Below are 142327 nucleotides of genomic sequence, written 5' to 3'. Positions count from 1 at the left end.
AGACCTCTCCTGTTGCTCTTTCTGGCTCTGTTACCTCATCCAATCAGCTGGGAAAGTATTTGTGCTTGTAGCGCAGCAGAGATGCAGCCAGGAGTTAAATTGAGTTACCTGTTTAGAGACGGTTTCATTTTCTGAGGGTGGCCCCGGAGATCCTTGATGGAACTGCTTAACTTCGCTTCTGATGTCCCCCAGTGTCACAGAGAGACAGAGAGACAGAGACACTGCACAACCGATAGAGAGGCTCACTGAACAGCACAAGTGGCAGAGCTGGCTGGGGGGGGGGGTCTACCGGCCCAGTTCTGTGACAGACTGCTATAATGGAACTAAGCATCATAAACTCTGTCTGTCTCTCTAAAACTCTGCTGGAAAACCCACACAGATGCAGGAACCATCCTCAAACACTCTGGTATAAACACACCCCATCATATCTCCCCATCATATCTCCCTCCCATGTCTCTCTCAGCATATACTGTTGATGACAATGATAATTAATTTCATGACCTTGATATGATATCATGGTTGGCCCAATCGAAATGCGTGTTATGACATTTCTCAGATACAGCGATCTCCCATAATGATAGAGATGATGTACAGGATATATACAGTAGTCAGCTCATGGCCTGCCCGTCTTTATTAATAACCACCAGACAGGAGATGAAAGAGGAGGATGAGAGGAAAGAAAAGTAGAGGAGAGTTGTTACATGTCATTTCAGATAGCCATGACACCCACCATATGAAATTCTTCTCAAATGGTTTCTGTAGTTAGAAACAGGTAGGATTGCCCAACATCCGATTTGGACCAAATGTCTTCCTACCAAGGAATCTTTTTTTTAAATCAAAAGTCACCCATGGACCCCCCCCCCCCCCCCCCCAATCCCACCAACAACCAGTATAAGTTCTATGTTTGACAAGTAGTATGAAGCTGCAGCTTGGAGTATTGCCATCTCCATACTATGTCATGTATTCCCTGTGAATCTGGGGATGGTTTTTTTCTTCCCTTTTCAGAGAAATGATTAATTGAAGTCGCTTGCATTATTTACCATAAAGTGGTATGAAAGTAGCATGTTTTAACCACTAGATGTGGCTGTTCCCGCTATACAGCACACATCCATTTTGCTGTTCTCTTGTGCTTATTAAATAGATCACAACATTTCCTTTGCAACTTTGGGTAGAAAACCAATAGACTTGGCTCATGATGAAAATAAATTGTGTGGTCATACTCACATTTCAAGACAGTCCTCCATGAAAGCAATTCAGTTTGTCCTTGTTTTGGGCTTAATGTGTGTCCAGAAAACAGCCCCTCTGTCTCTGGTTTATTCCCTTCAAAAAAGGGATTAGTTGCTGTTAGACAATTCCTGATGAACAAGCAAACCATTAGGCTACAGCAGTTCTAATGGTTTCAATGTTATGGGATTAATCCCAATACATATAACTGCTTTTATTAGGGTTGTCTTGTCACGCCATTTTAGTCCCTAGCCCATTTATCCATCCACGTCTTCATATGATAATTACATCATAGGGATAGCCCTCTCAGAGCGGCCACTTGTTGGACTATCTAAGGAGAGTTGGATTGAAGCATCACTTGTTGGACTATCTAAGGAGAGTTGGATTGAAGCATTAGGTTGCCAAGAAGGACAAACTGAATTGCTTTCATGGAGGACTGGCTTTAATTGTGAGGATGATTATTTTCATCAAGAGAAAAATTGGTTTTCTACCTAAAATTGCAAGGAAAATGTTGTGATCTATTTAATAAACGCAAGAGACCAGCAAAATGGACAAAACTGTGTGGTGGCACAGCAGGAACAGCAGCATCTAGTGTTAAAAAAAACAGGTATGTTCACACTACTTTATGGTAAATAATGCAAGTGACTTAAATTACTAATTTCTCTGATCAGGGGAGAATAAACTAGATGCACAGGGAATACATTACATAGTATGGAGAAGAAATACTCCAAGCAGCAGCTCCATACTACTTGTCAAACATAGTGAACTGATACTGTGTACTGGTTGTTGGATTGGCATGGGGTGTGAGTAGTCCATGGGTGGCATTGGACCATTTTGGGGGATTCGTCATGTCTTACTCATTGGTAGGAATAAGTTTGGTCCAAAACGGATGTTAAGTACTATCTTTTTAGAATATTATCTGAATCCTATAAATAAATTAAAAAGGGCCAATTTGGGTCCAATCAATTACCTTAATTTCCCAGAGATCAAATTTTATTTCAACAAAATAATGTTTCAGGAATGTTAATCATATGTTAGTAAGTACAGAAACGATTTCAGAACAATCTGAGATGGTGGGTGTCAAAATCCTCTTTCTTGTGCTTTGAGGTGGAACGACCCAAGAGAGGAGAGGAGGGAGCACCCCGCTCACCATCATGTCATGTAATTTACTCTGTTCTGCCCCATAATGTTTTATAGCACAATCACTGATAGCAGAGTAGTCAGTGATCTCATTTCACAACTCATATCCCTCCGTAATGGAACACACAGACAAGTGCAGTTATTACCAAAGTCCAGCCACAACGCATAATAATTTATCATGAGAAGAGGGGAAAGCAGCAAGCTGTTGTAGTAATCCCTTTGAGTTCTAATTGAAATCCTTTAGTAATCATTACGGACAGTGAGGGGCTACGTAACATGGAAGCATTAAAAACAACAAGTGGCCTATAGCTTTTGTTCTGCACACAATTAAATGTTTATTGGCTTGCAATCACAGACCCAGACCTACATTAGCAGGAGAAATATAGAACAGGAAACATGTGCTTGACAGGGAAGATGTGCTGGGCAGTAACTGATCCCAAAGAGACTCATCTCTTTTCTACAATATTTCAAAAGGAATTAGATTTGCACTATTTTGTATGCTTTATTGTGCTTCGTATTCCCACATGTTTCATCCACTCATTGTAGCAATGTATCTAATAGTATTTTCTTCTGAGAGAAATGGACATTCATTGTATTATTGACTAGATGTTTTGATCTTTCTTTATTCTCCAGCCACTAGATGGCAGGCTTGAACCTCTTCATCCAAGCATTTCCCTGAACTATGACTGCCAGGTGGGGTAACTTGAGTGCAAAGTCTCATATGCAACTTCTTTCTCTATGTAACCTATAAAATCGGATTGCTATCGCTGACATTTTCAAATAGGAGAGTACATGTTTCTTTACATTATTCAAGGGGTGCATGGATCTGGGTAACAACAACTTACCTTCCCATCACAATGAAACAGTATTGTTGAACATACTAGAAAACTTGTCCCCGCTGTATGAAAAATAGACTGCAAAATGACAAAATAAATAGACACTAAACTCCATGTTGTTATTCATCCTCACCGCTGACTCATTCATATTTGAGAATTTGGCAGTGGGCCAGGCTAACAGAAAGCCGCTCAAACGGAGGGTAATTAAGTGGGTACATATTCACAGGTTAATAATTGGCAGGGAAAGAACAGGAGGCTATACACATACACACACACACACACACACACACACACACACACACATGTTAGGATTGACAAACTCAACATGTGTTTACAGAGTTGATCACTGGATTCAGCTGGATCAATACAATAGTCAAAACAGACAGATGGACCTACTGTAGCCTCCCTCTTTCTCTGTCACAGTTTGCCCATGCATTAGAATTACAGCTACTTGCATCCATAGAGATGCATGCTGGTGACCTCCAAGAATACAATAGAAAATAGAACAGAGAGACCCATGGTTCAAACCACAAGACAGCAGCTCAGCCACTCTTCTATTGGCAGGACAACTGCAGAGGTGATCAGACATTTGCAGCTGTTCATCTGGCTAAAACTAAGAACGACTTCTGCTTTCCCAGAATGAGCCAATTTTTTCAATCTGTGCATCCACAGAGATAGTAGCTTACAGTGGACGTGAAGGGCACGATAAGAGCAGACATTTCCCTGTGCAGCACGCTGTAACTGTCCCTGTGCAGGCAGCAGATGGTGTGCAGCAAATCACTTACTGCTGGGAGCAGGAAGCATCGGGTCAGGGTTGATGCTTTGAGGTCCACTCTGAACCTGGCTGATTTGATAGCACTAGTTTGCATATATGCTCAGTCTAATCAAATGTATGCAGGGGAGGAGGTAGGATTTGCAAAGCAGGTAGATAGACAGGACTCCCAGTCAATCATCCAGTGTAGAGGAGAAGGCTCCTAATACCATGGACATGGTTGTAGAGGTTATTACAGTGCAGTATGTTCTGTAACTAGAGCGTTATGGGCTTATACACTTCTTACCCTGCGGTTACACAGGCAGCCCAATTCTGATATTTTTTTCACTAACTGGACTTTGGACCAATCAGATCAGTTATGAAAAATATCTGATGTGAAAAGAGCTGATGTGATTGGTCAAAAGACCAATCAGTGGAAAAAGCATCAGAATTGTTTTTCTTTGGAGTGCGTGATCAAGCAACAAATTCAAGAACAGACACACAGAACCCATTATGTAGGCCAATAGGGTTATATGTATTGTAATAGGTCACTGGAGCTGAATGGGGTTACCCATCACTTAATATTCTCTAAAATCAGGAATAGATTTTCCCTTTTAATGATAACTACATTTTTTAAAATATAAAATGCAATATACAGTATATCACAAGAACCTGAAATGTCCAATGCATGGACAGAGGCCACGGGCTACAATAACATTACACCCAGCGGGGCATGATCATGACCCCTCTGTTATAGCTGTCAAAATATCCAACACAACTGTCATACACTGAGAGATTCATTCGACCTGACTGAGAAGCACGTCTACACACAGCAGACGGCACTTGAAAGAACCAGTTCTCAAGCATCCCCTCATCCAGGGGATGAACACATTAGCACACTATGATGTATGGGATCAAGGCCCCTATCTATATGGTGGGAGCAGCTCATTTATTATAAAACTGTCAATATACTTTGTCTTAAACAGCTCTCTATACAGCCATTCTATTACATTAACTACTTCACTATTTGGATAAGATTGGACAAATCACATTCAAAATAACACCTTCAAGGTCTTTTGGAATACTTTCAAGCACATTTAATATATGCAAGTATCGCATGTGTGATGTGCGGGTGGGTGTGTGTGTATCTCTGCCAAGCTGACTGACAACAACAGCCTTGGGGCAAGATTGTGTGTAATTCTCCCATCTATCCATGGCAGTGATATGCCCACGGCATAAACATGGAGTATAATAAAAGTATCTTTAACCCACTATTGTTGAAATCAAAACACCTACACAAACGGTTGTCCTGGAGCAACACAAATATCAAAAACGGAGAACATTTCACAAAAAAAACGAACAAAAAAATGTGATTACTCAAACAAATCTCAGGAATTGTAAAATCGGATTCCTTACGTACTACAGCTACGTGTGGAGCGAATCCCCATCCTCACCTGCTCCCTTTTGTTCACCTTCTGTCAGTAAGCCTGATCCAGATGCATCATTACACCCGTGGCTGGCTCAGGTTGGCACTCTGTGGTTGTATGAGTGAGTGGGAGTCAGGATGGGCCCACTGGCGATGAGATATAGTGTGGAGGTGGTATCTGGGAGGTAAACCTAATGCACTGTGACAGAAATCAGAGCTGTCAGGACCACTGTGACCAAGAGGCATAGACTGTATCTATCCAGCCAAATCCACAGAGAGGAGAGGGGAAGTGGATGGAAGGGAAGAAAACAGAGTGAGAAAGAGGCGAGAGAGAGCCAAACTCACAGAGAGACAGAAAGGGGAGAGAGAGGAAGGGATCAAAGACTTCCACAGAGGATGGGACAGAGGGGGAGAGAGAGGAGAGAAACCCACACAGTGCACAGGAGAGGTGGGTGGAGAGGAATAGACATCTTCCTGCCACACAGAGAGAAAAGGATGTGGAGAGAGAAGCATTAATGACTGCAAACCTAGAGAGAAGGAGAGAAAAAAATGTGTTGAGAGAGAGATATCGGGGGTTTACATACATGTAGTGTATATCTCTCTATTAATCCTCTGGGATTCATCAATTATAACAGTTATCAAGTAGAACACTGTCAACAAGGCAATGATCACTGTATTCAATATTTAATGTTAAACCACCAATCACCCATTGTCTGTTAATGGCAGAAAGAGAGTCACAGGAGTTAGGTTAAAAGAGAGAAGAGGACAGAGGGAGAGAGAGACAGACAGTGAGCACAGTCTGGCCATAGAGACCGGTGATCACAGGCAAACCAGGCTGCCCAGAGAGGACAGGCTCCCTGGGGAGAGGTAGAGACAGAGCTGCATTTCCTATGACACGGTAACAAATACTCAGACCTAAGAATCTTTTTCACATAATTAATTAGAAAGAATTTGAAACTATATATATATAAAAAATGTATTGGGTGAAAAAAACAAAATGTGCAGTTTTGGCAGCCAAATATATGACCTCTTCCCACAACCTGAGGGACGACCAGTGAAAAGTACAATGCAACAGTAGCATTTGCCATTTTGTTTTGTTTTGGCTTTCATGGCATGTGACTCTTTAACCATGTTAAAACTAGCCTCCTATTACTTTAATTCATTATTCTCGTTGCTGTAGTTGCTTTTAAAATGTTAAAACTCATTATCACTACTACTATTACTGTTACCTTATTACTGTTAGTCCCACCATTGTTGTTATATGTATACTTTGACAATGCAAGTGATTTAACTCGCCATGTCAATAAAGTCGATTGAATTTAGTTGAGAGAAAACATAGCAGTAGTGACTAAGGAGGAAAAGCATCATTATTTAAAGATGACAGTGAGGGAGACAGGGCTGTGCTCTAAATGACATACAGCAGGAGGAGGGGATTGTAGGAGATTAAGTGAGCGGTGTTTGTAACATCGCAAAGCACTGCAGGATTTTTTTTAGAAAGCACCGCTCACATTTGGTGGACAGATAAAGCCCTCAGAGCAACTTTACCAGTGGACAGAGACTGAGTGAGTGATAGAAGAGGAGAGAGTAGTGACATCTTTGCTCAGGATTCTGGCTGGGGAAAGGGATCATAAGCTCTCACTTCGGACTGAACAGTTGGATACCTGTGGCTCGCTTAACTACTTTTGGGAAAAGGACAAGTCCTGAAGTTAGAGTGAACAGTTGGATACGCGTGTGAAGGATTGCTTAGAATTAAATAGTACTTTGGGGAAAGAGACAAAACAATCAGGATTCCGTGCTGTTTGAGCAGTTAGTTTTAGCAGGTCTTGGAGGTGTGGTAGAGCGAATATCTGAATAACTTCATGTTTTTTTTGTCTTATTCCATGACACTTATTAAATCAGTGGCAGCGATGCGGTTTTAATTGCTTTTTGGTGAGGACGATAACAAACCTTTGAGTCAGTTGTACAGAGAGGGAAAGTACTCTTCAGGTAAAAGGTATTTTCTTTATTAACCCCTGGTTCTTCCACTCCTGTACTACTACTTTTGAATACAGTCAGAACATTCTGGAAAAACATGCATCAGGATATCTCAAAGAGTTGTTACTGCTGTGACTGTCTTTCTAAACAAAATGTTCAGTTACACTTTACAATAAGATATGAGATAAGTCATGTGATAAGATAATCTTTATTTCTTTAAAAAATTCTGTATCCCGTGATACATTTTGTTTGTGCATCCATGATAAAACTGACCTATAGATTAAAGGATTTTTATGGTTTATACTCTATTCCATTCTCAGCCTTGTAAAAGTATTCTGACCATTGTAATTGTCAATGACTATCTCTTTCCACTGCATTCATTCAACCAGGGAGGGTCATTTACATAACAAATCTCTTTCCTCCCCAGGAGACCGAGCCAGAGCAGAATGACCTCCCTCTTCTCTCCAGACACTGTAGTGCTGCTGTGCCTCCTCCTCCACTCCACAGAGGGGACCTGCCCCTCCATCTGTCTCTGCACCTCAGACACACTGAGCTGTGGTTCCCAGGGCCTCACCAGACTGCCCCTCCTCCTGCCCCCCACCACCGTCACCCTGGACCTCAGCTACAACCGGCTGGGCTGGCTGGGCCCCGGCAGCTTCTCCAGCCTGCCCAAACTGGACACCCTCCGCCTGGCAAACAATCAGCTCACGACACTGGGCCATGGGGTCTTCCAGAACACCTCCAGTCTCCGTCACCTGGACCTGTCCTCCAACAGGCTGCGGGTGCTGGAGCAGCACTTTCTGCAGGGTCTGTGGAGGCTGGAGGAGCTGCTGCTCTACAACAACCGTATCACCCGCGTGGAGGGTGGGACGCTGAGCGGTCTGAGCAGCCTCAGGAAGGCTTACTTCAGCCTCAACCAAGTGACAGAATTCCCCTTCTTTTCCATACAGGACCACAGTCATCCGTTTCTCACTATGCTGGACCTGTCCTCCAACCGTATGACCACGCTACCCTGGGAGGATGTGAAGGCACTGCCGGGGTCAGTGCAGAAGGGGCTGTACCTCCATAACAACTCTCTGGTGTGTGAGTGTTCCATGTACAGTGTGTTCTGGCACTGGGAGCAGAGGGGCTTCGACTCAGTCAGGGACTTCACAGATGAGCACACCTGCCTGATCTACGGCGAGCCGCGCGCCTCGGTCAGATTCCTCCGACACTCCCTCTACTTCCAAAACTGCACGGTGGGGAAGGTGGTCTCTTTGCCCATGGCTGTTCTCCTTTCCAACCTCATGGTGAATGAGGGGGAGAGGGTCCGTCTGGACTGCCAAACCTCCCTCCGAGGTAAAGAGCTGTCATACACATGGGTCTCGCCAAATCAGGAGTACCTGACCCAGACGAGCTTCAACGACACCCTCATCAACGTGTTCCCTAACGGGACCTTGGAGATCCCAGCAGCCAAGGTGAACGACTCGGGAGTCTATGTGTGTACAGCCCTGGACCACAAACACATGCTGAATGCAACCAGGGAGGTGAATGTCACCGTGATCCGCCCCATGCCTGACACCTTCAACACGGGCTACACCACCTTGCTGGGCTGCGTGGTCACCCTGGTAGTCATCCTAATGTACCTCTACCTAACGCCCTGCCGCTGTGGGTGCTGTAAGCAGCCCCTGCCCCCGGCCATCCCAATCCCAGCCTACGACCCAAACACCCTGGCCTCCATCTTCTCCCCCACACTGAGCCACAGGGACCCAACCAAGGCCAACATCAACAAGCGGGTGGTGTTCATGGAGCCTCTGATGGAGGAGCATAACGGGGATCTGAGGGCCACCCTGGCCAGGGAGCAACCAACGCTGCAGTGGGAGTGGGGCGCCAGCGGACTCTCCTAGTTAACCTATCAGAGCCTGTCACTGACAAATAGCACTTTAAGAATTGAGCCCATGACTTACAATAGACATGTATCAGGTGGTCTAAATGGAGCACAAAAATGACATCCTCGTTCCTCTTTCTCTGCTGGAAGGCTTCATCTAACCGGACTATCCTCAAATGATCACTGAGCCCTGGAGAGAGTGTGAAAGAGATACAGACCTGTGAGGGTCTAAGGGCTCTAACTAATGTTCCTCCTCTTTCCTCTCCTCTTTGTCTCATTGAAGACCAGGTTTTGAGTTTGGCAAGACTGTATATTTCTGCCCATGCTATTGTGGAAGGTTAGAGCAAAGTTAATTGAACGGCACGAACTCCGCCACTGGAGAGACTTATCTTCTCTCCTTAAAATCATGAACTCCAAAAGCATTGGTCCTCCCTTCTCCCTGAAGTGTAAAAATATTGCACTGGCATAGGCATGGGAAGATTGTACACAGATTTCCTATTATATTTAACATGAGCTAATTCCTTTTAAATCCATAAATGGATGTGAGTGCATGAGGTGACACATTCAGGTGAAAGGGCTGGGACAGAATTGGGGAACACTGAAGAAGTCCTATTGGGACATTTTGGACTTGGCTGACATCCACAAAAGCTGTTAGAATAATAGAGTTTTTGGAATTGTAGTATTTTTTTCCTTCATGGGATTAAAGTTAAGCGTGAGTATATTAGGTCACCGGCATACCACATGCCCCCGCAAATATACACTACTGTTCAAAAGTTTGGGGCCACTTAGAAATGTCCTTGTTTTTGAAAGGAAAGCACGTTTTTTTTGTCCATTAAAATAACATCAAATTGATCAGAAATACAGTGTAGACAATGTTAATGTTGTAAATGACTACTGTATCTGGAAACGGCAGATTTTTTTTAATGGAATATCTACATAGGCGTACAGAGGCCCATTATCAGCAACCATCACTCCTGTGTTCCAATGGCACGTTGTGTTAGCTAATCCAAGTTCATCATTTTAAAAGGCTAATTGATCATTAGAAAACCCTTTTGCAATTATGTTAGCACAGCTGAAAACTGTAGTGCTAATTAAAATAGCAATACAACTGGCCTTCTTTAGACTAGTTGAATATCTGGAGCATCAGCATTTGATTACAGGCTCAAAAAGTTCTCTGGAAAATGTAGTTGATTTAATCTGATTGTCATAAGGTTCCATGACTTTGTCCACACAGGGCATCTGAACACACAAATACATTGATGATTTTCATCAAAATTTGGGCTGTTAAATTTTACTTTTGTACACCTGTGGTGTTCCCGGTCAAAAATGACCAGTCATTAGAAATGAATGGTTGAGACTACAATTAGTGTATAAAATTGAGTTCAGGCACATAACCATTCATCAGATGGACACACTTCCTCTCCCAGACCCACACATGCATGCATGTTTGAGCCCACACACAAACACACCTCACTCCCCTTCTTGGCTTCCATGGCAACCCCCACAGGAACCTTTCCCCAATAGAATCTCCCCCCCACAGGAGCCACGCCTTTTGGCATTTTCACAAACAATCGCAACATTGTTTCAATGCTATATAGAACTTTTCTCACAGCTCTGGTATATAAAAGCTTTTTTGAGGCCTTGCTTACAATTCATTATGTGGCAGCACAATGACCAAACGATATACTGTATGTGAGGCTCTTGATCATATCTTTGATCATGACACTGGTGAGGAGGAGAGAGGCCAGGAAACTGACAGTGAAGATGCATTAGAGGAGGAAGTGTCAGAAGTTGAAAACAACACAGAATATGATCCAGACCAAGAGACAACCGATGTGGAACAATCCAGTGATGAGGAAGAGGGCCCTGCTGAGGTTGTTGTTACATTCCGGTCAAAGAATGGGAATTTGTCCTGGTCTTCATCCCCACCTGAGAGGAGAGGTCAGCTGTCAGCTGAAAATGTTATCAGGATGACCTCAGGGCCAACAACATACGTCATATCCCGGGTTGATGACAAAATACTGCTACTATTTAAAACATTTGAAATGGTTTCAAAACAAATGTCCTTGTTAAACTTTGACACAAAGTAGTCTGTGATAAATAGCACAATACGTTTCATCTGAGTATTTGTTATAGTCAAAATAATCCAAACATTATGCTTTTTCTACTCAAAAACGAGTAGTATGAGCTCAGGTCAATGAGGCCTACAGGCCATAAATAGCAAAAAGAAGTTCAAAACTTGTAATGTTCACAAGAACTTAAGTTGATAAAAATATCTAACACAACATTAGGTAATTATACATATATCATTTTGGACCAGGAACACAGAATTAATTAACATGAAACGAACACAATAGGAGGGTTAAAAAGATTCAGCAAGAATATGAAGACAATTTTTGCTGTAGGAAAATAGGCTACCCGCACTTTGAAAGATTGGACTTCTAAAACAGGAATTATCATGCGTTCACATTTTAATTCGTAACCTCTACTGGATCGGTTTTTCCCCCCCGCGGGACAGTTGAGCTAACGTCGGCTAATGTGATTTGCATGAGGTTGTATTTAACAAAAAAATAAAAAATCCCAGGACATAGACATGAGCAGAAAGCTTCAAATCTTGTTAATCTAACTGCACTGTCCAATTTACAGTAGTTATTACAGTGAAAGAATACCATGCCATTGTTTGAGGAGAGTGCACAATGACAACATTAAAAATGTATTAATAAACCAATTAGGCACATTTGGGCAGTCTTGATACAACATTTTGAACATATATGCAATGGTTCATTGGATCGGTGTAAAACTTTGCACATATACTGCTGCCATCTAGTGGCAAACATCTAAATTGCGGCTGGGCTGGAATAATACATTATGGCCTTTCTCTTGCTTTTCGAAGATAATACATAAATCATTTTTTTGTACCATCTTTTACCAGATCTAATGCGTTATATTCTCCTACATTAATTTCACATTTCCACTAACTTCAAAGTGTTTATTTTCAAATGGTTTCAAGAATATGCATATCCTTGCTTCAGGTCCTGAGCTACAGGCAGTTAGAGTTGGGTATGTCATTTTAGGCAAAAATTTTTAAAAAAGGGTTGGATCCTATCTTACATTTAGCTATTTGATTTTGTATCCTAGTACCCCTTTACAGTGACTTTGGAAAGTATTCATACCACTGAAATGTTTCCACATTATGTTACAGCCTTATTCTACAATGTATTAAATAACATCCTCAGCAATCTACACAGAATACCCCATAATGACAAAGCGAAAACCGGTTTAGTAATTTTTGCAATTGTATTTTAAAATTTAAAAAAACAAATACCTTATGTAAATAAGTATTCAGACCTCTTGCTACGAGACTTGAAATTGAGCTCAGGTGCATCCTATTTACATTGATCATCCATGAGATGTTTGTACAACTTGATTGGAGTCCACTTGTGGTAAATGCAGTTGATTGGACATGATTTGGAAGGAACACACCTGTCTATATAAGGTTTCACAGTTGACAGTGCATGTCAGGCAAAAACCAAGCAATGAGGTTGAAGGAATTGTCCGTAGAGTGCCGAGACAGGATTGTGTCTAGAAACAGATCTGGGGAAGGATACCAAAACATTTCTGCAGCATTGAAGGTCCAAGAACACAGTGGCCTTCATCATTCTTAGATGGAAGAAGTTTGGAACCACCAAGAGCTGGCCGCCCGGCCAAACTGAGCAATCAGGGGAGAAGGGCCTTGGTCAGGAAGGTGACCAAGAACCCGATGGTCACTCTGACAGAGCTCCAGAGTTCATCTGTGGAGATGGGAGAACCTTCCAGAAGGACAACCATCTCTGCAGCACTCCACCAATCAGGCCTTTATGGTAGAGTGGCCAGACGGAAGCCACTCCTGAGTAAAAGGCATGACAGCCCACTTGGAGTTTGCCAAAAGGCATCTAAAGACTCTGACCATGAGAAGCAAGATTCTCTGGTCTGATGAAACCAAGATTGAACTCTTTGGTCTGAATGCCAAGTGTCACATTTACATTTACGTCATTTAGCAGACGCTCTTATCCAGAGTGACTTACAAATTGGTGCATTCACCTTATGATATCCAGTGGAACAACCACTTTACAATAGTACATCTATATCCTTTTTGTTGGGGGGGGGGGGGGGTTGGATGGATTACTATATCCTATCCCAGGTATTCCTTAAAGAGGTGGGGTTTCAGGTGTCTACAGAAGGTGGTGATTGACTCCGCTGTCCTGGCGTCGTGAGGGAGCTTGTTCCACCATTGGGGTGCCAGAGCAGCAAACAGTTTTGACTGGGCTGAGCGGGAACTGTGCTTCCGCAGAGGTAGGGGGGCCAGCAGGCCAGAGGTGGATGAACGCAGTGCCCTTGTTTGGGTGTAGGGCCTGATCAGAGCCTGAAGGTACGGAGGTGCCGTTCCCCTCACAGCTCCGTAGGCAAGCACCATGGTCTTGTAGCAGATGCGAGCTTCAACTGGAAGCCAGTGGAGTGTGCGGAGGAGCGGGGTGACGTGAGAGAACTTAGGAAGGTTGAACACCAGACGGGCTGCGCCGTTCTGGATGAGTTGTAGGGGTTTAATGGCACAGGCAGGGAGCCCCGCCAACAGGGAGTTGCAGTAATCCAGACGGGAGATGACAAGTGCCTGGATTAGGACCTGCGCCGCTTCCTGTGTAAGGCAGGGTCGTACTCTGCGAATGTTGTATAGCATGAACCTACAGGATCGGGTCACCGCCTTGATGTTAGCGGAGAACGACAGGGTGTTATCCAGGGTCACGCCGAGGCTCTTAGCACTCTGGGAGGAGGACACAATGGAGTTGTCCACCGTGATGGCGAGATCATGGAAAGGGCAGTCCTTCCCCGGGAGGAAGAGCAGCTCCGTCTTGCCGAGGTTCAGCTTGAGGTGGTGATCCGTCATCCACACTGATATGTCTGCCAGACATGCAGAGATGCGATTCGCCACCTGGTTATCAGAAGGGGGAAAGGAGAAGATTAATTGTGTGTCATCTGCATAGCAATGATAGGAGAGACCATGTGAGGATATGACAGAGCCAAGTGACTTGGTGTATAGCGAGAATAGGAGAGGGCCTAGAACTGAGCCCTGGGGGACACCAGTGGTGAGAGCACTTGGTGCGGAGACGGATTCTCGCCACGCCACCTGGTAGGAGCGACCTGTCAGGTATGATGCAATCCAAGAGTGAGCCGCGCCGGAGATACCCAACTCGGAGAGGGTGGAGAGGAGGATCTGATGGTTCACAGTATCAAAGGCAGCAGATAGGTCTAGAAGGATGAGAGCAGAGGAGAGAGAGTTAGCTTTAGCAGTGCGGAGAGCCTCCGTGACACAGAGAAGAGCAGTCTCAGTTGAATGACCAGCCTTGAAACCTGACTGATTTGGATCGAGAAGGTCATTCTGAGAGAGATAGCAGGAGAGCTGGCCAAGGACGACACGTTCAAGAGTTTGGGAGAGAAAAGAAAGAAGGGATACTGGTCTGTAGTTGTTGACATCGGAGGGATCGAGTGTAGGTTTTTTGAGAAGGGGTGCAACTCTCGCTCTCTTGAAGACAGAAGGGACGTAGCCAGCGGTCAAGGATGAGTTGATGAGCGAGGTGAGGTAAGGGAGAAGGTCTCCGGAAATGGTCTGGAGAAGAGAGGAGGGGATAGGGTCAAGCGGGCAGGTTGTTGGGTGGCCGGCCGTCACAAGACGCAAGATTTCATCTGGAGAGAGAGGGGAGAAAGAGGTCAAAGCATAGGGTAGGGAAATGTGAGCAGGACCAGCGGTGTCGTTTGACTTAACAAACGAGGATCGGATGTCGTCGACCTTCTTTTCAAAATGGTTGATGAAGTCATCCGCAGAGAGGGAGGAGGGGGGAGGAGGATTCAGGAGGGAGGAGAATGTGGCAAAGAGCTTCCTAGGGTTAGAGGCAGATGCTTGGAAGTTAGAGTGGTAGAAAGTGGCTTTAGCAGCAGAAACAGAGGAGGAAAATGTAGAGAGGAGGGAGTGAAAAGATGCCAGGTCCGCAGGGAGGCTAGTTTTCCTCCATTTCCGCTCGGCTGCCCGGAGCCCTGTCACGTCTGGAGGAAACCGGGTACCATCCCTATGGTGAAGCATAGTGGTGGCAGCATCATGCTGTGGGGATGTTTTTCAGTGGCAGAGACTGGGAGACTAGTCAGGATCGAGGCAAAGCTGAATTGAGCAAAGTACAGAAAGATCCTTAATGAAAAACTGCTCCAGAATGCTCAAGACCTCATACTAGGGTGAAGGTTCATCTTCCAACAGGACAACCACCCTAAGCACACAGCCAAGACAACACAGGAGTGGCTTCGGGACAAGTCTCTGAATGCCCTTGAGTGGCCCAGCCAGCGCCCGAACACAATCAAACATCTCTGGAGAGACTTGAAAATAGCTGTGCATCAACGCTCCCCATCCAACCTGACAGACCTTGAGAGGATCTGCAGAGAAAACTGGGAGAAACTCCCTAAATACAGATGTGCCAAGCTTGTAGCGGCATACCCAAAAAGACTGGATGCTGTAATCGCTGCCAAAGGTGCTTCAACAAAGTACTGAGTAAAGGGTCTGAATACTTATGTAAATGTAATATTTCAGTTTTTCTTTTTATATATAAATTAGCAAAAGTCTCAACCTGTTTTTGCTTTGTCATTATGGGGGGGTGCAGATTGAGGAAAACATTTCTTTTAGAATAAGGCTGTAAGGTAACACAATGTGGAAAATGTCAAGGGGTCTAAATACTTTCTGAAGGCACTGTAGGTATAAAACATACAGTACCAGTCAAAAGTTTGGACACACCTACTCACTCAAGGGTTTCTTTATGTTTACTATTTTCTACATTGTAGAATAATAGTGAAGACATCAAAACTATGAAATAACACACATATGGAATCATGTAGTAACCAAAAAAGAAGAAAAAAAATTGTTAAACAAATGAAAACATTTTATAATTTTAGATTCTTCAAAGTATCCACCCTCTGCTTAACACTCTTGGCATTCTCTCAACCAGCTTTATGAGGAATGCTTTTCTAACAGTCTTGAAGCATTCCCACAAATGCTGAGCACTTGTTAGCTGCTTTTCCTCATCTCTGTGGCCCTACTCCTCCCAAACCATCTCAATTGGGTTGAGGTTAGGTGATTGTGTAGGCCAGATCATCTGATGCAGCACTCCATCACTCTCCTTCTTGGTTAAACAGCCCTTACACAGCCTGGAGGTGTGTTTTGGGTCATTGTCCTGTTGAAAAAAATATATAAATGATAGTATTCCCACTAAGCACAAACCAGATGGGATGGTGTATTGCTGCAGAATTCTGTGGTAGCCATGCTGGTTAAGTGTGCCTTGAGTTCTAAATAAAATCACTGACAGTGTCACCAGCAAAGCACCACCATACCAAAGGACAGACTTCCACCAATCTAATGTCCATTGCTCTTATTTGTTGACCCAAGCAAAGTCTCTTCTAAATTGGTGTTTCTTTTGCAGCAATTCAATCATGTAGGCCTGAGTCACACAGTCTCCTCTGAACAGTTGATGTTGAGATGTGTCTCTTACTTGAACTCTGAAGAATTTACTTGGGCTGCAATTTGTGAGGCTGTTAACTGATGAACGTATCCTCTGCAGCAGAGGTAACTCTGGGTCTTCCAGAGAGCCACTTTCATCATAGCGCTTTATGGTTTTTGCGATTGCACTAGTTCTTGAAATGTTCCACATTGACGGACCTTCATGTCTTAAAGTAATGATGGACTGTTGTTTCTCTTTGCTTATTTGAGCTGTTCTTGCCATAATATGGACTTGGTCATTTACCTAATAGGGCCATCTTCTGTATACCACCCCTACCTTGTCACAACACAACTGATTGGCTGAAATGCATTAAGGAAAGAAATTCCACAAATTAACTTAACAAGGAACACCTGTTAATTAAAATGCATTCCAGGTGACTACCTCATGATGCTGGGTGAAGGAATGCCAAGAGTGTGCAACGTTGTCATCAAGGCAAAGGGTGGCTACTTTGAAGAATCTCAAATATATTTTGATTTGTTTAACATTTTTTTGGTTAATACATGATTCCATATGTGGTGTTTCATAGTTCAGATGTCTTCACTATTATTCTACCATGCAAAAACATTTTTTTAAATAAAACCCCTTGACTGAGTAGTTGTGTCAACTTTTGACTGGTATTGTATATTAAAAACATTTGATAAAAATGATTTAATTTGGCCTTTATTACTATAGCCTAGAGAAAAGCATTAAATAACAGATTCATGAATAGCAAAAAAAATGAAATAAAGCAAAACAAGGTTGACATTAGTTTGTAGCACAAACAGTTCCGTTGCTACAGACAGAAGTTGTCTCATCGATGGTACCAACTTCAGACAAGTCCCCTGACACTTGTGGGGGTCGTAGAGAACCATCGTGTTCGTGAGTCGTCCCTTTCCATAGAGTGGTCATAATAGTTTCTAGGTCAAACCGTTTGGACACTACAGACATCCCAAAAATGTCTCATGGTCTGACAAAACAACTCTAGCTTTGCCACCTTTCACCGCAGATGCGGAAGTGCAACGTTGGCGGATGTGGTGGATTAAGACGCATCCAATGCAAAAAAAATAAATTTAAAAAAATCTGTTGCTTAAACTGACAGATTTTGACGGTGCATCAATCGACTCTAGTGGGTTTTAATCCAATAATCCTGAATTTGTGATTCAATGAATGTAAACTAGGACACTGTAGAAACAATCTAGTGCCTGAGCACAAGCCTTCCCTGAAACCACAATCTACTTGTGACAGGAGTCTACCTGGTAGTAACATTAGCATTTCACAGAACCCAAAATGTAACCGATGTTGAAACTCCTAATACCACACATCTATCAACTTGTTGCACTGCAATCTAGCCCCAACAATAAGGACTTATGTCTATAATGGTTGTTTATCTGGCATGTGGCAGAACGGAAACCTCAACAGGCGTCAACAAGCCCAAAAAACACATCACCAACTGGAATAGCCCACAAAGGCGGCATCTCTTTGATCCATCAGCACTGAACACTTGCAACATTGGTACTAATGCCACACAAATGGGAGCTGCAATGATAAACGCTACGATGGCGTGCTGCCACTTTCTCCAAGCAAATCTGAGGCAAAATGTGCTGGTTTCTTTTTGCTTTGTTCTGTTTTAATCTAGCATGCTTCAAATGACAGGCTTACATGCTGCAGTATCAGAAATGGATCAAACTAAAAACAGAGGTGGACACACACATATCAGACATGCATGTAGAGCTGCAATAGGATAATTCAGCACAGCAAAAGCCGCTGCCTGTGAGAACATTAGGTCAATGGCAAAGACATCAGATATGACAGATGGGTGCATAGAGATTGTCATCATCTGGCCAGACACAAGGAGTGATTTCAAGGAAAACATACATCTCTTCGTCTAAGCCACCACATTGAAGTCCTCTAACTAACCAATGTTTTCAGATGTTGTTTAATCTGGATGCAAACTTTAGGAAGGTGCTGAGGATAGGATTGAGATTGCATAGGATTAGATGTAATCCTTTCTATAATGTCAAGGAGATGTCACCAGTAGCCATAAATTGCAATCTGACATACTGCATCTCAAAGGAAAGCCGGTCAGATAAGTCTTTGATTAATGTTAAATCTTTAATTAAATTATCATTGTGCAGTCTGAATCTGAGGGTGACGATCAGTCTTATCAAAATCAAGTCACTGCTAATTATAATCATCTTTAATCACCATAATCTTCTTCTTGAACCCCATCATCACAATAAATGCTTAATACGGAAATAGAGAGCACCTGATTTCATGGCATCATGCAGACACGCCCACTTAGAATGAATGCAAAGCATCAGTCATCACCCCTCCAATCTCATGTCTAAACTACAGGAGGCTGCGTTTAGACAGGCACCCCAATTTTGATCTTTTTTTCACTAATTGGTCTTTTGACCAATCGGATCAGCTCTGAAAATGTGAAAAGATCTGATATTAGTCAAAAGACCAATTAGTGGAAAAAAGATCAGAATTGGGCTGCCTGTGTGAACGCAGCCAGAGTGTGTTGGTCAATACACGATGTCAGCACCTTTTCAAAGATGGCCCTGGACTGGGGACCAGCCGCACTGGTGACACACATACAGTACAAGTCAAAAGTTTGGACACACCTACTCATTGAAGTTTTTTACTATTTTGGACATTGTAGAATAATAGTGAAGATGTTAAAACTATGAAATAACACATATGGAATCACGTAGTAACCAAAGTGTCAAACAAATCTAAATATATTTTATATTTGAGATTCTTCAAAATAGCCACCCTTTGCCTTGGTGACAGCTTTGCACACTCTTGGCATTCTCTCAACCTGCGTCATGAGGTAGTCAGCTAGAATGCAATTAAATTAAAATCAAAGTTTATTGATCATCTACACATAGCAGATGTTAATGCGTGTGTAGTGAAATACTTGTGCTTCTAGTTCCGACAGTGCAGTAATATCTAACAAATACACAACAACTACCTTATACACACAAATGTAAATGGATGAATAACAATATGTACATATAAATATATGGATGAGCGATGGCCGTGCGGCATAGGCAAGACGCAATAGATGGTATAGAATACAGTGTATACTGTGCATATGAGATGAGTAATGTAGGATATGTAGACATTATTAAAGTGGCGTTATTTAAAGTGACTAGTGATACCTTTATTTTTTTACATTTACATTTTAGTCATTTAGCAGACGCTCTTATCCAGAGTGACTTACATTAGTGAATGCATACATTTCATTTTTTCATTTCATGCATTTTTTAAAAATGTATTTATTAAATCCATTAATTAAAGTGGCCAGAGATGTGAGTCTGTATGTTGGCAGCAGCCACTCTATGTTAGTGATGGCTGTCTAATAGTCTGATGGCCTTGAGATAGAAGCTGTTTTTCAGTCTCTCGGTCCCAGCTTTGATGCACCTGTACTGAGCTCGCCTTCTGGATGATAGCGGGGTGAACAGGCAGTGGCTCGGGTGGTTGTTGTCCTTGATGATCTTTTTGGCCTTACTGTGACATCGGGTGCTGTAGGTGTCCTGGAGGGCAGGTAGTTTGCCCCCGGTGATGCGTTGTGCAGACCGCACTACCCTCTGGAGAGCCTTGCGGTTGTGGGCGGAGCAGTTGCCGTACCAGGCGGTGATACAGCCCGACAGGATTCTCTCGATTGTGCATCTGTAAAAGTGTGAGTGTTTTAGGTGATAAGCTGTTGCGCCTTCTTCACCATGCTGTCCATGTGGGTGGACAATTTCAGTTTGTCTGTGATGTGGGGGGGGGGGGTTATTTTCCTAACACCACACTCAGAGGACCCTCACCTCCTCCCTGTAGATCATCTCGTCGTTGTTGGTAATCAAGCCTACCACTGTAGTGTCGTCTGCAAACTTGATTGAGTTGGAGGCATGCATGGCCACGCAGTCATGGGTGAACAGGGAGTACAGGAGAGGGCTGAGAACGCACACTGGTGGGCCCCAGTGTAGAGGATCAGCGAGGTGGAGATGTTGTTTCCTACCTTCACCACCTGGGGGCGGCCCATCAGAATGTCCAGGACCCAGTTACACAGGGCGGGGTCCTGGACCCAGGGTCTCGAACTTCATGATGAGCTTGGAGGGTACTATGGTGTTAAATGCTGAGCTATAGTCAATGAACAGCATTTTTACATACAGTTGAAGTCGGAAGTTTACATACACTTATGTTGGAGTCATTAAAACTCATTTTTCAACCACTCAACAAATGTCTTGTTAACAAACAACAGATTTGGCAGTCGGTTAGGACATCTATTATTATCATCATCATCATCTATTATTTCACTTACAATTTCACTGTATCACAATTCCAGTGGGTCAGAAGTTTACATACACTAAGTTGACTCTGCCTTTAAACAGCTTGGACATTCCAAAAAATGATGTCATCGCTTTAGAAGCTTCTGATAGGCTAATTGACATCCTTTGAGTCAATTGGAGGTGTACCTGTGGATTTATTTCAAGGCCTACCTTCAAACTCAGTGCCTCTTTGCTTGAAATCATGGGAAAATCAAAAGAAATCAGCCAAGACCTCAGAAAAAAATTGTAGACCTCCACAAGTCTGGTTCATCCTTGGGAGCAATTTCCAAACGCCTGAAGGTACCACGTTTATCTGTACAAACAATAGTACGCAAGTATAAATACCATGGGACCACGCAGCCGTCATACCGCTCAGGAAGGAGATGCGTTCTGTCTCCTAGAGATGAATGTGTGAAAATTGCAAACCAATCCTAGATGAACAGCAAAGGACCTTGTGAAGATGCTGGGAGAAAACATGTACAAAAGTATCTATATCCACAGTAAAACGAGTCCTATATCGACATAACCTGAAAGGCCACTCAGCAAGGAAGAAGTCACTGCTCCAAAACCGCCATAAAAAAAGCCAGACTACGGTTTGCAACTGCACATGGGGACAAAGATCGTACTTTTTGGAGAAATGTCCTCTGGTCTGAGGAAACAAAAATAGAACTGTTTGGCCATAATGACCATCGTTATGTTTTGAGGAAAAATGTGGAGGCTTGCAAGCCTAAAAACACTATCCCAACTGTGAAGCACGGGGGTGGTAGCATCATGTTGTGTGGGTGCATTGCTGCAGGAGGGACTGCTGCAGTTCACAAAATAGATGGCATCATGAGGGAGGGAAATTATGTGGATATATTGAAGCAACATCTCAAGACATCAGTCAGGAAGTTAAAGCTAGGTCGCAAATGGGTCTTCCAAATGGACAATGACCCCAAGCATACTTCCAAAGTTGTGGCAAAATGGCTTAAGGACAACAACGTCAAGGTATTGGAGAGGCCATCACAAAGCCCTGACCTCAATTCTGTAGAACATTTGTGGGCAGAACTGAAAAAGCGTGTGTGAGCAAGGAGGCCTACAAACCTGACTCAGTTACACCAGCTCTGTCAGGAGGACAAAATTCCCCCAACTTATTGTGGGAAGCGTGTGGAAGGCTACCTGAAATGTTTGACCCAAGTTAAACAATTTAAAGGCAATGCTACCAAATACTAATTGAGTGTATGTAAACTTCTGACCCACTGGGAATGTGATGAAAGAAATAAAAGCTGAAATTAATCACTCTCCTATTATTCTGACATTTCACATTCTTAAAATAAAGTGGTGATCCCAATTGACCTAAGACAGGGAATTGTTACTAGGATTAAATGTCAGGAATTGTGAAAAACTGAGTTTAAATGTATTTGGCTTAGGTGTATGTAAACTTCCGACTTCAACTGTAGGTAAGAGGTCAGTGTGCAGTGTGGTGGCGATTGCATCATCTGTGGACCTATTGGGGCGGTAAGCAAATTGGAGTGGGTCTAGGGTCAGGTAGGGTGGAGGTAATATGATCCTTGACTAGTCTCTCAAAGCACTTCATGATGACTGAAGTGAGTGCTATGGGGCAATAGTCATTTAGTTCAGTTACCTTAGCTCTCTTGGGGACAGGAACAATGGTGGTCATCTTGTAGCATGTGGGCATAGCAGACTGAGATAGGGATTGATTGAATATGTCCGTAAACACACCAGCCAGCTGGTCTGCGCATGCTCTGAGGAAGTGGCTAGGGATGCCGTCTGGGCCAGCAGCCTTGCGAGGGTTAACATGTTTAAATGTTTTACTCACGTTGGCCATGGAGAAGGAGAGCCCACAGGCTTTGGTAGCGGGCCGTATCAGTGGCACTTTATTGTCCTCAAAGCGAGCAAAGAAGTTGTTTAATTTGTCTGGGAGCAAGACGTCGATGTCTGCGACGGGGCTGGTTTTCTTTTTGTAATCCATGATTGACTGTAGACTCTGCCACATGATTCTCATGTTTGAGCCGTTGAATTGCAACTCTACTTTTCAGAGTTACCTCTGCTGCAAAGTTCATTAGAGTTAACTGTAACTCAGATTGCAGCCCAAATAAATGCTTCAGAGTTCAAGTAACAGACATCAACATCAACTGTTCAGAGGAGACTGAAAAATCATGCCTTCATGGTTGAATTGCTGCAAAGAAACCACTACTAAAAAGGACACCAATTAAAAGATACTTGCTTGGGCCAAGAAACACAAACAATTGACATTAGACCAGTGGAAATATGTCCATTGGTCTGATGAGTCCAAAAAGATTTGGTTCCAACCGCCATGTCTTTGTGAGATGCAGAGTGGGTGAACGGAAGATCTCCGCATGTGTGGTTCCCATCGTGAAGCATGTAGGAGGTGGTGTGAAGTGGGGGAGCTTTGCTGGTGACTGTCTGTGATTTATTTAGAGTTCCAGCATGGCTACCACAGCATTCTGCAGCGATCTGGTTTGCGCTTAGTGGGACTATCATTTGTTTTTCAACAGGACAATGACCTAAAACACACCTCCAGCTTATGTAAGGGCTATTTGACCAAGAAGGAGAGTGATGGAGTGCTGCATCAGATGACCTGGCCTCCACAATCACCCAACCTCAACCCAATTGAGATGGTTTCGGATGAGTTGGACCACAGAGTGAAGGAAAAGCAGCCAACAAGTGCTCAACATGTGGGAACTCATTCAAGACTGTTAGAAAAGCATTCCAGGTGAAGCTGGTTGAGAGAATGCCAAGCGTGTGCAAAGCAGTCATCAAGGCAAAGGGTGGCTACTTTGAAGAATCTCAAATATATTTTCATTTGTTTAACCACATGATTCCATAGTTTTGATGTCTTCACTATTATTCTACAATGTAGAAAACAGTAAAAAGAAAGAAAAACCCTTGAATTAGTAGGTGTGTCCAAACTTTAGACTGGTACTGTATGTACATACAGGTCATTCTCCCTGTAAGCATTACCTAATCTCCCTGTCACTCCTCTAACCCACTAGAGATAACGCTGTGTTTAGTCTCTGTTATTCATGACCAGTTTTGTCAGGGAGGACAGGGCTATTGCATGAGAGCTGACATGAGCTAGGGTCAGGTTTACGGAGATTACCACAGGGATAGATACAGGGTGATTTGTCAATTGTTCCTTCGCTAAATCCCGCTAATCTTATTTTTTTCCCCCGGTCCATTTAAAGGAAAGACACAGCTGGGTTGAGAGTCCTGTTGTTCTGCTGTTTGAGAGTGGCAGTTAAAGCATCAGCATGGCTGCAATGTGAACGAGTACATGCGGGGTGTTGAGTGGTGGTTTTATGATTAATCATGGGAAGACATCACCGAGTGGATCTAACATGCATCTTTGTATATTACTGCTCTCTGGAAAACATGAAACTACTTCAGTGTATTCAAGTCGCCTGTCTCCTACAGGCACAAATAGCATACCCTCAAGACATGATATTGATATGCCTCTAACTTCATAATTCACAATTAATTCATAATCATGGTAGCATCCACATTAATGTAGAAGTGTTTCGAAACAATATTCTTATTTATAATTAAAGGGGACTCCAAAATGACAATATTTCCGGCCTATTTGTTTTGCAGGGATTTGAATTGGATCCAAAATGACTCAAAATGATTCAAATAAGGAATCCAATTACAGTGGATGTGGAGGGTTAATTCTGAACAGCAAAATTGAAATTACAGTCAGTACTGAGTGAAGAGTTATCCCCTCTCAGTCTCATGAGTCTATTACTGAACTGTCAAAACAGCCATCAGGCTAGAGAGGGACGGAGGCATGCAGCTGCAGAAGACTATCACATCCCAGACAGACATGACACCCACAGGCAGAGTGATGACAGGATGTCACGTAAACACAGCCCTAATGTCAACTCTAACCACACCCTAACTCTCAATCCACATTAACTTCTGTTTGATAGCAGTCAGTGATTGAAAAGCAAGAAGAGTCATGCTCCATGTCAGGCATGTTGATGCTTGTATTCTCATCTCTGCATCTGAAGTGAAGATTTTCTGAAAGTTTTGTCTCAGAGATTGTGCCTCATAACATATGAAGCAAAACAATATTACATTTCTCTCTGGGAAACAGTAAAGAAGCTGGGCCAAGACTTCTAGATGAGTCATATGGAGGAAACAACGTCAAAGTGAAATTATGCTGATTTATGGTGCAGGAAGGCCCACATCAGTATGTATTGTGCAAACGGAACAAACATAGTCTGGTCTATAGAGCGCGGAGGAAACATTGCTGCAATCTTAGTGTTACCTTAGTGGGCATAATGTGTTCCAACCTCATTTGTCAGACATCCTGGGGCAGCCATTGATAAATTCCTTTCAAGTAAGCTTAAAGACAGATGTGTTAACTCCTGGGGTTACTATCAAAGCTTTAGCTCATTGGGATAAGCCCCAAAAAACCTGACTAGACGTTCATTACTTCGCTCTCTAGTCGGAACGATGCTATGACAGAATGTGGATACCGCAGAGACGACGTGAGATATGGCTCGAAAAACGTACTTCAATCCTGTGATGGGAGATGGCGCTGTACCCCTAATTATCCCATAATGAGATAAATGATAAAAATCTTCTTGATTTAAATACTTTTATTAAACTGCCATTTTCGTCAGCATGCTAGACTAGCTAATGCTAAAACAACCCATTGCGTTCCATGAAAATGCGACTCCTAGGGTTGGAGCGAGTGTTGTCGAATTCAATGGGTTGCTTTAGCATTAGCTCACCTAGCATTAGCTCACCTAGCATTAGCTCACCCTCTCCGATTCTTACCCTTTACTATACAGCGGATGATACCAATCTGACCTGAGAAGCATGGACATCATCCTACTCTCGCAAAAATACCTGATGATCCACTGTGATCTTACTCCTGAACTGATGTAAACCAAAAGTCCACATGATCAAATAAATCATGTTATATCACCTTGTACCAATTCATCTGAATAGAGACCCACAGTGGAGATGTCATAATATACATAAAACCTAGCGGCCAAACAGGGAAATGGCTCTAATCGTTTTTCCACCATTAATTTTAGAAACACTTAAAATAAGGGCTTTGTTTCGTGGTGGCTTGCCCTGGTGTGACATTTTAATAGCCATGTAAATCTCTCCCGGAAAAGGTTACTTTTATCAATACATTCAGCTCCATTTACTCTCAGATACAAAGAAATGCTAATTAGCATAAAAATAGACATCATGCAAGACTACAAATCCCTTCAAGCTCCTGCACATCATCTCTAGCTGGCAACTTTGCTAACAGGTATTGTATCAATTTTAAACTTGCACTAGACAGTTCACAGAATTGTCCATTTAAAGAAATGTAGCCATTTTCTTAGGTCATTAATCCAGAGATTATTTCCTTTGCCTCGATTCGGCAGTCTCGTCCAGATCATCATGGCATTTGTACTTCTTTATGATAGCCACATTAGCAGCTAATTAACATTTTAATTTTGGGGGGTAAATACAGGCGAATATATTGATAAGTCACCTTGTCTATAGGGACTTACACGGTTATCAAAACGTCATGCCAGGTTAAGCCTACACAAAACACAGCCATTATTTTAAGTGCCTCTAAAAACTCCTATGGGAAAAATGAATGGTGGAAAACAATTGGACTAATTCCCCTTTTTGACAGCTAGGTTTTATGGGTATTATGACTCATACTGTGGTACTCTATAGCAAGAAACAGGTTATTCAATATAAACTTGGGCTGTGTTTACACATGCAGCCCAATTCTGATCTTTTGCCAATAATTTGTCTTTTGACAGATCAGATCCGATTCTTTGCCAATAATTGGGCAAAAGATCAGAATTAGTCTGCCTGTGTAAACGCAGCCTTGGATGCTGTAGGTTATCAACACCTTACCTGGCTGAAAATCAGCACCCTGCAGATGTGAGTGTCGGCATGTCAGAGCTCCATATCATCCATATTTGTGACCAAATAATGTACAAAAAGTCAAATGCAAAAGGCATACACAAACAAACGCTGAGAGGCTACATGAATCTACAATCCAGAGGAGGCTGGTTGGAGGTGCTATAGGACTGTGCCCGCCCTCCTACAGCTCCTCCCACCAGCCTCCTCTGCAATCACCTGCAGTCACTAATTACTTGCATCTGAGAGCAATCACTTTATCAGGCCTCACTGCTGCCACCTAGGGATGGGGTATGGTAGTGGAACATGGACTTTATAATTGGGACCTAAATATACATATTCCAACACAATAAACCCCCAAAAAATCATATCACATTGTACCATTTAATCTGAATGGCAAGAGACAGGTAACTGAATAGCAACTTTAATGTATGAAAATCTTACCTGGCAGAAAATCAGTGTCCTCTGCAGATGTTGGTGTCAGAGCTCCATATGATCCATATTTGTGACCAAATAATGTATAAAAAGTCAAATGCAAAAGGCATATGCCTTGGAGGTGGTATAGGAGGACTGGTTGAGAGTCCCATAGGGCGGTGCACAATTTGTCCTATGGGTTTGGCTGGCGTAGGCTGTCATTGTAAATAAGAATTTGTTCTTAACTGATTTGCCTAGTTAAATTAAGGTACAATTTTAAAAAAGGTGTGTGTTGGTTGGTATGACACAGCTACATTTTATCCAATAGGAGTGCCCTCTGGTGGTGATTCCACACAGCTTATCCAATGTGTGCCCTCTGGTGGTGAAACCCACAGCTACATATTATCCAATAGAAGGAGTGCCCTCAGGTGGTGAAACCCTCTGATATGGTGAGGAAAATGAAGACACATCAATTATTTATAGGCTATTTCACTTTCTCCAAGACAACCCTTAGTCCTGACCTTAGCTATGTTGTATGCAGCCTTTTGGGTCAAGCCAGGCATTAACACAACTGACACAATGTCAAGGTCTTGATGAATCAACTGATAGTCCTGAACTGGAGCAAAAATCCAGGCTTTATTTGATCCTCTCCTAAAACACTATGGCTGCACTTAGACAGGCAGCCCAATTCTGATCTTTTTTGCACTAATAGGCCTTTTGACCAATCACATCAGCTCTTAAAACGATCTGTGATTGGTCAACTTGTGTAAAAAAATATCAGAATTTGTCATTTCTTCTGTACCAAAGTCCCATTTATTGTGATGGAATAGTAGCCTGTGTTTACACAGGCAACTCCAATTCTGTTCTTTCAATTAATGGTATTTTGACCAATCAGATTACTCAAAAAATGCAGCCCTACCGTCATACTTCTGAACCTTGTGGTTGCTAGACTCATTAAACCAACGACAGATGTCAGTTACAGATTCATGGAAGTTCTTAGCGCTCCATACCAAAATGTTAGTACACATTTTTTTCTACAACAATCCATCCCATTACAGAGTTAAGAAGCTTGACACATCCATGATGGACAGATGAGGCTTAGCCTAATAGGCTGTCAGGACTATTCATTCATCATTAAACTGAGGGATAGACCTGAAGGGGGTATAGTAGAAGTATTAAAAGAGAGCCCAATAACAGTTGGTGACAGCTGTGGAGCATGCTTTTTGATTGCTACTCATCCTAATCATGCTAAAAGTCATAAAAGGAACATATGATTTGAAACATGTTTATTTTAATAGATCTTTTTGGGGGAACAACCAAGGATGTAAAAAAGAAAACCAACAGCGAAAGTGGTGCCTTTCACTGATCTTTTTTCTTTCTTTAAAAAAATAGTCTGCCTTTTTCCCCTTGTTCACAAACCGGAAAAAAAAACAAAGAATAAAAAATAAAACAAAACCGAGACACTTGGAAGGCCATTACATTTCTTGACAATTATAAATATAGTGGTCGGAACAGGGGTTTGAAACAGCTTACATGTAAAGAGCGTACGGTTACGACAGTATCGACACTCGGCACTGCCTGTATCAAGTTTATTTGTAAAAAAAACAGGATCCTTCTGACCATTATCAATTCAAAGTGTTTATGAAGTCTATATGTACATTCAGACAGCTCTACCAGTCTCTGAGTGTGGCATGTCCATTCTCCCCTCTGTAATCATGATTGTCTGTTCAGGGGGAGTAGTTGTGTGAGTATGTGTAATCTGAGTAGTAATCTTGTCCCCCTCCCCTCCCCTTCGGGTAACCCCAGGAGGGTCCGCAGGGTCCACCTCCATCCGGCCGTTCGGGTCCCATTCCCGGCCTGGGCCAGGGGCCTCTCTGTGGGGCCCCTCTCCCTCTGTACCCCCCTAACGACCCGGGACCCATACCCCCTCGTCCCATGCCGCCGCGTCCCATACCCATCTGTCCAGGCATGGCACCTAAACAGCCGTAGCCACCACCGCTGAGTGGCCGGACATTGGCCTCTCCACCTCGACTGCCTCCAGTCCCTCCATGGATGGGCAGCATGGGCCTAGCTATTGAGCCCCCCCTGGTGGCCACAGAGGGAACAGCCATACCCGCTCCAAGGCTTTCTACACTGTTCCCTGGAGTCCTGCCCCCCTGACTTCCAGGAGTACTGCCACCAGGAGTGCCTGTCCTCTCCCTCTCCCCACCTTGGGTGAGGCCGCTATGGGAGACAGAGCCAGGCCTGGCCCCTCCCTGGCTGTTAGGGGTTCCTCCTCCTAACCCCCATGGGCACTCCCCGGGCCCACTGAGTCTCCTGTCCCCCTGCTGGGTGGGGGTCCCGTTAGCGCTGGAGCTGACCACTGCCGGGTAGCCAAGCTGGACCATGTCGCTCTGAGTGTAGTCCAGGCCTAAGGAGGCTGTGGTGGCAACAGTAGGGTCAGAGTATGTTAGTGCAGTGGAGAGAGAAGAGGAAGAGGCCACTATGGCTGTGCTGGGCAGAGTACTAGTGCTGCTGACTGTGGAGATAGATGCTCCAACACCAACCCCAGCCGCTCCACTAACAGAGCCAGGCAGGCTAAACGACTGGGACAGAGTACCACCCATCTTGAGATGTGGAGGAGGCGGGGGAGGCTGGGGGATGTCCGGTAGGGTGAGGGGAGCCTGGCTGGTCAGAGTGGACCCTGGGGCTGTAGTAGGTACTGCGGCTGGGTTTCTGTAGTCCTGTTCTTGGGTGGTGCTGCAGGGCGAGGCGGGGTAGGCTGGGGAGGCTGTGTAGCCGGAGGAGCCAGAGTAGGACACCCACTGGGTAGACGGACACAGGAAGCTCTGGTGGGGGTTGACAGAAAACCCTCCTGGCGAAGTGCTGCCTATGTCCGCCCTACCAATCTGGTTGGAGGCTTTGAACTGGGAGATGGCAGATTTGAGAGCAGCGAAGTTGGACAGGTTGGGGGTTCTGCTGGAGTAGGAGAGGGAGGAGGGGGTGTGTCGGCCAGGGGTGTTGAGCTGGTCGGGGAGAGGGGGGCGGAACTCGTCTGACTCTGGTAAGGGGGGCTGCTGGGTTGAGTCCCCCATACCCCCTGCTGCTACCCCCTCCTGGGATTGGGCAGGATGCTCTACGATCACCTGGTTGTGGCTGTCATCATCAGAGTCCAGCGACATATCCTCCTCTTCTATACACTCATCATGCACTACTGAGAGAGGAAGAGACGAGGAGGAAAGGAAGAGGCGAGCAAGCGAGGGAGTAGAGGGGAAGCGAGGAAGAGGAGAGGGAGAAGGAGACAAGAGGAGAGGAGGGGAGTAGATAAAGAAGGGACAGGGGAAAAGATTGATGTATTCAAAACTGACAATTTGACCATAACATTTACATTTTAGTCATTTAGCAGACGCTCTTATCCAGAGCGACTTACATTTCATTTCATGCATTTTTTTGTTGTTGTACTGGCCCTCCGTGGGAATCGAACCCACAACCCTGGCGTTGCACACACCATGCTGGTGTTGCAAACACCATGCTCTACCAACTGAGCCACAGGGAAGACGTAAAACATTTGGACCTCACATCAAGGAAAGAGATCCAATTGATAGTACTTGAACAGGGCCAAAGAGCAATGTAATTGTGAAGTTGTTGTTGACATCACCCACCAGTGGAGGGCGGTGTGGGCAGCTGTTTCTGATCTCTGGAGCCAATCAGGCTGTGGAAACTGGTCATGATGTCATCAATGCTGGCGATCACTATGCCGTTCCTGGAGTACTGCATGAACATCTCAAAGCGCCTCTCTGGAGGGACAAACAAGACAGGGCTGTTCAGTTAATACACATACTGGCACATAATGTACCACCGAGGGTTAGGAGACGATGTGTCACGATAATGATGCTGTGGTACCTGTGAGGAAGATAAAGTGGCGGTGCTGGGTGTGGTTAGCCTGGAGCTTGACCAGGCAGTCCAGATCAGGGGCCTGACGTGATTGGGCGTCACACTCGTGGTAAGGCAAGAACTCCACCAGGTGCTTTTTCTGATAGGCTGTCAGCAGGTTGAGGAGAGCCACGGCATCACTGTTCAACCTATAAGAGGAGGTGGGGCTGTCTGTTACTAAAAGTATGAATATGTAAGACAAAAAGCACACAAAAAAGTTTTGGATGAAAGCATGATAATATGATTATAATGTGTGTTTTGTTTTTCAGCCTTGACACCACACTCCAAAAAGAAAGTTCTGCAGGCTCTAGTTTTGTCTAATCTTGATTATTGTCCAGTCGTGTGGTCCAGTGCTGCAAGGAAAGACCTAGTTAAGCTGCAGCTGGCCCACACTTATCCCACCAGGGGTGTTTTCACAGTCCCCAAATCCGGAACAAATTCAAGAAAGCGTACAGTATTATATAGAGCCCTTATTGCTTGGAACTTCCTTCCATCTCATATTGCTCAAATAAACAGCAAACCTGGTTTCAAAAAATAGATAAAGCAACATCTCACAGCACAACGCCTCTCCCCTATTTGACCTAGATAGTTTGTGTGCACTGATATGTAGGCTACGTGTGCCTTTAAAAAAATATATGTAGTTCTGTCCTTGAGCTGTTCTTGTCTAATGATGTTCTGTATTACGTCATTCTGTATTATGTTTCATGTAGACTCCAGGAAGAGTAGCTTCTGCAACAGCTGATGGAGAGCCTAATAAAATACCAAACATAAAACAGTCACTACTACTACTTTGGACTTCCCAGAGACGTTTCTAATTGGTTGACTTGGTAGTCCAATAGGATGGAGGTAGTTACTGAATGGATTGCGAGAGGTCAATGTCTCAGGTCATGCTGAATGGTAGTAGTAGAGATAGTTACTGACCTGCCCAGCTCTTTGAGTTTCTTCTGGGACTTATTGTGGATCTTCCACTGCCAGGGGTTCTCTGGAGAGCTCTGCTCCTCTAGGAACCGCAGGAACGCCTGCAACCGGTCTGCACAGGGAACACAATAACACAACACCAGTCTGTACAGGGAACACAACACACACTGATCCCATCAAATCAATGACCAGTCATGAGTTCAGTCTTTTCCCTATCCATCTGTAGTCAATATATAACCACTTCCCTAACCAGAATGTAATGACACAGCTACATGGTACATAAAACAATGATTGAATTGTAAGGGGAAAAAAACAACTGGCCAAATACTGTTTTCAATTAGAATATAGATGCATCTCATTAACAAACACAATCCCCAGTCACTGTGGAATTTATCCAACTGTATAGAAGGAAAGGGTGACCGAAAAAAACTGCATACTCCCACACATCACAATGACTGTTGATGACTGCTTCAGCAGACTCACCGTGTGTTATGAAGTCTGGGTTGAGGACAAACTCGTCAGACACTATGAATCCTCCAGAGACAAAGAGCTCGTTGTAGGTGTGGTTCTTCACATCGTCCAGACTGTCAACTCCTGCAAAGCTCACCGTGGACAGCTTCTTCAATGACACCAGAGCTGGGATCTGACAGGGGAACATGGTTCAGAATCAACCTTTAAATAAGACACAGAGCATTAAATTCATCCTTAACATCGAAATTAACATTTGTATGAGACAGAGGTGATGACTGTCTAGACTAGTTGCCATGAGGATCATGTCATCCAGCTCTGTCTATATATTCAATTAAAATGACACTTTACACTATATATACACACAAAAGTAGGTGGACACCCCTTCAAATATGTTGAATTGGCTATTTCAGCCACACACGTTGCTGACAGGTGTATAAAACTGAGCACACAGCCATGCCATCTCCATAGACGAGCTTTGGCAGTAGAATAGCCTTACTGAAGAGCTCAACGTGGTACCGTCATAGGATGCCACCTTTCCAACAAGTCAGTTGATCAAATTTCTGCCCTGCTAGAGCTGCCCCGGTCAACTGTAAGTGATGTTATTGTGAAGTGGAAACGTTTCGGAGCAACAACGGCTCACCCACGAATTGGTAGGCCACAGAAGCTCACAGAACGGGACCGCCAACTGCTGAAGCGCGTAAAAAAAACCTGTCCTCGGTTGCAACACTCACCACCAAGTTCCAAACTGCCTCTGGATGCAATGTCAGAACAATACCTGTTCATTGGGAGCTTCATGAAATGGGTTTTCATGGACGAGCAGCCGCACACAAGCCTAAGATCACCAAGCTCAATGTCAAGCGTCGGCTGGAGTGGTGTAAAGCTCGCCGTCATTGGACTCTGGAGCAGTAGAAACGCGTTCTCTGGAGTGACGAATCACACTTCACCATCTGGCAGTCCGACGGGCTAATCGGAGAATGCTACGTGCCCGAATGCATAGTGCCAACTGTAAAGTTTGGTAGAGGAGGAATAATGGTCTGGGGCTGTTTTTCATGGTTCGGGCTAGGCCGCTTAGTTCCAGTGAAGGGAAATCTTAAAGCTACAGTATACAATGACATTCTAGACGATTCTGTTTCCAACTTTGTGAAGGCCCTTTCCTGTTTCAGCATGACAATACCCCCATGCACAAAGCGAGGTCCATATTGAAATGGTTTGCCGAGATCGATGTGGAAGAACTTGACTAGCCTGCACAGAGCCCTGACCTCAACCCCATCGAACACCTTTGGGATGAATTGGAATGGTGAATGCGAGCCAGGCCTAATCGCCCAACGTCAGTGCCCGAACTCACTAATGCTCGTGGCTGAATGGAAGCAAGTCCCCGCATTAAATGTTCTAACATCTAGTTGAAAGCTTTCCCAGAAGAGTGGAGGCTGTTATAGCAGCAAAGGGGGGACAAACTACATATTAATGCCCATGATTTTGGGACAAGATGTTTGATGAGCAGCTGTCCACATACTTTCGGTCATGTAGTGTATCTGTGCACCATCCAGGTTTTTGGTGGATTTAAAAATCAACAGGTCCAATTAGAATTCCACTATTTCCCGGGGGCTGAGGAGAATTCTCCCTGTGCAGACAACATTCTGTCTGGTGCCGTGGCGATATTGACTCATCCTAGCAGCCAGCCAGAATGGTAATGTTACCTTGTTGACGTGGGCTGAGATGTCCTCGTTCTGAATGACGATGAGCAACTTATCCAGACTGCTGTTATTCTCCAGGAACATCTGGGGGTTACACTCTGTGTTGCCCAGGCTCAGCAAGTACTCCTGTCACAGGGATGAGACAGAAAGAGGGAGTTTAAAAACAGGAGCAGAAGTCAGCAACACACCACAAAACCAAATTAACAAGGAGCAGACAGATGAGGAAGAGAGAATAGTGGTGCAATATTATCTCAGTAGTGTACTACAATTTATTATGGCAGAGAATGCAGACAGCCATAAAGTGTTCTTGTTGCAGTAAAAAAAGTGTGAAGTGTGACTCTCCTCGTCCTCCAGAGGACAATGTCAGTTTGACATGTTTTCAGATCAACAACACGAGGGAACACTGATTGTCCCGTCACAGTGCAGATAATTACAGCTGATAATGCAGTGCCTGTGTCAGAGAAAGCTTGGATAGAGGTATTGGTGAAGTGTTAACGCAATCAGTAAGAATGAGTCTCTTCTTACGTGGGGCAAACATTGACATGAGTATTGATCATAACTGATGCCTATAGTACCTTGATCTCCACACAGATGTCACTCTCCTCCTCCTCTCCAGAGTGGATGTAGAACCTGACCGTGTTCCTCTGCACGTCCTTGAAGATCTCCACCAGGCTGCTGAACACCTCAGGCTTCAGCTGGCCCATCAGTAGTCCAGCGGCTGACGCCGGAGTCAGGGGAGAGGGGGCTGTGATGGCATCTTGTTTAGGCCGTTTTGGGGTGGAGTCTGAGGAGTCCATTGAGGTCTGGGAGGGAGAGTAGACCCCTCTCTTTGAAGCAGATGGTTCTGACTTCCTCTCTGTGGAGGGCTTCTGTGCTGCAGAGGGGTTCTTGTGTGTCTGTTTGAACGGGACCGGTTTGGGCCGGTTCTGGGAAGAAGAGGAGCTCTTAGCCTGAGGGGGCTGTGCTTTGGTTTTGGGGACAGGCTTGGCGGTGGGGGACGTGATGAGGACAGGGGCAGGAGAGTGGACGAGGGCAGGCGGGGGTGGAAGGTGATGCATGGAAGGAAGGGGAGGGATGGAGGAGAGGGAATGGGGCGGGGGAGGGAAAGAGGAAATAGGATGGGTAGTGCCGGAGGGAGCATGGAGGGTAGAACGAGCCCCCAGGTGTTTTAGCGGAGTCTGTGTGGCGAGGTTTGGGCACTAGTCGGCCCATTCTCTCACACAGGGTGTTGACGTGGCCCTGAACAGGGACAGACACAACATAGGGAGCCACAAAGTCTGAGAATGAGCTGTTGGGCTGCCAGGTGTGGCGTGGGGACAGCTGTGGGGGCAGCTGGGAGTTGTAGTAGATCTTCTGGTTGTCCATGAGGCCCTGGATGGAGTTGGAGAGGCAGTGGAGCTCCTGGCTTACGATAGTGTCCAGAGTGCTGGACGGCCTGGCTACCCTCTCCAGGGAAACACCCCTGGCTGGCTTCTCCACATTGCTTTCCCCCTCTAGGGAGGTGTACCTGGTTCCCCCTTCCAGAAAAGCTCCCCTCAAAGCCATCTCCCTCTCCAAGGAAGCCCCCTTGGCTCCCCTCTCTATTGAGGCTTCCTTTGTTACCCTCTCCACAGAGGCACCTCTCAGACCTCTCTCACCCCCCTCCAGACCTCCCCTCTGCTCAAAGTTGCCGTCGTTCTGAGATTCAAAGAAGGGGATAGGTTTGTCTGTGTGAGAGGCCAGTTCCCAGGTGAGTGATGGGTTGTCAGAGGTGTGTGGCTGTTGTCCTGGAGAGTCAGGGCTAAAGGGGCTGGTCAGACTGCACACAGTCTGCTCCTAAACACACAACAATATGGTCAGTCACATCACAAACACCAGTCCATACTTCATTTTTTTCTCCCACACACGCATCTCACCTCAAAGAAGTCCTGTCGGGCCTGCTCCACTCGCCCTTCAATCGGAGCTCCAGTCAGGGGGTTCTCCGTGGTGGCCGAGCCCGTGGAGGGCTCCACGTGGTCAGGTAGGTCGGCGGGGGCCGCGGCAGCGCCTTGAACCATGGCCTTGTTGAGGGTGGAGAGCAGGATCTTGAGCAGGCGCTGTGTCTCGTTGGCTGAGGAGGCCTGGGAAGTGTTTCCCCTGTCCCTCAGGTCAGTGTCATAGATCCCCATGCTCTCCATTACTGCTGCCAGGTTGTAGTTCTCTACCTCCTCCCCCTGGGCTACTGGGAGGACAGAGACAGTGGGGCTAAGAGGGATGTAGCCTTGCTTACCATGCTTATAAGGTAGGCTTTTACAAAACACACACCGTAAGGATATGATTTATGAAAAAGGCCTAGTTTTAAAATGGCAATATTCTCTTTGGTTGGCATTAACTTGCTCAGTCCATACTACTCCCTACCAAACTGTCTCCCTCCCACTTGCTCTTTCCCTTATTCTTCCAGTCTTTCCCACACAGACTCACGCCTCTCCCACACAGAAATCAGTCTCACCTCTACTGGGCTCTCCATTGCTGAAGTGGGCTCCTCGTAGGTATTTAGACATGGCCCCTGATTCGTCCTCTTCTAGTTTCCTTTTCAGGCCGTGGGGGCCCTCCCAGGCCCCCTCGTCACCCCCATCGGCCCTCTCCTTCCCTCCTGGCTCTTTCACCAGGGCCTTATGCAGCTGGATCAGCTTCAGCAACTCTTTCATCTTGTCCTTATCGTACTCACTCTGGGCCAACCTGGACCTCTGGGGCGGGGCCCCTGTCCCTGCTGCGGCCCCGTTAGAATGGGTCTGGGACGGCCCCCCTCTTCTCCTGCTGCTCTCTGGTCTCTCTAGAGGTTGCCTCTCCACCCTCTCTGGTCTGTCTGACCCTCCTGACCCCCCCCAGTCTGACACAGGGCTGTAGTCCGGGACAGTTGGAGCTGGGGCAGGCGGGGGCTGGTTGATCCTGTCCATCATGTCCCTGGCCTTGACAATGGGAAGGACGTAGGCCGAGGAGAGGCCGTGGAGGTAGGAACGCAGCAGGCCCTCCATGTTGGATTTGGGGCGGGGCGCGGGGTGCACGTTGCCTCTCTCGTCCAGGTTCTGTTGGTACTCTGGGAGGAGGAAGGCCCGGCCGCTGTCCCTCCTGGTCAGGTAGTCTAGGGCCTGGCGCTCCACCACGGTGCTGAGGTGCTTGTTATCGGGGGTGGAGCGCATTTTGAGCAAGGCGTAGTGCAGGGCTGGAATGAAGGGGTCCATGGAGGCCAGGAGGGGGGGCAGGGGCTCAGCTGACAGGGGCTCCTGCTCTGACAGTCTGGGCGCTGGGGGAGGCAGACATAAGTATACATACTTCTCATAAAGGATGTTCCTGACATTCAATATGTAACTGTGGTTTGAGGAAGGACATTTTAGAATACTTACTGAACTTGGCGACTCCCCTGGACTCCTGAAAGACAAATAGTGCCTGCAGGCTCTTCTCAACCCTCCCCCGACGTTCTAGAATACACAAAACAACTCCTCAGTATTAACCCACACGAACAACATGTCAGATCAATGGAAAGAGTCAGAGAGACCTGAGATAAGGAGAGACGGAGGACGTACCGTTGGGATTGAACATCTGAGTAGATGACAAGAGGAAGAGAAAGCCTTTATCAACTAAAGGCTTCACCAGCACCTACACAGGAGGAGGAGACGTTAACATTCAATACATCTAAACAAACACTTTTCATACAGTGCAGCTGTGCAACAACAGAAATTCACACTTAAAACAGGGACAATTCATTTCATATGTGGCATGGGCATTAGCTCTACCTTTAAACAAATATGGAAACCAAATGACAACCAGTCTTCAAGACATGCCCATTTCTAGGGAACTCACCAGTTAGCTGACCTACATATCAAACAATATGGGGGACCAAAGTAATGACAACCCATGTGAAAGCCTGGGTGTGTAATATAATGATCCACGATACATCTCCTCCCTACCCCGTCTAGTGTTGCGGTGTAATCATTAAACACTATTCATTAAAACATCCTGCAGAGGGACTGTCAGGGAGTGACTCACCATCCGCTCTCTCTCCAGTTTATGTATGAGTCCTGAGAGAGTGCTGCTGGTCGCTTTACCCTTCCCATCCACCACCTCAAACAGGCTGCAGTAGATCCCACACTTCAGCACTGAAACACACAGCTCGGTCAGAACAAGTTCCACTCCAAAGTTGAAAAAACAACCACACAGTGATTCCGGGTGAAAGGTCCTACATTGTTGTTAGAGTAAGTCAGTCCCTCCAAGATTTAGCAATCGCAATATTATGCGAGGGCTTGCAAATCTGACCAATCACCGCATAAAACTCAAATCGTGGCAACATTACCGCATATAACTGTCCATTCACCTCACTAGAAAAAGAGGGTTCGCAATTTTAAGCAATCACTGTACCTTTAGCACATAAAATGGCTCAAACAAAGAACAGGTCAACAAGCTTTTTTCCTCAGCAGCGCATGTGACAAATTGGACAAAATTATTGCAAATTGCCATTCAAGATGTCAGAATGGACTCAGTAAAAGCAAGCATCACACAAACACTGCGAAATCTTGGAGGGACTGTTAAGTGTTGTCATGTTATTCTATAGCATCTATGGACAGTTGTCTTGGTCAGAGTATAGATTAACCAGACTAGAACTAAGGCTGGAGAGGAGGAGAATAGAGGATTAGAAGGAGAGGAGAGGATTAGAAGGAGAGGAGTACAGGAGAGGAGAGGATTAGAAGGAGAGGAGAATAGAGGAGAGGATTAGAAGGAGAGGATTAGAAGGAGAGGAGAATAGAGGAGAGGATTAGAAGGAGAGGAGAATAGAGGAGAGGATTAGAAGGAGAGGAGAATAGAGGAGAGGATTAGAAGGAGAGGAGAATAGAGGAGAGGATTAGAAGGAGAGGAGAATAGAGGAGAGGATTAGAAGGAGAGGAGAATAGAGGAGAGGATTAGAAGGAGAGGAGAATAGAGGAGAGGATTAGAAGGAGAGGAGAATAGAGGAGAGGATTAGAAGGAGAGGAGAATAAAGGAGAGGATTAGAAGGAGAGGAGAATAGAGGAAGAGAGCAGAAGTAGAGGAGAATAGAGGAAGAGAGCAGAAGTAGAGGAGAATAGAGGAGGAGAGCAGAAGTAGAGTAGAATAGAGGAGAGTAGAGGAAGAGAGCAGAAGTAGAGTAGAATAGAGGAGAGCAGAAGTAGAGTAGAATAGAGGAGGAGAGCAGAAGTAGAGTAGAATAGAGGAGGAGAACAGAAGTAGAGTAGAATAGAGGAAGAGAGCAGAAGTAGAGTAGAATAGAGGAGGAGAGCAGAAGTAGAATAGAGGAGGAGAGCAGGAGTAGAATAGAGGAGGAGAGCAGGAGTAGAATAGAGGAGGAGAGCAGAAGTAGAGTAGAGGAGTAGAGCGGTTCGGACCTTCTCGGGTTCTGCTGTAGGTGTCCCAGGAGAACAGAACAGAGGGGATCTTCCTCTTCACCTGGTCCAGCTGCATCCCCATACTCATCTCCAACTTCTCCGTTCTGCAGAGGGCACACACACACGTCAATCAACTTATTACAGTACTCATAACATGCTTATTAACTATGAATTACTGCTGATATCCATGTTTTAGGTATGGACAACAAATACGTGTTTTAGGTAGGTTTTAATTCCTTGGCGTACATATCCCTGACAAACTGAAATGGTCCACCCACACAGACACTGTGGTGAAGGCGGCGCAACAGCGCCTCTTCAACCTCAGGAGGCTGAAGAAATTTGTCTTGGCACCTAAAACTTTTACAGATGCACAATGTAGAGCATCCTGTCGGGTTGTATCACCGCCTGGTATGGCAACTGCACCGCCCGCAACTGCAGGGCTCTCCAGAGGGTGGTGCGGTCTGCCCAACGCATCACCGGGGACAAACTACCTGCCCTCCAGGACACCTACACCACCCGATGTCACAGGAACGCCAAAAAGATCATCAAGGACAACAACCACCCAAGCCACAGCCTGCTCACCCCACTATCATCCAGAAGACCAGGTCAGTACAGGTGCATCAAACTGGGACCAAGACTGAAAAACAGTTTCTATCACAAGGCCATCAAACTGTTAAATAGCCATCACTAGGCGGCTTCCACCCTGTTACGTAACCCTGCACCTTAGAGGCTGCTGCCCTATATACATAGACTTGGAATCACTGGCCACTTTAATAATGGATACATATTTTTGCTTTACTCATCTCGTATGTATATACTGTATTCTATTCTACTCTATTTTAGTCTATGCCACTCCGACATGGCTCATCCTAATATTTATATATTACTTAATTCCATTATTTTACTTTTAGGTTTGTGTGTATTGTTAGATATTACTACACTGTTGGAGCTAGAAACACAAGCACTTCGCTACATCCGCAATAACATATGTGACCAATAAAATTTGATTTGATAACAAATACATGCATTTTAGGTATAGACAATAAAGAGGTACTCACAGTTTGAACGGGAGGAAGTGGCGTGTAGAGGAGCGTAGAGACACCTGGCACAACTCCTGTCCCTTGTTCACCAGCGGCCCACTCCACACAGTGTAGCTACTCCTCCCTGACAGGCAAATCAATCGTTATTTAAAGTGCATTCAAAACACTTCACAATTGCAATAGGAACAATGGCCCCAGTCAACAGTCACAGGTCAAAAAAGGGCACAATATGCCAAACTTCCAAGGTAGCTATCAAACTACATTCTACAAATACTTTTGCCTTTATTTTTAATACAAATGTCCTTACAAATAGACTAAAGCAGAGCGATAAGGTGAAGAAGCAGAAACAGGAGTGTACCTTTGCTTCCTCCTTCACAGACGGTGCTGTTGAACCTGTGTGCAGCCATAGGTGCAGCAGCAGACTCCTTGCCTTTGTACTGGAAAGACACCACGGCGTAGGGACACACATGCCTGGGCCGCGGCTTGATCTCATCAAAAGCAAACTCATAGAAGTACTGCTGCGTGAGTTCAAAGGCTCTGTAGGACAGCAACGAGGTGACCCGCGTGGCGTTCTTGGAGATGTGACAGTCAAATTTGGGTGTGGGGTCCAGGACACTCTTAGGCATGTTCTCAAAGATGTTCTTCAGCCGGCCCTGAAGGGACAAACACACTCACTTGGTCAAAGATTATAGAAACTGGTGTTGCACTCAACGATGGTAATTCTAGGCTGTTGAAAAGTAAGCAACTACATTCTAGGTGTTCGTAATATATATATATAGTTTAAGTTGGGTCCATAATGAGTGTGATAGATGCATTTACCCTCATGACTTTAAATATGACGATGTCTCCACAAGTGCCTGCTTCAAATGGGTTCATTTGAAGCAAATCAGAGAATTTGGACAAATAAACACCTGAAATGACAAAACAAAAAGGCAAGGCAAGTCAAGAACAAACTATGGAGGCAAAAACCATGCATAGACAACTTTAACTTTTGACTAACAAAAATCGAAATAGCTATGTGTGGGTTTATAGTTTATGACTGAAGTTTGAGGGATTGTGATAAACATTTCCACCATACTCAGCTGTTGCTAGGCCATGTATTAGGTATCTTCTTATGTAATGGTATCTGGTAGACATTCTAAGCTGTCTGGCAGTGGATAAAGCTACTCTTACAGTAATGAGGCATACAGATTATCCTCTATTACAGAGAGTCAATTAAACCTTAACGTTCAAAAGCAGATCCATTTCTAACAGGGTTGTCACAATACCAGTAACGCGAAACTCAGAGGTATCATGGAAAGGAAACAAAACATTCAGTGGACTACAATTCCTGAGGAAAACAGTCCTAATGTTGGAAAGAAAAACAGCCGCATGTTGACTTCCAGAATAACGTTTAGCACACAATATGTTACATACAGAATGTTTTTAAAGGACCAACGAGTTTAGTCTGCTTTGTGTTTTCCTTTTTGCCATGGAAAAATAAGGTATGGTGACAACCCCATGTCTAACTGACATACCCCCAACATCTAGAACAGTTAGACAAGTGCATTACAGAGAAAAGCCTTCCTTCTGGACATTTGCAAACTCTCCCTAAAAACAATATCATACATGACATTCAACTACACACACACACACACACACAACTCACCCATAGCAGGATTTCCTAGTGTAGTGATCCTGGAGTGTCCCACAGACAGACCCTTCTCACATATCCATGGGAGCTGGTAAAAGAACATCACATCATCATACCAACAAAAAATTAAATACAACTGTGCTTTTCAAATGACAACCAGGAGCCCAGCAGCCAAACTCAAATTGTAGGCCGAATGCATAATCCAATTGTAAAGATCCAACATTAGATCAAGAGTACTAGATCACGGCGCTATACCACACCCCCTGGTGAAGCAGGCAGGCCCTTAGGCTCACCTTGGACTTGTCTGGGAACAGGAAGCAGTAGGACTCCACCAGCTCTGGGTCTGTACGGCCCTCCTGCTTCAGCTCCCTCCTCTTCTCAATGAACTGGCACACACACAAACAGGAGAAAATATGGCATCATGAGAAACAATGCAAGCACAACAATATAAAGGGGGGGTCAATTTCAGTGAGGTATGAAGTGTGTATTTGTTGTTGGTCGTGAAAAACTATCAACTAGTGTTTTGTGCCAGTCTGGGGAGAATATCAGCAGTGGGTATGCGTTTTATTTTCTTTTAACATTAGGAAGTGAAGATTTGATTTAAGTGATAGCAAATGGGAATTCTTATAACAGACCTCTGGGCCATGCTGTTGACAACAGCCTGAGGCGGACTGATCAGCTGATGGCCTGTCTTATTGTTTATTTTATTTATTTGTTGTGGCCCACTGGGCTTCTGTATAGTTTGGTGTACCATGTGGTTGGTTTGTGTTAAATATGATGGGGGGGGGAGTCTCAAAAAAAAAAAAAAAAATTAAAGTTGGGGGTATGATAATGTGGTTGAGCTTGGTGATGCTACCTCTTTCTCTAGCAGCTCATTGTGAATGAGCCTGGCCTTGCAGTAGGAGAATGTCCCTCTGGACGATGCATCCAGGTAGAAGGAGGAGAGGATCTTCACAAGGCCCTCAAATTCCCGGGAGTCAGGGGCCAGAAACTGGTACAGGCCTACCGAGGAGCAGGGATGACAAACAGAGAATTAGTATCATTCAGGGATGTGATTGGCACAAATTGGACTGCGTTCACACAGGCAGCCCAATTCCCCACTCACTAATTGGTCTTTTGACCAGTCAGATCAGCTCTAAAAAAATATCTGATGTGAAAAGATCTGGTATGACTGGTCAAAAGAACAATTAGAGGACAAATTCTCAGAATTGTGTGCCTGTGTAAACACAGCCATAGAACAGGGACTGGATTACATTGTTTATTTGTATGCACTGTTCATTTAAAAACTCAATAGGCTACATGATGGGTATCTGATCAGTTTATTTCAAGATAAAAGGGGCAAAGTTCTCTGTACACTTTGTGCTAAATAATGATGATGCAATATGTCCAACCAAGTCTCATCCACCAGTCTATTTTCCAAATGCAGTGACATCACACTAAGGAACATCGAAAAAAAAAAAAATTAAATAAAATAGCACATGCATTCTGAAAATGTGTAGGCATACTATTTAGTCAGAATGCATGACACATATCCGTCAAGCCAAAGGCCAGAACCTAGAGACAATATTATCAAACTAAACTTGATGTAGCTATGCCCATGATAGCAACTTGTATGATGGATTGTATTTTGCATGCAGGCTGTGCATCATAATTCGGCATCTCCCCAATTATGAAAACAAAACACACCAACCTGTGAATATAGTGGGCACCATTGGTATAGAATGGATGCGCTTTCTGATGACAATCCAAGCAAATCTTATGTAAGAGCCAAGACCAGCACAGCAAATATTCTAAAGAATGAACTAGCCTAGCTAATACTAAAACAGCTCTTGGCAGCTTCTCCCAGTCTGGCTATTCCTGGATGACTGACCAATGGTCTCACTGTATAGCTAGTTACATGTATTCTACCCCCAAATACTCCAACTGGGGTCTGGACTTGTCTACTATAATCTGTATCAAATCAATGAAGATTTGGGATGATGACTATCTCTGGAGCTTCATGGAAGGGCCATGGTAACCAGTCTAGGCCTAGATCCTAGAAGATGGGTGTGGTGTGTACAACCCAAGGGACTTTACTACTATGTTCATTTTCCACAAGCTTTCAAAATCGTCAGCTGAATACCATCATCAAAACTAATTTCACTCTCCACAATCCTCCATGTAGACCCAAGTAATATGGAGGCTTGATGGGCAGCATCTCTTCATGTGCTTCTTCTCTTCTCGCGCCTGAGCCAAAACTTACCTGCAATGCTGACCGAGATGAGTACGGGAACCGATTTTACCTTTACCAAGGCAATAGTTTATTTGTACGCAATAAACTAACGTTAACTATCCTCTGAAGATGGATCACATTAATCCATGTCAATAGCTAATCTAAATTCTGACGGTAGGGAACGCGGGTTTGCAACATGCAGCACTTGAATTATGAAACACAGGGCAGCCTCTGTTGGAAATAGCTAGCTAGTACTAGAGAAAGGGCACAACCTTTCCGTTCCTTGATCTTCCTCGGGATCTGAAAATTTCTCCTTGGCAACTCTTCAGCCTGTCTCTGGCCGGGTAAAGGTGAATTATCGGAGCTTCTCGCGGCCGTCTGCCCGCTCCTCCGCCGCTCAGAGGCTTCTTGTTCGGGCATTACACCGTCTTCACATCCAGTCTGATCGCCATTTTGGTTGGATGTGGCCGAGATGGCGGCTGACAACGAATTTGTCTTGCTATCGCAGCTCTCCAAGTCGAGCTCACCGGTCTTCAGACACTCTATGTCAGTTTTTCTCTCCACTTCAGGGTTCAGGGCCATTTTTCGGGCACCGTTAGCGTCTTTCGCGGGCAATGTAGTTGGTTACTGCGCCACTTAACTGACACACTCTACTCCTCACCCTGCCTCCGCCATTGTGAATATGACGTATGCCTTCTTCTCCACCACAGCAAAGCGCTGGCGTCAATCTGTTTACATTCAAGCAAAGCCGCGCCTCCTACAGGCCCTTGAGTCGAATAACTTCCTTTGAGACCGTTATTATTCCTCAGTGTTTGAGACAGCAGCTGGCTGAACTGGTATCTGTCTGTCTACCTCGGGGGGGTTTTCCACTAAGGCCTGGCCTACTACAGAAATCTTGACAAAAGAAAATGTCAAATTAAACCGTTTCTGTCTTTAAAGTTATGATTTTATACCGTCTGTGACACATGATAACTTATTGACATAAAAAGGCATTTGTTTGAATCAGAGTAATATCCATAAATAGTATAGGCCCAATAACACCATGACCTATCCACTTTCAGTCTGACATTTGATATACAGACTGGTGGTATGACTGGGAAATGCTTATTGCGTTTTGGCTGGCCTATTTAATTGAGACCATGCATCCAGAATGACATCTGACAAATGAAAGTCTGCTATTAGAAAAAAATCTTATTTCCTCAGATTTGTATGCCTTCTCCAATGATGGCATATGATGTGTGCACAACAGGTGACATGGATTTCAATGTTAGTAGATGAAAATAGAATAATGTTTCTGAAACAATTTCTAAGACTTCTGTTCAAATGTTTAATGACAAAATACAATTATTATAGATCACAGATAAAAATAGGACATTACAGATAATCCCTAAATGTGTAATTCCTTACAAATTCAATAATTATACAAAAATATCATTTTAACCTAACAAGCTTATCCCAGTTGGTTCAGTGACCCACAATGCTCAACCTAGGAGCAACACACATTGTGCTGCCTATAACATAAAATGCATTCAGAGTAGGAAAAAAGGGAGAGAATATTGCTTGTTTGTTGATCCTCGAGTAGGAACTAAAGAGACACACACTTACAAAAGTAAACAAGGTCCAGACAAACTGATAAGGAACTGGAACTTTCTTAGAGAGTGCCATTATGTTATGATCAATCAGGGCTGCCCCTGCTGTAGATGTCGTACTCTTTGTATCGGAGGTAGTCCTTAAGCCTGGTGGGGAGAGGCATGAAGCTGATGAAGGCTGGGGATCGCAGACGCAGACGGCTCAGGCAGTCCCGGATACGCAGCCGACACAGGTGCTTCAGGCTGCGCACATTCTCTGAGGGGGCATTAGGGTCATGCTTTATTTACCTAGAATTTACTTAGATATTTGGTCAAATGGTAGTTACATAATAATTATTGTGAAAAGGAATCTGTGCAGTGCAGTTCCATTATAGTACCTTGGATATGGCATATCTCAGGCCACTGTTTCTGTGTCTTCAGGCATTCCTTGAGTTTGACACAGAGGGAGACGTGGTCTGTATAGTCTAGCATGATGCGCACTACCTGTGCCGAGATGTGTTTCAGCCACTTGACTGTTATCACCTCACAGAACTACAGACAGACAGAAAAAAAGGAGACAGAGAGAGAGTTTGTAATAACCACATTTACAATGACCACATAATGTTTGTTTTCCTTCTTAGCACTAGTTGTCTAACCACCATGTCTTTGGTGACCGAGGTCGTCCAGGGTGCGTAGTCATGGGAACTGTCTCCATAGGGACAGTCAAAGCAGCGCTGTACGTCGTATCCATGGTTGAGAAGCATCCTCAGCATGACCTCATCTTTCAGCGCATACTGCAGTGCTGATGGGAAGTGTGTTGTGTTGACACGAGAATAGTAGCTGGCGTTAGCACCATACCTGATTGATTGACAAGACCAACAAAATCCATTAGGCCTACATTAACAGTACACAGTAATCAAAAATACATACTACAGGCTAATTCCTCTCACTCACATAACATATTTTACTGTAAAGTATACTGCTCAAAAAAATAAAGGGAACACTTAAACAACACATCCTAGATCTGAATGAAAGAAATAATCTTATTAAATACTTTTTTCTTTACATAGTTGAATGTGCTGACAACAAAATCACACAAAAAGAATCAATGGAAATCCAATTTATCAACCCATGGAGGTCTGGATTTGGAGTCACACTCCAAATTAAAGTGGAAAACCACACTCAGGCTGATCCAACTTTGATGTAATGTCCTTAAAACAAGTCAAAATGAGGCTCAGTAGTGTGTGTGGCCTCCACGTGCCTGTATGACCTCCCTACAACGCCTGGGCATGCTCCTGATGAGGTGGCGGATGGTCTCCTGAAGGATCTCCTCCCAGACCTGGACTAAAGCATCCGCCAACTCCTGGACAGTCTGTGGTGCAACGTGGCGTTGGTGGATGGAGCGAGACATGATGTCCCAGATGTGGTCAATTGGATTCAGGTCTGGGGAAGGGCGGGCCAGTCCATAGCATCAATGCCTTCCTCTTGCAGGAACTGCTGACACACTCCAGCCACATGAGGTCTAGCATTGTCTTCCATTAGGAGGAACCCAGGGCCAACCGCACCAGCATATGGTCTCACAAGGGGTCTGAGGATCTCATCTCGGTACCTAATGGCAGTCAGGCTACCTCTGGCGAGCACATGGAGGGCTGTGCGGCACCCCCAAAGAAATGCCACCCCACACCATGACTGACCTACCGCCAAACCGGTCATGCTGGAGGATGTTGCAGGCAGCAAAACGTTCTCCACGGCGTCTCCAGACTCTGTCACGTGCTCAGTGTGAACCTGCTTTCATCTGTGAAGAGCACAGGGCGCCAGTGGCGAATTTGCCAATCTTGGTGTTCTCTGGCAAATGCCAAACGTCCTGCATGGTGTTGGGCTGTAAGTACAACCCCCACCTGTGGACGTCGGGCCCTCATACCACCCTCATGGAGTCTGTTTCTGACCGTTTGAGCAGACACATGCACATTTGTGGCCTGCTGGAGGTCATTTTGCAGGGCTTTGGCAGTGCTTCTCCTGCTCCTCCTTGCACAAAGGCGGAGGTAGCGGTCCTGCTGCTGGGTTGTTGCCCTCCTATGGCCTCCTCCACGTCTCCTGATGTACTGGCCTGTCTCCTGGTAGCGCCTCCATGCTCTGGACACTACGCTGACAGACACAGCAAACCTTCTTGCCACAGCTCGCATTGATGTGCCATCCTGGATGAGCTGCACTAACCTGAGCCACTTGTGTGGGTTGTAGACTCCGTCTCATGCTACCACTAGAGTGAAAGCACCGCCAGCATTCAAAAGTGACCAAAACATCAGCCAGGAAGCATAGGAACTGAGAAGTGGTCTGTGGTCCCCACCTGCAGAACCACTCCTTTATTGGGGGTGTCTTGCTAATTGCCTATAATTTCCACCTGTTGTCTATTCCATTTGCACAACAGCATGTGAAATTTATTGTCAATCAGTGTTGCTTCCTAAGTGGACAGTTTGATTTCACAGAAGTGTGATTGACTTGGAGTTACATTGTGTTGTTTAAGTGTTCCCTTTATTTTTTTGAGCAGTGTATATTGAGATTTTGAAATGCACTTTATTTTCTAAAGTTTGATTTGACTTGAGTTTGATTCCTACCTCAGCAGAGTGTTTATAAGCTCATAGTTGCCCAGCCGCAGAGCCACCTGTAGACAGTTGATAGGGTCCTGGTTGACCATGGCCTCAGCCTCCAGCAGCAGACGGGTGGACTGGACATCGTTGTTCGATACAGCAAAGTAAAGAGACGACCTGCGTTCGTCATCGTATTTATTGCGCACGCGTGGGTGCAGCATGAAGTTGGGGTCGTAGCCTGCATTGAGAAGGACCTCCAGGCACTGGGTGTGTCCCCCAGCAGCAGCAGAGTGGAGGGGACTCATACCACTCTTCTTCACTGCCTCCATCTTTGTTGCTGAGATCAACCGTTCCAACACCCTGAGGAGAGAGAGGAGAAGACCTTTCAAAATCTGTACCTCCTAACAGCAGAAAAATAAATAAATATAAAAGGGGTATATAAAGTAAAGATCTTTCTCCACTCACAAAAGATGCCCGTGGTATGCAGCACGGTGGATGGGTAGGTGCCCACTGTGGTTGGGCATGTCGGGGTCTGCGCCATAGTCCAGCAGCAGAGTGATGATGTCAGGATTACCTGATGTAACCGCCTCAAACAGCACAGAGCCCTCTGTCTGAGACTGCACGCTGGCTCCTGACAGAGTGACAGAGAGCGAGAGAAAAGTATATAGAGAGAGGAGAGACAGAAAGTGAATCACTCCATATGGTCCAAACACACACACACACAGACACACACACCTTGCTGTAGCAGGACCTCCACTACGTTAAGGTGCCCTGTCTCTGCAGCCAGTGCCAGTGGGGTCAGCTTGTCAACATCCCTTGCGTTTGGGTCGGCCCCGGACTGCAGTAGCAGGTTAACAAAATTGTCCAGACCCAGGAGGGATGCCTCATGGAGGGCAGTCCGCTCCAGATCTCCTGTTTGGTCCACCTTGGCATTGCAGCGAAGCAGGAGCGAGGCACAATCATATTGGTCATTTACTATAGCTGTAGGAAATAGGTGACAGAGCAGGAAGAATAGCAGAAGGTTAAAGTTGTGCTCCATAAACAAAAATCTAAATCTACAAAAATCTAAGATATATTTTGAATACCTGCCACGAGTGGAGATTCCTCGTCATCGTTCTGGAGGTCTGGACAGCATCCGTTCTGAAGCAGGAACGTAGCGTTTTCCCTCAGGCCACACACTACAGCCAGGAAGAGAGGTGTCTCTCCTTTCAGAGTCCGGCACTGCTCTGCACCCTGGGGGGAAGCTGGACACATGGACCTGTATATTACTACCTAGATTTGACCAGGAAAGTCCCTTGAGATATGTCTCTAAACCAGTACCTGAGAAGATGATCTCCAGTATACTTTTCTTCTCCTGCACTGCGGCCTCATGTAACGGGATCCATCCTCTGTCGTCTACTCTGGACATGGCTCCTGGTTGCTCAGCTAGCCTTATTAGGGCCTCCTCATTACCTAACAGAACAGGAAGACAGGTACGGGGTAAATCTCAATAGTCTGACATGGCTACCTCTCCTGTCCTTTTCATTCGGTTGAACTGATGTGTGAGAACTGGACAGGTGAAAGACATTTTCACTTTCTGAAATGAGATGAGGCAAGTAAAGGAATTATATTTAGACTATTGAGATGCAGCCGAAGACCAGAACTGTTATTCATCGCTGGGCCCTCCAGTATCCTGCACTGGAACAGCGCCAAAGTCAATAGACTAGCTGTAACCTCTATGGCAGTGCTGTCATATCCCTCCATCTTATTCCACCTCTGACTCAACTCCACACACACCATACAGGGGCCAGACAATCTATGAGACCGGAAAAGAGATGATCGCACATAGCAGAAGTCATTAAGGAGTTAAGATAAGGAAAAAGCCATGCTCACCTTCCTTTATCACTGTAAAGATCTCATCAGGATGACCTTCAGGGCCTGCAGGATCACTGGGTGAAATATATGTATAAACACGGAATCACTTGGATATTCCACAGCTAACCCATGTGGTATACATTTTGCCATTTGAGAGCTCTTACTTAGGGAGTGAGCCTTTGTGCTTGTTGTATTTCAGAAGGCTCTGTTCAATCATGTACTGTGTGACCTCGTCCTCTTCTGGTTGGTCAAAAACATATCCTGCCTCTGTCTCTGAGTTCATCTGTCACTCCAGGAAGGGTCAACTCACCAGGAAACTACTAACTTGAGCTGGGGAGACATTATGTTAAGAACCTTCATTCTCATTCTCTGTTCAACTACTGTTATTTTAAATGGGCAACATATTAACTACCAGGGCAGGGACCATACACATGACCAGCCAGCAGCCTCAAATACCAACGGGACCTCGGCAGACATTTCATAGACAACAGTACAACTGGAGAGCATTGCAGCCATGTTGCACACTGTAATTTCTGTGAGTTTGTGCTGACTATCATTTCACATACATAGAAAACAAGATAATACATTGATACATTACAGTATATTTACATGCTTAATGGTTGTGTTCTGCTTGAAATAGCTGGCCCAGTTCTCTGCAATGGCATAACTTTGATAATGACAGTATAGTATAATAAAGGCTAAACAAGGCATGGGTTGGTGCATTATATGTGTGGCTGTAGTGTTGGGTATTGAACATTGAAAACTACATCAGCCTTTATAGGGAATTGTGGATAAAACCTTCAGGATTAAAAAAGCTATTATTCAACAGTTATCAAGCCACTTACTGTAAGTTGAGCATGCAATGGCCACTCCAAGTTCAACAATTACATGGCACCATATCACACCATTTCAGATGAACAATGGCATTCAGGCACCACACCATTCCATCCTTAAACCTCCCAGAGGATTATGTATTTTGTTTTCTGTTTACCTTCAGTCAACAGGCTGTTTCTCCGATGGCCTCACAATCTTCAGTGGGTCAATCACACTAAGCTTCCAAAGCATGTCTATGTATATCTCCCCAGCTATTTATGTCTGATCACGGGACCTTCCCACCCTGCACCTGGCTCTGACCCATTGAGCACACTGCAGCTCAACTGATTGACACAAACACACGCATGCCCACACACACGCACCTCCCAGTGGCCATAGGCAGGTATCACATACTGTAGGTCTGCTATGGTCCTAATCAGGTGTTGTGTGTATGTATTCCCACTCTACAGACCTAAACAAAACCAACAGCCACACAAGTTACATCAAATAATTTTTTATATGGTTAAAGTGAATAGAGAATCCACCAGGGAGCGAAGTCTCGGCGTAATGACATAAAGTTAAATAGCGTGTCCTTCCCTACTCCTCAGTGTCCTCAGTCATCCAGCTGGCAGAGCATGGCCACGCCTCTCTTGATCCAGTGCTGAGGGCGCTTGCTGGTGGGCAGCATCATGGTGATGACAAAGTTGGTAGAGTGGCCTGTGGTGGACAGGGTGCCCTTCCTCTCGCTGGTCTTATACAGCGGACACACATACAGGGTCTGGGGAAGATCACTGCCTTTCTTCTCCGCTGGAGAGAGAGAGAGAGAGAGAGAGAGAGAGAGAGAGAATATAACAGAGGGAAGTCAGAGAGAGAGAGAGAGAATAACAGAGGGGAGTCAGAGAGGAAGAGAAGTGCATAGAGAATGAGAGACAAACTTACTTGGTTTGATCCAGATGATGGGGACTGTATCAAAAAGAACCTTGGGATGCTGCTCAGCCAGGACTCCACTGTGAGTGGGAGAGATCAGTTTCAGTTCACTGCACTCTCTGGTATCATTTAAAGAATAGCCTTGTTTGAGAGAGTCTTCTACCTATTCTTGTCCCAGCGAGCGCCGTCCAGAAACAGACCGTGGATGTAGACCCCGTCCTCAGGAGAGGAGTTGGAGGTGTCGATGGGAAGAACCTGTTACCAATGAGAGGGAAGGAAAAGACTAATCAAAACAGACAAACAAGAGGAAGAGGGGCATTTTTAAGTAATAACTTGTTTACAACAATGCCTCCAAAAAACAAAGTCTCTTCTAATTCAGCTGTTTGCGTGACCTGGAAGTGGAAGCAGAGCAGGTCGATGGGGATGGAGTATTTCCTGGCGTAGTTCTGCATGGCCCCAGTCAGGAAGGCCTGGGTGAAGAAGAACCCAGACAGCCAGAAGACATGGGGCTTGTTGCTCTCATACCAGTCCTGCAGGGGGGCAAAGAGAACACATTAGTAAACAAAACCAAAGTATTTCCTCTTCATGAGAAAACGGAATACATGTCGATGATGGATTTAAAAACAATACTGAGGCTAATGGACTGACCTGCAGGAACTTGAGCTTGGCAAGGAAGTCTGTGATGTAGCTGCCCAGGGGTTTGAGGCTGGGGTAGGAGCGTTTAGCCCACTTCTCTGGCAGCTTGCCCACCATCAGGCTGCCTGACAGGGCCTCCAGCTCAGCATCCATCACCACCAGGCCCTTGATGGCCTTCAGCAGGTTCTGCAGGCTCACACGGATCGTAACTGCCAACCTGGAAGACAAGACAGTGATATGATCCTATTGTGGGTTTTGGTCATTTACATTAAGATCTACATCGGAATTGATTTGTTTTTCTGAGGTGTGTTTTTTGGGGTGTGTGATGAGATGACATACGTGTTGTAGCGCTCCATCTCCTGCACCAGTACAGTGTTCATGCTCTCTTCATACAGAACAGGGTACTTCAACAGAGCAGCCTCGATGTCAAAGTTAGCTGGAAGCTACAAGAAACAGGCAACAAGTGACCTAACTGACAACCTGCTCTGATTCTCAGTACCTTAGCACACATGCACTCACTCATGCACACACCCATACATATACAGTATATTCATGCTACACATACACACACATCACAACTGCTGCTACAACACTCTTGTTATACTGCTCTGTTTATACACTGCCCCCTCCCCTTCACCAATACACGTGGAAATATTGGGCTATAAATTGTGCATTCCTGTATTATACTTTTGCTAAAATGTTTATTCTATTCTACTGAGTCATTTACTTTATGTTTGTATTCTTTTATTTTATTATTTCTTATTGTTGTTGCATTGTCTAGAAGGAACCTGCAAATAAGCATTTCGTTGGACGATGTATACCATGCATATCCCGTTCATACAACTAATAAAACTTGAAACAAACTTAAAATCTTTGATTCGGATGACAAATATATCGGGGGGAAAAGGCAGTACATTTCAGCAGTACAAGGACTGGTTTGGCTTTACCTTGGTGAGGATGTCATTGGCTATGTCGAAGAGGGTGTTGTCTCCCCCGGAGCTGGCTCCTCCTTTGGCCCCTCCTCCCTGGGTGAGGAGCAGGGAGTCAAACAGCTGCTTGGTCTGCTGCAGGTCCTTGGAGATGTCCACGTTCTCATGCATCCCAAACACTTCCGGGTGCTGGAGGAACGGAAGGTTCTGAAGACATCAACACAAGATGGAAAACATGATGGAATGCATGAATGTGAGCCATGCGGCGTCCTGCAAGGTTCCATTCTGGGTCCAATTCTCTTCACTTTGAACATGGTAATGTTATCAGACAGAATGGTATTGATTCTGATAGCTATACTGGCAACACACAGCTGTACACCTGATGAATTAATGTCTCATTCCTTCCCTGTCTAACTCCTGCTCACCCGTATGAACTCGATGTAGTCCTCGTAGTTGGACTTTGGCGGGGCATAATACTTTCCGCTGGGGGAGAAGGTGTAGCGGGGGTTCTCGATGATGTCCTTGTTGTAGAAGTCAGCCAGGATGGTCATCAGGAGCCTCCTGTCCCAATCGTCAGTCACACGGCCCCCATAGTTACACTCCCCTGTCAGATAGGTGATGGCCTCCATCGGCACCTGATCGTACTCCCGAACAAACAGCTGGAGGAGGAGGAACACAAACAACAGGGTGAGAGAGGGGAACCACACAATCTGCAATCACATATATTTATATTCAACAACCACATTAAGACCACAGTCTTTTAAAAATGACAATCTCTCTCAAATACTCCAGTCCTGAGTTGATGTGTATTACTACCTGTAGTTGTCTGATACTGATGCGTAGATCAGACTCATTGAACCCATAGGGGATGTTCCAGCCCAGAGGACCAAACTTCTTCCTCTCCTGTACCAGAGCGTGGAAGAAGCAAACGCTATACAGCAGCTTCTCCCACACCTAGAAACAACCAGAGGAACAATCAGCGCAGCGTTTGTGTGTGTGTAATAAAATAAATAATAATAATAATAATATTTGTTATGTATAGGTGGCCCCGGGAATCAAAAACACTATCCTGGCATTACTCTACCAACTGAGCTACAGAGGACTATGTGTGTGAACCATGTCACCACTCACCAGTTCTTTGTCCGTGCAGGCGTTGAAGAAGTCCTGGTCTGAGATGGGGTCTGACAGGTAGGACTGCAGCAGGTTGAGCCTGAGACCTGTGGGCGGCTCGTTGGTCATCTTCACCCCATTCTGCAGGATGGTCACTGGGAACTGACACAGGGAAGAGGGTTATGAATCCACATCATGGATGCCGGTCATCCTATTGTATACTGGTTGACCAGGCTGGATGCAGTTTTGTACCCTACCTTGGGCGAGGGGTAGCTGGTGAGCCACAGTCGGAAGTCTGGGTGGCAGGTCTCTGGGCTAAAGTCCTCACAGATCTTCTCCAGGGTGGACATCCAGGAGACGGCCAAGTGGCAGTTCTGCAGGCACACCCAGGTGCCCTCTTTCATGGCCGAGCGGATCATCTTGGCAGCGATGGGGCCCTGGCCCTGGCCCAGGGAGATGGACTGGAACTTGGTGCCGCCCATGTTCTTGTCGTTGGCAAACTTCAGCAAGCCTGGAAGAGAGGGGCGGGGCGGAGCCATTTTCCGTATCAAACAAAAGCAGTAGCAGGTTTTAGGTCTGTGTATGAGATCAGTCGGGTACTACTTACTGGCCATGGGGTCAGCTCCAGGAGATAGCACAAACACCAGAGGGATGGTGGAGTTGGAGTCTGTGTAGCTCTTACTCAGGTCAAAGGGAGGCGGCTCCACAAACTTCTTCCCAAGTTTGTCAGTCACATAGTTTGTGATGGCCGGCACAATCTGGAAACATAAGGAGTAGCATACAACAGTAAGCATACATGCAAACATATGATATGTCCGCACACACACACCTATATCTACATTCAGCATCCTCTGTATTGATTTTCGAGTGTCCTCTTTGCATTGACTTTAGGTGGATAGCAAAAGTAAATAGGGATTGGCTTATTTCTCTCTCTAACCTTGTCTGGCCTGAGACAGCGGTAAATGATCATCTTCTGCAGGTCATTGAGGCAGTCACACCAGGGCTTAGGCAGATTGGTGTTATAGGGCTCTTTGCTATCATAGATGACCAAGAACTTATCTGGGATCTTGATGAAGCTCTCCCTATGAGAATCACAGAGAAGGGCCACATATTCCATATTTGAGTATTAGCAGAAACAAAATACTGAATAAATCTCTAATCCCCCAAAACAAAAAGAGGCAAGCTCAGCAGTTTGTCTATGTCATACTTGAGTCCCTGGAGGTTGGGCAGGTGGCTGGCCCGGCAGATCTCGTCCCAGCTTTTGTCCTGCAGCCAGTGGGGGTCTGGGTTGGGGACGTTGTTCTGCAGACCCACCCCTCCAGTCAGCAGGAACATAAAGTCACCATATTCTATTTCCTTCTTCGCTCTGAGAAACCCCCCTCCGAAAAACAGACACTTGTCAGACACAAACAATCACGTTTATCCCACCTTATCTTAAATAGCATGTTTAAAGACAATTTTATTTGAACAAATATATGACTTCACTCATTTCACAAAAATCCATCTTAAATGTTTGACCTAGTACTGATCCTCAGTGTGTGGTATGGACTTACAGGAGGAGGTTGGAGCAGAGGAGGAATGAGAAGAGCAGTTTGTCCTTCTCAAACAGGGAGCGACACACGTTACAGTACAGGTTGAAGGTGAAGTGGTCGATGAGGTACCTCAGCCTTTTCTCCAGGATCTTGGACTTGTTACTGAAACACAGATGCCATGTGTTACCTCGGACACAAAGGAGCTTCGTTCTAACTGTACATCATATTCATTAACCAGTGACTCATGAGGTCTAAACCCTTGTTATCTGTGTAGGAGCATGTTTCTCACCTGTCCTGTATGGAGTTGATGTAGAGGTTGACGAACCAGCTGAGGGAGTACTGGTACATGGGGTCTATGTTGGCCAGGTCAGCGATGCTGAAGAACAGGATGGAGGAGTGCTTGGCGATGGCTCTGTAGCCCTCCCTAGACTCTGCTATCTTGACCTCTGTCTTCTCAGCAATCTGTGGGTTGGGAGATGGGGTAGAAGTTAGACCATCTCATTCTAATTGGCTTTCAACACATTTTGACTGAGTTCTTCGAGTGTGGTCCAGACCTGCTGTTTCTTGGAGATCTCGTTGGACATGATCTTGGCTGAGTCGAGGACCTGGATGGCGCTCTCATCCTCCAGGATGTTCCCCTCGGATGACAGTGTCTCCAGGATCTTGTCCTCGATCTCCTTCAGGACCTTCTTATTGGATGCAGACTGCAGAATCAGGGCGTTCCGCTCCTCCTCCAACTCCGGCCTGCAGAGAGAGACATGATGAGGTCAGGGGTTAGTCGTTTAGATTTATATCTTCATCATATACAGTCACAGTACGATTGGTCATAAACAGATCAATGCTTTTTGTGCAGTCTGTGCTGTATCTGGTAGACAGGTTAAGAGTTTATGTTATAACTTCATTACTGGAAAATGATCCACTATAAATAACAATAGATCTGCACAGCATAGCGAGTAGTGTAGTGTGTGTTGCTACACACACCTCTCCTTGGCGACCACAATGCCCAGCAGCTGGTCCTCAAGGCCCTCAGGGGTGATCATGAAGTTGAGCAGAGACACCTTGGTGGCCAGCTCCGGAAGGTAGTGGGGGTTCCGCAGCTTAGTTGTAATGTAGAACCGGAAGTCACATGAGTATTCGATTACACTCTCCCCCAGCCGGATACAGTCCATGCCCCCTGGATGACACAAACAAATAGTCTGTGATCAAATGACACCAGTATGTGATGATAAATCTTTGCACATGATATGATGTTCATCAGAGCGTGCCGTCCTGTTCGGTACCTTGTTTAAAGGTCTGTTTGAGCAGCAGGGGCTCCAGCGACGGGTCCAGCTCCTCCCCTACGTTCTCCAGCAGCAGAGGGGTCCCGAACTGGATGCAGTTCTCCAGGGTTCTCATGTAGTCTCCGTCCGTCAGCTTGATCACGCTCAGGTTGTTGTCCTTCTCAGAGTTCTTCACCCACTTGTTGGCCTGGCCCTGGGGGTCGATCATCAGGGGCCACCGGCGGGAGTTGCTGACGATGACCCCGTTGTCTATGGAGAAGCTGTCAGTGGGCAGGCCTGAGATGTTCCACGCCCGGATCTTTATGGGGTCTCCCAGGGTCTTACTCAGGGAGAAATCATCTGATGACGGAATGTTCTTAGACTGGAGGGTAGGAATAAATAACGAGATTAAGATTGGTGACAATAAATTGGTGTTGAGCTGAGGTGCTGCTGTATGTGCCTGTACCTTGCAGAGCTTGGTCCATATCTTGGCACAGTTCTGTCTGAAGGCAGCAGTGAAGGCTCCAAGGTAGGCGATGACGCCAGCTGAGATGAGCACGTCACCGGTCAGGTTATCATAGGTGTTCTGAAGGTCATCTGCTGCTTTGGACCACCTGTAGAGGGAAAGCACACACAGTACCTCAGGACGAAGCAAAGACCTCAGGTACTAATGGCCTACACAAACCATTTGAAACAATCAATTTATTTAATAATCTCCATCATCCAGAGCACCTGGTCTTCTCTCCTCCTAGGCCTCCGATGAGTTTCTCGGCTCTCTCCAGTTTTCGGGCACACAGGTCCACCTGGAACTCCAGCTGGGCCTTCTCCTCAGTCTTCTCCTCAAAGGTCTTCTGCAGCAGGGCCAGACGGTCCTCCACCTCCTTCAGCTCAGCTCTCTTCTGGTTCAGCAGGGACATGGTGGTGGCCAGAGACAGCTGAGCCTCGGCCAGGCCGGCCTTCTTAGGGGCCACTACCTTGGCCACTCTGTCGTAGATCTCCATGGCAGTGACCCACTTGCACAGGCCCTCGGCGGCAGAGGAGGCCTTGGCCACTTTGGTGGGATCAAAGTCAGGATTAGTCATGTACTCACTGCGGATCTTTTGCATCACAGGGACCTAGCCGGGAAAAGAGAAGAGAGTCAATTAAAACGTATATAGATTTATATTGATACTTCAGTTTAAATGCAATTCAACACATTTGTTTTTTCACCGGGACTCACAGGGATGTTGTCCTTGTCGTACTCTTTCAGGTCTCGTAGGAAATTCATGTCTCCAAGGAGCTTTTTGCTCGGACCCCAGTAGTCAAGAATCTATTCAAATGGTAAGAAAACATAATTAAACATATAAGCAAACACATTTTATTTAATAAATGAAAAAAGAGGTAGAGCAGTTCCTGACCTTCTGTCCAGTCCCAGCAGGATCAACAATTTTATCAGGTTTCAGCTCTTTCATCACACACACAGCCGCCATCACCAGCTTTACCCCCGACGGAGGGCTCTTCATCGACTTCACGATGGTCACGTCAGAGGGCTGAGAGGGAAGAGAGATCAGACAAGATCATACTTTGTCTGTTTGCTTTGTGTAAGTCTCCTTTCAATCCCCTTTCGTAAGACTGTGCAGGGCAGGCTGATCTCTGCTTGATCAGAATCCCAAGAGTGTTGGACCAGTAACTGAAAGGTCAATGGTTCGAATCCTGAGCAGGCAAGGTGGAAAAATCTGCCGTTCTGCCCTTGAGCATGGCACTTAACCCCCAACAACAACTGCTCCCCGGACGTCATCGACGCTGATGTCGATTAAGACAAGCCCCCCCCCCCGCACTTCTCTGATTCAGAGGGTTGGGTTAAATGCAGCAGACACATTTCGGTTGAATGCAATCAGTTGTGCAACTGACAAGGTATCCCCCTTTCCCTTCCCTACCTTCAGGGTGTCCAGGGCTGAGAGGGCCATCTCCAGGGCAGGTATGGCCTCTGCCAGGTCGCTCTCACACTCGTTCTTCAGGGCCTGGGCCTCATTGGCCTTCAGAGTGGCAGCCTCCTCGTCCACACGCACCACCTTACTCTTGGCCTCCACCTGCACTGACTCTACCTCTAACACCTTCATCATCTTGGTGTTGTCTATCTTGGCCTGCTCCAGTTTAGGCTGCAAGTCCACCAGCTCCTTCTTCATCTCACTCACCTACACAACAGATATGAGGGACAGAGCTAAGGCTGAGCACAGTGTAATACAAAGGGGTGAATGCAGACACATCAAAGGTTCAAGAACACTTGTTTCAAGTTGCCTTAGGTCTCAAGTCACAGTACATAATGAGGCAACAAACCATGACACACACAATCCACATAGATCTCTACATTCATGTTGTCGCAAGATAAAAACAATCGGTTTGATGTACCTGAGACTCAGCGAAGGCCAGTTTGTCCAGGCCGTTGGTGTACCTCTTCTTGGCCTTCATGACCATGTCTCTCTTCTGGGTGAGCAGCTGACGGAACGCAGCGATCAACTCCAGGTAGGAGGTGGGTGTCACGTAGTTATGGCGACCCAGCTCCGAAAGGAACCTGGGAACAACAACATCCTCAGCTATCGTGCAATAAATATGTAATAAATCTGTCTTTGATTTTAGTCTGTTTTGATAAAGTCATTCAAATGGAATTGCTGTGTTTCTTTTGTCATCAATAACTTCTGTAGCATGAGAAGAGAATATCTGATATCTGTGTTAAATTAGATGGAAAGGAAGAGCTGTATGTACTTGTGAGAGAGCTGGATGGCGGAGGTGTGGAAGGTCTTGCAGATGGGCATGACCTCCTGTCTCTCATGCTCACTCATCTCCAACGACTCCAGGAACTTGTTGGCCACGCGCTCCAGCGCCTCCTCTGGCCAGGGCTGGGAGATGCAGTTCAGAGACGAGGTGAGGGAAGTTGATAAGCAAAAGATTGTTGATATTACTTCATGGTTAGTATACAGTGTAAGCCATCAGATTCAATAGGTTTTGTACTGCCTCTGTACCTGGAACCAGTTGATGGTGCAGCAGTTGATGAGGGAGGGGAACTGGCGTAGTCGGTTGCGGAAGGCCTCTCCTATAGGACTGAAGGCCACTATGATGTGCAAGTTTTCCCTGCAGCGCGACACAAAGTAGGCAAACAGGGCCAGGGGGCTGAACTCCACACTCTTATTGCCAGCCTGGGCGATAGGCCGCACCGCCTGGGGAGAGAGAGGGAGCAGGCAGAGGCTGCAATGATTATTCCTCTCATTCACAACACCCACTGAGAATGCTTCTGCTTAGATAATGTGATGATATAAAAAAAAAAGGGCAGTAACCCCAGCAACTCCACCCCCAACCATAGCCTAACTCTAATAAGCCAAAGCCTATTATCCATCTTACTGGTCTGTGAAAACCTACCTCCATGATTTCCGCCTTCTCGTCTGTGGCGAACAGGTTGGGCACCTCTCCTGTGTTCAGGACACTGTCCACATCCTCCAGGAAGGCCTCCTCCTTGATCTGAGAGTCAGTTAGCAGGAATACCGTCTTCTGACCCTTCACCCCTGCACTCTTCAGCAGGAACTGCAGCAAAGGAAAAAGCAAACAATCAAAAAAATGATATGGAACACACACAACAAGTCCTCTAGTGACAACTCTTCAATTATCTGTAGACTGTTGCCATTACAGTCCAACCTGGCCTGGAATAATCTCTCTGTTAATAGTCTAAAGTCTCACCTTGAGGTCGTCCCTCCACTCGTTCAGGCCGTAGCTCTTGGAGATCTCTGGCTGGAACAGGGTCATCTTGGCCATGGAGGTGGCTAGGCGGGTGATGGATTGGCGCCCGCTGCCCCCCACCCCCACCAGCAGGGCATTGCCCCCAGGCTGCTTCAGCACACGGCTGATACGAGACAGGTGCTCCAGCACGTAGCTAAACGCAAATGGACAAAAACAGAGTCATACTCAGTTTTCCAGTGAGTGTAGCTAACCTCTCATGCTGTGCTGCTTATAAAAACCCAAACCCTGGAGCTTGACGTTAAAGGCCTTTACCGAAAGATGACAAGGTTCATGCGGTTCTTGTGTGTCTGGTTATACTCATCCAGACAGAGCTCCACCACCTGGCCGAAGCTCTCCATGGAGGGCACCTCAGAGTACAGACGATCATTGTCCTCCAGGTCAGGGTTCATGTAGTCCCCAAACAGCAGGTTACGCATGTCCTCCTCACGCGGCTAGCGACAGGGAACACAGGAACCTCATCACCACAACTAAACAACAGTAAACAAACCACTATCAAAAACAACATCTTCTGTACTTACTGCCTTGTTGCTTGGAGACTTCAGGTGGTCAAACACCTGCTCAAAGTTCTCCTTGAAGTGGTCCCTGACGATGTCGTTCATTAGGAGGTAGAGCCAGGCGCGGTCCTGGTCATCCACCAGACGGTCGTAGTAGACGCGGAACACCTCGTGGACAAAGAGGCGGATCATGGTGCGTTTGTTCTCCAGGGACTCCTTCTTGAGGAGAAGGCAACCCTGCACCACGCGGCTAAAATCGCGCAGGTTGAACGTGTAGTGGGACTTGGCTGGTGTGGGGAGCAGGTTGTCCATGGCCTTCTTGTAGACCTTTTGAGAGACGTGGGCGAAGCATTAGGCAAGAAGAGAAACGGAAAGTGAAATAACTTGATTTTACATGATTTAAAAAGAGTCAGAACGAAGTGTAAAGAGTAACAATCACACCTTTTTACTCTCGTATATGATTAAATCTAGTGGGTTTTATGCTTGTGGAAATAAAATAACTATCAATGTAATCTCCTGAACCTTCTCACCTCCATAGTGGCAGCCACTATCTGATTGCCCACGGTGAAGTAGTCTGGGGGGAACTCGTTGTTGCGGAGGTAGAAGGCCACCACGTTGGAGAAGATGCGCACCATGGTGTCGTCACTGAAGGCGTTGATGCTGGTGATGTTGAAGTGCCGCAGGAAGCGAGGCGTCACCGCGTTCCTCCCGCCACCAGGAGGCCCCATAGCTGAGATCAGCTGCAGGTCCACCAGGGTGATCTTAGTGGTGTCCTTCAGGTCATACCTGGGAAGACAGTGAAAGTAAACTTTAGAGACATGATAAGTTCCAGGTATGTCACTGATCATTATAGATATGATGGCATTGTAATGTAGTAGTCTCTAACCAGTTGCCATGGTCAAAGTATTGGCGTAGGAGTTCCACGGGAGGCTGTGCCCCAAACTGCTCCAGGGCAGGCATGTTCATGTCATCCACAAATATGACACACTTTTTCCCCATGGGGGGGCCAAACACCCCCTTCCTCCTCTTGTCCAGCCTGGACATGATGATGTTCTACAAACAGTGGAAGAATATACTGTATAAACAGTGAGCTCCAAAAGTATTGGGACAGTGCCACATATTATTATTTGGGGGATTTTAAATGACATAATGACTATGAGGTTAAATTGCAGACTGTCAGCTTTAATTTGAGGGTATTTTCATCCACATCCACAGCATTGGGCCAAATTCACTGATATGTGTATTAAAGTAGTAAAAAGTTAAGTAGGTGGTCTCATATTCATAGCACCACTGCTAGATTAAGCTTGGGACTCTACAAATTTGTTGGATGGATTTGCTGTTTGTTTTGGTTGTGGTTCAGATAATGTTTTGTCCAGTAGAAATGAATGGTAAATAATGTATTGTGTTATTTTGGAGTCACTTTTACTGTAAATACGAGTAGAATATGTTTGTAAATGCTTCTACATTAATGTGGAGGCAACCATTATTACAGATAATCCTGAATAAATTGTAAATAATAATGAGTGAGAAAGTTAGACGCACCAATATCATACCCCCTCCAAAATGCTAACTTCCCATTATTGTAATAGTGAGAGGTTAGCGTGTCCTGGGGGTATGATATGTGCGTCTGTAAAGTTCTCACTCATCATTATTCACGATTCATTCAGGATTATCTGTAATCATGATAGCGTCCACATTAATGTAGGACTAAATACTTAACTTTTACTACTTTAATACACATAAGTATTTTAATACACATAATTTGTCCCAATAATTTGGGGTCCCTATACACAAAACGTGCAGTACTTTCTAAACGGTTCACCTGATATGGATGCAAATACCCTAAAATTATAGCTGACAGTCTGCACTTTAACCTTATATATACATATATATATATATATATACATACACACACACACACACACACTACCGGTCAAAAGCTTTAGAACACCTAATCATTCAAGGGTATTTATTTATTTTTACTATTTTCTACATTGTAGAATAATAGTGTAGACATCAAACCTATGAAATAACACATATGGAATCATTTAGTAACCAAAAAAAGTGTTCAACAAATCAAAATATATTTTCTAATTTAGATTCTTCAAGTAGCCACCCTTTGCCTTGATGACAGCTTTGCACACTCTTGGCATTCTGTCAACCAGCTTCATGAGGTTGTCACCTGGAACGAATTTCAATTAAAGGTGTGCCTTCTTAAAAGTTAATATGTGGAATTTCTTTCCTTCTTAATGTGTTTGAGCCAATCAGTAGTGTTGTTAAGACGTAGGGGAAGTATACAGAAGATAGCCCTATTTGGTAAAAGACCAAGTCTATATTATGTCAAGAACAGCTCAAATAAGCAAAAAGAAATGGCAGTCCATCATTACTTTAAGACATTAAGGTCAGTCAATGCGGAACATTTCTAGAACTTTTAAAGTGCAGTCGCAAAAACCCTTAAGCACTATGATGAAACTGGCTCTCATGAGGACCGCCACAGGAATGGAAGACCCAGAGTTACCTTTGCTGCAGAGGATAAGTTCATTAGAGTTTCCAGTGTCAGAAATTGCAGCCCAAATAAATGCTTCACAGAGTTCAAGTAACAGACACATCTCAACATCAATTGTTCAGAGGAGACTGTGTGAATCAGGGCTTTGTGGTCAAATTGCTGCAAAGAAACCACTGCTAAAGGACACCAATAAGAAGATACTTGCTTGGGCCAAGAAAAACGAGCAATGGACATTAGACCGGTGGAAATCTGTCCTTTGGTCTGGAGTCCAAATTGGAGATTTTTGATTCCAACCGCCATGTCTTTGAGAGACGTGGTGTGGGTGAACGGATGATCTCTGCATGTGTATATCCCACCGTAAAGCATGGAGGAGGATGTGTTATGGTGTGGAGTGCTTTGCTGGTGACACTGTCTGTGATTTATTTAGAATTCAAGGCACAATTAACCAGCATGACTACCACAGTATTCTGCAGCGACACGCCATCCCATCTGGTTGGGCTTAGTGGGACTATCATTTGTTTTTCAACAGGACAATGACCCAACACACCTCCAGGCTGTGGAAGGGCAATTTGACCAAGTAGGAGAGTGATGGAGTGTTACATCAGATGACCTGGCCTCCACAATCACCCAACCTCAACCAAATTGAGATGGTTTGGGATGAATTGGACCACAGAGTAAAGGAAAAGCAGCCAACAAGTGCTCAGCATATGTGGGAACTCCTTCAAGACTGTTGGAAAAGCCTTCTTCATGAAGCTGGTTGACAGAATGCCAAGAGTGTGCAAAGCTGTCATCAAGGTAAAGGGTGGCTATTTGAAGAATCTCAAATATAAAATATATTTTCATTTGTTTAACACTTTTTTTGTTACTACATGATTACATAAGTGTTATTTCATAGTTGTGATGTCTTCACTATTATTCTACAATGTAGAAAATAGTCAAAATAAAAAAAAATACTTGAATTAGTAGGTGTGTCCAAACCTTTGACTGGCACTGTATATACACACACTACCGGTCAAATGTTTTAGAATGCAGAATGCTGTTGTAGCCATGCTGGTTAAGTGTGCCTTGAATTCTAAAATACATCACAGACAGTGTCACCAACAAAGCACCCCCACACCATCACACCTCCATGCTTTACGGTGGGAAATACACATGCGGAGATCATCCGTTCACCCACACCGCGTCTCACAAAGACACAGCGGTTTAGAACCAAAAATCTCAAATTTGGACTCCAGACCAAAGGACACATTTCCACCGATCTAAAGAAGGCCAGCATCCCGGAGTCACCTCTTTACTGTTGACGTTGAGACTGGTGTTTTGCGGGTACTATTTAATTAAGCTGCCAGTTGAGGACTCGTGAGGCGTCTGTTTCTCAAACTAGACACTCGAATGTACTTGTCTTCTTGCTCTGTTGTGCACCAGGGCCTCCCACTCCTCTTTCTATTCTGGTTAGAGACAGTTTGCGCTGTTCTGTGAAGGGAGCAGTACACAGCGTTGTATGAGATCTTCAGTTTATTGGCAATTTCTTGCATGGAATAGCCTTCATTTGTCAGAACAAGAATAGACTGACGAGTTTCAAAAGAAAGTTATTTGTTTCTGGCCATTTTGAGCCTGTAATCAAACCCACAAAAGCTGATGCTCCAGATACTCAACTAGTCTAAAGAAGGCCAGTTTTATCGCGTCTTTAATTAGCATAACAGTTTTTCAGCTGTGCTAACATAATTGCAAAAGGGTTTTCTAATGATCAATTAGCCTTTTATGATAAATGATAAACTTGGATTAGCTAACACAATGTGCAATTGGAACACAGGAATGATGGTTGCTGATAATGGGCCTCTGTACGCCTATGTAAATATTCCATAAAAAAATCTGCCGTTTCCAGCTACAATAGTCATTTACAACATTAACAATGTCTACACTGTATTTCTGATCAATTTGATGTTATTTTAACAGACCAAATAAATGTGCTTTTCTGTGAAATGAATTGAGTATCCAGTGATCAGACGTGATCAACATACTGTATGACAGAGATCATGTTTCATACAGATCTGCTATCTTAATTTGATCACTCTGTTGTCGCAGACAATGTTCCTGCATAGAAGGAAATGCAAATTGTAGTGTATTCAATGTTTAAAAAGGCTTTTAAAGTTTGTAATTTCCACTTAAAAAAATGTCAGACTTGATTTGCCCTAACAAAAAATGTATCAAACCCTTAAAAAAATAAAAAAATCCATTAATTATAATCCACAAAATCATTCACATTGCCTGTTGCTGCAGGATTATTTTCCTGCTGCGAGAAACAGGGTCAAATTAAGATAGCGCATCTGTAGCTCTTCATTATTCACCTGGCTCTGGTTAGCGCTGGTGCGTGCTGAGAAGTTGATGAAGAAAGGCAGGTAGCGGTCCTTGTCCAGGTTGTTCATGAGTTTCTCCTTCACATACACAGACTTCCCCGTCCCAGTGGGCCCCACAAACAGCAACGGCCTTCACAGAGAGAGACAGACATATGATCAGTGGCTGTTTTACAATATAACGCATCAACTGAATATTATGATCTTTGAAACCACAATGCAAGTGCTTAAACACAAATTACAACCCCATTATTCTGGGTGTGTTGATGCACGCTTACACTCTATATTCGATGCAGAGGTCCATGAGGTAGGTGTATCGGACCGTGTCTATGGTGGGGACGATGATATCCTGCACTTTGGTGTTCTTGTCCCCCAGATTGATGTTCTTGATCGAGTCAGTCCAGTGCACCCAGCGACCTTTCCCTTTAAACTGTGAAAAAAAAAAAATGTATTTTCATAGAAACTGAAAAATAGTTTTACACTGCAGAAGCCTTATTGACCAGTGGAATGTTACAGACCTCGTAGTAATAGTCGTAGACCAGACCCTTCTCATCGTGGGGACATTCCCATTTGGACACAGAAGCAGGGATGGGGTGGTTGTCTGCCTTCCCTAAGATGATGTCTCTGAGGTACTCATCAAACCTCTTCCTGCTGTCCGTATCACAGCTGCCCCCCACCGACCACACCAGGGAGAAGGCAAAGGCTGCCTGCCACAGAAAGAGAGATGGAGTTGAGCTGAGTATGTTGATTTCTGTCATTTCAATTCAGTATAGCCACGCACAGCAGTACTTTGTTTAATCTCTTACCATGACCCACGTCCGTATGTTTTTGTTACCCGTGTCCTCCTTCAAAGGTTGGGTGAGCAGCATTTCAAAGAGCCGAATCAGGGACACCACTGTGTTGCTGTTGCTGGTGGGGACAACCTCCTAGAACATATGAAAGCAATCAGAAATGTTATAGAGCTTGTAAACTATTTAAAAAATATATATATATATATATACAGTGGGGCGAACAAGTATTTCCAGAAAATCCAGAAAATCACATTGTATGATTTTTAAGTAATTAATTTGCATTTTATTGCATGACATATGTATTTGATCACCTACCAACCAGTAAGAATTCTGGCTCTCACAGACCTGTTTGTTTTTCTTTAAGAAGCCCTCCTGTTCTCCACTCATTACCTGTATTAACTGCACCTGTTTGAACTCGTTACCTGTATAATAGACACCTGTCCACACACTCAATCAAACAGACTCCAACCTCTCCACAATGGCCAAGACCAGAGAGCTGTGTAAGGACATCAGGGATAAAATTGTAGACCTGCACAAGGCTGGAATGGGCTACAGGACAATAGGCAAGCAGCTTGGTGAGAAGGCAACAACTGTTGGCGCAATTATTAGAAAATGGAAGAAGTTCAAGATGACGGTCAATCACCCTCGGTCTGGGGCTCCATGCAAGATCTCACCTCGTGAGGCGTCAATGATCATGAGGAAGGTGAGGGATCAGCCCAGAACTACACAGCAGGACCTGGTCAATGACCTGAAGAGAGCTGGGACCACAGTCTCAAAGAAAACCATTAGTAACACACTACGCCGTCATGGATTAAAATCCTGCAGCGCACGCAAGGTCCCCCTGCTCAAGCCAGCGCATGTCCAGGCCCGTCTGAAGTTTGCCAATGACCATCTGGATGATCCAGAGGAGGAATGGGAGAAGGTCATGTGGTCTGATGAGACAAAAATAGAGCTTTTTGGTCTAAACTCCACTCGCCGTGTTTGGAGGAAGAAGAAGGATGAGTACAACCCCAAGAACACCATCCCAACCGTGAAGCATGGAGGTGGAAACATCATTCTTTGGGGATGCTTTTCTGCAAAGGGGACAGGACGACTGCACCGTATTGAGGGGAGGATGGATGGGGCCATGTATAGCGAGATCTTGGCCAACAACCTCCTTCCCTCAGTAAGAGCATTGAAGATGGGTCGTGGCTGGGTCTTCCAGCATGACAACGACCCTAAACACACAGCCAGGGCAACTAAGGAGTGGCTCCGTAAGAAGCATCTCAAGGTCCTGGAGTGTTCTAGCCAGTCTCCAGACCTGAACCCAATAGAAAATCTTTGGAGGGAGCTGAAAGTCCGTATTGCCCAGCGACAGCCCCGAAACCTGAAGGATCTGGAGAAGATCTGTATGGAGGAGAGGGCCAAAATCCCTGCTGCAGTGTGTGTAAACCTGGTCAAGAACTACAGGAAACGTATGATCTCTGTAATTGCAAACAAAGGTTTCTGTACCAAATATTAAGTTCTGCTTTTGTGATGTATCAAATACTTTTGTCATGCAATAAAATGCAAATTAATTACTTAAAAATCATACAATGTGATTTTTCTGGATTTTTGTTTTAGATTTCGTCTCTCACAGTTGAAGTGTACCTATGATAAAATTACAGACCTCTACATGCTTTGTAAGTAGGAAAACCAGCAAAATCGGCAGTGTATCAAATACTTGTTCTCCCCACTGTATGTGTGTGTGTGTGTGTGTATATATATATATATACACACACACACTGTGGTGCAGGGCAATAGCCGATATACAGGATCAAACTCTAATTGATGCTTCTGGACTTAAAGCTTGTGGTCCACCCACCCTGCATTGTTTGCGTAGCATCCTGAGGGAGGGGGGCAGGAGCCAGTGGAAGAGCTCCATGAGCAGGCCTGTGTTTTCTGGAGCCTGCAGGGGCTCTGGCAGGGTGTTGATCCAGGAGGTCACCAGGGGTTCCCAGCCCAGCTGAGAAGGCTCCATGTAGATCATACCACACCTGCTCACTGTCGCCGGCTGGGGAGGGATAGATTTACAGATTCGTGAAACATACTGTTGTTGGACAAGAGAAGAAGTCTACCTGTACCTGTAAGTGTGTTGATGGCTTGTTGACTTACAGAGGCCTGAGACAGGTCCATGGCTTCAAAGATTAGACTCATCTGATTGGACATCTGGATGATCTCTCCACTCATCAAGCACAGCTGTGGGAGAGAAGGAAGCATACAGCAAGTAGTTACAGTTGCTTTATGCATCCACCTGGTATGTCATTAAGGCATTATATTGGATGATATTTGTTGTGGACTCATATTCTTGCCTTCTTGTTGTCGTCGAGCACAGTGTTCATGCTCTCAATCCACAGTGTGTCTATAGGCCCGTCGAACACCACCCACTTACGGTCCGGGGTCTCCGACGACGCAAACTCACGAAACGTGTTGGCCACAATCCCATCTGCCCACTGAGCAACACCAACAGAGACAGGGAGAGAGAAAAGAAAAAACTCAAACACAATGTAAGATACAATCTAAACAGCAAAACCATTGGCGTAAAGAAATAAAAATAACACAATTGATATTGAAAGACAGTCTGAATATATGATTGTAATGATGTTAGAGAGATATGAATATTCCAGGGTTGAGTCGCACCTCGTGGGAGACTGGGTCAAACTCTCCAAAAAGCTGTCCCATGGTGATGGCCTTGGGGTTGACCGTACGGTAGAGGACCCTCTCCTCCTCATTGTAACCCCTGTCGTTCATCAGGGTCAGGGTGTCGGCCAGGACGTGGAGGACTTTGGTCTTACCAGCAAACGGCTCTCCTACCAGCATAAATCTGAGATACACACCAGTAGGGGCAATGCAAAAATTATTCAAAACAATATTCCACTTAACATTATCTTCTATCATCATCGATCATTTAACATGTATTTATCATTTATATATCTTAAACTCTGCATTGTTGGAAAAGGACCCGTAAGTAAGCGTTTCACTGTTACGAAGCATGCTGTTTACCAAGCATGCTGTTTACCAAGCATGCTGTTTACCAAGCATGCGACAAATAAAATGGGATTTGAACGTAGGTACCGGTGAAGCCATGTCAGTTCATTAAAATGACAGTGAATCAGGAGGATGTCACTACTTGACACCAACAAACACCCCATAATATCTGGCCCCCTGCCCTTCCTAAATCGTTGCATTGAACAGTTCAGCAGACTTTTAGCCCTCCATAACTGGCTATGAGACTATCGTAGCTCTGTGGGTGTAACAATTATTGACCATTTTGATACCTTCTGGAAACAAAGCTTGTTTTATAAGGACGATGGGATCCACCCAAACCATTTGGAACCTTTCACAGCATTATAATTCTGCGTTGAGACAATGACTTCTCAATGACCCAAGCCCAGCTCAGTTAATCCCTACCATTGTGTCGCTGAGTTGTCATAATGCTTCAGCAAATGTACATTATACAAGGGGCGTTGGTAGACATAATGTAAGTAACCTAATTTATGTCCCTCTGCCCTGAATGCCTCTGCTGATCACACAGATAGGCACATGATTACTGCATACACTATGACCCAGTGATACTGTTAGCACTGAGGCGGTGTGCCCTAGTAGGAAGTCCACTGTGTGCGGCTCACCCTGCACTAACATAAGTAACATGAGCATGTCAACCTCTGCTAAGTTTCCCAGTAAAGCAATAAAAACTATCAAGTATTACAGAAAAGTGCTCAAAATAGCCCACATTAACATATGTAGCTTAAGAAACAAGGTTCATGAAATCCATAATTTGCTAGTAACAGATTACATTTATATTCAGACAATCTCTGAAACTCACTTAGATAATACATTTGATGATACAGTGGTAGCAATACATAAGATCTACAGAAAATACAGAAATGCCAAAGGTGGATGTGTGGCTGTTTATATTCAGAACCGCATTCCTGTAAAGCTTAGAGAGGATCTCATGTTAAATACTGTTGAAGTAATATGGCTACAGGTTCATCTGCCTCACCTAAAGCCCATTCTGGGGGGAAGCTGCTATAGACCACCAAGTGCTAACAATCAGTATCTGGATACTATGTGTGAAATGCATGTGATATCAACAGAGAGGTATATTTTCTGGGTGATTTAAATATCGACTGGCTTTCATCAGGCTGCCCACTCAAGAGAAAACTTTAAACTGTAACTAGTGCATGCAACCTAGTTCATGTTATCAGTCAACCTAGCAGGGTAGTTACAAACAGCACAGGAATGAAATCATCAACATGTATTGATCACATCTTTACTAATGCTGCAGAAATATGCTTTAAAGCGGTATTCAAATCCATAGGACGTAGTGATCACAATATAGTAGCCATATCTAGGAAAACAAAAGTTCCAAAGGCTGGGCCTAATATAGCGTATAAGAGGTCATACAATACGTTTTGCAGTGATTCCTATGTTGTTGATGTAAAGAATATTTGTTGGTCCGTGGGATGTAATGAGGAGCAACCAGACACTGCACTTGACACATTTATGAAATTGCTTCTCCCAGTTACTAATAAGTATGCACCCATTAAGAAAATCACTGTAAAAATGGTTAAATCCCTGTGGATTGATGAGGAATTGAAAAATGGTATGGTTGAGTGGGATGAGACTAAAGGAATGGCAAAAAAGTCTTGCTGCACAACCGATTGGCAAACGTACTGCAAATTGAGAAAGCATGTGACTATACAGAAAAAAAGAAGAAATGACACTGTGAAACAAAGATAAATGACAAAGAATTATAGCTTTAGAGCACCTTAAATCCACAAGGTCTGCCATGAGAGGTGACTGTATAGTTCCCTTAAGGAAAAGCACCTTTAGTAAATCTGCTTTCTCTGTGAGAGCTTCCCATGTCTGGAATACACTGCCATCAGACACACATAACTGCACCACATATCACACTTTCACAAAATGCATGAAGACATGGCTAAAGGTCAATCAGATTTGTGAACATAATCCCTAGCTGTGTATTGCCGCTTTCCATGTTGTCTGTAGCTTGTGAGGTGTGGAACCACTCTGTTGCTTTTATGGATTTTGTCTTTTTGTTCTATGTTGCTCTGTCTGTATGCTACATCTTGCTTGTCCTATGTTGCTCTGTTTGTATGCTATGTCTTGCTTGTCCTATGTTGCTCTACGTGTGCTCACTGCTCAATGATTGTTTATATTGTAATTGTTTTTAATAACCTGCCCAGGGACTGCGGTTGAAAATGAGCCGGCTGGCTAAAACCGGCACTTTTACTGAAACGTTGATTAATGTGCACTGTCCCTGTAAAAATAAGATAAACTCAAACGAAATTTTGGGCAAAACGGCAAACTTAGCTCCATCATTCATTAAATCAGACGGCTCATTCATCACAAAATCCAGTGATATTGCCAACTACTTTAATGATTTTTTCATTGGCAAGATTATCAAACTTAGGCATGCCAGCAACAAACGCTGACACTGCACATCCCAAGTGGCGCAGCAGTCTAAGGCACTGCATCTCAGTGCTAGAGGCATCACTACAGACCCTGGTTCGATTCCAGGCTGTATCACAACCAGCTGTGATTGGGAGTCCCATAGGGCGGCGCACAATTGGCCCAGTGTCATCCAGGTTAGGTGTTTGGCCGGGTTAGGCCGCCATTGTAAATAAGAATTTGTTCTTAACTGACTTGCCTAGTTAAATAAGGTTAAATAAAAATAAAAAGTATATCTGACCAAATTATGAAAGACAAGCATTATGATGTAGAATTACATAAAGTGAGGGTGGAAGAGGTGAAAAATGACAAGCCACCAGGGTCTGACAACTTACTGAGTATAATAACAGACGATATTGCCATATCTTCAATTTAAGCCTACTAGAAAGTGTGTGCCCTCAGGTCTGGAGGGAAGCAAAAGTCATTCCACTAGCTAAGAATAGTAAAGGCCCCTCTTACTAACCCTTAGTAAACTTTTGTAAAACATTTTGTTTGACCAGAAACAATGCTATTTTACAGTAAACAAATTGACAACAGAATTTCAGCATGCTTATAGGGAAGGACATTCAACAGGCACAGCACTTACACCAATGACTGATGATTGGCTGAGAGAAATTGATGATAAAAAGATTCTGGGGGCTGTTTTGTTAGACTTCAGTGCAGCTTTTAACATTATCGATCATAGTCTGCTGCTGGAAAAACATATGTGTTATGGCTTTAAACCCCCTGCTATATTGTGGATAAAGAGTTACCTGTCTAACAGAACACAGAGGGTTTCTTTAATGGAAGCCTCTCCAACATAATCCAGGTAGAATCAGGAATTCCCCAGGGCAGCTGTCAAGGCCCCTTACTTTTTAAAATCTTTACTAATGACATGCCACTGGCGTGAGTAAAGCCAGTGTGTCTATGTATGCGGATGACTCAACACTATACATGTCAGTTACTATAGCGACTGAAATGACTGCAACACATAACAATGAGCTGCAGTTAGTTTCAGAATGGGTGGCAAGGAATAAGTTAGTCCTAAATATAAAAAAAATTAAATGCATTGTATTTGGGACAAATCATTCACTAAACCCTAAACCTCAACAAAATCTTGTAATGAATAATGTGGCAATTGAGCAAGTTGAGGAGACTAAACAGCTTGGAGTAACCCTGGATTGTAAATCGTCAAGGTCAAAACATAATGATACAACAGTAGCTAAGATGGGGAGAAGTCTGTGCATAATAAAGCGCGGCTCTGCCTTCTTAACAGCACTATCAACAAGGCAGGTCCTACAGGCCCTAGTTTTGTCGCAGAGAGCTAACATTAATCATATGCATGTTAATCTCTCCTGGCTCAAAGTTGAGGAGATATTGACTTTATCACTACTTGTATTTGTGAGAGGCATTGACATGTTAAATGCACCGAGCTGTCTGTTTGAACTACTGGCACACAGCACGGACACCCATGCATACCCCACAAGCCATGCCACCAGAGGTCTCTTCACAGTCTCCAAGTCCAGAACAGACTATGGGAGGCGCACAGTACTACATAGAGCCATGACTACATGGAACTCTATTCCACATCAAGTAACTCACGCAAGCAGTAAAATTTGATTTAAAAAACAGATAAAAATACGCCTTATGGAAAAGCGGGGACTGTGAAACAACACAAACATAGGCAAAGACACCTGTATAGACACAGATGATAACACACGCTGCCTTGGCAGCAGCTAATGGGGATTCATAATAAATACAAATACCTATGAGATGCAACTTAGATTGAGTTTCAGTTCAGAAAGAAAATAAAAGAATGCTGCTTGAAAAAATGTACCCATGACGGACTATCATCATCTCATAGGTCTGTATGATCTTCTCCTTGAAGACCTCAGCTGGCTGAACGTTGTGGTTCTTACAGCACTCCTCAGCACAAGCCAGAAACAGCTGGGAAACACATGACAGACGGCAGACATTTAAATATGCAATGCACATACAGTATCAACATCTTCTATCAACACAGAGTACATAAAAACAAGCAAGGAAAATCTCAACCTGATAGTCTGCCACAGGGAGAGAGATACCGGGGAACAGGTCACTGGTGATTCCATTGAAAAGGGGGATGTCATGAGAGAGAAACTTGGGCTCATTCACATCCTTGATGGACCTCAGGAGCTGGTAGTGCCGAAAACATAGAACATTCAACGTAAGCGACTACCCTTACATAGCCCTTATTTTTTAACTATACCATGTATATATATATATACACTGCTCAAAAAAATAAAGGGAACACTTAAACAACACAATGTAACTCCAAGTCAATCACACTTCTGGAGGGCTGTGCGGCCCCCCAAAGAAATGCCACCCCACACCATGACTGACCCACCGCCAAACCGGTCATGCTGGAGGATGTTGCAGGCAGCAGAACGTTCTCCACGGCGTCTCCAGACTCTGTCACGGCTCACACGTGCTCAGTGTGAACCAGCTTTCATCTGTGAAGAGCACAGGGTGCCAGTGGCGAATTTGCCAATCTTGGTGTTCTCTGGCAAATGCCAAACGTCCTGCACGGTGTTGGGCTGTAAGCACAACCCCCACCTGTGGATGTCGGGCCCTCATACCACCCTCATGGAGTCTGTTTCTGACCGTTTGAGCAGACACATGCACATTTGTGGCCTGCTGGAGGTCATTTTGCAGGGCTCTGGCAGTGCTCTTCCTGCTCCTCCTTGCACAAAAGCGGTCCTGCGCTGGGTTGTTGCCCTCCTACGGCCTCCTCCACGTCTCCTGATGTACTGGCCTGTCTCCTGGTAGCGCCTCCATGCTCTGGACACTACGCTGACAGACACAGCAAACCTTCTTGACACAGCTCGCATTGATGTGCCATCCTGGATGAGCTGCACTACCTGAGCCACTTGTGTGGGTTGTAGACTCCGTCTCATGCTACCACTAGAGTGAAAGCATCGCCAGCATTCAAAAGTGACAAAAACATCAGCCAGGAAGCATAGGAACTGAGAAGTGGTCTGTGGTTACCACCTGCAGAACCACTCCTTTATTGGGGGTGTCTTGCTAATTTCCTATAATTTCCACCTGTTGTCTATTCCATTTGCACAACAGCATGTGAAATGTATTGTCAATCAGTGTTGCTTCCTAAGTGGACAGTTTGATTTCACAGAAGTGTGATTGACTTGGAGTTACATTGTGTTGTTTAAGTGTTCCCTTTATTTTTTTGAGCAGTATATATATATATATACATATATGTTTATGTATGTATATGTATGTTTATATATATATGTGGGTATGTGTATATGTATATAAATATATTTACCAAAATAATATATGGGGGGTTGGAAGTGATGCAGACAATTATATTGATGGAAGCTACAATCTATCTGCAATATTAAAGCTGATCTACTGGGTGTATATATATATATACGGAGTAGTGGCTATATATATATATATATATATATATATATATATATAAGCAATAAGGCACGAGGGGGTGTGGTATATGGCCAATATACCACGGCTAAGGGCTGTTCTTAGGCACGATGCATTGCGGAGTGCCTGGACACAGCCCTTAGCCGTGGTATATAGGCCATATACCACAAACCCGAGGTGCCTTATTGCTATTATAAACTGGTTAGCAACGTAATTAGAGCAGTAAAAATACATGTTTGTCATACCCGTGGTATACAGTCTGATATACCACGGCTGTCAGCCAATCAGCATTCAGGCTCCAACCACCCAGTTTATAAATATATATCATTTATACATAATAACATATCAATATAAGCCAACTTTTCTAGACACACCAGTATGTCCTCATTCTCGTCTGGGAACTTGAGTTTGAGGTTCCCTGCGGCCACCAGTACAGCTTTGACGGCCCTCATGCCGTAGTCGTAGTGGAACTGGGAGGAAAGCTGCTCAGAGCAGAGTCTGTAGGTCATCACAATCTTTACTGACAGGGGCTTGGCGTTCAGGAAGCCATAGGAGTACAGGGAGATCTCTGCTATCAGGGCGTAGTTAGGCACCATCATGGCCACAGTTCTGAACAACACCTGTTGTGGATGAATAGGGGTGAAATACTGTTGAATCAACATGGAGAGTTTTTAAATCAATCTATTGCATAAGATAAAGAGTGTATCCTCCTCTGTACCTTGAGGTTGTCTGGGAGCTCTGAGCGTCCTGCATAGCCCGGGTTCATGGTGATGGCCACGAAGCAGTTGGGGTTGAGTTTGAGCACGGTGCCCTCAAAGTCAAAGTACTCCAGCTTCAACTCGATGGCCCTCTGGATGCACAGGACTTGCTGGGCCACCACAGACAGTACCTCTAGCTCAATGCGGTTAAATTCATCAAAACAGGCCCAGGCACCTGACGACGCAAGGCCTTTGAAGAACTGAGAGACAGGAAGACAGAGATGAAGGTGCACTATCGCCAGCTATAATAAAGACCACACGTGTAGTAAACAGGGATTGGACATTGATTGACATTCGCTGTTATTCCCAGCTTCAGTTACCTTCCCCATAGCCAGGTAGTCCAGGCCGTCAGAGCAGTTGAAGACCACACATTGCACGGCCAGGGCTTTGGCCAAGTCCTTGGTGGTCTCCGTCTTCCCCGTCCCTGCCGGACCCTCGGGTGCTCCCCCAAGACTCAGGTAGAACGCCCCAATCTAAGACATAAAGTAAAAATATGAAATGTTAGTCTAAAGTTTGGGAGTGACCTGAGTGAGATATCTTTCAGACTACATGTTTCTCGGGGTGGTTTACCAGTGTGCGGTAGCATCTGTCTGTCAGTGGCGTGATGACCAGTCGAGGGGAGTTTCCCAGGTACTCGTAGGCGTACTTGACGTCACAGTTGATGATGCGTACACGCACATTCTCGTTGATCCAGTAGTAGCGCAGTTGAGCCAACCACTGGAAGTCTGTTTCATGGGACACACCTGTCATAGAATAACAGGAAATTAGGGCCGGGACGACACCAATATCGCAACACTCGTTAGTATCGTAGCAAGGAAACAAAACACATTAGCGGATTTCATTTCTTTAGGAAAACAGCCCTAATGTTGGAAACAAACATTGTCATCCAGTCACATTTGTTTATTTTCCAAGCTATATCACACAAATTGTTACATACAGCAGGTTTTTGAAGGACCAAAGAGTTTGGTCTGCTTTGCAATAAATTTTTTTGTCATGGAAAAAATATTTCGATATTGGCATCTGTCTTCACAGCCCTAAGGAAAATATGACATCATATTTGTTTATTTATTTATTTGTTTGGATCCCCATTAGCTTTAGCAGAAGAAGCAGCTACTCTTCCTGGGGTCCACAAAAACACAAAACATGACAAGTAACGAAACACTGATACACTGATAGACAGTCACACATTTAAAATACAATGAACGAACAATACAACAAAAATATATATATGTGTTAGAGTGTCTGTGTGTGCCCTCTCACAGTCCCCGACGTTTCATGAGTTGTTGTTTAATCAATTTTGTAAAGGTAATTTAGCTGTTTGCTTGAGTAATTGGAGATGGAAGGGAGTTCCATACGATCCTGACTCTGTATAAAACTGTGTGTTGCCGTGAACTCGTTTTGGACTTGGAGACTGTGAAGAGACCCCTGGTGGCATGTCTTGTGAGGTATGTATGGGTGTCTGAGCTGAATGTTATTGATTATGCAGACAATCTGGAATTTGTCACAGTAATATTTCTCATTAAAACTAGAAGATAAGCAGTTAATCTCTCGTCAACCCTCAACCAGGAAAGACTGGCATGCATGTTGTTGATGGTAGTTCTGTATGTGCAGTTAAGGGCAAGGCGTGCTGCTCTGTTTTGAGCAAGCTGCAGTTTTGCTAGGTCTTTCTTTAGCCCTATTCACACAGGACTAGTATTACTAGAGAACATTGGTTATGTATTTATTACCCCAGAATGTCCTTTATTCCAGAGGACGATTCGGACGGGATTAGTTTTTTCCCCAAACTGGCCCCTGTAATTCTTTCTTTTTTTTCTATAAATTGCCAGTTATGACCAAAGCCTGGAGTTTTTTTCTAGGCATGAAGATACTGTATTTCAACAAGTCCAGGCGATGAGAGACTACACTGATAACTCAAGCTTGGTTCCCAAGTTTCTAAAACATACCAAACAATCTTTGGTATACTGTAGTGTTGCCATAATATTTGAATTGAAGAAGTGTGATCATAATCATTAGGATATTTTAGCGATCCGCAGTAGAAGAAATCCTAAATGCCCCCCAGCCTTCAGATGTGAACTAAACAGCTCACTTGCACTTGATATGCGTTTTTAGAAACTGAGAAACTGAAGTTGTCATTTCCAAACATTTAGCTCAGTTGTATGCTGCTTTGCGATCTATTAACAGCAAGGGTTTCATTAAATAGGCGCAATATTTTTTTATGATGCATTTGGCGATGTTCAATTAATTCACACAAAACGTATAAACAAAAGCATTCACTGTGAAAGTTGATACATCTAGGCCCTTCATATATAGGCTATGTGCAGCACTTTGTTAAATTTATCGAATCACTTATTGTTTTCTTGCTCAAACCGCGAGCAACACCTGTCAAACTCAGACATTTCTCTCAAAACACAGGGATTCCGATTAGCACGGGACTAGTGTTATACGAGGAGTTTGCAAAAAACAGTAGGTTATTTCTGGCTGGGATTGTTACTCTCCTGCCATGTAAAAATGACTGACACGGCAGATTCAGATGGGGACTAAAATGTATTGGTGGTTTGTGCTCGTGCACATAATTACATCCCCAAGTAAAAGTAAAACTAATCCCGTCCGAATAGGGGATTTGCTGCACCTTATTACCGGACAGTAATCAAGATGGGAAAAGACCAGAGCCTGAACAATTAGTACAGTTGATTTTTGTGACCAAAAACGCAGAACAAAATCTTCACAACAACTTTGTCAATATGAGTTGACCATGATAATTGACCATCCAATGTTATACGTAGGAGTTTCGCTTCCTCAACATGCTCAATGGTCACACCTATCATGTAACAACCAGTAAAGGTTAAGGTTTTAGAGAATGTTTTGAACCAAATACAATGCTTTTAGTTTTAGATATATTTAAGACCAGTTTATTATTAATCACCCATTCTGACACTGACTGAAACTCTTTATTTAGAATTTCAGTGAGCTCTCTGGCTTTGGGTGCTGACATGTAGAGTGGGGATTAACCGCATACATAGTCATTCTAGCTTCTTGTAAAAACAATGATAAAAGTAACGGCCTAAGGCAACTGCTCTGAGGGACACCGCACTGTACATATCTGATATCAGTTCCATTTCCTTTCATGGTGTATATTATAACAGCATTGTACCATATAAAAATGTACTAAAGCCTACTGAACATTACCTTTGTCTATCAGGTCCATCACCACATCCCTGGCGTGGACATCGATGGTGACCAGAGCCCCTAGCGTGGTGCGAGTCTGCTTGGGCAGCTTGCCTCTTACCAGCTCCACTATGTCCTTCAGCTGGCTCTGTAACTGCTGGTAGTAATTCTTCAGACCCTAAAGAGAAATACATTTCTTAGTGTGTTGACTATCATACAAATCTCCTCAACTAAGTGGCAGTGTTTCCCTAGGATTTCTTTCAGCAGTGAAGGCAAGGGTGGGGGGGGGGTTGCATTGTTACTAGCGTTAGCGCATTGACATGCTAGCTGTTTTCATACACTTCCAGTCATTGAGCCAATGACTATGCATTTAAAAGCGCATCTCGGCAGAAATATATATATTAGGTCACCACTGCTAAATGAATATAGAGGAAACACTGAAGTGGCCATTTGAATTTCATGAGCGTATGACATAGCTACAGTTGAAGTCGGAAGTTTACATACACCTTAGCCACTTACATTTAAACTCAGGTTTTTCACAATTCCTGACATTTAATCCTAGTAAAAATTCCCTGTCTTAGGTCAGTTAGGATCCACAAGCTTCCCACAATAAGTTGGGTGAATTTTGGCCCATTCCTCCTGACAGAGCTGGTGCAACTGAGTCAGGTTTGTAGGCCTCTTTGCTCGCACACACTTTCTCAGTTCTGCCCACAGATTTTCTATAGGATTGAGGTCAGGGCTTTGTGATGGCCACTCCAATACCTTGACTTTGTTGTCCTTAAGCCATTTTGCCACAACTTTGGATTTATGCTTGGGGTCATGGTCCATTTGGAAGACCCATTTGCGATCAAGCTTTAACTTCCTGACTGTCTTGAGATGTTGCTTCAATATGTCCACATAACTTTCCTCCTTCATGATGCCATCTATTTTGTGAAGTGCACCAGTCCATCCCGCAGTAAAGCAACCCCACAACATGATGCTGCAATCCCCGTGCTTCACGGTTGGGATAGTGTTCTTTGACTTGCAAGCCTCCCCCTTTTTCCTCCAAACATAACGATGGTCATTATGGCCAAACAGTTCTATTTTTGTTTCATCAGACCAGAGGACATTTCTCCAAAAAGTAAGATCTTTGTCCCCATGTGCAGTTGCAAACTGTAGTCTGGCTTTTTTCAGCGGTTTTGGAGCAGTGGCTTCTTCCTTGCTGAGCGGCCTTTCAGGTTATGTCAATATAGGACTCGTTTTACTGTGGATATAGATACTTTTGTACTTGTTTCATCCAGCATCTCCACAAGGTCCTTTGCTGTTGTTCTGGGATTGATTTGTACTTTTTGCACCAATATACTTACGTACTATTGTTTGCACAGATGAACATCGTACCTTCAGGCATTTGGAAATTGCTCCCAAGGATGAACCAGACTTGTGGAGGTCTACAATGTATTTTCTGAGATCTTGGCTGATTTCTTTTGATTTTCCCATGATGTCAAGCAAAGAGGCACTGAGTTTGAAGGTAGGCCTTGAAATACATCCACAGGTACACCTCCAATTGACTCAAATAATGACAATTAGCCTATTACATGCTTTTAAAGCCATGACATCATTTTCTGGAATTTTTTAAGCTGTTTAAAGGCACAGTCAACTTGGAATTGTGATACAGTGAATTATAAGTGAAACAATCTCTCTGTAAACAATTGTTAGAAAAATGTATTGTGTCATTTAGCGGAACTCCTGTCCATAACAGGTTTTAACAAGAAATTTGTGGAGTGGTTGAAAAACAAGTTTCAATGACTCCAACCTAAGTATATGTAAACTTCCGACTTCAACTGTATATTTGGTAATGGTCATCATGGTAGAGATGACAGTGATGCGTGTCCTGGTTCCCCTACCTGAGCTCCTCCTCCGATGGCCTCATGGACCTCCAGGGTCCAGAAGATCTGAGAGGTGCAGAGCACCACCTGGCCAGGCCAATCCCTGACCCACTGACTCCTAGAGGTCTCACCGTAGGCCTACACACACAGGAGGGAGGATGTAATCCCTCTTGGTAAGAACATCTTAGTTTGGCATCATATTGTTTTCTAGCATATATACGGTAATAGTAGAATATCCGATTACACTATACGCTTTGTACTGTGTCCCATCATACCATAGTTTATATACATATGGTAGTGGTGGAGTAATCTCACCACTCTGGAGCGGGCAACCACGTCCCTGACGGAGCGCAGCATGATGTCCTCCACCTGCACCAGCCACTTCTCCACGGCTCCCCGTGCCTCTGAGGTGGAGATCAGTTGGATGAGCTGCACACGCTCCGCCTCACTGCTGTACATGGCCTGGAGGGATGGGTGGATGAATAGATAAATTGATTAATGGATGGAGAAAAACTTCACTGCTTTTCTAGTAAATTAAGTTAACATGATCTGCTTCCACTGATCGATCTACTTGCCTGGATGTCCAGGTTAGGGAGGAAGTCCAGCTTGGCGATGCCCTCAAAGCACTTCTTCAGATGGGGCTGCACGCGCAACGGGTCCTTGGTCTCTGACAGAATCTCCAGCATCTCATCATTTGACAGGAAGAAAAAGCTGGAGGTGGAGGAATGGGAGGGAGATGGAGGAATGGGAGAGAGGTGGAGGAATGGGAGAGAGGTGGAGGAATGGGAGAGAGGTGGAGGAATGGGAGGGAGGTGGAGGAATGGGAGAGAGGTGGAGGAATTGGAGGGAGGTGGAGGAATGGGAGAGAGGTGGAGGAATGGGAGGGAGGTGAAGGAATGGGAGGGAGGTGAAGGAATTAAATCTGAATTCTTGCACAACTAGAGACAAACATTTCAAAATACTGTACATTTCATTACCGAGGGAAGAAGAGTCGCTTCTTCTCCAGGTAGGCGTTCAGTCCCTTCATGATTTTATCAAGAAGGTTGTTGGAATCTTGGAGTCGTTCAAGCAGGCCAGGCAACGAGGTCGCTGACAATATCTGCACAAATTCAAAATGGCTATGTACATTCAAAGACATCCCTTATAAAGACCCGTTTATCCTCCCCATACTGGCACCTGTGAGGCCACCTAAAAGCTGTCCTACCTTGGGGTCCTTGACGCAGTGCCTCATGACCTCCTTCCAGTGCTTGTCGACGGTTTGGAAGAGCCGCCCCTCCTCAGGCATCTGCTGCATGATGTCCTCGGAGGAGAAGATGGGCTCCAGATAGAGCCACTGGGCCTGCACTTTCAGCCACTCGTCTATGGTCTCCTGGATACGGATCAGACGCTCCTCCCACACCTGACACACAAAGAGGATCAGAGTAGGACCAAATCGCCCTTGGATGCTGTTCTAGGGTCAGCTTAGCGTTTTCTCCAATAATGGTTAAGGTTAGGATTTGGGGAAGAGCACCTACAGGAAGCATTTATCCAGGGTGAGAAAGAGAGAGGGAGGACAAGAAGTGTTGCTTTGACATAAAGCCCACCTTGATCTCACTCTCGAAGGGCTTGATGAAGGGTGAGCCCCTCATGGTCTGGGTCTTCACAATCTGGTCGTCCAGCATGGTCTGGATCTCGTCCACAGCGGTGAGGATGGACACCCCAGACTCCCTGTAGGGGTGGTGGTGGAAGGAAACTCCATCCCAAACCTCCACCATGGTCTGCATGGCCTTCTCCAGAGAGAATTCCTGTAGGAGAAATGAAGATATTCATCAGCCCTTTAAGTAGGCTTTTCACACTAGAGCTTTTCAGTTCAGAGCATCCTTAGCTGTGGGCTATCCCATATCACACAAGTCTATCTCATTAAATGATCCCCATTTTCTCACCTTGCTGGCAGCAGCACTGATGGTCTCAAACTGCTCGAGGTACGGGGTGAGGTTCTGCTTGAGCACTTTCCGCAGGGTGGTGCCAGAGTCAGGCGTGAGGTCATAGTCCACAATGTCAGATATCTGAACCCAGTGGCGAGCCCTGATACCTGGGTTACACAGAATGGACACGGTGGGGATGTGCTCCTGGGAACAAAAACGCATTAGCAGTAGAAGTCAAGTCATTAGGTAATACATCTACAGTAAATCTATGGTCTATAACAGTGGTATTCAAACTTTTTCAGCAGGGACCCAATTTCTTCCGGCAGAATTTCTGGGGACCTCATTTTTGGCCAAATCTAATGACATAACCTTAAAAATTTCCATTTTTGCATCAATAAATAACCTTAAATTCATTGCACTTATATCTCATCAAAATGAAAAGAAACCAATAAATACATTTACTCAACATTTTTTTTCTTTTTTCTTATTCAAATTATCATTCTCAAAAACGTTTGTACATTGCAACATACAATAATCTATACTCTTAATTTTTGTTCCTAGAAAATGTAGTTTTAATTTTGGCGACCCCACCGCAGTGACGCCGACTTTGAATACCACTGGTCTATAGTCTAAAAATCCATTATAACCCCACAAACAACCGACCAACACTAAACAAAAGTTCTCACAGGGTAATTGTTTCCACGTAGTTACCTTGAAGTCCTTGACCTGCTCCATGACTGTGGAGCAGATGAGTGCAGTGGGGCGCTCCTGCTTCCCCGGGTCCTCCTCCCCGGGCCTCCTCTTCACCCCTCCTCCCGCCATCTGCTCTGCCTTCTTCTGCTTCTGCTGGAAGAACTTGAGCATCTTGTATATCTCCCTGAAGAACTCGTCCACCTCCACCTCCATGCTCTCTCCATTCAGGTCCAAGAAGGATCCGTCCATCCACCTGAACATTTCAGACAGGGACATGAAGCAACCATACATTGTTTTCGGACCTACGGCATATTACATGACATAGAGAGGGTGACAACAACCTAAACAGCCCACAGACCTCTTCTCAGTGCGCTGCCACTTCAGCACCAGGCCAAAGAGCTTCTGGTAAGGCTCGATGCTCTCCTTGATGACTTCCACCACGGGATAAGACGACAGGTCCCATTTGTACAGGGTCTCTTCTTTGTTGATGAAGTCGATGGCCTCCTCAGCATCCTGAAGCCTTTTCTGGACTGTCCTTACATCAGTCACATACTGATCAAAAGTTAAAGATCAGTCTAAATGGGCTGATATGTTAATCAACTTAACAGACACTTTCCAGAGCGCTTGTGCTGTTACCTGCTGCATCATGTCCAGCTCGGAGCACTCTGCAAACTCCTCCATTCTGCGTCCTAGCTTCTCTAGCTCCAGCATCAGCCTCTCTCTACGGCTCAGCAGCTCCTGCTCTCCTTTCTGCTTGGCCTTCAACATCACCTGGAGAAGGACGCAGCACAAGATTGGTCTTTCTTCATAAAGCAAAAATGGTAGTGGAAGGACTTAATTACCCCCTTCACTGACATGCAACATGTTTTTGCTTTATCCAGAATGAAGGAGTATGTTACCTCATCATTGAGATCGAACACAGGGTATATCTTTTGTGGCCAGATGAGGACTGTAGAGTTCAACTCAAGGTCTTCTGGGTCAAAGATGTGGACGTCCAACAGGTAGTTCAGTCTGTGGTGGGTCTCCTGCCAGAAGATAAAAGGGTACAGAGGCTCATGATGAGTCTCACACATTTACACAGTAGTTGCACAGTAGTTACACAGTAGTTACTACAAGTCAATTAGCCTAGTGGTTAGAGCGTTGGGCCTAGTAACCAGAAGGTTGCTGGATCGAATCCCAGAGCTGACAAGGTAAAAATCTATCATTCTGCCCCTGAGCAAGGCAGTTAACCCACTGTTCCCCAGGCGCCGATGACGTGGATGATGATTAAGGTAGCCCCTCGCATCTCTCTGATTCAGAGGGGTTGGGTTAAATGCAGAAGACACATTTCAGTTGAATGCATTCAGTTGGACAACTGACTATCCCCCTTTCCCAATTATGCACTACATGAGTATTAAGACAGGATTAGGCCCTTGTTCATCAACTACTTACCATTATTTTGGCATTGAGCTCCTCAATGCCCTTTGTCTTGGCATGACCAATGTAAGCTATCATGTCAGTCATGTCCTCCGTGGTCTCAGGAACCTTCAGGGCTTTCTCCTTGATGATCTCAAACTCCTGGCAGATCCTTGGCAGAGGCACAGAGGAGGAAGATTTGCACTGAATATGACAATTATTTACTGTATTTATAAATGGTGGATCAATCTGTGATCTTACTGCAGACTGTGCTCTCTGTGGTTGGTGATTAGTTTCTCCAGGAGTATCTGAGCAAAGGTCTTAGCCGTCTTGGCCAGCCCTTGTTTCAGCTCCTCACAGTCCAGACGCACCATGGCAAAGTGGGCTATCGCCGGCAGACTGACAATCTCCTTAGACAGGACACAGAACTCTTCCACTTTCTGTGGAACAAGACACAGACACACATATTACATTCATACCATATACTACTCCATATACAAAATGTGTAGCTATCAAACCTGACCTCTGTCTTGCTCTCCCTTACCTCAGTATACTCATCAAAAGAGTGTTCCTCCTCAACGAACCTGTCCACTATACCCTGTGCTGTCCCATTGACCAGCCAATCATAGTTGTCAACTGTAAAGAAGCAATGAGGGTTTAGGACAGATAAACCTTCACAATATTCACTTTCATTCAACCAAGTAGCTGGGCTATTCAGTTCTCTTGAATTGATATACATTAGAATGTTAGTTTCTCACCATAGTTCTGGAAGTGTTTATAAGGCTCCTCCAGGTTCTTACGTACGGCAGACCTTATGGTGGTCTGAGCCCATAGCAGGACATGGTCCGCCAGTCTGGCATCAATTACAGAGCTGTTGGCCTCAGCCAGCCAAGACTGGACCGTCTGGACTTTCTGTGAAGCCACATCAGACATAGGAGTGATTTGTCACCAAAAAGATGAAAAGCCAAATATGGACTATGATCAAATATGTATTTATTCACACTGATTATGAAGCATATTAATTTGTGTGACAAAAAATATCCTGACACACACGTGAGATTGATACCTGCATGGTGTTGGTGATCAGGTTCAGAATTTCTAAAACAGATTCCTCAAGGTCCTGGAAGCTGGGATAGAATTCCATCTTCTCATCATCAAAAGTCAGATCCATGCGGAAGAGAGGCAACTGGTAGACATTGCGTGGATCGAATAAGCTGACAAAGTCTTCCACGCTTCTCTCCACTAAGGATCTTAACTGTGGGAAAACGCAACCAAAAACAGAACATCAAGACATGCTGGACTTGCTCCTAAAAACACCAGTACTGATCAAAACCTCACCTTCTCACCTGGTTGGAGATAAGTGTGGAAACACAGTTGTAGAAAGAGTCCAGTTTCTCGGCTCTGACCCCCTGCAGCATGTCCCTGCTGGTCAGCAGGTGGATTACCTTGGGAAACCAGGTGTTCATGATGCGCTCCTCGATCCTCTCACACTCCACTGCCAATTTGTGCTTCAGGCTCTCGCAGGCTACAGGTCCCGTGGACCTTACCACAACACAGAAGAAAAATACATAATAAAAACATACATGAAGACAGAAATTGAAGAAAATCAGGTGTTTATTCTTATACTTGTGGTGCTGTGATAGAACAATTTTACCTGCAGTCAGTAAGATCAACCAATAGCAGATGTGAAAATGCACCATAGCCGATGTCCAGGATTATCCTCATCACTGGATGAAGAATGTGTAAATTCTCCTTTATCTCCTTGCGACTTCTCACAAAGCTGTCATGCCATGGTCTGGAGAAATCGAGAGCTCTGCAAATAAATATTAAGTATAGTTGACAAAATATGATTAATCAAAAATTCAATCAATAAATGGCACATTATTTGCCACAATATGCCAATCCGTCTCTGTGGTGTATTGATTAGTTATGAACATGCTGGGTGTGTATTGTTGAGACACTCACTTTGCTGATGGAGTTCTATGTCTTGCCAGAACTGTCCCTTTCATCTGTGGCTTCTGGAGCACAGTATTCACTAAAGGGGACAGATTGTAAATACTGATGTGAGACACAATCTACGATATGGCTAAAAACTAAATAATATAACGCTGTTATTCAAGGCGATATGGGCTACAAAACTCTATGGCATCACCAGTGGCTCGGTGTTTGTAAAAGAAATGGCAGAGACCACACCAAATGAATGTCTATGTAAACATATTTTTGGGGGCTAGTGATCTTGCAATTGCAAAGAAATGTTTTCCATGTCAATGCCTTTTTTCATCTTCATCCATATGACTCAGCTCACTGATACAGAGTGTATTCTAGAAATGACCGAAATGCTTTTAAATCAACACTTTTAGAGAGCAATGACCTAAAATGGTACCAACTGATAAACAAACCCGAAAGGAACAAACTACGCACCTACTGCTTTTTAAAAACTTTAGGGACATAACCCCAGGGACATAACCCCTCTAGCCTTTTGGGGGCTTTAAGCGAGATCTGGTTGGGGGGCCCCTTCACCAAGCGGAAAAACATTTTAGTGGCCCCCCTCGTGACGGAAGAGAGAAAAATGTCAATTTTCAAGTGAATGTCCTGCAATTCTACACATTTTGCCATGGGGCGTAGATAAGATGTTGCAGTTTTAATGCACGTTTTCTACAGTTCTACACATTTTTTCAAGGGGCAGAGAGAAATGTTTGGTATTTTAAAGCAAATTTCCTGCAATTCTACACATTTTGCCATTGGGTGGAAATACATTTTTGCAGTTTTAAAGGTAATTTCCTGCAATTCCAATACTGAAGCTCTTTTGCAAAATGTAGATGTGGCATCTCTCACTATTGAGACACAAACACTCCCTTAGATAAATGTGTACAGTATGTACTTTTTGTAACCATGGTTCCATTGAAACAGAAGTTCATGTCTTGCTTTACTGTGGGCTATACAGTGACATTAGGGATGATCTGTTATGTCAGCTATCCAGACAAAATTATCATTTTAACAGTCTAGATGAAAATAATAAATTGTGTCCACTTTTATCAGGTAACAATGTAAATGCCTGCGCCAAAGCCTGCAACCTTATCCTTCAACTGAGATGTTTCTATATAAGTGCCCAACTGTCCCTTTATTCTACTGTATTTTTTGGTTTATGCATACATGTGTATGTATAGATGATGTAATGTAATATACATTACGCCTGTACCATGTTTGACAATGAATTGTCTTTTAGTGTTTCAAAACTCAATTAGAGTGATCCACAATGTAGTTAAAAAAAATATCTGTATTTGGAATTATTATATAATTATGGAGTGACACTTCAAAAAAAAATGTCTCAAGTGTAAACACACAGAGATAGACATGAATACACACACCTGTGTGTTTGACCATCCCGCTGAGGAAGTTTTCGCTGACCTCCCTACATAGGTCCTGCAGCAGCTCGTCTCTCCCGGGGCCCACACGCAGCTGGGGAGGAATGCGGGTCAGCATGGCATCTAGCCACTGCTGCTGGATGGGCACCACAGGACTGCCCTCCACACACTCCTTCAGGAACATGTAGTTCAACTGCAGGTGTGGCCACAATGGAGCGACAGTGCGGAAATAGGAAAATAGGTTGATACTTTTGATTTTTAACACAAATAACTTGGAACATAGTATTTTGTTGGCATCTCACAAAAAACAAAAGACCCAATTTTCAGAGACCAGAAGGGACTTAACAAAACAAAAAGCAACCAACTTACTCTACGCCTTCGGTCTTCACTGCTCATCTGTGAAATAAAGAGGTGACAACTTTGAGAAATTCTGACACGCGAATTACCTGCAGCGAAACTTAAAATGTATGCAGTAAATTGACATGCATTAGCATAACAGGTGTCTGTAAGAGACCCGCCTGAGAAACTCAATAAGAAAGCATTATATCTCACAGAAGGGGGGAACTCTGGCTCAGGGGATGTGGGAGCCACTGGTCTTAAATCCTTAGCGTTCTTGTATGCCTGCATTGCACTAGCAACCCTACAAGAGTAAAGAGCACAATATGAATACTACAGCAACCAAAAACAACTTGCATTTGACTCATTGTACTTGAAAGAGGGGATGACAATCATGTGTATTGTCATCCTAAATATCTCAGAACTATAGCAGTTAAGTGACTTTATGGCTTGACATTTAATAACAAAAAGTTCAAGGGACATACAGGATCTTATGCAGCTGCTGTTGCTGCTGTTTACTTCTCCTGTGCTTCAGCAGCTTCTTCTGCACAGTCATCTCGTCCTCTGCAGCCCCCTCCTGCAAACGTGTGCTTGGGATGGGTGGCAGGACAGAGTACTGGTTCAGGCCATCTCCCATGGGGGGCTTGAACACCCCTGCGGAGGTAGGCATCTCAGGTACTACTGAAGGAAGACACTAACAACATTGCAAATTCTTTAGCCTGTTGAACCATCAGTTAACATTGCATTTTAGTTGCAAACACAGCCAATGCATTTCTTCTGCCATAATCGTTTTATATATATAAAAAAAAGTCTAAAGTAATTTATTAAGTCAATAAGCACTTGCCTTGCTTGCTTATGCTAATGTTAACTGTGTACCTTCGAAGTTTAAGTCGTTGGTGTGGCTAGCTAGCCATGCTAGTTTGAATTATCGATGAGTCAGTCATTCGTTAAATGTACATTCATAGTCGAGAGATTATTTCAAGTGAAATGTAAAAAAATTGCAAGGTTTGCATGCAATGTGTATAACTTACCTCTGCTCTCTTTTGTTAATACTTGTTTGCAACTCCTGTCTATGCAGAATTCAGTTGCTTGAAAGTGGAGGAAAACAAGTCTGTTGCTATAGAAACTGTAAACAACCATATGGATACCCCTGCTGGAGGCACAGCACACTGCTGCTGATTGCAGAATGCACATTTTCTCAATGTGTGGCATTATCTATCATGCATTTCAATTTATGCATGTGGAGACATTTAGGTGCATAAAGAATACTTTGCAACAATACCATTATCCCACCATGTGTTTGTTTTGTATGACTGTTTTCTTTTTGATGTGTGCATTTCTGTAATTCTGGGCTGATCTGTAAAAGACCTTGGTCTCATTATGACTCCCTGATAAAATAAAGGTTCAATAATTATTTTTTTTAATCACAAATTTAACCACGCAATTAGTGTCTATCCAGTTCAGCTTCCTTTATACGCGTCTACTCAATTTAATGCAAAACTATAAAGCCTATAGAAAATATTAAAGTCTAAGGCATATCATTTTTTTTTTTTTTATTCATATCCCCATAAACACCTAGAAAAATGGACAGACACATCAAAACTAATTTTCCACTTTTTATTGTTTGAGTGTATACATTCTATGATCGAGGTCTTTCTTTCTTGCCTTTGTAAAGGGCCAGTAGTGAGACATTAGCTACTTTGACCACCTTGAAGCGGACACCAGGAATATCACCAACGGCGTGCCCCTTCCGACCAAATCCTGCCACCAACACCTCATCGTTTTCCTGATGAGAGGGGAAGACGATTTGAAAACAGTGGTTATGATGAAATGCCTGACAATTAACAATTATGAGCAGGTAGTCCAAAGATGACAGAATCCAAAGATCAGATGACAAATTTATAATAAAACTAAATCAAAAGTATATATGGATGATCTTGAGTAAATAAAATGTACCTTTGATGAGTCATGTGAAATAGAGAGCTGTGGTGAGAAATAGAAAAGTCTATGCAGGTAGACATCTTACCTCAATGAAGTTCAAACAGCCATCATTGGGGACGAAAGCTGTGATCTTCTTGCCATTTTTGATGAGTTGCACCCTGACACACTTCCTGATGGCAGAGTTGGGCTGCTTAGCTTCAACACCCCTAGGAAGAAGGAGAGATGGTTTTGAGCTAGCTAATTGTGGAAGCCAAAACATACAGTATGAGGTAATAGGCTAAATTACAGTGTTGTCTTACACTTTCTCAAGCACAATGCCTTTGGCATGAGATGCCCCTCCGAATGGGTTGGCCTTCAGGGCAGTGCCCAGGTGAGCCTTCTTATACTGCTTGTCATGCCATCTCTGCTCCCTGCGATGGTTACGCAGTTTCCTGGCTGTACGCAGACCCCGGCACTTGCCTGGAGAAAGAGGAACGTCAAAATGGACAGTATGAAGTATTATGCCAAATGACTACCCTAGACTGACTGACAGCTAATAAAATTATCAATGCATGTTTCTTCCACAGGTCATGTCAGCGCCAGTGTGGGAATTGGCTATGTAGAACAGCAGTGGTAGGTAGTGACTAGAATGGCCATGGATTCCAACAACCGGCTTGAGTTTAAAGATAGCAGGTGCTAGTATCAATATAATACATCACAAGTATACAATTGAACCATATTTCTTCAGTCATGCACAATAAGGACGGGAATATCTAGTGGTCTGTGAATGTAAGGACTGCATCATTATCTGGCGTGCTCACATCATCGCAGAGGTGAGGAGAGAAAGCAGCTGCCAAGAAGAGGCCAGATAAGCCAACGAACAACCTGCAACATTATGTATCCTACATGGACACTGAAGGGGAGTTTTGTTAAGGTAGCAAGCTAGTTGACATCTCTAACCCACTAGATATCCATTTTTATATCAGAAACGTCTTTCTCACATGTGGCAGCTAGCTACATGTGGCTGGTGCTGCCGACTTTTCGTATGGTATAATACACGACAATCATCTCTACATGGTGTGATGACATACTATCATATTGTGACTACTGTCAATACAGTTTTTGTGTGTTAGATCAATCAAATAAACGTATTATTCCAATTATTGGGGACTCACCCATTGCTTCAGTGTCTGAGCACTGAAAAAAAGCCGCACGCACGATTCTTACCACGTGACCGAAGCGTCATCGCAGTCTCTAACCAATCATTTTGGGGGAATCAATGAAATCCCGTGAGTTTTCCTGTGTGACGCTCTTGATTGCTAGCGCTGAATAGTAGCAGCAAAATATCAGGTACAGTATTTAAAATAATATATTTGCTTTTCCAAAATACAGTTGACTCGTACGAATAGATATTCACGTTACTAAACTAACCCTGTACATATTTCTATCTTGTACAATTTCTATGAGGGCAAATAGACGGCGTTGTTTTGCTTGATAGCGGCTGAGTTTAAGGCTTCAATGTTGTGGTTTTCATCGAAGGCCGCAGTAATTGAGCTTCCGGCTTATACCAAATGACACTCACATAGCTATCCCCTACGTTATTTACGAATACTTTATTGGCGTTAAGATGACGTCCATGGCAATCTCATACAACAATTTTACAGCATGGTCGTTATTCTACATTTTCTAACCATACTTTCATGTGCTATATGATAAGGCATGTTGAACCTATAATAATTAAGTGTACTGTACAACTGACACACCCACTATTTCAATCCATAGTAGTTAACCGCAGTGTTCAACATTCAGCCTTTAGTTTTAGCCAAATTACAATAAACATGGCAATGATGGAGGGGACATGTTTTTTGTAGAACAATTCATGATGAGTTATAGTGAAAAGCCGGAGGACATAACGAGAGAAGAGTGGATGGAGAAGCTCAACAATGTCCACATTCAGAGGGCCGACATGAACAGGCTCATCATGAACTACTTGGTGACAGGTATAGGAACCATACACACAGACATACAATGAAAAACCTGGTAACAGAAAGATGTTAGTTTTCCTGATCTAAACAGAGAATTGTATATCTTTGGTTTGAACAGAGGGGTTTAAGGAGGCAGCTGAGAAGTTCCGTATGGAGTCTGGGATCGAGCCCAGTGTGGACCTGGATTCTCTGGACGAGAGGATAAAGATCCGGGAGATGATCCTGAAGGGACAGATACAGGAGGCCATCGCACTCATCAACAGCCTGCACCCAGAACTGCTCGATACAAACCGCTACCTGTACTTTCACCTACAGGTAAAAAGCAGATTGCCTCTACTGTTATAATTCTTCTGTCAGTCTTATTTTGTTTGCTGTTTTCTTCATTCATTGCCGTCTGTTCCTCTCTATCCTTTTTGTCTCCTTATTCCCTCCACTGTTTTTTGTCCATATTCCTTTTCCTCCCCTGACCGTCCCTGCATACTGCTCTTACCCTCTGCAGCAGCAGCACCTGATTGAGCTGATCCGTCTGAGAGAGACTGAGGCAGCACTAGAGTTTGCTCAGTCCCAGCTGGCAGAGCAGGGGGAGGAGAGTAGAGAGTGTCTGACAGAGATGGAGAGAACCTTGGCCCTGCTGGCCTTCGACAACCCTGAGGAGTCACCCTTCGGAGACCTCCTCAACACAATGCAGAGGCAGAAGGTTATTCTCACTTATCATAATCCAGAAATAGATAATAATGTGCATATTGCAAGTTTCTACTACTATTTCAGTATTTTGTCAGTACATAAACTTTGGTTTTGACTAGATGGGATAGTGTTTTTTTCAGATTTGACTTTTCGTAGTAGCTTAGGAGAATTAAGGTTAGGAAAAGAGTTAGGGTTAGCTAAAATGCTCAAAAATTCAACATTTGACATTACTTTGACAAAAGCTGTATCCCTTCTAGCCATAACTTTTGACCTATAACTGATGCTGATTTAATATACCTCCTGTCCACTGTGTGCTTCCTGAAGGTGTGGAGTGAAGTGAACCAGTCTGTGCTGGACTACGAAAACAGAGAGTCAACGCCCAAACTGGCCAAGCTCCTCAAACTGCTCTTGTGGGCTCAGAACGAACTTGACCAAAAGAAAGTCAAGTACCCCAAAATGACAGACCTCAGCAAGGGCACAATCGAGGACCCAAAGTGAGAGGACACCAGGCTGTGTATGCTGGTGTAAACTCATGGGACTCCCTCCTACCTATTTATACTCTGACAGAGACTGACTGAAACAATATTTTTTTCTTTCTTTTTGTGGGTTGCTTTTTGGGAGACTTTGATAACACTGCATAGTTTGTATTTTAAAGTGACTTGCTGCCTGAAACGTAAATGTCTGAAATATAAATCCTTGTATTTTAATGAAGTAAAATTATAAGACATGTCTGCAGTAGATAGTTGTATATGAACATTTCCTTTTTGCAGATTTCACAGTTACACTATTTTTTTTCTGTCTACTGGCAGGGAAAGTTAGCCATCTTTGCATATGGATGGTGTGTTAAAGCCTAAATTAGGCTCTTGGGACTATAACGTGTTAACTAATAAACAAATGAATGAGGTTGTGGTGTTGGGGTAGAACAATTGGTTCCCATTGCTGTGGTCCGCTGTCTCAATTACAGTACATTTTGTTTTAAGTCGCTCTGGATAAGAGCGTCTGCTAAATTACGTAAATGTAATGTAAATGTTTTTCTCAACAACAAAAAAACATTTCAGTTTCTCATGAATTGTAGAGTAGGGGCCAAAGCTGGGTACTGACTGAATGCTTCTAAGCTGCCAGTACCCTGTAATGTCAGGGTTTTGTTGCAACCTTAGCTTTCATCCTGTATTATCTTGAACCAACAAGATTATAATGTGAATACATTCAGAGACATAAATTCATCTAATGATGACAGTTTTACAACTGGATTATTTACATTATGGAATAAAATACTATTTTGGAACACTTGATATGGTTTGGTTGTTCATTATATTTGCACCAAAAAATACGTGATGATATTGTGTTAGTCAGTCTCGTCAGTATGCCATTTAACCGATAGCTTACTTTCTCAGAGGGTGGAAAATGTTGTTTAGACACCAACATGTGCAGGAATCTCACTTTTTTCATCTGATTGCAGGTTATTATATAACAGTGGTGACTGCCGATGCTTGGTAGTTGATACCTCATCCAGCCTAGGGCAGAGGAACCAACTCTGTGAATACGTTATGCAGCATCACTGGCTGTCCTATGAGCAAGGATGACAACGCCAATCACATCGCAGCAGGGCAACGTCAAACATGAGTTGAGAAATTCAAGATGATTTGGCCATTATAGACTAACATTCTGTGGTATCCTAGGCCTGGGACATTAGTTGTTTTTTCTCCTTTTTTTGCTGTGCAATCCGATCGGGTATCATTCAGGGTAGAATATAATGTCTAGAATATTGCACAGTCATGATGAAGCGTTAGAACCGGATGGCCATGCCGCGGGTAAAGACTGGGAATTTTCACTCTGACCAAATTCATGCTGTTTTTTGAAAAGGACTGAGTCGCTTCTTTAATGCTGCTTCCGATGTAACCTACTGTTGGCAGGAAGAACTGCGTGGCTGAAAAAAATACTGACACGTGGATTTATCGTCAAACTCAAGGCGATCCGTCTCTAATCACCCGTGCACTTTTTATCATACGGCAGTAACATTATGGATTGGCCTACACCGTAATCGAAAGGAAATGATACATCGGTATCATCGCGAACATCGAACAAGCGTTTCTTTTTTGTCGACTTTCTTCACTCATTCCATAGCCTACTGCGCTGAATTGTGAAGTGCAGGAGACAGTAAATCAAATCGTATAGCTCTTTCGTTGAATGGCAATTCTGCAAAAACATGGAAAGAACTCTAGTCCAGATTTGGTCTGCCTCAAAGAAAAAACCCCAGACAAAACCGGGGTCGCTGGAGGTCATCAGAAGAAGTGGAGTGAACCGAATACGTACTGGCCAAGGTGAGTTTACGAAGATTTTTCAGTAGCCAATCTCACGTTTCCGCCCACAGTCTAGAAGTGTTATTTTCAACGTAAAACTACCATAATGAAATGACAGAGCCTTTCTTATATGTTTTTAACCACACATAATAGAATAATATGAGAGATTGTTTGTTCCTTATTTTGCAAATGCCATACAAGTTTACAATGATTCGTGTTCCTCTGTAGTTTACTGAAATGTGTTGGCATTGGCAAATTTACATTTTCAGAAAATGTTTCTCTCCATTGATTTCAGCAAACATAAAAACTACCAGTCATACACATGTAGCTTTGTTTTTGATACTCTGTTGCTACTTTTGAGTCCAAATGTAACACTGCTACGAGTGACATTCCCAAATAAATACTTTACTTTCTTATTAATCGGATGCCTGTCAACTGGTGGTCTCAATATTATTTTAAAGGTAACGTTACTGAGCTGCACACACACACAGCTTTGTGGAATTTAAAAAAGTATGATAGTCAGGCATTCATAGAATTTTAATAAAGGCATGATAGCCTAATCTTTGCTTTGGCTTGCCAACTAAGAATTCAGTCAGATTAACTCAAATAATTATCATATCATGAGATTTAGGCCTAATCTATCTAGTTAACACAATTTAGCGCAGTCAAATGTAGACGTTTAAAGTTCTGTGAAAACACGTAGTTGGTTTAGTTTAAGTTCCAATTTGCCATGGTTTTACTGAGAATATCAAACCTACTCTTGCTCACACCCACACATATTGTCACTTACTCACACCAAACACATTAATGTACCCCTCACACACATCCCTGTCCTCTGCTAGTCACACTTATGTCCTCTGTCCCCGCTATGCAGACCCCTGGCGCGGGTATGGACGGTGGTGCTACTGCTGGGGACCTGTCTGCTGTACTGTGCCCGCGTGGCCATGCCCATCTGTGCCGTCAGCATGGCGGAGAAGTTCAACTGGACCAAGAGGGATCAGGGCATGGTGCTGGGTAGCTTCTTCTGGGGTTACTGCTTCACACAGGTCCTTGGAGGCTACGTCAGCGACAGGTGGGCAACAAGAGGAGAGGAGATGATTATACTTTATTACCTGTTTGCACAACCTGCAGCTGCTCTCACTACATACAATATCTACAATAAAAAGTGTTCATTGCATTACATTTATTCACTTTTAAACACAGATGGACAATGGGGTCCTATGAGACCTGCAATCTGAGAATGAAATAGCCTAATACTTTGTTTTACACATCTGTTTGGGATTTTCAAGTGAACAAAAAGAAGAGGAGATGTTGGTAATATCAATTAAAAGTCTATTTGCTTCATTACAATAATTCAGGGAGAACCCGTCCAGAGCAGAAGCAACAAAAACATAATGTAGCTGGCCTCTTGGAGACAGGCCCTTTATATTCTAATCAGACGGTCCAAATGTTCTCTAAACATCAAGCTGAGAGGCTGGTACGAAGTCAAAGCAATATACAGTGACTTTGCCATCTACTACAGAGTCACAGTGTTCATAATGTCATCAATACAATAATACTCAGTGTGTCCTTGGCTCCTTGTACCTTCAGTAGCTCTGGCGTCAATCACTATCAAACAACATGAGAACAATCCAGAACATTTAGTATCAAGTCGAGTGACCATCAACCTGTAAACGAATGTGTCACAAATAGAAAACTGAAATAATTTGTATTCCAGAAAGGGAAAACATAAATATGCTAAGCATTGTGTTAATCTTAACTGAAAATGAACTTTATTAATCTTAAAGGAGCATCATATAATATCTTTGCATTCCAAGTTCAGAAATGCCCTTTATATAATGTATATGCAGTAATAATGGAATGATAGTGTTTCACAATATATAAAAAAAAAATATATATATATATATATATATATATATATATATATATATATATATATATATATATATATATATATATATAGTGCATTTTTCAAGTATTCAGGCCCCTTTATATTTTCCACATTTTGTTACATTTCAGCCTTATTCTAAAATGAAATAGTTTTTTTCCCTCATCAATCTACACACAATAACCCATAATGACAAAGCAAAAACAGGTTTAGACATTTTTGCACATTTATAATAAACAAATATAACATTTACATAAGTATTCAGACCCTTTACTCAGTACTTTGTTGAAGCACATTTGGCAGCGATTACAGCCTCGAGTCTTCTTGGGTATGATGCTACAAGCTTGGCACACCTGTATTTGGATAGTTTCTCCCATTCTTCTCTGCAGATCCTCTCAAGCTCTGGCAGGTTGGATGGGGAGCTTCACTGCACAGCTATTTTCAGGTCCCTCCAGAGATGTTTGATCGGGTTCAAGTCCGGGCTCTCGCTGGGCCGCTCAAGGACAATCAGAGACTTTTCCAGAATCCGCTCTTGGCTGTGTGCTTGGGGTCATTGTCCTGTTGTAAGGTGAACTTTCACCCCAGTCTGAGGTACTGAGCGCTCTGCAGCAGGTTTTCATCAAGGATCTCTGTACTTTGCTCTGTTCATCTTTGCCTCGACCATGACTAGTCTCCCAGTCCCTGCCGCTGAAAAACATCCCCACAGCATGATGCTGCCACCACCATGCTTCACCGTAAAGATGGTGCCAGCTTTCATGCATACGTGATGCTTGGCATTCAGACCAAAGCGCAATCTTGGTTTCATCAGACCAGACAAATCTTGTTTCTCATGGTCTGAGAGTCCTTTAGGTGCCTTTTGGCAAACTCCAATTAGGCTGTCATGTGCCTTTTACTGAGGAATGGCTTCCGTCTGGCTGTTCTACCATAAAAGTCTGATTGGTGGAGTGCTGCAGAGATGGTTGTCCTTCTGGAATGTTCTTCCATCTCCACAGAGGACCTCTGGAGCTCTGTCCGTGACCATCTGGTTCTTGGTCACATCCCTGACCAAGGCCCTTCTCCCCTGATTGCTCAGTTTGGCCGGGCGGCCAGCTCAAGAAAAATTAGTTGTCGTTGCAAACATCATTCTTAAATGGAAGGAGGCCACTGTGTTCTTGGGGACCTTCAATGCTGCAGACATTTTTTGGTACACTTCCCCATATCTGTGCCTCAACACAATCCTGTCTCAGAGCTCTACGGACAATTCCTTCGACCTCATGGCCTGGTTTTTTCTTTAACATGCATTTTCATCTGTTGGACCTTTTTATATAGACAGGTGTGTGCCTTTCCAAATCATGTCTAATCATTTCAATTTACCACAGGTGGACTCCATTCAAGTTGTAGAAACATCTCAAGGATCAATGGAAACAGGATGTACCTCATAGCACAGGGTCTGAATACTTATGTAAATAAGGTGTTTTTGTTTTTAAAAATACATTTGCAAAAATTTCAAAACCTTTTTTGATTTCATTATGTGGTATTGTGTGTAGATTGAGAATTTTTATTTAATTAATTTTAGAATAAGGCTGTAATGTAACAAAGTGGAAAAAGAGAAAGAGTCTGAATACTTTCCAAATGCACTGTATGTATGTATGTATGTATGTATGTTATGGTATGGTATGTATATTTATATGTAGCTCCTTTAAATATTCATATTACAATTTACATCTTACAGCTGCTCCATCAGGACAATACAGCCTATAAAACAAGGCATTTTATATGAATCGTATTCACTTTAAAAAACACCCTATTACAATGCTTAGCCTTAAAAGCAAAAGAACAGAGGGATGGTGATAGAATGTCATGGTACAGAGATTATACTGCACAAGCTATAAGGCACTCAAACTCTTTTCATTTTCATTGTTCCTCTCCTAATAAGGGACTGATTTAGACCTGAGACACCAGGTGGGTGCAATTCAGGTAGAACAGAACCAGCAGGCTCCGGACCTCGTAGGGTAAGAGTTGAATACCCCTGCTGTAGAGTATGAACGGAATGTCGTTTGGCAATATTTGTGGTTGAGAAGCTAAGAGTCATGAGTGGAATTTGAAGGGCAGTATGTGACTGTTAGTATGATAGTGTCTCTGTTGTTTGAGGAGGACCCAGCACTTGTGCCGATGACTAGGTGGTGAAAAGGGTGCGGTTCTCTTGGTTACAGGAATGACGTTACTGGTTAGTTGTGTTTTCTTTGTATGCCGCTCCCATTCAAAGCGGATCAAATCATCCAGTCACTACTTTCTTAATTACCCTGCCTAACAGTTGTTTCCTGGTTAGAAATATTAGTTCCAAGACATGTAAATGGACTACAGACTGAAATATCAGTGTAAAACGTGTTTAAATCATTCTCTTCACATGGCAGGAGAAGCTCAGGGTCATGTCACATGTCAACAGAAATAGGTAATCGGAGAGTTCCAAGATCAGAAGCCTCTGCTTTCAACCCCCCAAAATCAATGAAGTGAAACAGTATTTTGACTAAACTCTACTAGAGCAGTGCATATTTGGTCTAAACACCTTTGGCAGAAACCTGAAGCTATTATCAAATCACTACTTTCAGATGTTAGAGGAAGGAACCAGGAAATGTGGAGCTATTAATTGGAATTATGAACTGGGTGGTTTGAGGCCTGAATTCTGATTGGCTGACAGCCATGGTATATCAGACCGTATACCACGGGTATGACAAAACATTTATTTTTACTGCTCTAATTATGTTGGTAACCAGTTTGTAATAGCAGTAAGGCACCTCAGGGGTTTGTGGTATATTGGTCATATACCACACCCCTTTGCCTTGTTGCTTAAAAGTAGCCTCCTTTTTCTTGTCTTTTCCTCAACTGCATTGTTCTGACAACACAGGAGAGGTGAAAGCCTCTTGTTGGAAACAACTGGATAACCTGGTTTCATATACACTGAACCAAAATATAAACACAACATGTGTAGTGTTGTTCCCATGTTTCATGAGCTGAAATAAAAGAGTCCAGAAATGTTCAATACACACAAAAAGATTTTGTGCACAAATTTGTTTATATCCCTGTTAGTGAGCATTTCTCCGTTGCCAAGATAATCCATCCATCTGACAGGTGTGGCATATCAAGAAGCTGATTAAACAGCATGATCATTACACAGGTGCACCTTGTGCTGGTGACAATAAAAGGCTACTCTAAAACGTGCAGTTTTGTCATACAGCACGATGCCACAGATGTCTCAAGTTTTGAGGGAGTGTGCAATTGGCATGCTGACAGCAGGAAGGTTCACCAGAGCTGTTGCAAGAGAAGTACATTTCTCTACCATAAGCCACCTCCAACGTCGTTTTAGAGAATTTGTCAGTACGTCCAACCGGCCTCACAACCGCAGAACACGTGTATGGTGCCGTATGGGTGAGCGGTTTGTTGATGTCAACGTTTTGAAAAAAGTGTCCTATGGTGGGGTTATGTTATGGGCAGGCATAAGCTACGGACAAGGAACACAATTGAATTTTATCTATGGCAATTTGAATGCTCAAAAATACCGTAATGAGATCCTGAGGCCCATTGTTTTTAAGGTATCTGTGACCAACAGATGCATATCTGTATTTCCAGTCATGTGAAATCCATAGATTAGGGCCTAATTTATTTATTTCAATTGACTGATTTCCTCATATGAACTGTAACTCAATAAATTCATGAAATTGTTGCATGTTGTGTTTTATATTTTTGTTTAGTGTATATCCATGTTTTTAAGAATAGTTCAAATGAAAAAAGGTGGATGAGGAAATACATGTTGCACTGTTGAGATGCATAGGCCTATACATATCTTCCCTCAAGGTTGAATTGTTATCATGGGGTTATAGTACTGTGTCTGTCCCTCAGAGTAACTGTCAACATTCTTTGTTTCATTATTCTCTTCCCCTCAGGGTTGAAGGAGGGGGTTAGTAGTGCAGTAGTAATGATAATGTTTTATAACTCCATCTCTTCCCCTCAGGGTTGAAGGAGGGGGTTAGTAGTGCAGTAGTAATGATAATGTTTTATAACTCCATCTCTTCCCCTCAGGGTTGAAGGAGGGGGTTAGTAGTGCAGTAGAAATGATAATGTTTTATAACCCCATCTCTTCCCCTCAGGGTTGAAGGAGGGGGTTAGTAGTGCAGTAGTAATGATAATGTTTTATAACTCCATCTCTTCCCCTCAGGGTTGAAGGAGGGGGTTAGTAGTGCAGTAGAAATGATAATGTTTTATAACCCCATCTCTTCCCCTCAGGGTTGAAGGAGGGGGTTAGTAGTGCAGTAGTAATGATAATGTTTTATAACTCCATCTCGTCCCCTCAGGGTTGAAGTAGTGCAGTAGTAATGATAATGGTATTATTTTATTCCATCTCTTTCCCTCAGGGTTGGAAATGTATTGTAATACTGTAGTAATAACCATGTTATGACTTTCTTTCAGGGCTAGAGGTGAGACTGTATAATTGTAACAGTAACAATAGTGTTATATTACTGGAGTGTGTCTATAGTAACAGTATTATTCCATCTGTGTACCTCAGGGTTGGAGGTGAGAAGGTGCTCCTCCTCTCTGCGGCGGCCTGGGGGGCGATGACAGCCTTCACGCCCGTCCTGGCCCACTTCTGCTCTCAGCCCATCTTCTCCATGACGCTGGCCCGCTTCCTTATGGGGCTGCTGCAAGGTCAGGGGTCACTGGGCACTGGGGGCTAATGAAAAGCTAGGCTGCATCTCAAATCACTCCTTTATGTATTCCTAAATAGCGCACTAATTATGACTAGAGACACATAGGGAAACGGATTATAACTGGAGACACATAGGGAAACTGGGATTATGACTGGAGACACAGAGAAACTGGGATTATGACTGGAGACACATAGGGAAACTGGTATTATGACTGGAGACACATAGGGAAAGCCTGACTAACTGGTGTTCAGCCTGACTAACCGGTGTCTATATGTAGCCTCGCTACTTTTATAGTTTCGCTACTGTATATAGCCTGTCATTTTACTGTTGTTTTATTTCTTTACTTACCTATTGTTCACCTAACACCTTTTTTGCACTATTGGTTAGAGCCTGTGAGTAAGCATTTCACTGCGCACGTGACAAATAAACTTTGATTTGAAACTGGCATTATGACTAGGGACACATAGGGAAACTGGGATTATGACTAGGGACACATAGGGAAACTGGGATTGTAACTGGTGAACAGAGTCATTGAATGTGTGTATGTGTACCTCTAGGTGTCCACTACCCGTCTCTGGCCAGCCTGTGTTCTCAGAAGGTCGTGGAGAGTGAGAGAGGATTCCTCATGAGCACTGTGGGCAGTGGCTCCTACCTGGGGTGAGTCTAGCTCTGCAGCATTTCCTGTTTAGACGCTGATCTAAGGTCTGTTTTGCGTTTCCCCCACTAAGGGTTTAGGATAGGTTTGGGGGAAGGTAAACTGGTCCTAGATCTGTGCCTTTGGGCAGATTCTACTGCTGTTGTTAAGGTCATGTGCTATGGATGCCAGGGTCAGACATTTATCATTGGAGTTGGGGAGGGATGACAACGTCAATTTGGGCTGCTCATAAACAGCTCATCAGGGGGCCACAGACGTCTCCAGTCAGGAGTTCTCCACAGATGTTCTTGTTTTGCAATTGTAGTAGTAAACCATAAATGCACAATGAGGTGTGCAGCTAAAGCTCTTTGAACAACCTTCAGTGTGTGTGACCATGCTGTTGTCTCCTGCAGAACACTGGTGATTGGGGGGGCTGGTTCCCTCATGCTGGACCTGTATGGTTGGGAGAGCGTGTTCTATGTGTCAGGCATGCTCTCTGTCCTCTGGGCGTACTGCATGTGGAAATACCTGCTCAAAGGGGAAGGTAAGGTGTGTGTGTGTGTGTGTGTGTGTGTGTGTGTGTGTGTGTGTGTGTGTGTGTGTGTTTTATTTATTTCACCTTTATTTAACCAGGTAGGCCAGTTGAGAACAAGTTCTCATTTACAACTGCGACCTGGCCAAGATAAAGCAAAGCAGTGCGACAAAAAACAACAACACAGAGTTACACATAAACAAACGTACAGTCAATAACACAATAGAAAAATCTATGTACAGTGTGTGCAAATGGAGGTAAGGAGGTAAGGCAATAAATAGGCCAATAGTAGTGAAGTAATTACAATTTAGCAAATTAACACTGGAGTGATAGATGTGCAGATGATGATGTGCAAGTAGAAATACTGGTGTGCAAAAAAAGTAAATAAAAACAATATGGGGATGAGGTAGTTGGATGGGGTATCTACAGATGGGCTGTGTACAGCTGCAGCAATCAGTAAACTGCTCAGATAGCTGATACTTAAAGTTAGTGAGGGAGATATAAGTCTCCAACTTCAGTGATTTTTGCAATTCGTTCCAGTCATTGGCAGCAGAGAACTGGAAGGAAAGGCGGCCGAAGAAGGTGTTGGCTTTGGGGATGACCAGTGAGCTATACCTGCTGGAGCGCGTGCTATGGGTGGGTGTTGTTATGGTGACCAGTGAGCTGAGATAAGGCGGCGCTTTACCTAGCAAAGACATACAGTCGTGGCCAAAAGTTTTTAATAATGACACATATTAATTTTCACAAAGTCTGCTGCCTCAGTTTGTATTGTTGTGAAGAAGGCTTCAGGGCGCCCAAGAAAGTCCAGCAAGCGCCAGGACCGTCTCCTAAAGTTGATTCAGCTGCGGGATCGGGGCACCACCAGTACAGAGCTTGCTCAGGAATGGCAGCAGGCAGGTGTGCGTGCATCTGCACGCACAGTGAGGCGAAGACTTTTGGAGGATGGCCTGGTGTCAAGAAGGGCAGCAAAGAAGCCGCTTCTCTCCAGGAAAAACATCAGGGACAGACTGATATTCTGCAAATGGTACAGGGATTGGACTGCTGAGGACTGGGGTAAAGTCTTTTTCTCTGCTGAATCCCCTTTCCGATTGTTTGGGGCATCCGGAAAAAAGCATGTCCGGAGAAGACAAGGTGAGCGCTACCATCAGTCCTGTGTCATGCCAACAGTAAAGCATCCTGAGACCATTCATGTGTGGGGTTGCTTCTGAGCGAAGGGAGTGGGCTCACTCACAATTCTGCCTAAGAACACAGCCATGAATAAAGAATGGTACCAACACATCCTCCAAGAGCAACTTCTCCCAACCATCCAGGAACAGTTTGGTGACGAACAATGCCTTTTCCAGCATGATGGAGCACCTTGCCATAAGGCAAAAGTGATAACTAAGTGTCTCGGGGAACAAAACATCGACAAATTCTGACAAACTCCAAGCATTGATTATGCAAGAATGGGCTGCAATCAGTCAGGATGTGGCCCAGAAGTTAATTGACAGCATGCCAGGGTGGATTGCAGAGGTCTTGAAAAAGAAGGGTCAACACTGCAAATATTGACTCTTTGCATCAACTTCATGTAATTGTCAATAAAAGCCTTTGACACTTATGAAATGCTTGTAATTATACTTCAGTATTCCATAGTAACATCTGACAAAAATATCTAAATACACTGAGGCAGCAGACATTGTGAAAATTAATATTTGTGTCATTCTCAGAACTTTTGGCCACGACTGTAGATGACCTGGAGCCAGTGGGTCTGGCGATGAATATGTAGCGAGGGCCAGCTGAGGAGAGCATACATGTTGCAGTGGTGGGTGGTATATGGGGCTTTGGTGACAAAACGGATGGCACTGTGATAGACTGCATCCAGTTTGCAGAGTCTGGAAGGAAAGTTTACAGTCTAGCCAGACACCTAGGTATTTGTAGTTTTCCACATATTCTAAGTCAGAACCGTCCAGAGTAGTGAGGCTAGTCGTGCGGGCGGGTGCGAGCAGCGATCGGTTGAAATGCATGCATTTAGTTTTACTAGCGTTTAAGAGCAGTTGGAGGCCACAGAAGGAGTGTTGTATGGGATTGAAGCTCGTTTGGAGGTTTGTTAACACAGTGTCCAAAGAAGGGCCAGATGTATACAGAATTGTGTCGTCTGTGTAGAGGTGGATCAAGGAATCACCCGCAGCAAGAGCGACATCAGAGAAAAGAGTCGTCCCGAGAATTGAACCCTGTGGTACCCCCATAGACTGCCAGAGGTCCGGACAACAGGCCCTCCGATTTGACATACTGAACTCTGTCTGAGAAGTAGTTGGTGAACCAGGCGTGGCAATCAATTGAGAAACCAAGGCTGTTGAGTCTGCTGACAAGAATGTGGTGATTGACAGAGTCGAAAGCCTTGGCCAGGTTGATGAAGACGGCTGCACAGTACTGTCTTTTATCGATGGTGGTTATGATATCGTTTAGTACCTTGAGCGTGGCTGAGGGGCGCCCGTGACCAGCTCGGAAACCGGATTGCACAGTGGAGAAGGTTCGGTGGGATTTGAAATGGTCAGTGATCTGTTTGTTAACTTGGCCTTTGAAAACTTTAGAAAGGCAGGGCAGGATGGATATAGGTTTGTAACAGTTTGGGTCTAGAGTGTCACCCCCTTTGAAGAGGGGGATGACCGCGGCAGCTTTCCAATCTTTAGGAATCTCGGACGATACAAAAGAGAGGTTGAACAGACTAGTAATAGGGGTTGCAACAATTTCTGCGGATAATTTTAGAAAGAGAGGGTCCAGATTATCTAGCCCAGCTGGTTTGTACGGGTCCAGGTTTTGCAGCTCTTTCTGAACATCTGCTACCTGTATTTGGGTGAAGCTGGGGAGGCTTGGGCAAGTTGCTGCGGGGGGTGCGGAGCTGTTTTCTGGGGTTGGGGTAGCCAGGAGGAAAGCATGGCCAGCCGTAGAGACATGCTTATTGAAATTATCGTGGATTTATTGGTGGTGACCATGTTTCCTTGCCTCAGTGCAGTGGGCAGCTAGGAGGTGGTGCTCTTATTCTCCATGGACTTTCCAGTGTCCCAGAACATTTTGGAGTTAGAGCTACAGGATGCACATTTCTGTTTGATAAAGCTAGCCTTTGCTTTCCTAACTGACTGTGTGTATTGGTTCCTGACTTCGCTGAAAAGTTGCATATCACGGGGACAATTCGATGCTAGTGCAGTACCCCACAGGATGTTTTTTGTGCTGGTTGAGGGCAGTCAGGTCTGGAGTGAACCAAGGGCTACATCTGTTTTGAGTTCTGCATTTTCTGAAAGGGGCATGCTTATTTAAGATGGTGAGGAAATTACTTTTAAAGAACAACCAGGCATCCTCTACTGACAGGATGAGGTCAATATCCTTCCAGAATACCTGGGCCAGGTCAATTAGAAAGGCCTGCTCGCATAAGTGTTTTAGGGAGCGTTTGACAGTGATGAGGGGTGGTCGTTTGACCGCGGACCCATAACGGATGCAGGCAGTGATCGCTGAGATCCTGATTGAAAACAGCGGAGGTGTATTTGGAGGGCAAGTTGGTCAGGATAATATCTATAAGGGTACCCATGTTTACAGATTTAGGGTTGTACCTGGTGGGTTCCTTGATAATTTGTGTGAGATTGAGGGCATCTAGTTTAGATTGTAGGACGGCCGGGGTGTTAAGCATATCCCAGTTTAGGTCACCTAACAGAACGAACTCTGAAGATAGATGGGGGCAATCAATTCACATATGGTGTCCAGGGCACAGCTGGGAGCTAAGGGGGGTCTATAACAGGCGGTAATAGTGAGAGATTTGTTTCTGGAGAGATTAATTTTTAAAATTAGAAGCTTGAACTGTTTGGGCATAGACCTGGAAAGTAAGCCTGCAAAGTTCTGTCAATCTCTGTAGTAGATTGCAACTCCTCCCCCTTTGGCAGTTCTATCTTGACGGAAAATGTTGTAGTTGGGGATGGAAGCCAGGATTCAGACACAGCAAGGACATCAGGGTTGGCCGAGTGTGCTGAAGCAGTGAGTAAAACAAACTTTGGGAGGAGGCTTCTGATGTTAACATTCATGAAACCAAGGCTTTTACGGTCACAGAAGTCAATAAATGAGAGCACCTGGGGAGACACAGGGCCTGGGTTAACCTCTACATCACCCGAGGAGGAGTAAGAGGAGGGTACGGCTATAGGCTATCAAAACTGGTCGTCTAGTGCGTTGGGGACAGAGAATAAAAGGAGCAGATTTCTGGGCGTGATAGAATAGATTCGGGGCATAATGTACAGATGGGTATGGTAGGGTGCGGGTACAGTGGAGGTAAACCTAGGCATTGGGTGACGATAAGAGAGGTTGCATCTCTGGAGGCACTAGTTATGCTGGGTGAGGTCACTGCATGTGTGGGAGGTGGAACAAAAGAGGTATCTGAGGCATGTTGAGTGGGGCTAGGGGCTCTGCAGTAAAATAAAACAACAGTATACAAGGCATATTGACATTAGAGAGACATAAACCGAGGCATAAAGCAATCACAGGTGTGAATTGGGAGAGCTAGCTAAGACAACAACGGGTAAGACAAGAACCGCTAAGACAACAACAACAGGTAAAATGGCGATGAATGGGCAGAGAGGGTCAGTTAACTACTCACAGGGCCTGAGTTTGAGGCTGGGGACAACAAATAAACAAAAATGGAGTACCGTGATTAATTAATTAATGAACAGTCCAGCAGGCATCAGCTATGTAGCCAGGTGATCATAGGGTCCAGTGAACAGCAATAGATGAAACATGGAAGCCGTTAGGTAGTTGTTACTACGCTAGCAAGGCGTTCCTAAAGTCAGCAGGTCGGTGCTAGCAGAAGCATCTTCACCGACGTCCGACAAAGGCCGGTTGAGGGCACATCGGACAGGATTACGTCGGCAGACCAGTCGTGATGGATCGGCGGGGCTCTGTGTCGACAAATGGTCCAGGCCAATTGGCAAAAGATGTATTGTAGCTGGAGTAATTTTGTTTGCTAGCTGGGAGATGCTCCTGGCTCGAGGCTAACTGGTGCTAGCTTCGGGACAAGGGCATTAGCCGGCTAGCTGCAATGATCCGATGCAAAGGTCCAGAGCTTACGGCAGGAATCCGGTGATGTAGTGGCTTCTAGTCGTGTAAGTGAAGAGTCCGGGAGGCATCAGCTGTGTAGCCGAGTGATCATAGGGTCCACTGAGCAGGCCGGGAGATGGGTCTGTCTCAAGGCTAGCTTCGGGGTTGCGACACTCTGGAGTAATGGTCCAAAGCTTACGGCAGGAATCTGGTGAAGTAGTGGAGAAAAGCAGTCTGATAAGCTCAGGGTTGATATCGCGCTGTGCAGACTGGCGGGTATTATCCAGGCTAAAAGCGGCTGGTGTCTGAGCTAAAGGTAAAGGCCGCTAGCAGTGGCTAACAATGACTAAATAGCTAGTAGCTAATTAGCTGGTTAGCATCTGATGGCTAGCTTCTGATGGAGGTTCTAGCTATGAGGTCTAAAGATAGCAGATCCGTATCACAATTGGGTGAGGCGGGTTGCCGGAAGGCATGTTTAATTTAAAAATGGAAAAAGAGATTGAAATGTATACAAAAAAGACAGACAATTTTACAAGGGACAATGATAAAACACATCTGCCCTGCTACGCCGTCTTGGATTAACCAAGATTGTGTGTGTGTGTGTGTGTGTGTGTGTGTGTGTGTGTGTGTGTGTGTGTGTGTGTGTGTGTGTGTGTGTGTGTGTGTGTGTGTGTGTGTGTTTATGTATCTGTGTGATGATGAGAATATGCATATCTAACTGAAAATTAACAAATGTTCAATTTCACTATTTTCCGCGAGTGGTGATATTTGATGTCACTCAAATCAAATTGTATTTGTCACATGCTTTGTAAACAACATATGTAGAACAACACTGAAATGCATATGGGCCCTTCCCAACAATTTCAGAGAAAAATATAGAAAAAAAATCATAACACATGGATAAATACACAATGAATAAAGATGCTAAATACAGGGTTAGCCATCTGACCTTATCACTGTTATGAACTACCTCTAAGTACCACATTGAGCTCAGAATTTCCTCTTTCTCGCTCTCTCTTTGTGTGTCTCTTTCTCTCTCGCTCTCTCTCTCTTTCTCTCTCGCTTTCTCTGTCTGTTTTTGTCTGTTTGTTTGTTCCAGGTCCTATCATCACATTGGAGTCACTGGGTAGTGGAGGGCCCCAGTCCAAACTGTCCAGGAGACACTGGCTGCGCCTCTTCAAACAACCTGCTGTCTGGTGAGATAAGGCCCACACTCAATGGGCCATCTGTGTGTGTCCCAGGCCCTGTGGTTCTGGGTGAGGGTGTGTGTGTGTGACCCAGGCCCTGTGGTTCTGGGTGAGGGTGTGTAATGTGTGTGTGTGTGTGTGAATGGACAGTCTAAACAGCTGACTGCCTGCAGTCTTGAATGAGGTGGAGATATAATAACATCCTAGCCTGTACCTAACTGACTGAAATAGAGGTCTAGTCCATTGATTCAGTTCTGTAGTCTCTCTCCTCTCTGATCAGCTCAGTTCCCTGCAGATGTTCCCATCTCAAAGGCTTCATTCATATCCTCTGTGCCTCTCTATTGGCTGTTATTTATAGAACCACATAGCAGGCCATGCAACTGATCCGCCCTGTGTACAATGACAGGAATTGTCAGGCTCATTGGTTTCATTTCCTGTAATGGCTCATAGTTAAACTAACAACTAAAGAGAAGAGCAAATGTCGCTGACTATGTGGGTGAGGGTTGGTGTGAGTGTGGATTAATATCACGGACCGACACTGTTAAGTTCATGAATGAGTAAAGGTCAGTGGAGAGCGCCATTTAATAGATTTTTTTTATTTTTTTATTTAACCTTTATTTAGCTAGGCAAGTCAGTTAAGAACAAATTCTTATTTACAATGACGGCCAAACCCTCCTCTAACCCGGACGACGCCCGGCCAATTGTGCTCCGCCCTATGGGACTTCCAATCACGGCCCGTTGTGATACAGCCCGGGATCGAACCCGGGTCTGTAGTGATGCCTCTAGCACTACAATGCTGTGCCTTATACCGTTGCGGCACTCAGGATGCCATTTTAACAGTCTGATAAAATATATAATATCAACAGTCTGATAAAATATATAATATCAACAGTCTGATAAAATATATAATATCAACAGTCTGATAAAATATATAATATCAACAGCCTGATTAAAATATATAATATCAACAGCCTGATTAAATATATAATGAGTCATTATAGCCTGTAATGACTCATGTATACACTGAGTGTACAAAACATTAGGAACACCTTCCTAATGAGTTGCAGCCCCTTTTTGCCCTCAGAACAGCCTCAATTTGTTAGGGCATGAACTCTACAAGGTGTCAAGCGTTCCACAGAGATGCTGGCCCATGTTGACTCCAATGCTTCCCGCAGTTGTATCAAGTTGGCTGGATGTCCTTTGGGTGGTGGACCATTCTTGATACAAATAGGAAACTGTTCAGTGTGAAAAACCCAGCAGCGTTGCAGTTCTTGACACAAACCGGATGCACCTACTACCATACCCTGTTCAAAGGCACTTCAAAATGTTGTCTTGCCCATTCCCTCTCTAAATGGCACACATACACAATCCATGTCTCAATTGTCTCAAGGCTTAAAAATCCTTCTTTAACCTGTCACCTCCCCTTCATCTACACTGATTGAAGTGGATTTAACAAGAGACATCATTAAGGGATCATATCTTTCACCTGGATTTACCTAGTCAGTTTATGTCATGGAAAGTTTGTACACTCAATGTAGCACCTTGTATATTGAGGCTTTAAAATGGTGTAGCCTATGAGTCATAGAAGTGGTACACTAACTTATTTATATATTTTTGTTCTCTCTCTCTCTCGTGATTATCCTCCCTTCAGTGCTGTGATTATTACGCACCTTTGCACGGCGAGCACCTTCTTCACATTGTTATCATGGCTACCAACGTACTTCAAGGACACCTTCCCTGACGCCAAGGTAACTTAACAACCCCCTATCCTACCCCTCTCACTCCTCTCCCCAATCCAACCCCTCAGAAGACAAAACAAAACTTGAAATTCCATATTTCAGTTCAAGGCTGGAATGACAGAGAACAAACATGCTTAAGTGTACATAGAAAATGACTCGAAGCTCGTCCGACCCTGCATCTGACAGACCTGTGTAATACCAATAGAGGGTGCTGTAGACATGAAGATGTGAAACCCTGCTAGCTAAGAAACTAAGATATTCCCTCATGTCATCAACACCATCAAGTAATTACAAGAAAACCATTTCAAAATAAATTGTAGAAAAAAAAATATGTAAATCAAGTTGGGGCTTTTTGTCTCTAAATATTATTGATATTCCTATAATCACTTAAACCAATTGTCTTAATGTCATTCTCTGAGCTGTTATCAATGTTCTTGGTGTTAAATGTGATGGTGTTCTCCCCTCAGGGTTGGGTGTTTAACGTTATCCCGTGGTTTGTGGCCATCCCCTCTTCACTCTTCAGTGGCTGTCTCTCTGACCACCTCATCAGCAAAGGTACAGATCGGAATGCTGGTCTGACATCAGGAAATGAAATAAAAGCTTAATTGTTTTGGTACCCTTATATGATGGTCAAGGGTTTTATCTAGATCTTTGTCCGATGTCATTGATTCTGTCTCTCTCTAGGTTATGACACTGCTGCTGTGAGGAAGCTTATGCAGGTACTGTAGTAGTTTGTTCCAGATTCAGTGCACAAATTACCATTGCAAGTTAACTTCGGATTTGCCTGAAGGACCCGTTTAATGAAATTGGTGTGTGTGTGTATGTCCTGGTCAGTTCTTCTCCATGGGTGTGTCCAGTGTGTTTACCCTCCTACTGTGTGGCACCACCACCTTCCCCATGGCTGTGGCCTTTGTCTCTGTCACAATGGGTCTCACCACCTTCAGCCACAGGTACTGATGCCCGTCCCCAAATACACCCCTAGCCTCTAGACCGCTACCCCCTAGGCCTAGGGCCTGACTACAGTGAATTCGGAAAGTGTTAAGACCCCTTGACTTTTTCCACAGCCTTATTCTACAAAATATATTCATCAATCTACACACAATAACCCATAATGACAAAGCAAAAACAGATTTAGAGACATTTTAAGTTTATTAAAAATAAAAAATGGAAATGTCACATTTACATATGTATTCAGACCCTTTACTCAGTACTTTGTTGAAGCACCTTTGGCAGCGATTACAGCCTCGAGTCTTCTTGGGTATGACGCTACAAGCTTGGCACACCTGTATTTGGGGAGTTTCTCCCATTCTTCTCTGCAGATCCTCTCAAGCTCTGTCAGGTTGGATGGGGAGCGTCGCTGCACAGCTATTTACAGGTCTCTTCAGAGATGTTTGATCGGGTTCAAATCCAGGCTCTGGCTTGTCCACTCAAGGACTTTCAAAGACTTGCCCCGAAGCCACTCCTGTGTTGTCTTCGCTGTGTGCTTAGGGTCGTTGTCCTGTTGGAAGGTGAACCTTCGCCCCAGGTCCTGAGCGCTCTGGAGCAGGTTTTCATCAAGTATCTCTCTGTACTTTGCTCCGTTCATCTTTCCCTCGAACCTGACTAGTCTCCCGTTCCCTGCCGCTGAAAAACAGGGATGGTGCCAGGTTTCCTCCAGACGTGACTCTTGGCATTCAGGTCAAAGAGTTCAAGCTTGGTTTCTCATGGTCTGAGAGTCTTTAGGTGCCTTTTGGCTAACTTCAAGCGGGCTATCATGTGCCTTTTACTAAGGAGTGGCTTCCGTCTGGCCACTCTACCATAAAGCCCTGATTGGTGGAGTGCTGCAGAGATGGTTGTCCTTCTGGAAGGTTCTCCCATCACCAACTCTGGAGGTCTGTCAGAGTGACCATCAGGTTCTTGGTCACCTCCCTGACAAAGACCCTTCTCCCCTGATTGCTCAGTTTAGCCGGGTGCCCAGCTCTAGGAAGAGTCTTGGTGGTTCCGAACATCTTACATTTAAGAATGATGGAGGCCACTGTGTTTTTGGGGATCTTCAATGTCGCAGAATGTGTTGCTACACTTCCCCAGATCTGTGCCTCGACACAATCCTGTCTCAGAGCTCTACGGACAATTCATTCGACCTCATGGCTTGGTTTTTGCTCTGACATGCACTGTCAACTTTGGGACCTTATATAGACAGGTGTGTGTGTTTCCAAATCATGTCCAAGCAATTGAATTTACTACAGATGGACTCCATTCAAGTTGTAGAAATATATCTAGGATGATGAATGGAAACAGGATGCACCTGAGCTCATTTTCGAGTCTCATAGTAAAGGGTCTGAATACTAATGTAAATAAGGTATTTCTGGGTTGTTTTTTTTTTTAATACATTTACATTTTAGTCATTTAGCAGACGCTCTTATCCAGAGCGACTTACAGTAGTGAATGCATATATTTAATTTTCATTTCATGCATTTTTTTTTTGTACTGGCCCCCCGTGGGAATCGAACCCACAACCCTGGCGTTGCACACACCTTGCTGGCGTTGCACACACCATGCTGGCGTTGCAAACACCATGCTCTACCAACTGAGCCACAGTTGTTAGAGCTGTTCTAAAAACCTATTTTTTGTCATTGGGGTATTGTGTGTAGATTTTTTGGGGGGGGGAATAATTTAATCCATTTTAGAATAAGTCTAACGTAACAAAATTTGGAAAAGTCAGACTACTTTCTGAATGCACTGTATATATTAACCCTTAAAGATGCAATATGCAGACATCACTCTGCAATTTTCTGGTTAAAATTCTAATAGTTTGCATAATTTCAGTTTATGTGACATGTAGAGAATTATTGTACCATCTCAACTGCTGTGAAATATATTTTCCATAACCAAAAATATGGTATTTTCAGCTGTTTGAAGCTGGTGTACAAAAGTAAAAGACAAAAAAATTTTACTTCAGAATGGGCCGCATAGAAATACCGCACATAGAACATATCTACCGCTTCTTATACTTGCTTTCAATGCGAATGACAGATCTATAACTCACATTTCTATGTGAATTTGGTCAGGTTGCCCAAAAAGTGACACAATGCCGTTTTAAGGATGTGACTGATAAATCTAGGATGTAGATAATAACACGGGATAGATCATATGAACATAAACATCCCTGTGGTTTAACAGCCACTATGTAGTTCCACTTATCTTTTTATGACTCTGGTCTGTCACATTTATAAGTTATGACTCAATATGAAGCGATACCTGAAGTAATTCATGTAACATACAGATTGGTAGTCTGTATAGCACCTTTTATATAGCCCCTTATCTACTGTTGTGTCTGGATTCCAGCGGTGTGTCTGTGAACGTTCAGGACCTGGCTCCGTCCTGTGCTGGGGCTCTGTTTGGTATGATACACCAGTAACTACTTCATCAACCTCTCAACAGATTTCACATTTCTGTATTCCTTCTAATGAATATTACAGTCCTGTCAGATATTACAAATTTGTCATCTATTTTTCATTGCAGGTGTTATGAATACCTGCGGAGCTTTTTCGGGTAAGCATCTGTACCGAGGGACTATAAACTAAAGCTGAAGCCTCTGTGATGAATCTTTCACCAGCAGTTACAGAACTAGTTGGTTTACCCTTTCATTAACTTCTGATACAAATAATTAATCTGGTTGTTCTGAAGGCAAAACCTTGGGTTGTGTCTCTAACCAGTCGCATTGCCTCTGCATATTTCATACTGGAATGAAAAGAGTTTGTCAGAACTCATTGAGGGAATAGAGCATGACAGTTACAGCTTCAGTTAGGTTTTTGACATTTCAATCGATTTACTTCTACCTCACACAGCTGGGAATGGGAGGCTGAACTCTTTGTGCCTGACTGCGGTTTAATGTGCTAAGTTGGTATGCCTTTGTCAGAAATTGCTCAGTGTGTCTGTGTGTATTGTGTTTGTTGTATTTTCCCTGCGTATCTGATTGTGTGTGTGTGTGTGTGTGTGTGGGTGGGTTTCTCCAGGTGTGCTGATGGTTTATTTCTCAGGGTATCTGATCGAGGCTACAGGGTCGTGGGCATCTGTCTTTGCCCTCATCACTGTGGTGAACCTGGTGGGCCTGGTCACCTTCCTGGCCTTCGCTGAGGCTCGCCGGGTCGACATCGACTCTTCCAAGGGCCGCTACCACAACATCCACATCTAAGTTCAAACGTTGGGATATGGGAAAACCACAGCTTGCTACCACAACAACCACCTATGAAACTGAGGGGCCAAAACGGGACCAGGGTCCGCACTATCCACATCTGAGTCCCTAAGATAGGACCAGAAACCATATCTGTCTACCACAGAATGCACACCGGAGTCTTAACTACGGGATGAGAGGAGAGAGAACCGTGGCCTATTCAACGTATCAAAACATCCACATCAGAATTTGAGGAAGCGATAACAGAAGGGAAGGAGTCAGCCCCAGAGCCGTTTGAAAGGCAGCATGTCAGGTCACCGTGCTACAACATTTTATTCGTGTTGTTTAAATAACCTTTCTAGTCAAGTGTTTGAATGTTTGATCTTCAGCTGTCGTTGGGCTAGGATTGTGGAGTAGTAGTCATGGAAACTGGTTCCACACCCAGGTCTGTGTCTATGTTGGAGGAACACAAGGAGAATGACAGATGTTTGAGTTGGTTTAGTCAGTTTGACAGTTTTAGACGGAGCAGGATGTGTGTTTGTGGTTGAGGAGAGAGGCTTTGCTCCGGTGAGACTATGGGGAATGTAGACTGAACAAGAAAGGGTTGTTTGGGGGGGGGGGAGTATTAGTAGGTGAAACTCAGTCCCTCCCCCAGCCTCAGACATGACTGTGTGAGTGACAGCTAATTAGAAGGGGACTAATCACCCATAAACCCACTCTGATGTACTGTACAATTGACCTGCCATTGTCTTCATATCCATGGTTACATGCTCGTCATCTTGTCAGCGTGCCTCACTGCATTATGTTTAATCTCAAGCTTTACAGAGAGACTGTAGCCTCAACATACACTTAGCTAGAAGGATTTGTTTTTATTAAATTAAGAAGACCTAAGGTTATTATTCTTATTTTTATGAACATAATTGCATGACATGTTCAAATACGAATACCTCAATCATATAGATTTTTTTTTAAATTTCTTTAATTTATATTATGACTTACAGTATATATCAATTATGTTGTCAATGAAGAATGTATGTAGAAAGAGACTCAGTTGAGATTTTGTAATATTTGCGGTGAGTTTGGGCACTTAAAGGAGACTTGGTTGTTGCAGTTCCCCACAGCTGATGAGGCAATCAACTGTCATGCAGTAGACGGTTCCCTGTTTGTTATGGTTACTTCATAGTCTGGGCAGGATGTGACATCATTGGTGAGGAAATCCAACTGTAACAAGAAGTGAATGTATTACCGTGTATAGCTTTCTCAGCCACGGGGATACTGACACAGTAGGCTTCTAGTAGCTACTCATTCTGAATCAAAATACATGTACAGTTGAAGTCGGAATTTTACATACACCTTAGCCAAATACATTTAAACTCAGTTTTTCACATTTCCTGACATTTAATCCTAGTAAAAATTCCCCGTCTTAGGTCATTTAGGATCACCACTTTATTTTAAGAATGTGAAATGTCAGAATAATAGTGTAGAGTGATTTATTTCAGCTATTATTTCTTTCATCGCATTCCCAGTGGGTCAGAAGTTTACATACACTGAATTAGTATTTGGTAGCATTGCCTTTAAATTGTTTAATTTGGGTCAAACATTTTGGGTAGTCTTCCACAAGCTTCCCACAACAGGTTGGCTGAATTTTGTCCCATTCCTCCTGACAGAGCTGGTGTAACGGAGTCAGGTTTGTAGGCCTCCTTGCTCACACACGCTTTTTCAGTTCTGCCCACCAATGTTCTATATGATTGAGGTCAGGGCTTTGTGATGGCCACTCCAATACCTTGACTTCATTGTCCTTAAGCCATTTTGCCACAACTTTGAATGTATGCTTGGGGCCATTGTCCATTTGGAAGACCTATTTGCGACCAAGCTTTAACTTCCTGACTGATGTCTTGATGTTGCTTCAATATATCCACATCATTTTCCTTTCCTCATGATGCCATCTATTTTGTGAAGTACACCAGTCCCTCCTGCAGCAATGCACCCCCACAACATGATGCTGCAATCCCCGTGCTCCACGGTTGGGGTAGTGTTCTTCAGCTTGCAAGCCCCCCCCCCCCCTTTTCCTCCTATCATAACGATGGTCATTATGGCCAAACAGTTCTATTTTTGTTTCATCAGACCAGAGGACATTTCTCCAAAAAGTACGATCTTTGTCCCCATGTGCAGTTGCAAACCGTAGTCTGGCTTTTTTATGGTGGTTTTGGAGCAGTGGCTTCTTCCTTGCTGAGTGGTCTTTCAGGTTATGTCGATATAGGAGTCGTTTTACTGTGGATATAGATCATTTTGTACCTGTTTCCCCCCAGCATCTTCACAAGGTCCTTTGCTGTTGTTCTGGGATTGATTTGCACTTTTCGCACCAAAGTACGTTCATCTCTAGGAGACGGTATGACGGCTGCGTGGTCCCATGGTGTTTATACTTGTGTACTATTGTTTGTACAGATGAATGTGGTACCTTCAGGCATTTGGAAATTGCTTCCAAGGATGAACCAGACTTGTGGAGGTCTACAATTTATTTTCTGAGGTCTTGGCTGATTTCTTTTGATTTTCCCATGATGTCAAGCAAAGAGGCACTGAGTTTGAAGGTAGGCCTTGAAATACACCCACAGGTACACCTCCAATAGGCTAATTGACATCATTTGAGTCAATCAGAAGCTTCTAAAGTCTTGACATTTTCTGGAATTTTCCAAGCTGTTTAAAGGCACAGTCAACTTAGTGTATGTAAACTTTTGACCCACTGGAATTGTGATATAAGTGAAATAATCTGTCTGTAAACAATTGTTGGAAAATGTACTTGTGTAATGCACAAAGTAGATGTCCTAACCGACTTGCCAAAACTATAGTTTGTTAACAAGAAATGTGTGAAGTGGTTGAAAAACGAGTTTTAATGATTCCAACCTAAGTGTATGTAAACTTCTGACTTCAACTGTATTTATGATTCAAGATGGAGGAATTTGTGGTTAGTACATGGGGACCATCTTTATGCACCTTCGGATTTGTTTCAAAGTCACTTATCAATTGTTGTAATGTAAGTGAAGGCAATTATTTCACTGATATTGTTTCATGTCACAAAATGTTTTACCAATTGCTGTTCATTCGCTGAATGAATAAGAAAAAGTCTTAAGTTCATCTACTCTTTTCTTACCCTATCCAGTATAATGATTTGAATCATCTGTCTTCTTCTTCTTATTCTAGTTGATTATGAGTGGGCACATAGGCTCTTAAATTAAACCCATAGACAGTTGTCTGAAGGCAGAATGTCTTTAAAAAGTAATGTGTACAACGCCTGGGTGATGTTGGCATTGACCTCAGTGGGATTTGTAGTCTGGGGTATACTTGGAGATCCGATCAGTAAAGTCCACTGATGCCAGAATAAAGGATCCTGGGCAGCTGAATTCTGGGAAACTACGGCCTTGATTACAGTCCGGTCACGATAAGGTCAAACAGGATGGCGTCAAATCAGAGTTCTGTTTTAGAACTTTTGATAGAAATGTTCTTGTTACTGAAAGCATAATCAGTGTTTACCTGTAGATGCATATATGAAGTAAACTCATATGTATAACGTTATACCTTAGGGCTTAGCATACAAAAGGTAACGCCCATATTAGTGACAGGTTACTGTACAAAAGCTCTGCCATTCTTTCTCTGTCTGACCAATTTGTGGTCTGTTGGTTGACTTTTTTGTCAACTAAATACACAACATTTTAGAGTACAGAAGCTGGCTGAGACAACCTTATTCTAAAGCTCTTTTCATTTAACTTGCCTTAGCTGATGATTGTTTTTTTAATGCCTTCATTGCTTGTCTGATTTTTGTAAAATCAGAGTTGATGTCCATCCAGTAGGAATTCAGTAAAATCAGTGAGTGAATTGAAATTCTAATACAAAAACAGAAAAATGGCATCTCAATCAGGATTTTTTATTTTCTTGAAATGGATTTTAGATAGTGAAATGATCCCAACCCACTCTCATATGCCGTACTTTGTTTTGCTTCTAATGTGTCATTTTCTAAAACCCAGTAACACAACGCAGCTGTGTAGTTCTGCCCAGAGACTTAGAATTAGAACCATAGATTTCTGACTTCATGCTTCCGCCTACCAACATGTCACCAAGCTCTATGGCTTCCTGCAAAAGCGAGCTAACGATTATTTTTGATAAGATAATGTAAGATATGTATTTTAATTATATATATTTAAAAAAAAAGATTGCAACATGTTTATGCAAACGAAATGCAGTATTCTATTGCTTCAAAAATCTGTTGTATTTGTAAGCTTATTTTATTGAACTTGAAATAAATAACTATTTTGTCAACTGTAGTGAGTTGTTTGACCATTCTTTCCTTTAGTTGAGTGATGTGGTTTGTTTGACATGTACTTTCACCTGCTACCACACAGGGGCAGCACTGTGCTTAGAATCAGACACAAAGTAGCTCATTGGAAAAAGGCAGCACAGTTATTGTTTTGCTTTACTTCAGAAAGAAGAAATACCAGTGTGTGTGTTAATGTATTTCTTTAAGATTGCACAGACTCGTTCCTCCCCAATCAGATTTTTCTTTCCTTTTTGTTGTATCATGGCCACTCCAAAGATGTTTCAGAAGGATTCTACTTTCTTTTCTGTTTTTTGTACTTTCTTACTTACCATACTTGTTGTAGAAACTGTACATACACACAACGTTGTGATAACTGATGAGCAATAATTAAACAACAGGAAAGCAACATGCACCTTATAGTGGGCACCATGTGCTCTCAAACAACCATCACCAGATCTCTCTGTGCCTCAGCTGTGGAGTGGCTACTGGTGCAGGCAAGTCTCTCCCATTCACACTCCCCTTCCCTCTCTTCAGGCCCAGCCTCAGCCAGGCTGGCGGTATGTATGGGGTGGCACCATATGGCAGGACGCTGTGTGCCATGTTGGTTAGCTGGCACAGCCCCACGTGTGAACGGCCAGACGCCAGTCAACCCAACCCAACAACACCACTCTCAAGGGACCAAAGGCTCAGGTTACTATGGAGACCGGTGGCTTGTGGCCGTCACAGGGGCAATGGATGGTGGGGTGGTGTGGGGGGAGGAGTCAGAGACCAAGGATTGGATGGTTGTGGTTGAAGCCATTGAGTTCTGTAGTTAGAAATCGATAGGCAACATAGAATTCATCATTTTATGATGGCTGGAGCAGGGAGTTGCAGGTTTTTAGGCAATGTAGTTGTTATAAATGTATAAAAATCTTACACTGTTGATGATTTGATATTCTTTTACACCTGCAACACAATCTGAAGACTGTAGACTACAGGTGCCATATGGAAGGCAAACAGGAAATGCACTTTACACCATGCCTCAAATAGTCTAAAGAAAGTTACCTTTTCTTGTCTCCTTTCCTCTGAGACCTCTGATCTAACTGGACTTGACAGTCTGTAGTTATGAAGGGTGGGGACAGGGGAGGGCGAAACACAGTCGTCAATTTAAGATGGGTAGACTCAAATTGTCTCGAAATGGCAGAGGTCAAGCAGCTTACTCAGATATAATCATGACAAGTGGCCCACAAGAGGATCCTCCCCCACATCTTCTGGCCTTCAGTGGGCCCTGTTAAAGTACTTACTAGCCTATAGGAGGGTCTCGCTAGAGTAACCTATTATAGGAGGGCCTCGCTAGAGTAACCTATTATAGGAGGGTCTCACTAGAGTAACCTATTATAGGAGGGTCTCACTAGTGTAACCTATTATAGGAGGGTCTCACTAGAGTAACCTATTATAGGAGGGTCTCGCTAGAGTAACCTATTATAGGAGGGTCTCGCTAGAGTAACCTATTATAGGAGGGTCTCGCTAGAGTAACCTATTATAGGAGGGTCTCGCTAGAGTAACCTATTATAGGAGGGCCTCGCTAGAGTAACCTATTATAGGAGGGTCTCGCTAGAGTAACCTATTATAGGAGGGCCTCGCTAGAGTAACCTATTATAGGAGGGTCTCGCTAGAGTAACCTATTATAGGAGGGTCTCGCTAGAGTAACCTATTATAGGAGGGTCTCGCTAGAGTAACCTATTATAGGAGGGTCTCGCTAGAGTAACCTATTATAGGAGGGTCTCGCTAGAGTAACCTATTATAGGAGGGTCTCGCTAGAGTAACCTATTATAGGAGGGTCTCGCTAGAGTAACCTATTATAGGAGGGTCTCGCTAGAGTAACCTATTATAGGAGGGTCTCGCTAGAGTAACCTATTATAGGAGGGTCTCGCTAGAGTAACCTATTATAGGAGGGTCTCGCTAGAGTAACCTATTATAGGAGGGCCTCGCTAGAGTAACCTATTATAGGAGGGTCTCGCTAGAGTAACCTATTATAGGAGGGTCTCACTAGAGTAACCTATTATAGGAGGGTCTCGCTAGAGTAACCTATTATAGGAGGGTCTCGCTAGAGTAACCTATTATAGGAGGGCCTCGCTAGAGTAACCTATTATAGGAGGGCCTCGCTAGAGTAACCTATTATAGGAGGGTCTCGCTAGAGTAACCTATTATAGGAGGGTCTCGCTAGAGTAACCTACTATAGGAGGGTCTCGCTAGAGTAACCTATTATAGGAGGGTCTCGCTAGAGTAACCTATTATAGGAGGGCCTCGCTAAAGTAACCTATTATAGGAGGGTCTCACTAGAGTAACCTATTATAGGAGGGTCTCGCTAAAGTAACCTATTATAGGAGGGCCTCGCTAGAGTAACCTATTATAGGAGGGTCTCTCTAGAGTAACCTATTATAGGAGGGCCTCGCTAAAGTAACCTATTATAGGAGGGTCTCGCTAAAGTAACCTATTATAGGAGGGTCTCGCTAGAGTAACCTATTATAGGAGGGTCTCGCTAGAGTAACCTATTATAGGAGGGCCTCGCTAGAGTAACATATTATAGGAGGGTCTCGCTAGAGTAACCTATTATAGGAGGGCCTCGCTAGAGTAACCTATTATAGGAGGGTCTCGCTAGAGTAACCTACTATAGGAGGGTCTCACTAGAGTAACCTATTATAGGAGGGCCTCGCTAGAGTAACCTATTATAGGAGGGTCTCGCTAGAGTAACCTATTATAGGAGGGTCTCGCTAGAGTAACCTATTATAGGAGGGTCTCGCTAGAGTAACCTATTATAGGAGGGTCTCGCTAGAGTAACCTATTATAGGAGGGTCTCGCTAGAGTAACCTATTATAGGAGGGCCTCGCTAGAGTAACCTATTATAGGAGGGTCTCGCTAGAGTAACCTATTATAGGAGGGTCTCGCTAGAGTAACCTATTATAGGAGGGCCTCGCTAGAGTAACCTATTATAGGAGGGTCTCGCTAGAGTAACCTATTATAGGAGGGTCTCGCTAGAGTAACCTATTATAGGAGGGTCTCGCTAGAGTAACCTATTATAGGAGGGTCTCGCTAGAGTAACCTATTATAGGAGGGCCTCGCTAGAGTAACCTATTATAGGAGGGTCTCGCTAGAGTAACCTATTATAGGAGGGTCTCGCTAGAGTAACCTATTATAGGAGGGTCTCGCTAGAGTAACCTATTATAGGAGGGTCTCACTAGAGTAACCTATTATAGGAGGGTCTCTCTAGAGTAACCTATTATAGGAGGGTCTCGCTAAAGTAACCTATTATAGGAGGGCCTCGCTAGAGTAACCTATTATAGGAGGGTCTCTCTAGAGTAACCTATTATAGGAGGGCCTCGCTAAAGTAACCTATTATAGGAGGGTCTCGCTAAAGTAACCTATTATAGGAGGGTCTCGCTAGAGTAACCTATTATAGGAGGGTCTCGCTAGAGTAACCTATTATAGGAGGGCCTCGCTAGAGTAACATATTATAGGAGGGTCTCGCTAGAGTAACCTACTATAGGAGGGTCTCGCTAGAGTAACCTATTATAGGAGGGTCTCGCTAGAGTAACCTATTATAGGAGGGCCTCGCTAGAGTAACCTATTATAGGAGGGTCTCGCTAGAGTAACCTACTATAGGAGGGTCTCACTAGAGTAACCTATTATAGGAGGGTCTCGCTAGAGTAACCTATTATAGGAGGGTCTCGCTAGAGTAACCTATTATAGGAGGGTCTCGCTAGAGTAACCTATTATAGGAGGGTCTCGCTAGAGTAACCTATTATAGGAGGGTCTCGCTAGAGTAACCTATTATAGGAGGGCCTCACTAGAGTAACCTATTATAGGAGGGCCTCGCTAGAGTAACCTATTATAGGAGGGTCTCGCTAGAGTAACCTATTATAGGAGGGCCTCGCTAGAGTAACCTATTATAGGAGGGTCTCGCTAGAGTAACCTACTATAGGAGGGTCTCGCTAGAGTAACCTATTATAGGAGGTTCTCACTAGAGTAACCTATTATAGGAGGGTCTCGCTAGAGTAACCTATTATAGGAGGGCCTCGCTAGAGTAACCTATTATAGGAGGGTCTCGCTAGAGTAACCTATTATAGGAGGGTCTCGCTAGAGTAACCTATTATAGGAGGGTCTCGCTAGAGTAACCTATTATAGGAGGGTCTCGCTAGAGTAACCTATTATAGGAGGGTCTCGCTAGAGTAACCTATTATAGGAGGGTCTCGCTAGAGTAACCTATTATAGGAGGGTCTCGCTAGAGTAACCTATTATAGGAGGGTCTCGCTAGAGTAACCTATTATTGGAGGGCCTCGCTAGAGTAACCTATTATAGGAGGGTCTCGCTAGAGTAACCTATTATAGGAGGGTCTCGCTAGAGTAACCTACTATAGGAGGGTCTCACTAGAGTAACCTATTATAGGAGGGTCTCTCTAGAGAAACCTATTATAGGAGGGTCTCGCTAGAGTAACCTATTATAGGAGGGTCTCGCTAGTGTAACCTATTATAGGAGGGTCTCGCTAGAGTAACCTATTATAGGAGGGTCTCGCTAGTGTAACCTATTATAGGAGGGTCTCGCTAGAGTAACCTATTATAGGAGGGTCTCGCTAGAGTAACCTACTATAGGAGGGTCTCACTAGAGTAACCTATTATAGGAGGGTCTCGCTAGAGTAACCTACTATTGGAGGGTCTCGCTAGAGTAACCTATTATAGGAGGGTCTCTCTAGAGTAACCTATTATAGGAGGGTCTCTCTAGAGTAACCTATTATAGGAGGGCCTCGCTAGAGTAACCTATTATAGGAGGGTCTCGCTAGAGTAACCTATTATAGGAGGGTCTCTCTAGAGAAACCTATTATAGGAGGGTCTCGCTAGAGTAACCTATTATAGGAGGGCCTCGCTAGAGTAACCTACTATAGGAGGGTCTCGCTAGAGTAACCTATTATAGGAGGGCCTCTCTAGAGTAACCTATTATAGGAGGGTCTCGCTAGTGTAACCTACTATAGGAGGGTCTCGCTAGTGTAACCTACTATAGGAGGGTCTCGCTAGAGTAACCTATTATAGGAGGGTCTCGCTAGAGTAACCTATTATAGGAGGGTCTCGCTAGAGTAACCTATTATAGGAGGGCCTCGCTAGAGTAACCTATTATAGGAGGGTCTCGCTAAAGTAACCTATTATAGGAGGGCCTCGCTAGAGTAACCTATTATAGGAGGGTCTCTCTAGAGTAACCTATTATAGGAGGGCCTCGCTAAAGTAACCTATTATAGGAGGGTCTCGCTAAAGTAACCTATTATAGGAGGGTCTCGCTAGAGTAACCTATTATAGGAGGGTCTCGCTAGAGTAACCTATTATAGGAGGGCCTCGCTAGAGTAACATATTATAGGAGGGTCTCGCTAGAGTAACCTACTATAGGAGGGTCTCGCTAGAGTAACCTATTATAGGAGGGTCTCGCTAGAGTAACCTATTATAGGAGGGCCTCGCTAGAGTAACCTATTATAGGAGGGTCTCGCTAGTGTAACCTACTATAGGAGGGTCTCGCTAGAGTAACCTATTATAGGAGGGTCTCGCTAGAGTAACCTATTATAGGAGGGTCTCGCTAGAGTAACCTATTATAGGAGGGCCTCGCTAGAGTAACCTATTATAGGAGGGTCTCGCTAGAGTAACCTATTATAGGAGGGCCTCGCTAGAGTAACCTATTATAGGAGGGTCTCTCTAGAGTAACCTATTATAGGAGGGCCTCGCTAAAGTAACCTATTATAGGAGGGTCTCGCTAAAGTAACCTATTATAGGAGGGTCTCGCTAGAGTAACCTATTATAGGAGGGTCTCGCTAGAGTAACCTATTATAGGAGGGTCTCGCTAGAGTAACCTATTATAGGAGGGCCTCGCTAGAGTAACCTATTATAGGAGGGTCTCGCTAAAGTAACCTATTATAGGAGGGCCTCGCTAGAGTAACCTATTATAGGAGGGTCTCTCTAGAGTAACCTATTATAGGAGGGTCTCGCTAGAGTAACCTATTATAGGAGGGTCTCGCTAGAGTAACCTATTATAGGAGGGTCTCGCTAGAGTAACCTATTATAGGAGGGTCTCGCTAGAGTAACCTATTATAGGAGGGTCTCGCTAGAGTAACCTATTATAGGAGGGTCTCGCTAGAGTAACCTACTATAGGAGGGTCTCGCTAGAGTAACCTATTATAGGAGGGTCTCGCTAGAGTAACCTATTATAGGAGGGCCTCGCTAGAGTAACCTATTATAGGAGGGTCTCGCTAGAGTAACCTACTATAGGAGGGTCTCGCTAGAGTAACCTATTATAGGAGGGTCTCGCTAGAGTAACCTATTATAGGAGGGTCTCGCTAGAGTAACCTATTATAGGAGGGTCTCGCTAGAGTAACCTACTATAGGAGGGTCTCGCTAGAGTAACCTATTATAGGAGGGTCTCGCTAGAGTAACCTATTATAGGAGGGCCTCGCTAGAGTAACCTATTATAGGAGGGTCTCGCTAGAGTAACCTATTATAGGAGGGTCTCGCTAGAGTAACCTATTATAGGAGGGTCTCGCTAGAGTAACCTATTATAGGAGGGTCTCGCTAGAGTAACCTATTATAGGAGGGTCTCGCTAGAGTAACCTATTATAGGAGGGTCTCGCTAGAGTAACCTATTATAGGAGGGTCTCGCTAGAGTAACCTATTATAGGAGGGTCTCGCTAGAGTAACCTATTATAGGAGGGTCTCGCTAGAGTAACCTATTATAGGAGGGTCTCGCTAGAGTAACCTATTATAGGAGGGTCTCGCTAGAGTAACCTATTATAGGAGGGTCTCGCTAGAGTAACCTATTATAGGAGGGTCTCGCTAGAGTAACCTATTATAGGAGGGTCTCGCTAGAGTAACCTATTATAGGAGGGTCTCGCTAGAGTAACCTATTATAGGAGGGTCTCGCTAGAGTAACCTATTATAGGAGGGTCTCGCTAGAGTAACCTATTATAGGAGGGTCTCGCTAGAGTAACCTATTATAGGAGGGTCTCGCTAGAGTAACCTATTATAGGAGGGTCTCGCTAGAGTAACCTATTATAGGAGGGTCTCGCTAGAGTAACCTATTATAGGAGGGCCTCGCTAGAGTAACCTATTATAGGAGGGTCTCGCTAGAGTAACCTATTATAGGAGGGTCTCGCTAGAGTAACCTATTATAGGAGGGCCTCGCTAGAGTAACCTATTATAGGAGGGTCTCGCTAGAGTAACCTATTATAGGAGGGTCTCGCTAGAGTAACCTATTATAGGAGGGTCTCGCTAGAGTAACCTATTATAGGAGGGTCTCGCTAGAGTAACCTACTATAGGAGGGTCTCGCTAGAGTAACCTATTATAGGAGGGTCTCGCTAGAGTAACCTATTATAGGAGGGTCTCGCTAGAGTAACCTATTATAGGAGGGTCTCGCTAGAGTAACCTATTATAGGAGGGCCTCGCTAGAGTAACCTATTATAGGAGGGTCTCGCTAGAGTAACCTATTATAGGAGGGTCTCGCTAGAGTAACCTATTATAGGAGGGCCTCGCTAGAGTAACCTATTATAGGAGGGTCTCGCTAGAGTAACCTATTATAGGAGGGCCTCGCTAGAGTAACCTATTATAGGAGGGTCTCGCTAGAGTAACCTATTATAGGAGGGTCTCGCTAGAGTAACCTATTATAGGAGGGTCTCGCTAGAGTAACCTATTATAGGAGGGTCTCGCTAGAGTAACCTATTATAGGAGGGTCTCGCTAGAGTAACCTATTATAGGAGGGTCTCGCTAGAGTAACCTATTATAGGAGGGTCTCGCTAGAGTAACCTATTATAGGAGGGTCTCGCTAGAGTAACCTATTATAGGAGGGTCTCGCTAGAGTAACCTATTATAGGAGGGTCTCGCTAGAGTAACCTATTATAGGAGGGTCTCGCTAGAGTAACCTATTATAGGAGGGTCTCGCTAGAGTAACCTATTATAGGAGGGTCTCGCTAGAGTAACCTATTATAGGAGGGTCTCGCTAGAGTAACCTATTATAGGAGGGTCTCGCTAGAGTAACCTATTATAGGAGGGCCTCGCTAGAGTAACCTATTATAGGAGGGTCTCGCTAGAGTAACCTATTATAGGAGGGTCTCGCTAGAGTAACCTATTATAGGAGGGCCTCGCTAGAGTAACCTATTATAGGAGGGTCTCGCTAGAGTAACCTATTATAGGAGGGTCTCGCTAGAGTAACCTATTATAGGAGGGTCTCGCTAGAGTAACCTATTATAGGAGGGCCTCGCTAGAGTAACCTATTATAGGAGGGCCTCGCTAGAGTAACCTATTATAGGAGGGTCTCGCTAGAGTAACCTATTATAGGAGGGTCTCGCTAGAGTAACCTATTATAGGAGGGTCTCGCTAGAGTAACCTATTATAGGAGGGTCTCGCTAGAGTAACCTATTATAGGAGGGTCTCGCTAGAGTAACCTATTATAGGAGGGTCTCGCTAGAGTAACCTATTATAGGAGGGTCTCGCTAGAGTAACCTATTATAGGAGGGTCTCGCTAGAGTAACCTATTATAGGAGGGTCTCGCTAGAGTAACCTATTATAGGAGGGTCTCGCTAGAGTAACCTATTATAGGAGGGCCTCGCTAGAGTAACCTATTATAGGAGGGTCTCGCTAGAGTAACCTATTATAGGAGGGTCTCGCTAGAGTAACCTATTATAGGAGGGCCTCGCTAGAGTAACCTATTATAGGAGGGTCTCGCTAGAGTAACCTATTATAGGAGGGCCTCGCTAGAGTAACCTATTATAGGAGGGTCTCGCTAGAGTAACCTATTATAGGAGGGTCTCGCTAGAGTAACCTATTATAGGAGGGTCTCGCTAGAGTAACCTATTATAGGAGGGCCTCGCTAGAGTAACCTATTATAGGAGGGTCTCGCTAGAGTAACCTACTATAGGAGGGTCTCGCTAGAGTAACCTATTATAGGAGGGTCTCGCTAGAGTAACCTATTATAGGAGGGTCTCGCTAGAGTAACCTATTATAGGAGGGTCTCGCTAGAGTAACCTATTATAGGAGGGTCTCGCTAGAGTAACCTATTATAGGAGGGTCTCGCTAGAGTAACCTATTATAGGAGGGCCTCGCTAGAGTAACCTATTATAGGAGGGCCTCGCTAGAGTAACCTATTATAGGAGGGTCTCGCTAGAGTAACCTATTATAGGAGGGTCTCGCTAGAGTAACCTATTATAGGAGGGTCTCGCTAGAGTAACCTATTATAGGAGGGTCTCGCTAGAGTAACCTATTATAGGAGGGCCTCACTAGAGTAACCTATTATAGGAGGGTCTCGCTAGAGTAACCTATTATAGGAGGGCCTCGCTAGAGTAACCTATTATAGGAGGGCCTCGCTAGAGTAACCTATTATAGGAGGGTCTCGCTAGAGTAACCTATTATAGGAGGGTCTCGCTAGAGTAACCTATTATAGGAGGGTCTCGCTAGAGTAACCTATTATAGGAGGGTCTCGCTAGAGTAACCTATTATAGGAGGGTCTCGCTAGAGTAACCTATTATAGGAGGGTCTCGCTAGAGTAACCTATTATAGGAGGGTCTCGCTAGAGTAACCTATTATAGGAGGGTCTCGCTAGAGTAACCTATTATAGGAGGGTCTCGCTAGAGTAACCTATTATAGGAGGGTCTCCTAGAGTAACCTATTATAGGAGGGTCTCGCTAGAGTAACCTATTATAGGAGGGTCTCGCTAGAGTAACCTATTATAGGAGGGCCTCGCTAGAGTAACCTATTATAGGAGGGTCTCGCTAGAGTAACCTATTATAGGAGGGTCTCGCTAGAGTAACCTATTATAGGAGGGTCTCGCTAGAGTAACCTATTATAGGAGGGTCTCGCTAGTGTAACCTATTATAGGAGGGTCTCGCTAGAGTAACCTACTATAGGAGGGTCTCGCTAGAGTAACCTATTATAGGAGGGTCTCGCTAGAGTAACCTATTATAGGAGGGTCTCGCTAGAGTAACCTATTATAGGAGGGCCTCGCTAGAGTAACCTATTATAGGAGGGTCTCGCTAGAGTAACCTATCATAGGAGGGCCTCGCTAGAGTAACCTATTATAGGAGGGCCTCGCTAGAGTAACCTATTATAGGAGGGTCTCGCTAGAGTAACCTATTATAGGAGGGCCTCGCTAGAGTAACCTATTATAGGAGGGCCTCACTAGAGTAACCTATTATAGGAGGGTCTCGCTAGTGTAACCTACTATAGGAGGGTCTCGCTAGAGTAACCTATTATAGGAGGGTCTCGCTAGAGTAACCTATTATAGGAGGGTCTCGCTAGAGTAACCTATTATAGGAGGGTCTCACTAGAGTAACCTATTATAGGAGGGTCTCACTAGAGTAACCTATTATAGGAGGGTCTCTCTAGAGTAACCTATTATAGGAGGGTCTCACTAGAGTAACCTATTATAGGAGGGTCTCTCTAGAGTAACCTATTATAGGAGGGTCTCGCTAGAGTAACCTATTATAGGAGGGTCTCGCTAGAGTAACCTATTATAGGAGGGTCTCTCTAGAGTAACCTATTATAGGAGGGTCTCTCTAGAGTAACCTATTATAGGAGGGTCTCTCTAGAGTAACCTACTATAGGAGGGTCTCGCTAGAGTAACCTATTATAGGAGGGTCTCACTAGAGTAACCTATTATAGGAGGGCCTCGCTAGAGTAACCTATTATAGGAGGGTCTCACTAGAGTAACCTATTATAGGAGGGTCTCGCTAGAGTAACCTATTATAGGAGGGTCTCTCTAGAGTAACCTATTATAGGAGGGTCTCGCTAGAGTAACCTATTATAGGAGGGTCTCGCTAGAGTAACCTATTATAGGAGGGTCTCTCTAGAGTAACCTATTATAGGAGGGCCTCGCTAGAGTAACCTATTATAGGAGGGTCTCACTAGAGTAACCTATTATAGGAGGGTCTCGCTAGAGTAACCTATTATAGGAGGGTCTCGCTAGTGTAACCTATTATAGGAGAGTCTCGCTAGAGTAACCTATTATAGGAGGGCCTCGCTAGAGTAACCTATTATAGGAGGGTCTCTCTAGAGTAACCTATTATAGGAGGGCCTCGCTAAAGTAACCTATTATAGGAGGGTCTCGCTAAAGTAACCTATTATAGGAGGGTCTCGCTAGAGTAACCTATTATAGGAGGGTCTCGCTAAAGTAACCTATTATAGGAGGGTCTCGCTAGTGTAACCTATTATAGGAGGGTCTCTCTAGAGTAACCTATTATAGGAGGGTCTCACTAGAGTAACCTATTATAGGAGGGTCTCACTAGAGTAACCTATTATAGGAGGGTCTCGCTAGAGTAACCTATTATAGGAGGGCCTCGCTAGAGTAACCTATTATAGGAGGGTCTCTCTAGAGTAACCTATTATAGGAGGGCCTCGCTAGAGTAACCTATTATAGGAGGGTCTCGCTAGAGTAACCTATTATAGGAGGGTCTCGCTAGAGTAACCTATTATAGGAGGGTCTCGCTAGAGTAACCTACTATAGGAGGGTCTCGCTAGAGTAACCTATTATAGGAGGGTCTCGCTAGAGTAACCTATTATAGGAGGGCCTCGCTAGAGTAACCTATTATAGGAGGGTCTCGCTAGAGTAACCTATTATAGGAGGGCCTCGCTAGAGTAACCTATTATAGGAGGGTCTCGCTAGAGTAACCTATTATAGGAGGGCCTCGCTAGAGTAACCTATTATAGGAGGGTCTCGCTAGAGTAACCTACTATAGGAGGGTCTCGCTAGAGTAACCTATTATAGGAGGGTCTCACTAGAGTAACCTATTATAGGAGGGTCTCGCTAGAGTAACCTATTATAGGAGGGTCTCGCTAGAGTAACCTATTATAGGAGGGTCTCTCTAGAGTAACCTATTATAGGAGGGTCTCTCTAGAGTAACCTATTATAGGAGGGTCTCGCTAGAGTAACCTATTATAGGAGGGTCTCACTAGAGTAACCTATTATAGGAGGGTCTCGCTAGAGTAACCTATTATAGGAGGGTCTCACTAGTGTAACCTATTATAGGAGGGCCTCGCTAGAGTAACCTATTATAGGAGGGTCTCGCTAGAGTAACCTATTATAGGAGGGTCTCGCTAGAGTAACCTATTATAGGAGGGCCTCGCTAGAGTAACCTATTATAGGAGGGTCTCGCTAGAGTAACCTATTATAGGAGGGTCTCGCTAGAGTAACCTATTATAGGAGGGTCTCGCTAGAGTAACCTACTATAGGAGGGTCTCGCTAGAGTAACCTATTATAGGAGGGTCTCTCTAGAGTAACCTATTATAGGAGGGCCTCGCTAGAGTAACCTATTATAGGAGGGTCTCACTAGAGTAACCTATTATAGGAGAGTCTCGCTAGAGTAACCTATTATAGGAGGGTCTCTCTAGAGTAACCTATTATAGGAGGGTCTCGCTAGAGTAACCTATTATAGGAAGGCCTCATCACAGAGCCAGAGATACTTGTAAATTAAATAGCCCCATTAATTCGTAATTAACATCAAGTTAATGACAATGTCACCGTGTCGCCGTTTCATCGGATGTCCTGCCTTCGTGGTGGAGGGCCTTTTCTACTGTATCCCCCTCTCTCTCTACCAATCTCTCTCAGTCTCTCACTCCCTCTCCTGATCCCCTGTTTAGAATGCTAATTAGCAGAAGGCCAGTTAGCATCTTTGAAAGGAATAGGGAGTATATTAGGACTAACTAATGACATAAAGACCTAGTTAATGACCGAGCACTGTGTTGTGGAGGATTACTCATTCACTGGTAATAGAGCAGAAGGTCTTCGACGTCCAGAAGTCATCTGAGGCTCTTTGTTTTGGAAGGCCATTGACATGGTTTAACACTAATTGCGTTGCGCCTGTTAGCCTGGAGTTAGGGATTTCCTTCATTTTAGACATTGCAGCCTGATAGAACAGAAACATTACCGGGATAGCCTATGTCAGAAATAATGTGGTTTCAGCACAGCGAGAAAGAGTTTATGAAATGATACCTAGTCAAATGTCTTCTTGGTTGGCACAGTAGGCTATGCATTGTGTTGTTGAGTACATGAATAGGCTACAAAGATGCACAGCAAGATGTTTTACGTATCCTCTTGATCTCGTTACTGGGTTATTTGATTGAATGAGGCCTTTAATTTATGTGCCTAGCCTGCCCCATGCTCACTCTCAGTTGATCTTAGTCGCCTCCTGTCTAAATCAGCCCACTGCCGCTTGTGATTTGTTGTAATTTGGCAATGTGGATGACAGCGTCTCTACTGTCCCTGTGAAGGGAGATGAAACATGAAGTTCACACTCTGAACACAGTGGTGTCCCTCTCTCTCTCTCTCTCGCAACACAGTGGTGTCTCTCTCTCTCGCTCTCTCTCTGAACACAGTGGTGTCCCTCTCTCGCTCTTTCTTTCTCTCGCTCTCTCTCTCTGAACACAGTGGTGTCCCTCTCTCTCTCTCTCTCTCGCAACACAGTGGTGTCCCTCTCTCTCTCTCGCTCTCTCTCTGAACACAGTGGTGTCCCTCTCTCTCTCGCTCTTTCTCTCTTTCTCTCTCTCTGAACACAGTGGTGTCCCTCTCTCTCTTTCGCTCTCTCTCTCTGAACACAGTGGTGTCCCTCTCTCTCTCTCTCGCTCTCTCTGAACACAGTGGTGTCCCTCTCTCTCTCTTTCGCTCTCTCTCTCTGAACACAGTGGTGTCCCTCTCTCTCTCTCTCTCTCTCTCTCTCTCTCTCTCTCTCTCTCTGAACACAGTGGTGTCCCTCTCTCTCTCTCTCTCTCTCTCGCTCTCTCTCTGAACACAGTGGTGTCCCTCTCTCGCTCGCTCTTTCTCTCTTTCTCTCGCTCTCTCTCTGAACACAGTGGTGTCCCTCTCTCTCTTTCGCTCTCTCTAAACACAGTGGTGTCCCTCTCTCTCTCTCTCTCTCTCTCTCGCTCTCTCTGAACACAGTGGTGTCCCTCTCTCTCTCTTTCGCTCTCTCTCTCTGAACACAGTGGTGTCCCTCTCTCTCTCTCTCTCTCTCGCTCGCTCTCTCTGAACACAGTGGTGTCCCTCTCTCTCTCTCTCGCTCTCTCTCTCTGAACACAGTGGTGTCCCTCTCTCTCTCTCTCTCTCGCAACACAGTGGTGTCCCTCTCTCTCTCTCGCTCTCTCTCTGAACACAGTGGTGTCCCTCTCTCTCTCGCTCTTTCTCTCTTTCTCTCTCTCTGAACACAGTGGTGTCCCTCTCTCTCTTTTGCTCTCTCTCTCTGAACACAGTGGTGTCCCTCTCTCTCTCTCTTGCTCTCTCTGAACACAGTGGTGTCCCTCTCTCTCTCTTTCGCTCTCTCTCTCTGAACACAGTGGTGTCCCTCTCTCTCTCTCTCTCTCTCTCTCTCGCTCTCTCTCTGAACACAGTGGTGTCCCTCTCTCGCTCGCTCTTTCTCTCTTTCTCTCGCTCTCTCTCTGAACACAGTGGTGTCCCTCTCTCTCTTTCGCTCTCTCTAAACACAGTGGTGTCCCTCTCTCTCTCTCTCTCTCTCTCTCTCTCGCTCTCTCTGAACACAGTGGTGTCCCTCTCTCTCTCTTTCGCTCTCTCTCTCTGAACACAGTGGTGTCCCTCTCTCTGTCTCTCTCTCTCTCTCTCTCGCTCTCTCTCTCTCTGAACACAGTGGTTTCCCTCTCTCTCTCTCTCTCTCTCTCTCTCTCTCTCTCTGAACACAGTGGTGTCCTCTCTCTCTCTCTCTCTCTCTCTCTCTCTCGCAACACAGTGGTGTCCTCTCTCTCTCTCTCTCTCTCTGAACACAGTGGTCTCTCTCTCTCTCTGAACACAGGGGTGTCCCTGTCCCTTTCTCTCCCTCTCCTTCTCTCTCTCTCCCTCTCTCTCTCTCTCTCAGTGGTGGTCGATGTCGTTTAAGATTAGGGAGGACAATTAATTTGTATGAGCATTGCCTTATTTCTATAACAGCATATTGGATGACTGTCATTCATATGCCATTCACCCAGCTCAATATAACATTGATAGGTTTAGGCTACTACATGATATTCAAATTTTCCCTATACCCATCATAAGGTTACTACAACGTATGTACACAGGTTCGAGAGACAAATTGATGTAATCACGGTGACAGACAGTGACACATTCAATACCGCCTTGCACACTTTTCCCTGATCTAGGGTGTAATCATTAGCTCAAACAGTTGCAAACGAGAGTTTCTATTTGACAAATGAATGTATGTTTAGCCCCATTTCGTTCTGTTTGAGAAATGTTTTTAACAGAATCGGCTAAATGAATACACCCCTGATCACATGCACACACAGTTCACTTTCAAAGCAGCTACATACGAACAGCATGATCACTTTGCTCATTGTATAATTCCCTCTTGTATCTACGTGCACTCCTTTTCCCTACAACAGCTACAATCATAACCGCTAACCGCTACACACAGCCTACATCGTTGTCACCATATTAGCTAACGTCATAGTCAACATATCTACTAGAACTAATGCATTAGTAAACCCGCTACATTCATGCAGTACAGTATACAGCAAGCAGCTTAGCTATTACACCGGCGGGCCAAGGTGGCAATAAAGTAATAAAACCAAAAGCTTGACTTGGAAGAGTTCCAGTGTTGGATAGCCTTAGCCAGCTAGCTAACATAGCATGAGTAGGCTAAACTAGCTAGCTGCATTAGCTAGCTAAGTAAAAGTGAAAGTGAAAAAAATGCAACAAAATATAGCTTTCTCTCTCTCTCTCTCTCTTGCTTCTCCTTCATTTTTTATTCAATTATTGTCTTTCTCTCTCTTTGAGTCAACTACTCACCACATGTTATGCACTGCAGTGCTAGCTAGCTGTAGCTTATGCTTTCAGTACTAGATTCCTTCTCTGATCCTTTAATTGGGTGAACAACATCTCAGTTCATGCTGCAAGAGCTCTGATAGGTTGGAGGACTGAAAGTCATCATAATTACTGTGTAAGTCTATGAAAGGGGGTGACAACCATGAGCCTCCTAGGTTCTGTATTGAAGTCAATGTACTCAGAGGAGGACGGAAACTAGCTGACCTCTGGCTACACCATGGTGCTTACTACCCAAGAGAGTGCTGTTGAGGATACTGTAGACCTTCATTGCAAAACAGTGTGTTTTAATCAATTATTTGGGGACGTGAATATATTTAGTATAGCTTTATCTAAAAAGGATACCTTTTTTTATGTTTCACGATTGACATTTTTCTGAAATTCACTGAGGAGGATGGTCCTCCCCTTCCTCCTCTGAGGAGCCTCCACTACTCTGAACACAGTGTCCCTGTCCCTTTGTCCAACTCTGTCTCTCTTTGTCTTTCTCTCTCTCTCTAATTCATTCTTGACCCCTCAGACTGATTCCCTGATGCCCAAACAAAATCCCTTTGCCCCTCTCTCTCCCTCATCCCTTCTCTTTCCCTCTTACACACACGCCGCCAGATATGTATATTTCTTTCAATTAAACCCTGTCAGCTGTTTGCATCCTGCTAGACATATGGCCTCTGTTAAATATAAAGAGCAAATGGTACTGGCATTGAGAGGGGCACCATTTTAATGGAACCCTTCGGGACAGGTCCCACACCTGCCCATTAATAACATACACCACTGTCAGCTCTGTGGCCAGATGAGGACAGTGTGTGTACGTGTGTACGTGTGTGCGTGTGTGAAATAATCTACCCTGCTCTAACTCTTTACATTTCAGTGAAAGCCTTCCCACCCAGGGGTTGGTTTCCTGCCACCATCAGGGGCCCTATTATCATCTACCCACCTGGCTAGTGGCTAGAGTTCCTGGGCCCGACTCAACTGTTCAAATGCCAGGATGTAAATGGGGCTGAAATATAGGTGAATGAAAATTGATTAATTGATTTTAATATTGATGATGATACTGTATATGCAATGTATATTGTCCATATATATATATATATATATATATATGTCTCTTTCAATGTATCTGTCTGTTCGGTCATCCCACACACCCAAGAGCCAGAGGCTGCATGACTTCAGGTTGTTGTTCACTCACTATTCAATGGGCTTTGTCTGAGATGGAACAACAAAGACAGAAACACACCCTATCATCACCACATTCCCTGCAGAAAGAGAGAGAGGGAGAGGGAGAGAGAGATGGGGGGAGAGAGAGAAGGGAAGAGAGAGGGGGGATAGGGAGATGGAGAGGTAGAGAGGGAGAGAGATAGAGAGAGGTAGAGAGAGAAAGAGAGAGAAGGGGGGTGATAGAGAGCAGCTTTTCTCATTTTTGCCAAGTGAATGGTCAAAGTCTTTGTTCTGTAACGGAGTGAAACTCATCATAACAAATGTTGATGAAATCTAATTTTATAAAACAATATGGTGTGTTGCCTTGGGCAGTGGGTTGTCATATGCTCAGTTTTGCAATGACAGAAAATCTGAAATACTCACGGAACAATGTTTAAATGGTGAAAGTATTAGACCACTGTCAGTCATACTCAAGTGATTGTTCATGTGTTCTTACTGCCACTACTGATTAGACATGTTTGCTTATAAAGCTCATGAAGGTTTATAAATGCTGAAACAATCATTTATAAATAGTATGTGCACTTATTATGAATAGTTTATTAAGCCTTGCTTCCATTTGTTTATTGTTTCCAGAGTTACAAATAAACTCACTGATTCTGTTTGCATATGCACACGAGGAGGTTATGTAGCCCACTCCATCCCTGTTCCACCCCTCCATCCCTCTCTTCCACCCCTCCATCCCTCTCTTCCACCCCTCCTTCCCTCTCTTCCACCCCTCCATCCCTGTTCCACCCCTCCATCCCTCTCTTCCACCCCTCCATCCCTGTTCCACCCCTCCATCCCTCTCTTCCACCCCTCCATCCCTCTCTTCCACCCCTCCATCCCTGTTCCACCCCTCCATCCCTCTCTTCCACCCTTCCATCCCTGTTCCACCCCTCCATCCCTCTCTTCCACCTCTCCACTCATGTCTTTTTCAGCCCTCCCTGGCTTCACACAGCAACCCACTCTGCTCACATCTCCAGCAGCCCCAGACTCCCCTCTCTTTTCCCTCCTCTCTCTTTACTAACGTTTGGCTGTCAACCAGCAGTGGCCTCAGGCAACAGGTACTGTTGAAAAGACCCCTGAGACAAGGAGACCCAAATTAGATTTAAATAAGGACATTGAATATTTATATCGGGGAAACATCTAAAGGTAAATGCTTTTTGATCTCCGCGCACAAATATCACTTGTGTGTATTCCCATGTCTGGGTGCTCCGCTTCCAAGTGTGTGTGTGTGTGTGTGTGTGTGTGTGTGTGTGTGTGTGTGTGTGTGTGTGTGTGTGTGTGTGTGTGTGTGTGTGTGTGTGTGTGTGTGTGTGTGTGTGTGTGTGTGTGTGTGTGTGTGTGTGTGTGTGTGTTTTTTCCATCCCGGTCCAGCCCCAGTCCCGGCCTCAGCTCCCCCTCTCCTCAAGGGGATGTGGTGGAATAATGATGATGAAGCTACAAAGGAGGAAACGAGCCATAATGAATGTTTATACTAAAGGGACTCAATAGAAAGGGCATCCGCACTAGTAATTAATATTTAGCAGAAGTTGATCACTCCAGTAAATGCACACACGCACACATACACACGCACACACATACTAGGCAGGGCCAACAGGGCAACCAGTTACTTACTCTTAAAACGTTAAAGAGATGGAGAAGTCAACCTCCCCTGACAGCCACAGTCAAAACACAGTTTTATTTCTCCTGTCAACCTGTTTACTTCATTTTTTTAATTGACTCCAGTTTCTAACGTTTGTGGAAATGTCAGCGTAATACATGATAGTATTGTTCCATTTTCACCAACACTTAGTTATCTAGCTCATCAAAAACTAGACTATCAATATAGCACAGTTTTTATGAAATATTTATCTATTAGCTGACCTTTTGCACTTGGAGATAATAAGTACACACGTCTAAATAATACTCTTATTATAGACACAATACGGTCTTATTAGTCTTAAAAGAAAACGTTGTAAATATATGTTAATATGACAGAAATGAATGAAAATAAGAACAATGTGAATCTTTCAAGCTTAAATAAATGGGACTGGGAGAACTATGACTGGACTAACTGTCAGTGGATGCTGCTTCGCATCTGAGATACAAATGAATCACTCTGTAGCGATCATCGTTACAGCAATGAATGTCTCTTTCTCCAATAGGCCCATATCACCTTTATTCCCTTGCTCTGCCATCTCAAAGGAAGGGAAGCGCGTGGGGATGGGGAGCGGCACTGCCTGAGGCATTCTCTCCACAGAGAGTTCACCCTTGGGCACACACACTGAGGATCTCCCTTGACGAGATGAAGGTACCGACTGATGGAGACAGCGAGAATCCATTTAATAGTACTGATCAGTCCTCACATCCATAGTCGGTGTGTGTGTGTTTCAATGCTCTTTTCTTCTGAATACCCACAATGAATGCAATAAAAGTCACCATACACAGTGCATTCGGAAAGTATTCAGACCCCTTGACTTTTCACATTTTGTTACGCTACAGCCTTCTTCTAAAATGGATTAAAAAAACTGTTCCTCACGAAACTACACACAATATCCCATAATGACAACGCATATACAGGTTTTTAAAAATTGTTGCAAATTTGTGCAGCAAAACTGAAATATCACATTTACAAGTATTCAGACCCTTTACTCAGTACTTTGTTTACGCACCATTGGCAGTGATTACAGCCTCGAGTCTTCTTGGGTATGACCCCACAAGCTTGGCACACCTGTATTTGGGGAGTTTCTCCCATTCTTCTCTGCATATCCTCTCAAGCTCTGTCAGGTTGGATGGAGGAGTGACACTGCACAGCTATTTCAGGTTTCTCCAGAGATGTTAGATCGGGTTCAAGTCCGGGCTCTGGCTGGGCCACTCAAGGACATTCAGAGACTTGTCTCGAAGCCACTCCTGTGTTGTCTTACCTGTGTGCTTAGGGTCGTTGTCCTGTTGGAAGGCAAATCTTCACCCCAGTTTGAGGTCGCTCTGAAACAGGTTTTCATCAAGGATCTTTCTGTACTTTGCTCTATTCATCTTTCCCTCGAACCTGACTAGTCTCCCAGTCCCTGCCACTGAAAAACACCCCTACAGCATGATGCTGCCACCACCATGCTTCACCGTAGTGATGGTGCCAGGTTTCCTCCATACGTGACGCTTGGCATTCAGGCCAAAGAGTTCAAACTTGGTTTCATCAGACCAGAGAATCTTGTTTCTCATGGTCTGAGAGTCTTTAACTTTTGTAGAATAGGGGGCAGCATTCTGACTTTTGGATGAAAAGCGTGCCCAAAGTAAACTGCCTGCTACTCAGGCCCAGAAGCTAGGATATGCATATAATTAGATTTGGATATAAAACACTCTAAAGTTTCTAAAACTGTTAAAATTATGTCTATGAGTATAACAGAAATTATTTGGCAGGTGAAACCCCGAGGACAAACCATCCAGGATTTTTCTTTTGAGGTGACAGTGTTTTCAATGGGTTTTCTATGTGGATCTAGATTTTTAAGGCACTTGCTTGCATTTCCTATCGCTTCCACTGGATGTCAACAGTCTAGAAATTGGTTGATGTTTTTCTTTTGAGTAATGAAGAAGTATTGCTATTCAGAACGAGGGTCGAGTCTAGTGTACTGTTGTGGTTGGGGCGTGCGACCTGAAAGCTCGCTCCACTTTGTTTTCATCCTGTATTGAACACAGTTTATCCCGTCTTAAATTTTATCAATTATTTACGTAAAAAAATACCTAAAGTTGTATTAGGAAAGTTGTTTGAAATGTTTGGATCAAGATTACAGGTAACTTATTAGATATTTTGTAGTCATGTTGCGCGAGTTGGAACCGGTGTTTTTCTGAATAAAACGCGCCAAATAAATGGACATTTTGGAGATATAATGACGGGATTTAACGAACAAAAAGACCATTTATGATGTTTATGGGACATATCAGAGTGCCAACAGAAGAAGATCTTCAAAGGTAAGGCATGAATTATATCGTTATTTCTGACTTTTGTGTCGCACCTGGCGGGTTGGATTATGATTGTCATGTGTTTGTTTGATGGGGTGCTGTCCTCAGATAATAGCATGGTTTGCTTTCGCCATAAAGCCTTTTTGAAATCTG

At 44.1% G+C, this 142327-nt stretch overlaps 7 protein-coding genes across 13 annotated transcripts; 3 read left to right on the top strand and 4 right to left on the bottom strand.

The window, feature by feature from the left end:
• The first annotated feature begins 6901 nt into the window (after positions 1–6901).
• LOC106566604 (amphoterin-induced protein 3-like) lies at positions 6902–10030 on the top strand. Its single transcript, XM_045692732.1, has 2 exons — positions 6902–7363; positions 7779–10030. The coding sequence occupies exon 2, from the start codon at positions 7798–7800 to the stop codon at positions 9235–9237; it is 1440 nt and encodes a 479-aa protein (XP_045548688.1). The 5' UTR covers positions 6902–7363; positions 7779–7797; the 3' UTR covers positions 9238–10030.
• Positions 10031–28676: 18646 nt separating this feature from the next.
• Positions 28677–45365, bottom strand: LOC106566602 (protein TASOR-like). Its single transcript, XM_014134766.2, is given in 21 exon segments — positions 28677–30598; positions 31047–31181; positions 31288–31466; positions 32239–32347; positions 32719–32878; positions 34404–34526; positions 34976–35380; positions 35382–36215; positions 36296–36600; positions 36868–37662; positions 37763–37837; positions 37943–38015; positions 38406–38515; positions 39776–39879; positions 40834–40939; positions 41174–41468; positions 41635–41726; positions 42464–42536; positions 42742–42834; positions 43305–43450; positions 44933–45365. Coding segments are annotated over 21 exon segments (5988 nt in total). The 5' UTR covers positions 45243–45365; the 3' UTR covers positions 28677–29132.
• A 608-nt stretch (positions 45366–45973) lies between these two features.
• asb14b (ankyrin repeat and SOCS box containing 14b) lies at positions 45974–51813 on the bottom strand. Of its 5 annotated transcripts, none has more exons than XM_014134760.2 (11): positions 51659–51813; positions 50832–50997; positions 50686–50741; positions 50134–50265; positions 49899–50057; positions 49549–49794; positions 49279–49444; positions 48841–49173; positions 46885–47086; positions 46627–46780; positions 45974–46505 (listed from the first exon to the last, which is right to left on the bottom strand). In XM_014134760.2, exons 2-11 carry the CDS (start codon positions 50948–50950, stop codon positions 46336–46338), a joined length of 1737 nt encoding a protein of 578 aa, XP_013990235.2. In that variant the 5' UTR covers positions 50951–50997; positions 51659–51813; the 3' UTR covers positions 45974–46335. The 5 variants fall into 5 exon arrangements, with proteins under 5 accessions (XP_013990235.2, XP_013990238.2, XP_013990236.2 ...); XM_014134763.2 differs by having other exon boundaries at positions 46888–47086; positions 51659–51812; XM_014134761.2 differs by having other exon boundaries at positions 51513–51795.
• A 165-nt stretch (positions 51814–51978) lies between these two features.
• On the bottom strand, positions 51979–91313 carry dnah12 (dynein, axonemal, heavy chain 12). Of its 2 annotated transcripts, XM_014134758.2 has the most exons (72): positions 91200–91313; positions 90654–90862; positions 90385–90472; positions 90202–90228; positions 89836–90025; positions 88433–88502; positions 88122–88280; positions 87814–88009; positions 87534–87722; positions 87226–87379; positions 87012–87103; positions 86729–86907; positions 86504–86639; positions 85972–86097; positions 85709–85843; positions 85431–85624; positions 85091–85325; positions 84398–84583; positions 84059–84259; positions 83680–83874; positions 83453–83574; positions 83051–83186; positions 82791–82937; positions 82494–82613; positions 80632–80788; positions 78016–78188; positions 77766–77918; positions 77406–77645; positions 77062–77307; positions 75308–75427; positions 75090–75199; positions 70442–70625; positions 70114–70254; positions 69917–70000; positions 69627–69815; positions 67799–67918; positions 67511–67699; positions 67271–67422; positions 66987–67125; positions 63022–63188; positions 62666–62921; positions 62160–62462; positions 61894–62072; positions 61582–61774; positions 61267–61428; positions 60873–61067; positions 60616–60749; positions 60262–60424; positions 59790–60047; positions 59271–59402; positions 59093–59182; positions 58606–58988; positions 58340–58487; positions 57895–58255; positions 57596–57788; positions 57169–57358; positions 56904–57076; positions 56636–56776; positions 56290–56448; positions 56020–56164; positions 55690–55840; positions 55340–55593; positions 55104–55244; positions 54789–54926; positions 54398–54631; positions 53991–54179; positions 53383–53486; positions 53056–53260; positions 52800–52937; positions 52571–52662; positions 52420–52487; positions 51979–52287 (listed from the first exon to the last, which is right to left on the bottom strand). In XM_014134758.2, exons 2-72 carry the CDS (start codon positions 90836–90838, stop codon positions 52094–52096), a joined length of 11892 nt encoding a protein of 3963 aa, XP_013990233.2. In that variant the 5' UTR covers positions 90839–90862; positions 91200–91313; the 3' UTR covers positions 51979–52093. The 2 variants fall into 2 exon arrangements, 1 of the variants encoding a protein (XP_013990233.2); XR_006758503.1 differs by lacking the exons at positions 51979–52287; positions 52420–52487; positions 52571–52662; ... (7 more) ...; positions 55340–55593; positions 55690–55840 and having other exon boundaries at positions 56025–56164; positions 56290–56461.
• Positions 91314–91771: 458 nt separating this feature from the next.
• LOC106566598 (40S ribosomal protein S23) lies at positions 91772–93653 on the bottom strand. Of its 2 annotated transcripts, none has more exons than XM_014134756.2 (4): positions 93264–93653; positions 92409–92568; positions 92195–92315; positions 91772–91954 (listed from the first exon to the last, which is right to left on the bottom strand). In XM_014134756.2, the coding sequence occupies exons 1-4, from the start codon at positions 93265–93267 to the stop codon at positions 91808–91810; spliced, it is 432 nt and encodes a 143-aa protein (XP_013990231.1). In that variant the 5' UTR covers positions 93268–93653; the 3' UTR covers positions 91772–91807. The 2 variants fall into 2 exon arrangements, with proteins under 2 accessions (XP_013990231.1, XP_045548982.1); XM_045693026.1 differs by having other exon boundaries at positions 93316–93630.
• On the top strand, positions 93359–96049 carry LOC106566597 (glucose-induced degradation protein 8-B homolog). Its single transcript, XM_014134755.2, has 5 exons — positions 93359–93438; positions 93960–94088; positions 94192–94388; positions 94573–94770; positions 95082–96049. Exons 2-5 carry the CDS (start codon positions 93968–93970, stop codon positions 95253–95255), a joined length of 690 nt encoding a protein of 229 aa, XP_013990230.1. The 5' UTR covers positions 93359–93438; positions 93960–93967; the 3' UTR covers positions 95256–96049.
• Positions 96050–96325: 276 nt separating this feature from the next.
• LOC106566596 (solute carrier family 17 member 9) lies at positions 96326–117888 on the top strand. The gene is made up of 13 exons (XM_014134754.2): positions 96326–97078; positions 97932–98129; positions 103486–103625; positions 104185–104284; positions 104675–104805; positions 110945–111041; positions 112684–112780; positions 113239–113326; positions 113456–113490; positions 113606–113721; positions 116096–116151; positions 116273–116302; positions 116767–117888. The coding sequence occupies exons 1-13, from the start codon at positions 96945–96947 to the stop codon at positions 116943–116945; spliced, it is 1401 nt and encodes a 466-aa protein (XP_013990229.1). The 5' UTR covers positions 96326–96944; the 3' UTR covers positions 116946–117888.
• The last annotated feature ends 24439 nt before the right edge of the window (positions 117889–142327 follow it).

Source organism: Salmo salar, chromosome ssa13 (assembly GCF_905237065.1).
Source record: "Salmo salar chromosome ssa13, Ssal_v3.1, whole genome shotgun sequence".
Lineage (NCBI taxonomy): Eukaryota > Metazoa > Chordata > Actinopteri > Salmoniformes > Salmonidae > Salmo > Salmo salar.
The sequence above is the reverse complement of the archived record's forward strand: the minus strand, read 5'-3'. Positions and strand labels throughout refer to the sequence as shown.

Bases quoted from the DNA above. Each gene is read 5' to 3' on its own strand.
- LOC106566596 (XM_014134754.2), top strand. From the start codon at position 96,945: ATGGCAATTCTGCAAAAACATGGAAAGAACTCTAGTCCAGATTTGGTC. The intron at 97,079-97,931 runs GTGAGTTTACGA...CCCGCTATGCAG, and splicing joins CCGAATACGTACTGGCCAAG to ACCCCTGGCGCGGGTATGGA. The intron at 98,130-103,485 runs GTGGGCAACAAG...TGTGTACCTCAG, and splicing joins GGAGGCTACGTCAGCGACAG to GGTTGGAGGTGAGAAGGTGC.
- LOC106566598 (XM_045693026.1), bottom strand. The intron at 92,316-92,408 runs GTAAGACAACAC...CCTTCTTCCTAG, and splicing joins GGCATTGTGCTTGAGAAAGT to GGGTGTTGAAGCTAAGCAGC. The intron at 91,955-92,194 runs GTAAGATGTCTA...CCCTCTCATCAG, and splicing joins GCTGTTTGAACTTCATTGAG to GAAAACGATGAGGTGTTGGT.
- LOC106566597 (XM_014134755.2), top strand. From the start codon at position 93,968: ATGATGAGTTATAGTGAAAAGCCGGAGGACATAACGAGAGAAGAGTGG. The intron at 94,089-94,191 runs GTATAGGAACCA...TGGTTTGAACAG, and splicing joins CATGAACTACTTGGTGACAG to AGGGGTTTAAGGAGGCAGCT. The intron at 94,771-95,081 runs GTTATTCTCACT...TGCTTCCTGAAG, and splicing joins ACACAATGCAGAGGCAGAAG to GTGTGGAGTGAAGTGAACCA.
- dnah12 (XM_014134758.2), bottom strand. From the start codon at position 90,838: ATGCCTACCTCCGCAGGGGTGTTCAAGCCCCCCATGGGAGATGGCCTG. The intron at 57,077-57,168 runs GTCTGGACCACA...CCCAACCCACAG, and splicing joins AGATCTCCAAGAAACAGCAG to ATTGCTGAGAAGACAGAGGT. The intron at 52,938-53,055 runs GTCAGTCCATTA...GCCCCCCTGCAG, and splicing joins CCAAGCTCAAGTTCCTGCAG to GACTGGTATGAGAGCAACAA.
- asb14b (XM_014134760.2), bottom strand. From the start codon at position 50,950: ATGAACTCAGAGACAGAGGCAGGATATGTTTTTGACCAACCAGAAGAG. The intron at 49,174-49,278 runs GTGAGTGGAGAA...CTCTCTCCTCAG, and splicing joins GCATACCACGGGCATCTTTT to GGTGTTGGAACGGTTGATCT. The intron at 47,087-48,840 runs GTAGGAATCAAA...TCAATCAATCAG, and splicing joins CTTATAAACACTCTGCTGAG to GTATGGTGCTAACGCCAGCT.
- LOC106566604 (XM_045692732.1), top strand. From the start codon at position 7,798: ATGACCTCCCTCTTCTCTCCAGACACTGTAGTGCTGCTGTGCCTCCTC.